At 50.0% G+C, this 115,327-nt stretch overlaps 5 protein-coding genes across 10 annotated transcripts; 3 read left to right on the top strand and 2 right to left on the bottom strand.

Annotated features, from left to right (window-relative positions):
* Positions 1–27,037: 27,037 nt before the first annotated feature.
* On the top strand, positions 27,038–43,179 carry MYO1H (myosin IH; the record flags this gene model as incomplete). Its single annotated transcript, XM_080628804.1, has 31 exons — positions 27,038–27,190; positions 27,437–27,552; positions 27,989–28,187; positions 28,435–28,515; positions 28,959–29,138; positions 29,936–30,034; positions 30,291–30,404; positions 30,704–30,775; positions 31,181–31,300; positions 31,617–31,684; positions 32,016–32,121; positions 32,405–32,485; positions 32,875–32,966; positions 34,557–34,651; positions 34,878–34,924; positions 35,164–35,244; positions 35,704–35,809; positions 36,070–36,187; positions 36,478–36,591; positions 36,963–37,039; positions 37,347–37,415; positions 37,886–37,970; positions 38,361–38,520; positions 38,768–38,851; positions 39,288–39,381; positions 39,806–39,861; positions 40,330–40,465; positions 40,865–40,932; positions 41,435–41,532; positions 42,525–42,624; positions 43,156–43,179. The coding sequence occupies exons 1-31, from the start codon at positions 27,065–27,067 to the stop codon at positions 43,177–43,179; spliced, it is 3,066 nt and encodes a 1,021-aa protein (XP_080484930.1). The 5' UTR covers positions 27,038–27,064.
* An 871-nt stretch (positions 43,180–44,050) lies between these two features.
* KCTD10 (potassium channel tetramerization domain containing 10) lies at positions 44,051–55,557 on the bottom strand. 2 transcript variants are annotated; one of them, XM_080628837.1, is made up of 7 exons: positions 55,497–55,557; positions 53,923–54,136; positions 49,690–49,859; positions 49,161–49,250; positions 48,863–48,915; positions 47,950–48,145; positions 44,051–47,390 (listed from the first exon to the last, which is right to left on the bottom strand). In XM_080628837.1, the coding sequence occupies exons 1-7, from the start codon at positions 55,497–55,499 to the stop codon at positions 47,172–47,174; spliced, it is 945 nt and encodes a 314-aa protein (XP_080484963.1). In that variant the 5' UTR covers positions 55,500–55,557; the 3' UTR covers positions 44,051–47,171. The 2 variants fall into 2 exon arrangements, with proteins under 2 accessions (XP_080484963.1, XP_080484964.1); XM_080628838.1 differs by having other exon boundaries at positions 49,161–49,247.
* A 51-nt stretch (positions 55,558–55,608) lies between these two features.
* Positions 55,609–76,853, top strand: UBE3B (ubiquitin protein ligase E3B). 5 transcript variants are annotated; one of them, XM_080628630.1, is made up of 28 exons: positions 55,609–55,746; positions 56,294–56,397; positions 56,907–57,114; positions 57,201–57,321; positions 58,611–58,670; positions 58,907–59,011; positions 59,113–59,209; positions 59,713–59,798; positions 60,479–60,561; positions 60,680–60,785; positions 61,282–61,402; positions 62,029–62,206; positions 62,583–62,752; positions 63,257–63,424; positions 64,203–64,374; positions 64,944–65,062; positions 65,715–65,829; positions 66,236–66,335; positions 66,853–66,972; positions 67,283–67,459; positions 67,552–67,662; positions 68,089–68,226; positions 68,625–68,690; positions 70,688–70,746; positions 72,364–72,546; positions 73,168–73,279; positions 73,450–73,542; positions 74,010–76,853. In XM_080628630.1, the coding sequence occupies exons 3-28, from the start codon at positions 56,948–56,950 to the stop codon at positions 74,199–74,201; spliced, it is 3,219 nt and encodes a 1,072-aa protein (XP_080484756.1). In that variant the 5' UTR covers positions 55,609–55,746; positions 56,294–56,397; positions 56,907–56,947; the 3' UTR covers positions 74,202–76,853. The 5 variants fall into 5 exon arrangements, 4 of the variants coding, with proteins under 4 accessions (XP_080484756.1, XP_080484754.1, XP_080484755.1 ...); XM_080628628.1 differs by having other exon boundaries at positions 56,945–57,114; positions 74,010–76,852; XM_080628629.1 differs by lacking the exon at positions 55,609–55,746 and adding an exon at positions 55,761–55,899.
* A 4,455-nt stretch (positions 76,854–81,308) lies between these two features.
* MMAB (metabolism of cobalamin associated B) lies at positions 81,309–85,296 on the bottom strand. Its single transcript, XM_080628631.1, has 9 exons — positions 85,177–85,296; positions 85,047–85,108; positions 84,871–84,964; positions 84,304–84,361; positions 83,416–83,488; positions 83,064–83,161; positions 82,671–82,735; positions 81,822–81,881; positions 81,309–81,444 (listed from the first exon to the last, which is right to left on the bottom strand). Exons 1-9 carry the CDS (start codon positions 85,260–85,262, stop codon positions 81,357–81,359), a joined length of 684 nt encoding a protein of 227 aa, XP_080484757.1. The 5' UTR covers positions 85,263–85,296; the 3' UTR covers positions 81,309–81,356.
* A 144-nt stretch (positions 85,297–85,440) lies between these two features.
* Positions 85,441–97,881, top strand: MVK (mevalonate kinase). The gene is made up of 10 exons (XM_080628632.1): positions 85,441–85,604; positions 85,677–85,824; positions 86,806–86,953; positions 88,087–88,242; positions 90,662–90,765; positions 91,668–91,713; positions 92,503–92,593; positions 93,032–93,148; positions 95,998–96,151; positions 96,473–97,881. The coding sequence occupies exons 1-10, from the start codon at positions 85,527–85,529 to the stop codon at positions 96,622–96,624; spliced, it is 1,194 nt and encodes a 397-aa protein (XP_080484758.1). The 5' UTR covers positions 85,441–85,526; the 3' UTR covers positions 96,625–97,881.
* The last annotated feature ends 17,446 nt before the right edge of the window (positions 97,882–115,327 follow it).

Raw genomic sequence — 115,327 nt, 5'->3', positions numbered from 1 at the left:
TAAACACCCCAAACGCATTTGGGATGCTCAAGCAGCGGTGCTGTGCCGAGGTCCAGGCCACCCCGGGGAGAGAGAGGGGAGCCCGGGAACCGAACCTGGCATCTCCGGACCTGCCCCGGGGCGTCCCCGAGCCCTCCGCGGCCCCGGCGCATCCCCGCACCCCGGCCTGCCCGCGCCTTGCACCAACCTGCGGGCCGGGGCCCGGGGCCCAGCCGGAGCTCCGCGCTGAGGCCCGGCGCTCCGGGGCTGACGTCCCCCTGAGGGGCGCGGGGAGCTGCGAGGGGCCGGCGGCGGCTCGGAGCCGCGGCGAGTCCCGGCGGGGCCGGGCTCCAGCCCGGTTTAAATTTCCCTCTCAGGAGCTGTCCAGCCTGGAGCATGCGCGGCCGGGGCCGCCCGCGGGGTCAGGCCCGGGGCAGGGCCGGGGGAAGCGCCGCGTTCCCCCGGTCCCGCCCCGCCAGCGCCCGGGGGACCGGGCTGTGGGGAGGGCGAGCGGGGAGCGCGGGGGGCTTAAAGGGAAAATAACCCCCAAAATAGGGAAAAACGCTCGAAACAACCCAACTTCGAGCAACTTTCCAGCGAGGGGGAGGGGACCCGCCCGGCGTTCAAACGGTTGGAGCGCGGGGGGAGAGGACGCGTGAGGGGGAGCGGGGCCGCCCCGGGGCCCGGAGCCGGGGCTGCGCTCAGAGGGACCCCGCGCCCGCCGCCGGTGCCCGCTGCCCCGCGGGGAGGGCTGAGGAGGCAGCGCCCGGGCCCGCCTCTCCCCGCCCGGCGCCGCCGGTCGCGTTCCCCGCCGCTGAGCCCGCCGCTGCCCGGGGCCGGTTCCTCCGCGGGAAGGTGCCCGGGAGCGGGCGGCAGCCGCGTCCTTCAGGCGGGCCCGGCGGCGGGCAGCGCCCGGGGGCTGGGACGTGAGGAGAGGGGCAGAACGTGGCGGCCCGGCGGGGAGCCGAGGGGTGAGGAGGGGACGGGTCCCGGTCCCAGAGAGCGGGCACGGCTCGGCCCGCAGCCGGGGAGGGGAGAGGGGCCTGCCCCGTTGTGGGGCGGGCAGAGGCAGGGGGAGCCCAGGTGGGACTCAGGGTGGTGGGGCTGGGGGTGCAAGGTGGAGGGGAGGGTGCCTGGTGGACGTGGGCACCTCTATTGAGGTAAGTTAATACATGAAGTTAGTGCTTAATGGAAGAGTTCGCTCTGACCTTCAAACGTCTGCTTCCTCTTTCACCAGAGGCTTCTTAAGCATGGTGCGCCCGTCAGATAGCAAAGTCTGACAGCAAAGGAGTGCGTTACGGGCAGCGTTACCCCCGAGTGCCAGAAGGACAGGAGTGAAATGGCTCAAGGGAGGTCAGACCGGTGGCAGCGAGGGTCAGCCACAGACTCTGTTGCCCTGGGCTCTCCTGGGTTTTAAGACCAGATTTTTCTCACTGTAAGCCCATCATCAGAACAGGCACCAACCTTGTCTGTCATCAACGGTGGCCTCTATAGAGAAGCAGTTTGAAATCGGTGATGGAACCAGCTTATCTGGACTCTGCATAGCAAGGCATAAATACAGAAATCACAGAATCCCAGCCTGGTTTGGGTTGGAAAGGACCTTAAAGCTCACCCAGCTCCAACCCCTGCCACAGGCAGGGACCCCTTCCACTGGAGCAGCTTGCTCCAAGCCCCTGTGTCCAACCTGGCCTTGAACACTGCCAGGGATGGGGCAGCCACAGCTTCTCTGGGCACCCTGTGCCAGCGCCTCAGCACCCTCACAGGGAAGAGCTTCTGCCTAAGGGCTCAGCTCAGTCTCCCCTCTGGCAGGTTAAAGCCATTCCCCTTGGCCTGTCCCTACAGGCCCTTGTCCAAAGCCCCTCTCCAGGTTTGCTGTAGCCCTTTTAGGTATTGGAAGGTTCCTCTAAGATCTCCCTGAAGTGTTCTCAAATAAAATCTAAATACTTTCAATAAACTTTCAGAATGAAATCCCGGAAGACTCACGAGGAATCTGTGTCCTTGGGCTTGACAGTTTACCACGCGATATAGAGGGATTGAAACATGAAGACTGGGGAGATCTTTTCTTCCACTCTTAATGAGAATCTGTTCACTTTGATGAGCATCAAATCTCTCTCTGTTAACTGCTGTCAATAGAAATAGTGATCAATACTTCTCAGCATCAAGGCCTATACCAAGCACATCTAAGCAGAGTTTGCACAGTTGTAAGTGTTCCCTTAGTTACAGCAATAGGTTTTGCTGGGTTTTGTAACTTACTCCAGGTTCATTTTACACGCGTTACATACTTACCTTGAAACTTAAAAAATGCCACTTTTTAAAGTGCATTCCTGGAGCTTAATGTTTGCAGGGGGGGCAAAGATAAAGCAGGCCAAGGCTTTGAGACCTGCATGGAATCTCCCCGAGCCATTGTGTTGGACTTTCTGCTTGGCTGGTTTCCTTGTAGCAGCACATTCAGGGCACAGATTCCCTTCTCTCAGTCAGGTGATTTGCATACCTCCTGCCTCGAGGGGCCAGATTGTAACAGGTAAAGAGTCCAAGGGTGGTTGATACCCATCCTGCTCGCTGGGGGAGCTTGGACTGCAATGTGAAGGGATAAAGAGCTTAGCCTCTGCGGACACTTAGGAGAGTACATAGCAAGTTGCAGCAAGGGAAGTTCTAGTTCATTATTAGGAGGAAAGTTTTCCCAATGAGGGTAGTCCACTGCTGCAGCGGGGCACAGAGGGGTGGTGGGTCTCTGCCCTTGGAGACACTTAGAATTTGGCTGCCCTCCACCTGCTTTGGGCAGAGGTTTGGAGCAGGGACCTCTTAAAGTCCCTTCCAACCTAAATCACTCCATGACTCCCTAACAGGGACGTGCAGTATTCCTTGGGAAACATGCACATGGGTATTTGCAGGCTGGGTTTGGTGATTTGAGCAGAGCAAGTGGTGGAGTCTGACAGTTACCAGCAAAACACTGTTGAAATTCCCAAGCAGTTTTGAGCAGTTTCCTCACTAAGCATTGCCCTTAGAAGTCACTGTGCATGGTTTTGCTGCTACTTCCATATATTTTGGGGGAATTCTTTGACTGTTCTGAGTTATGCGCGAAGCTGGAATCCAGGTAAACTGCAAACTAATATTTGACATACAGAGATTGACTGTAGCCAATTCTTCTTGGTTTAGGTGTTTTCTCACCAGTTAACATTACACTGGAGACATTATGCTGTCCAAGAGAATAGCAGGAACAGGAATATCAGTATGGATTGTTTCTTACACGCATTAGCTAAGTTTCTTTACGTGAATTAAAATGTAATTTTATATTTATGATTTATTTATTATATATATTTATTATTATTTAATATTTTAAATATGAATTTATAGTCTTGTCTAAGTGAAGGACTAGGGCAAGTTCACCTGACACAGCTGAGGTTATTTTTGTGTTTGTATTTTTTCTTTATTAACAGAGAAATGTGTATTAGGTATTTGTATTCATCCTGTTTCTATCTGATTTATATTGGTGGCATGTAAAATCACATGTAGCTTTTAAGAGAACATAATGTTCAGCAATTAAATTCTCCCTTTCTTTGGAGTGACTAATTGGTAGCAAATAAATAATGCAATAAAACAACAGAGGCAGAAGAGGGATTTGCTTTATGAAGGCATTGGCTTTCTTGCGTGCGAATTTCTCCTAACTGATCTCCAGTTTCTATAGGCTATCATTTAAACTGCAGTAGCTTCCTTTGGGTGATGAACTGATTTCATTTTGCTGCCAGCTGAGCTCATCATAAAACAAGTTTGGTTTCTTTTCCAAATTCTCAAGTGTGCTTTAGGAGACAAGGAAAAAAAAGCAAGGGAGACTTGAACCCTCAAAAGCAGAAATCTATGAGAACTCTATGAAGACCTCAGTGTTCCATCTATTTGGGGTGTAAAATCAGGTTCTTCCCCCACCTGAGACCAGTTTGGGCTGGGACTTGTGTTTCTATGCAGAACCCAGCATGGCTGGAAAGCAGCTTTGTGTTTACTCATCATCTGTTCTGTTAAAGGACATGAGTGTGTCCTGACCGTGGATCTTACTCCTCACTTTGTAGTTTTCATCCTTCTTCTGCTGAGTATCTAAAATGTGTGGAGGAAATGATGATGTGAATTAAGATCAGTGCCTTCTCTTTAGTGAAATGGGAGTTCTAAATGCAGGTAGCACTTCTTAAAAAGGAATCATTTCCTTGCACTCTTCATTCCTGCTTTGTTTTATGTGACAGAGTGGATTCTTTAACTCTTCCTTATTTACTCAGTGCCTTTACAATTCATCCCTTGATACAACAGTGAAATATTCTATGTACATTTTAAACTGCAACTTCCTCATGCAATTTCTCAGTCCCTGAATGAGATGGGAAGTTACCCCTCATCCCCCTGCAGTGCCCAGATTGTCTGTTTCTGTTTGTATTCTTCCCCTCGGAACCAAAAGGCAGCTATTTTAATTACCCAAAGGTTCTTTCCCTGAGACATTTTGTGTTTGTATCTGAATGAAGCTCCTATGCGAGTGGATTCTGTACACCCCATTTTAACGGAGGGAACTTCACAGCTCCCTCCTCTCATCACAATGCAAAAGCTTTGACCGTTTCTTTTTCATTTTAGAATACTGTATCGTAACAAATTATACTTAAAAATCATTTGGTGTGAAATTGCAGATTAGTCCCATGGGGATGGGGGTTTAGTGCTCCACTGGCCACTTGGGAGCATACAGATGGTGAATCTGAGGTTTACAAAAGGCACAATCACTGATTACATGCATGGATGTAACGGACAAAAAGGCTTTCCTCATGCTAAGGTACGGAAGAGACACTGGAGGTCCTAGTGCCTGGCTTGAGTAGGAAAAGCTGCACTTTAAAATGCCTTTACTGCTGAAAAGTTTCATATTATGTATCCCAAACAAACGGAACCCTGGTTTTCACTTCCTTTAGGATCCCATTTTTACTTTCTAAAGCAATTACTGCTTTTCTTAGCCTTTTGTTTTTCAGTTATTGTTTTGGTTTATTGCATCTTTAGGCAACAAACAAATGGTGATTCCTTTAGAAAGGGTTTGGCAGTTTCTAAGTATCTGTTCTTGTTACTAGAACTAAGACCTGCCCTTCTTGTTTCAGGAGGGAGGAAGTCGTCTTGCTCGGTGTGAAGTGCTGGTAGTCTGGTATGGAAGCAATTAGTCTTCATCCTCATGGAAATGGTATTGCTGCGCTGGATGGCCGTGAAGTTAAAACTGCCACTGACCTACTCACTGATTTTAATGTAAATCTGTTCATACTCAGGAACTGCGGTGTTACAGAGTAATTCTGAAGTTCTGAAAACGAGTTGGAGGTGTTTGCTCTGTTCACCTCAACTGTTCCCATTATACTCATAGGTGTCTCAGAATTTCTCTAAAATACTAAACAGGGCTATGCATTTGATATGGAATTTCCTCTGAGGCTGAAACCATCTCACTGCTGTACATTTGCAGAGTGCCTGGAAAAATGGGCCTGGGGCTTCTGGTACAGAGATAATACAGACGTTGGTAGATGTGCTCTAAGATCTGGCAGAACCACAAAATCCAAAGGATGCTCAAAGCCTGACAGTCTGTTTATAATCAAGCCACTTAAACCTAAGCCTTGCCCAGTTTTATCTTTGTGAGTGGACTACAAGAATATTTTGCCTTAATACATGTCTGCTTGGGGGAAAAACATACGTTATAGATAGTGTAATTGTGCAGTGCAGTGGTTATTATACAAAATATCACAAAGTAAGTGTGTGACAAGAGAATCCTGGTTGGCTGGCATGTTTTCCACCGCTTCAGATGTCCAACATAATTGCTGTTATCACAGGCTGTAGCAGATTTTAACCCTCAAAATTTCATTAAGGAGCAGTTTTAGTGTATTTTCATTTAGCCTCCAGCAAAACAGCTACTTCCAGAAGTACCATGCCTAATACAGGAGTGTAGAAAAAGGAAAAGTGGGACTGAAGCTGAAATTGCTTCCTTGAACCATTCAGTTGTCTGTAGATACAGACATGTGTGTATGGGCCATGTGTGACAATTAGTATCAGGATGTGCAAAAGGTAATTATTCCCTTCTTAAAATCTGTAGGTGTAAAAGGTTGGGATAAAAACTTATTGTCACCCTGAATTTTTCACGCAAGGTTTAGACCGAAGTTAGAACAAATCCTTGACCTGTGTAAGCATAGTAGTAATGCTTTTATTTGCCATTTTGGGGATAAAATGTGTACTTTTGAAATTCTCTTTTTTACAGATATAGAAGGAAATCCATCTGCTGGTGGCTGATGGAGATGATTTCCAATTGAGTTTGTCAACAGAAAGCAACTACTTCAGCAGAGCGTGCTGCAGACACAATTGTCAGGTTTGATCTCTTTATTGCTCTTTTGTAGACTGGGGTTTATTTACAGCTGAAGGATGCTGCAGAGAATCGTGTGTAGGTCTCATTGTAGTAATGAGCTTTCCCTAAAGTAATGTTCCTGATTGTTTCCAGCAGATCTCCATGGGTTGTGCTGTGTGGATGACGTCAGTGAATGCTTTTGCCCATCCCTGTGCTCACAGGAAGCTTTTCCTTTTTATAGATTTAAACATAGGAAAGGAAAAAGGAAAACTTTACAGGCACCTACTGTCAGCTTTGGGTAAATACACAGCTTCTTATTGTAGAAGCAATGTCGACTACGTAAGTACTTTGGGAAATTCGTCTCTGGGGGGCTATTTGTTGCCTCAGTTGGAGGCACAGCTGGATATTCAGCCCTTAAAAGACTAAACCATTTGGTTCACACAGTGATGGACATGTGGAGCATAACTGATGGGTCCACCTTGCTTCCCAGCAAGGCTGCTGTAGCTTCCAACCTTGGCAGAGTGGAATGAAGTTTGCCCAGTGTGTTACACCCTGAGCTGCACAGACACAGACACCATCTGAAGATCACAATCTGGCCACATGTAAACTGCTATTTCTTACATAGAAACACAGTGACAAGACAACAGCTAGAGAAAGGCCATAGTCTAGTTTGGGATTTTAAATGGTGCAGAACTCAGATCTCCTTGATCACATCAGGCTTATCAGCCAGGACTAGAAACACTTGAGTATTCTTCAAGGTTTCTGGAGAAAAACATTGATAACAAATACATCATTTTTCTTGCTTTCTATTTCGGCAACATCTTCAGCACATACCCTGGCACTTTTTATCTTCAATGAAAGATCACACCCACAGGATGTCAGGGCAATGCTGTAAATGTGTAAAGCCTCAAGACACTATGATAAAGGACTTTCACAAGCTGTGACAGGATGATTGATTTCCATTTTCCTCCTAGCTTCTGTAAAGCTTAGGTGAATATGTAACGTGGTTTATGCGTGTGTTGTAGCTCCTAAAAGCAAATCTGCTTGCCTGCCAGTCGTTCAAGAATGCTGAGTGTTTGCTGGAATTCCTGGTATTTGCATAGCTATAATTTTACAGGTGGAAGCATCCTGCAGAAACCAACACTGGGATAATTCCTTTCTCTCATCAGTGAAACTGTCCATATGAGTGAAGACGAGCATGTATATACTTTTCTAAGGATCTAAGACTGAAAAGTGAAGATCTCTTCTCTAAATAAGACCATCATCAAGTTAAGATAATGAAGAAGTCGTCAGCTCTATGTACAGCTGCTCTAGCAGGTATCCTGCTACCTCAGCATCTCTGCTCTAAAGAATATCCCAGTTTAGACGAGGAGTGTTTCCTGTTTCCATGACACACCAATTGAACCCTTTCTGCACCTTCCCTGAGCAGAATTCTTCATTTCAGTAATTGGAAGACACCACGGTACAGACACGCTGTTTCATCAGATTTTAGCCTACGAGACTTAAAACTAACATTTTCAAAAGCATTTCATGGTTTGAAAGAATGGTCAATTAACCTTCAGTTTCCTGTGGGGAACCCTGCAAAGAACTGTCAACAGTTCAGTTTAGAGAGATTTGTCCAGTGACCTACAAGGCCACGAAGTTCACGAATGCATGTAACAGTGTCATCATAGATTTGTTTCCTGGGTTACTGTCACAAGAGAATAAACCACTTGTTTGGCAGTTTCGGCTACAGTACGTAGGTGACTGACTGAATGGGGAGTGCTCCAGTGCAGCCTGCTCAAAACCAGAGCCACTCAACAGGAAAAAGGAAAATCCCTGCTATCTTCCCGATGAATTATGTGTATGTGTCTCTTCCTTCCATAACGTTCTGTTCCTTTTTCCTAAGATGAGGCCAGGGGGAATTTCTTGACTGCCTGCTGAGTTTCTTTGTATCTTGAACTCTCTTCAAGTGGCAGGGTAAGATAAACATCTGGTTATTCTGTTGGTGACAGTCTTCACCTCTAAGTGATAGCAACATCCCATTTTTATTCCAAATGGAGGGCATTCTGGGGAGCAATAGGAATTGATTCAGGGGATGCACCTGCTGAAGAAAGTCAGGCATCCCCATTGTGATCCCTTTCAGAACCTGCATGCCATGAGCTGGATATACTTCAAACTAGAGGAAATGCAGGCATTTTTATATTAGTTTTCTTAAAACTAAGGATTGTGATTGAAAGCTATGCAAAGTTCTTCTGTGCATGCAGAGATAGTCATGGCTCAGGCTCCAAAGATCTTCGTGCCTAGGCTGATCCCCATCTGAGCATAGCCATTGAGTCATAAATGGGTCAAGTCAAGCAGGTTGTCTCCTAGAGCCAGGGGTGACTGCCTCTCAGTGCTTTCAACCAGGAGAAGACAGTGGAGGAAGGGGAAAAACACTGGTCCTTTGTATTGCCAGTAACCCAACGTTGTACTTTAGCAATGACACATTTGTGTTGTTCTAATGTGGCCATAGTCTCCTCGTGAGGTTCTTAGCGTACAAGGAGGGAAGGATGAAGAAAACTCACAGGTCAGATTATAACTGTGCTCATTCTTTCAGAGTCACACTGGGGAGAAGCTCAAATGCTCAACTTTGTTCTGCCTTTGCTCAGGAGTCACGGAGAACAGACTTGGAATGCTAAGCATGACTGTAGGTGTAAGGGGGAAGGGGGCAGAGGACAAGTGCTGTTGGCAGCACGTTGCAGGAGCATCGTTAGACATTGAGAAAGATATCATTAGATTAAAAAGGTATCTTCAGAGGGAAACAAAAGGCGAGCCCGGGCCCAACGTGAGCTGCAGTCACTGCTGCTAACAATGGATGCACAGGCATTTCCTGGGAGAGGTTCCCAACCTCAGGCAGAGTCCAAGGGGTGCTCACACACACTGACTGTCATTCCAGCAAATAAATGGTCAACAGAGCTCCACATCTCCCTCTCAGCTCAAGATGAATTACTCATCTAAAATGACAGCTACTGTCTAGTGCCTGAGCGTTGTCAGGCGCTGTGTCACCCATTCATGTTCTTCAAGGACAAATGGTTTCGCTTCTCTCAGGCACGTTTCTCAATTTGCCTTGAAAATGCTTAGCAAAGGATGACAGATCTTCTCCTGGTTTTATTGCTGAGGCTGAATAGGAACTGATCTGTTCATCATATGTAATGTCTATCAAGACAGAGAGGGTTCTTAATGCATTCAAATTACTTTTCCTGGGTTGATTTTCCAGCCACTCTGTGACTTTTTGTAATGCTTGTGTGAAATGAAAGCTCAGCCATTTTTGGAGCATTACCCAAGGAAAATATTGATCCTGCTAAACTCCTGAAAACTGGCACTGGGATCTGAAGTTGGGCACTTATTTCTCTAGTTTTTCTTTTGTCAAATAGGTTTAACCTCTATGCATTCTGTATCTTACTGGTTTAGAATGGGCAGTTTAATGGTCAGATGATTCGCAATATATGGGTACGTAACAGCAAAACGAATCTGTTGGGGTTATTCATGTGCTTTTGGATTTGATTTACTTCCTACTTCCTTATTTAATAACTAGGTTCCTTAAGACTCCTTAAGCTTGAATGACCCATGTTTTGTTGGCAGGTCTATTCCAATGACCCCTGCCAAGACCCCTGCCCCAGTGCGTCTATCAGACAAAAATGAATCTATTCCAGGAGCTATCAGTTCCCATTATCTCTAATTGAGGCTGACAGTTGGAGACAGGCCTCATTATTTTTAATTGGGCCCTATAGTTCTAGAGTTAAATTAAACACAATTTAATGCAGATAGCTCATATACATTGGCATGACAGAGTCAAAGTTTCCTGAAACAACAGGTTTTGGTTCCAGGCTTTGCTTTTAAAGTGGTTTTACTGCTTTGGGCTGTGCACTGTTTAAAAGATGCCTGTTGCTGATGACATGTACTTTCATTAGAGTGTGACCTGATCATGCACCTGTGGAGCCTTGCCACTACATACACTTCTATACTGAAAATCAGCATGTAGGCATAAGGTGGTGATGAAGAGCTCGGACTGCCTGGCATAGATTCATATGCAATTGTTAAGATAGCTTTAAACAGATTTGCAGTCACTAGTCATGCAAATGGAAGGAAGTCCTGAAAGTTTCCCCAAAATTCCTGAGTGGAAGCTTTATTCAGAACTTAAAATGAAGATACCTCTGCTTACCTCCACAGGGCTTTGGACCAGAGCAGCTGGCCATTCTTCTGTCATGAAGCAAGCACTCTTGTCACCCTCAGGTGGTGCTTTTCTGTGGAGACACCGCTGAATAAAGAAGGAATTGAAGCATCCTGTTACACAGGTGCATGTTGCTCTATTATGAATGATCATGCACTGAATTGTCACAGGGAAGGACAGACCAATCCATGCCAGTGAAGGAGCCCATCTCACCACCCTTACTTACAGACTTCAGCCATACAAAAGCTTGTAAAACCATTCCTTGTGCTCATAGTGAGGCAGCAGTAGGCTGCAAGACTAGGTCAGTTTTTATTGAATCTTTTGCTTTGCCAGAGGTTCTGAAGGAGGAAACACATCAATGCTACTCCTCATTGGATTAAAGGTCATGGAACCAAGTTTCCCGCTTACAGAAGGCTCTGATTAATTACTGGACTTTCAGCTGCAAGTTTCCCTTTACAGGTAAGGTTAACAGATAACTTCTTCCACAGGGCATTTCCTTTAATACATCCGCATGTGCTGCAGCTCCCTCGGCAGCTTTGCTGAAGGTCAAATAAATAAACTCCAGCACTTCTCTAATGAGCTGTGACACACACAATCAAACTGGGCAGGTTTTCACCAATATGTGTATAGGAATCCAAGACAAGTCTCCCTCTGGAATGGCAGGAACTCTGAGAGCTCCAACAGCGTGCATTCAGTCATTATATATTATTGTGTGTTTGATTAACAGATACTTATAATGGAAATTGTGTCATCAAGCCTATAGGCTAGGCTTGCCCTGGAGAAAAAGAACAAGGATTACCCGGTGTTTAGGTGGTCACTGTTCCTTCCCGACTGCTTTCCTTGGCCTGGGTATGGGATCCTTTCCAGATCAAAAGTCAGTTATGCCTTACTTCTCCTAGCAAGTTTCTTCTGAAGTATGTTACACCTGCAGCACTGAGTCTCACCACAGAGGATGAGAGGGATGGAGCTTAGCAGGGAGAGAAACCAGTGCAAGAGGGAGGAAAAGAAGAGTCAGAGCAGAAGCTTGCAGGACACGAGTCAGTGACAGTGTTCAGGCTGTAGGGCAAGATTTCCTTTCCCCGTTCTATAGAGAAAATGGGGCTGGGGAGGAATGATACCGTTTCTCTCCCAAATATTTTTAATGGAAGTAAAAAGAGTTACCAGAAACAGTGGGTTTTGTCAATCCAACCGGTCACTTGAAGGTATATCTTACAGCAGCTCTGGAATTCCAATTTTCCTGCCCACATTCCATGTGCACATGCTACTTTAGACATAGCTCAATGCATGAGCTGCTCGGCTCCTCTACTCATTAGGTATTTTTGTTAGCTTTAGCTTGGCCAGCAGAAAACCCCTCTTTTCCTAGCACTGCAGGAGGTCCCTGCTGTGACAGGCTAAAATACCAAAAGATACAAGGGGTCTGTCATATGCTGTTGTCCTTTTGATTGAACTTGGAGAGAAAAGGCTTTTGTATAGCTTGTGGCCAGTTAGCCAGCACACTCCTAATATTATAGGCGCAGATTTAGTGACCTGCATGAGAAGTGAGATTGAAATAGATTTATTACAGCTTTCCATGCCCCTAGAAACCATGGATCTGCACTTGGGATTTTTAAGGGCTCTCTTGTACATTAGCATTTGAGCACTGCAGAGCAATTCATGTTTGAATACTCATAGCAACTGTGCAAAGGGGGGAAGCCTTCTTAGTTGTGTTTTACACATGTGGAACTGAAGCTTTAAGGGTGTATTTACGTGATACAGTACAATGCAATGGAAAGGTTGAGATGAGGTAAACTTAAGTGGCTTGGATCCTGGAAAGCAGGCTGGTTTCTAGGCATTTTAGACACATGCTTGCTTTGTAAGGCATTATCCTGTGTGCAATAAGCATTTTTTGGGTAAATTCACACCAGAGGCTTGTGGCTAAGCAGAGAGCTGCATGCAGGGGTCACAAATCCTGACCGACCCTATCAGTCCTATTTCTGTGCAGACATAGGCTCCCATGGTGGGTAAATTACACATTCATTTATTAAATCCTAATAAATGGATTTGTCATTCCCAGTTATTATCCGAACATCACTGAAAATCAAATCTTCTGGTCTGTTTAAGCCACCTGATTTGGCTTCTGTCATCACTCACAAAGCTGTGTCCTGTGTGCTGAGCCCCTCTGCTCACGCACAGCCACTGCTCCTGGGCTGACATGCGTGGAGCCGGCAGAGAGCTTCGAGGACTGACAGACACCTTCTCTGGAGCATAATGACCCCTTTCAGCTACAGGGCTGAAATGCTTTACATGTCACCCTTCTGTTGTTAGCAGAGGAACAAAGCTGACAAAAATATCACTTCCATATTTATTGTACTAATTAACTCTGGATGTCCCAGCACCCCAGGCAAGTCCCAGCACTGCTTGCTGGGTACGTTTCTGAATGCTTTCCGACTCAGGGTGAAACTTTACATCCTTGTTCTAAGAAATTCCTCCTAATTCCCAGTGCAAATAGAAGGATATGTTCAGTTCAAAAGAAGTAAGTGAGAAGAGCAAGGGTTTATTCTGCTGCATGGCATGATGACAAAGTTATAGACAACATTTTGTCAGACATGATGTTTTCTCTTCTTTATTTCCTAGAATGCCAAATCCATGAGAAGATGATGAGACCCAGGCCCTGGGAAGGTGGTTTTTCCTGTTCCAAATACCATTCAGAGTGATGCTAGTGAAACTTCAAATGTAAAACAGGTCCCATGGCACAGGTGGGAACCCGAGGCAGTGAGTGAATCATTCAGTAGGATGTGTTACATCTGCATGATTTCAGGTTTGTCTTGTGAAGATGAGCTGTTTGATGGGCTACATTCATGATTACATGGCTTGCACAATTTGCTGTGTAAGATTCATGGATTGTCATGGCCATCCTGGATTGATAGTAAAGAGTTGGAAGAAAAAAAGGCTTGTATTTGTAACAGTCTCTTCTCAGCAGGTTTTAAAGCTTAAAGCATGCTGGCTATCAGAGAGACTGCCCTGGCTCTGTCAAGTAGTCATGTACTGGTGGCACATCCCCTGCTCAGTGTGCTGATATGCAACATGAAAATGATGTATTCCAATCTTACAATGACAGAGTCTTTGCAGCTTGAAACATTTGCTCGTGGGTGCCTGCACTACCACGTAAGCACAGTGTGGTTTGGAGAGACTCACAGGGAGCAGGTTGCGGTTTTGCTGTATTTCACCAGGATCAAATTATCTCCTGTTCCCTCTGGGCTTTTTTTGTCTGCTTTGTTTGTTTCCTCTCAACTGGCTCGAGAAAGAATGTGGGTTATAAACAAAAGATGTGGAGGATTTAATTTAGCTAGTCAAAAAATACTCTTTTCAAATGTTAAACCTGGGGCTGAAAGAGGCTCTGAGCTGCTGGGTTGAAAGGAGAGGAGTTTTTTCTCAGTGCTGTTCAGCCATCACCAGCCCCAGCAGTGATGGGAGAGACTCAGGTCCTAAGCTGATGGATCTGCCCCATGCTACCTTCTGACACAGCACCACTATTGTACCTTGCCTGCTAGCCTGCTTTCTTCTTTAAATAATATATACAGGACAGGCCTGTATAATTCACCGGCCAGCTTGCAGTGATGTGGAGAACAGATTAAAAAGGAAAATGAAAGTATCTGGGGATTTTAGCAGAGCAGTCCTATTTATCACTCGGGATGTTTGGAATGAATGAGTACATGGGTGAATAATTGATAACTATTTTAACACCAGCAAGAATTCAATTAAATATGAACAAGAGGAGGCTGGGCACATGGTAAAGTATTTCTCTTTCCCTTTTGACTGCGAACAATCCTTTCGGATCTGGTCACTGAAGACAGCTGGCAATGAAATGGGTGTGTGAGAGAGGAGGAAACCAGATATTATGTTACTTAAAAGTCATTCATCATGTCACAGGAAGGCAGGAATCTGAACTCCTGAAATAAATAACCGCTAAAGGTGATCTCTCTGCACAGAGGTACTGCGGCATGAAGCTGCTTCCAGCCACTAAACTGTTCCCTCTGTAATTAGGCCAGGTACCCAAGTGCTGTGCTTGCAGTATGTCCAGGGAAGAACAGGACACACTACAATGATTTCCTGGGCGAGAGACCTCCATGAACTGTCTGTATGCAATGCAGTATTCCCATTTCCGTTTTACCCGCATGGGCACTGGAGTAAAGCAGGATTCTGGGTTCAGTTTTCAAGCCTGAGTTGCAAAGGCTATTTGAAGAGCCCCATCAGTATCTGTCCATCAGAGAACCTTGACTCCAAGCGCAACATTAATCGTCATTTTGCATTTGGCAGCAAAGAATATGATTTCCTTCTGTCTTTTAATTCCATGCTTGTTTTTAACTACCCTGCATTCCCCACTGAGAATGGATGGCATGGAGAGATCTGTTGGATACTTTATCTGGTGGCGACTTCAAGCTTGTAACTGCCTGAAAGAGTAACAGTGCTTTTGTTGGTGGTCAAGGTAACAGCACCATAGCCCATCAAACAGCCCAGGCCAGGTTATTAAAAACATACTGCCCTGTCTGTGTAAAAAACCAGAGATTTTGAGATGAGGATGGGTACAAAAGCTCCTGTCAGCACAATAAGCGATTGTGAGGGATCAGTGTAACAGTTCCGAGGGTTCGACTGGGGCTGAGCCCACTTTGGTTTTCCATCTCCTGTAACACTCAGTGACACAGTCAGCTCTACTCTGATAGCTTGTCATACATCAACTAATGAGTTTCCTCGGCGTTTCTGCCCTGAAGTCGGCAATACACGTTCATATACTCTTCATCTATGTATCATTCATATTCTCTTCATCTATTTACTATTCAGGTGCCTGAGATCTAAAGTGAGTGGCTTTACAGAGTTTATCAGCATTCCCTATGAGGCAAGTGTGCACAGGAGCTACAGAAGTCAGTCTGTGGGACTGTTAGCCTGAGCCTTTGCTGCTGCTCAGTTTTGTCATGTGAGCGCTCTCCGCTCTTTGTTGTGCATAGCTTTGCATTCTGCTTTGCTGTGCTTCATGTATAAATATGCACATCCTTTAGATGCACCACACAATACATAATGGGGAATGAACTGGTAGATAAATCTTGCTAGATAAATCTTGACAAAGTTTCATAAATGTTTTCTCTGTCTTTATTTAAGCAGCTCTGGAGATCACTTGGAGCTCGAGGTCTGCTTTTCGTCAGGCAATGTGTGTGGGACTGAGCGTGAGGACGGTGCAGCGCGGCTGCCAGCAGAGGTAGGAGTGCCTCTCCTCAGATCTGGTTACAACACGTCAGGACCCTGGAGAAAAAAAGGGAGAATACAATATGTGAATGTGAGAGTTGAGCATTCATTGCAACGCTCTTTAGATTCTGTTTTCTTTAGGGTAAGGCTGTATCCTTGTCAGAGGGGACAGCACGTTGCACGGTGAGGTGGAGGGCTCACAGACGTTGCAGCAATGCAGGAGAGTTGGTAAAATTCAGTCTGAATTGGAACCACATTAAAGATTCATGTGTAGTCTTAGCATCTGTTCCTCCTTTGTAGGATATCTGCACTTTAAATTTTTAAGCATGTCTTAGCCTCAGCCTGGGAAGAGAGATACTATAACCTAGAGAATATACATTATTAACCTTGAAGCATCCAGCTCGTGTCGGCTCCTACAGCCTCTGACGTTCCAGTTTGTGCACTAGCAGATGAGCACCCACCACCCAGTCTGAGACGCAGCCTGGATGGGGCTCAGTCCAGGGCCAGTTTTAATGCAGCAGATGGATGCACTCACCTATTTCAGTAGTTTGTAATTAACATATAATGCTTATACCAGCTCATCAAAGATCGCTGGGGCTTGCAAGGGAAGATAGAGTTTCTAGTTCTTATCTTGGAAAAGTGGCCACTAAGTGTATGCAGGTGCCACAGGACCAAGTCCCCAACTCCCACGGTGAATTATTAATGGTGCTTTATTCGGGTGAGGACATAGCCTCCTCGCCTGCTGCACAGTGTTACCAAGGACCTTAAACAAGTTCAAAGCACCTTTTGAATGGTTTAGCTGGAATAATTGTTAAGAGCTGACTCTAACAGCATTCAAGATGGATACCCAGGTAACTTTCATTCTTAGTGGCTGTGGTGATAGATGCATTAGCAGCTAGCAGAAGATGTAACTCCATAGGGTATTTCTATTAACTGCATTAGTAGATATTTAAGTAGTGCATTTCCATAGGCTATATGATGCTATAATGACTTTGAAATAGCATTTTTCTAAAGCACACAACTGGTAGAATTCAGTCACAAATATCAAGAACTTCGTGGTGCAGAAGCGTGTGTTGTGTTTAGCTTGGATGAGGGGCCTTCAGCAGGAAGAGTGACTTTTATCCTCGATACCTGTGCACCATAAATGTTCACGTGCCATCTCTGCTGGCTAATTTAATTTCGTGGACTTCAACAAAGGTACTTCTTGGAAGCTGTGACTGGGGTGACATCTCTCTTGCATGCTAATGCAGTCCTGACAGAGGAGATGACAGATGGAACTCCAGGATCAAAGCAGCTTTTCTCCAGCAAGATATTTAAACTCCAAGGTTTCTAACAGCTTTTGCCATTAGGGTACTGGTTTCTTGGTCTCTGCTGATGACTTTCTCTTCCCATAGCAAAACTTGCAGGGAAAACTCTGAGAGACCTCTGTAGCAGTACTGCATAACTAACAGAATCTGGTCTCTTAAATAGTCCAGTTTAGTCTTTCTTAGTGCTTAGGAAGTTCTGGAGCTGGCCTGTGTGGACAATGGTCACAGCATTGGCGTGGCACTCTGCCTCCAGCGGTCTCCATCAAATCTCGTCACGGAACCTGGTGCCAGTTTCTGTAGGACTGACATCCAGGTGATCTTGACATCTGAAAGGTCTTTTCCAGCCTAGTTGATTCTGTGATTCTTGGCCCAGAGCTGACTCATAAGCAAATGAATGATGTGGTGAAGATCTTGTGATCTACTTGGTTATAGATAACTTGGTTAATCCTTCAGTTACTTCTGAAGCATCAGTGGGTTGAGCCCACTGAAGAAAAGAGCTTCCTTTGCACCTCCTTTTCTCCTCTTCCCCGCTGAAAATCGGTGCCTGTGTTTGGGGGGACAATAGAGCTCACATACGATGCATTTCGTGAAGGTCAGTCGTGGTGTCCTCAGAGAACCGTGGTTGAAAAGCAGCACAGAGAGCTGCTCCATCAAGTGATTGGACTGGAGGGAGCTCGGCACAGGAGGAGAGGGAGGCCTGTGCAGGCTTGGGGGGGGGTTGAAGCAAGGAGTGACACTGAGACACTGTGGAGAGGAGCTGGAGCGAAGGTGGTCAGCTGTGAGAGACAGCACGGAGCAGAGGGAGCAGCAGTGGACAGAGACCACAGCTCTGCAGCTGGCACCGTGAAGACCAAATGACAGAGCTTGATGCTGAAGCCAAAGAGAAGTAAGGGAATTATCCTCCAATAGAAGGTGACAGAGGCAGAAAGTAACATTTGAGCTGCATGTACTGAGCCAGAGAGAGAAATACAGTGACCAAAGGCAAGAGAGGATTCAAGTTTTAATTAGCCAGAATTAATTCCTTCCAAATCTTATGTCTGGCTGTAGCACGGAGTGAAAGGAGGTAAGAGTGGGTTTGCTTCAATGTGTCATAGTAGCAGAGAGGGGGATAGAGGGATCCCTTTTGGTGAGTTGAAGTGCTGGCTGCTGAACACGCAGGTGATGTGGGTGTCTGGCTGTGCAGTGATGCTCTTACATCAATTTAAGTTTTGCTTATTGCAACACTGAAGGGTTTATTGCTCTGCATTGTGCTTGTCCTTGTTGCTACTCTATAGGGCATGGTCTAGCTGAAAACAGAGACAATGGAGCCCCTCACTCACAGATCCAAGCCTCAGCATTGATATAAAAGAATCCATGGGATGTGGTAGGTACTGTGCCAGTGAAGCTTAAAACTGATACAGGAATGAGGGATTTCCTTTAAATAATAATTGAAGAATGCCTGAAAATACCTTTTTTTTCCTGAGGAGGAATTATTTTATCCAATTAAAACAATAATTAATTCTTCTCTTCCCCTTTTAATGTGTTTGTTTGACAGATCCAGACTCTCTAACAGCTGTCAGTAGCTGGGGGCTTTTGCAACTTTGCTGTGGAAGTTTTCCTCCCCACTGTTACATGAGGAAACAGATATTTGACATAAATCACGGTTATCAGACAAAAATAAAACACAAACTTCTTTGCTCTTGTCACATAACCCCACGCTGCTGCTTTGCCCCTCCTGATGTTAAACCTGCTCCTTCTTTATTTATCCTCCCAAGAGAAAACAGCTGGGACCTGCATTTCTCCTTCCTAAAACCCCAAAGCAGCGTTGCCTGCTCGTTTTGTTAAGGATGAAGTCTAACAAGTGATTAATGTTTTGTTGCTCCTATAAAACATACTTCTGCACTTACCCATTTTACCTATTTTAACAGGTTTTCCCTGTTTCAGGTGATTAAGTTTCCCTGCTTCAGCTGTGCTGTAGCCTTTTAGCAGTAAGGGCAAAGAGCTGCGTCACCTCCGCCTCCAGCCGGTTCTGCCTGGTGATGGATCATACACTGAGGGTGTAGTTTTGTGTTTCAGGGATTTATTTTTCTCTCTCCTGCTTGGCTTGCCTCAGGCTGCCTTTTTGTAACAATATGGAAGGAGTGGGGGTAAGTTCAGAGCTCTTTGTACAGTTTTCTGCTAATGTGTGCTTAAAAATGAGGCTTTCTGGCTAAATGAGGAGGGATAACTTGTTAAACTCATGTCTCACCTGCTCTGTGTGGGCACCAGTGGCTTCCTTCCCTCTCAAAGGAAGAGGGGTAGAACAGTTTCCAGGGTGTTTTGGGGAGGATGGTGTAACCAAGGAGGGAGGAAGGAAGGAGCTGAATTTCACATGCTTGGAGAAGAGAGGGGGTTTTGTCTTATCAGTGGAGAAGGGGCTTGCAACATGCACACTCGAGAGCTTGGTACTTGTATGTGTGGCTTGTGGAGCCTTGATCTTTACTTAGAAACAAACCCTAGGTTAACTGTGTTTGTGATGGCTGGGTCCTGCTGCACATAGAGTGCTGGAGGTCCCCACCACACCTTTTGTACTTGCTATGGAGCCAAAAGAACTTGGATGCTCTAAGAGGGATCACTGTGCTGCTCCTTTTCCCTCTTCTCTGTCCCCACTGCTGTATCTAGTCAACACAGAGTGCTCGCCTCTTCTCTCGCTTGGTTTTGGAGCTGCAGGCAGCGATAAGTTCCTCATAGGTACCATGACCAGACCCTTCCTACCTGAAGGATTTAAGTGTCCTGTTGCTAATGCCTTCATGTTTGTCTTTGTTAGCAAAGTGCTTTGTGTGCAAGGGGGTCCAGGAAAACTAAACCAAGGAAGGTCTGATAAGGATGGGGTTTGGATCAGTTTGGAGGACGTTTGCTGTTTATTCCCAGGAACGTTCCTGCGCTACCGTGGCTGCCAGCTCTGCTAAAACACTACACTGCCAGTAAATTTACACCAGGTAACGTAATGAGCCTGTGCTTGCAGCTTCCTCTGGTGCAGCCTGCGAGCTCCTGCGTGCAAAACTGCAGCCTTGGCATCAGCTGCTGCTTCAAGCCTGACAAACCAGGCCCAGAGCAAGTGCGTGTTCTAAATCAGCGTGAACATTTGGGTGACCTTTGCTGTAATTTATGTGAATTAGATCTTGTGCTGCAGCCTCGCAAGTTACTGGTTTGAAGTTGTTACCTAAGCAGATTCTGATGTTTTTGGAGGGGGTGGGGGGGTTCTTGTGCAAGGATAAAGACTGGCTTTTCTATGGGAATATGAGTTGTAACCTTGTTCTGGACAGCAGTTTGTTGTCCTGCACATCACTCATCTTCTTCCAGTTTTGATGCTGACTTGTCACCTTCCTCGAGAGGAGTGATTGCACAGGCCAGCTTCACCTTGCTTTCTGGTACCCAAAGGATTTTATCATTGGGGTTTGCAGTGCAGTGCTTCCATGGGAGATGTGATACCAACACTTACTTCATCTGGGGCCTTCTTGCTGTGCCCAGAAGTGTGTGTTTGGGTCCAGTTTTCCTCTAGTTCTCTCTTCTGACTGTCTCAAAGACTTGAATTCACCATCATGGCATTTACGCTTGTATTTCTGTAAACCAGTGCTGCACTGGGGGGGTCATGAAATTTTCCTATATTGGAATTATAGCATAAGAATGAAGATTTGTGATTGTGAAAATAGCAATATGTGAACATACTGTTGTTTAATGCTGCTCTCTCTGTAACATCTGGACTGACAGATACTCAAGGACTGTCCTTCTTGTTCTGGACGTTGCATGCATCTGCTCTCCCTTACTTCCAGAAGCTTTAACTCTGAATGTTAACTTTCCAGCTGGCAATCCTGTGCTCTGTTAGCTGGGGGATACACTATGGAGCTTATCAGCAATTTATGCTTTTGAATAAGGCATTCTGTTCTGCAGTTAATACAGATCCAGGATTCATGAAGGAGTTGCCTCTGCTCCAGCAGCAGTGGTAAACCTAAGCATGCCAGAAGAAAACTCTGGTGTTTATATCTAAAGAGCAATGACGGAGAAAACAAGAGTCAAGTGTCTATGTTCCAGCCTGGCAGGGTTTGTAGCTGGGGCTTAGGGTGTCTTAAATCTCCCGTGTGAGGTTTGATTGTTGTTGCTTTCCTCCACTCGGGTAGAGTAGCTGGGCTGTGGGGCCCTAAGCAGCGTTTTGGGCAGCAGCTCTGCTCGGTGCACAAGGAGTGATGAAGCAAATGGAGCTTTCCTAGCAATTGGGTCAAGTAAAAGGTGATAAAGAAGTGTTTAACACTTTGGGTCAGGTACCTGAATGCATCGATGCCTGCTGCCAGTGCTGTAACCTGGGGGCACTGGTGTGAACTGGGAATTCTGGGGTGAGAAGGGCTATTTTCCCCTAACCTGCTCCAGAAGGGCAAGCATACAGGCGCTAACCTCGACTCTGAGCTGCTCATATTAACCTGACAGGCAATTGTTTCATTAGAGCTGACGTGCTGAATAGGACTCTCTTTAATGATATTCTTTACCTGTCTCATTGTGTTAAAGTGGGGCCAGGAGAAGGGGGGGGGGGGGGCAGAGGAGCGAGCGGCGGCAGGTGGAACCGCGCATCAGCACCGGTTCCATGCCCCGACCCGCGCGGCGCAGCCCGGGTAGACCCCGCGTAACAAGAAAGAGTTGCTAAGAACAAATCTCTATTGTTCCCCGTCATCTTTAAATGAGTGTCAGGGTAGGCAGGGGGGCTTTGACCGTTAACCGCACAATTTAGCCTGCCCGTTGTGTCCGGCAGCCCCCCCCCGCCTCGGAGTTTCTCAGATGAGAAAAGGCGGCCTCAGCCCCTTATAAATGGGCCAACTCTTCTCCTTTGTGTGCAGACTGCCCAGTGTGAAATCTGCAGTGACGTTAAATGTTTTCTAATGAATAATTACTGAAAGGAAATGGAGGAATATATGTGTAATGGATTGTAGCGCATTAAAATGTTTTCTTTTGGGCACAAAAATGTTGTCCTTCACCAGCGCCGCGATTGTTTCAGGAAGCCTTTTGTGGGGGTTTGATTCTCAATGGATTATCTGTGAGCGCTCGCATTTCAAATAGAAATCAAAAGGGTCCTTTGGCAAACTAATGTTTTTCAAAATGGCAGCCATGAAGCCCATTTCGTATTTAAAGTTTGGGCTTTAAAGAAATGTTTGAACTCGGGAGATTTTCTCACTTTTTTTCTTTCTTTTGATTTATGAAAGTGAAGTGGTTCACCTCGACCTCTCCTCTATTGAGAAAGACAGACAGTCACCCTTTAACAAGTCTATAGCAGACTATGCCCTGGAGACAGACAAGAGGCCTTAAGAACTGTTGGCATTTCCCTAGGCTGTTGATTAACCTTAAAACCCTCTTATTCTGTATTCTTTTGAAAAGAAATTAGGTTACAATGTGTAAATTTTTCCACAGTATAATTGTATTTATGAATTCTCTTGCCTTGGACAGTTGTGCAAGATGGTCCAAGTTCCTCGTTACCGATCCAAGATGTCCCTTTTCCATGGTGCTGCTGCATTTCCAAGCATGGTCAATGTACAGCGGTTTAGTTTCATCATAAATGTGAAGGAGGTTCCTGGAGCTACAGGGGCCAGTCTCACTGGGGTATCTTAAAATCATCTCGGCTTCTTCTTGGCTTTGCTGCAATGGGATGACCATAACTTGGTCACCTGGGGGAGATCTGGTCTGGTTTAATCCATTTTATGTGCAGTTATTGTTCATCTGAAAATTACCCTGAACACATTAACTCTTACGAGCCAAGGTTTCCACAGTACAGTATTTCCCTATTGCTCTGAGCTCACTTGTTCTTTGGTTCCTATTGCCAACCAGTACCTCTTTGGTGTGGATTCCTTTTGGGGATGGAGGGATGGGGTCCTGCCTTCCCTGGGAACGGACACTGTGCAGGCAGCTGCCTGTAGCCCCTTCCAGCATCACTCTGGCATGCTGTAATCTTGACCTTGAGGTCGGTGCAGAGTTGAAGGGATGTGATTGCTGGGACCTGTCCGTGCTCTCCTGCTGGCCTGGCTGAGCCGGCTCTTGCAGAACATCTTCCTTTATCACTCTTTATGGTCAAGCACTGTCACTGCCCTTTTGGCCAGCTTCTTTTGAGAGCCTTGAGTGGAGGAAGGTGGAGCAGAGCTCAAGGGCTTCCCTTCCTGCAGTCCTTGCGGTGCTGCCATCCTGTTTTGAGGACTCTTAATGAGCAAATTCCTGTTGCGCACGGGGGAGCAGGACTGGGTCAGGAGCTGCCTCTTGCACTAAAGGAGTATTTCCAAAACAGAGCTCTGACGGTTCCAAAGGAATCTGTGTTAGCAGCATTGCTCCAAGCCTGAGACTCTCCCATCTATTATAAACTGGATGGCTCCAGAGATGTCTGCTCACTGTGCTCCCTTCCTGTGGCAGGAGTCTTGCTTGCTTATGTTTCAGGGATGTAACAACAGAAGAACAGGCAAAAAAGGTCATAAAAGTTTGGTATCACACTGGGTTTCCTGGGGTACCAGCTGGAGACAGATGAACAAGTTGTCTGGACTGTGCTCTAGGATCGCTGTGTCCAGTGCTACATGAAGCTCTGAGCTTTGGAGGAGTTGGGAATGGGAAGCTTTTGTACAAGAGATGGCAACATGCTCTTGTTGGTAAAAGTTATCTTTCTGTTAACCAAAACATGATTCTTTTGGGAAACAGATGGTTCTAAATGGATGCCCCATCCCTGGCAGTGTTCAAGGCCAGGTTGGACACAGGGGCTTGGAGCAAGCTGCTCTAGTGGAAGGGGTCCCTGCCCGTGGCAGGGGGTTGGAACTGGATGGGCTTTAAGGTCCCTTCCGACCCCAACCACGCTGTGATGCTATGATTCTAAATAACATGTTAGACAGGTGTTTCTTGCCACTTCTGTCTGGAGATGTATATTACTGAGAGGTTTTTATTGTAAGTTTTGAATATTCTTCTTTATAATGAGTATTTATTAGCTGAGGATAAGTCAGAAATGCCTTTGCCTGACTCAGCTCCCCAGATCATACTGTTTGCCTGTCTTCTTCAATGACTGGGTTGTTGTCTTTGACAGCTGGGCAGAGGGGAGAGAACTGGCAGCATGTAGCAGTCGTTGGCAGTCAGAGTCCAACCCGACAAGTCCCTTTCGGGGGTGCAAACTGTCCGTTTCACATGAAAAAGAGGGATAATCCGTGGAAATTCCAAGCTGCAGATGTAAAATGAGTTTTGCAGTGACCTCTAGTGGGGAGCGAAGCCGGGAGCTGCGGGCGGGGGGTGAGGAGCCTCTCCAGGGTGATGTATTTTGTACCTGGATTTGCTCAAGTTACCCATTGGAAAGGCTGGAGCCCGTCACTTCATCTTCAAGGCTCAGTCTTTGGTCTTCTGGTGAAGACATAAACCTCACCGCAGCTCGAGTGCTGACAGCATGTTAGATAATTCATTGAGCGAGGAGGATGTTGGCATCTCTGCCCAAGGAGGGAGCAGCAGGCAGCCCGACACATGATCCGAGGTGTCAGCGGGCCAGAGCTTCAGCCCCGTTGGCTGGGAGAGGCACGGGTCGGAGAAGGCGATGACAGGAGGTGACATGCTGTGGCTGGGCAAAGCAGGAGGCACGGGTGAGCTGGAAACCCTTCTGCTTTTGTAGGGTGGTGGTAAGGAAATGCAGCATCTCTGCAGGTGGGGGTGCTTGGGGTGTGGGGTGGAAGAGTTTCTGCTGTTATGCTGGGAATTGGTGGCCTTTTGTGTGGCCCCACTCAACCTGGAGTCGGGTGCTTGCAGGGCAGTTTGCTGCAGATCTGGGTGCTTGAAAGATACATGGGTGTGAGTGTGTGCACCCAAGGGTCTCACCCTTTGTGTTTGCATGCATGGCATGGCTTGGATTTTTCTGGTGCCTCCAGACTAGCAGTGGCATCACACTGATGCTCCTCTTTCCCTGTACATTAATCTCTTTTCTTCAACGGTATTAAACCAAAGAAACAGTAATTAACTTCAGAGCCTGCTGGAAAATGAAGCTCTGAGCCTCTGGTGAAGATAAGTAATAATCTAGCAGAATTGCTTCTAAATTGTTTTTTTAACTGTTTCTTGGTCTTGTTTGGTACAAATGTTACCAAAGAACCTGGCCTGTTGGTCCTGACCCTCTTCCAGAGCTGCACATCTCATGATTCGTGTTGTGATCTGCCATAGTTCCCTGTAGTTTCAGTGCTGACAGACAAATCCCTGTGGGAAAAGAAGCTCATTGTAGTGAGGGAGAGAGTTCCTCCTACTGCTTGCATCTCAATAGGCAGGAAAGGAGTCTCCTGACTCCTCAGTGGTGAGGGAAGGAAAATAATCCTTTAACAAGAGCAGCACCTTGCTGGGGTAACGTGCGCTGGTGAGTCCAGGGGTATCTCTTACTGATGGTGGTACCAGGTGAGCACAAAACTAGTAAAGCTCCAGCAGCAGGGAGGGGACAAGGTGGGAAATGCAGTGTAAGAACATCTCCTGACCTCAGCAGCAGCAAAATACTGCCAAAATCTGAGCACAGAGCACTGGGATTTTTGTTTAATGGGAACAGTGTCACTGCCCAATTAACATACGAGTGAGAGAACTGGGTTAAGGAAACCTGATCAGGTAGATGGCCACTGTGCTTTCAGGCTTATGCTTTCACTCTTCCTGGCTTGGAGAGAAGGTGAAAGTCTCTTGTCCAGCTTGTCCTGGGTGCTTTCTCAGAAGGACACATCCACCTCCAGTTGTTTCTAGCCTTTCTGTCTGGTAAAACAACAAACTCTAAGCTCGGGCAACCATTGGGCTGTGACCGGCTGTGCTATGGTTTGAGTTCTGTACTGCCTTAGGTCACACTCAATTAGAAGTTCTTGGTTTTCATTGTGAATATTAAGGACAAGCTGTACTAAAAATGAGACTAACGGTAAAATTCCTGTTTAAGAGCTGACCTTCTGAACTTCCCCCATAAAGAATATTGTGTGTTGGGGCCTTTGCTCTTCATTTTAGTGAAACCCTGCTTCTAAACCCACCAAGCCTTAGTGTCCACAGAGCTGTCAGCTTCCACCAGTGCTAGGCAGGCGCATCCCAAAAGCCTACTTCTGAAGCTGGGGTTGGTGTTAAGGTAGGAATCTCCCTCTGAACTGTGTAATCCTGGTGTCTTTAAAAAACAAATAAACCCTGACAAAAACTCACTTAAGAAACACTTATTACTTTTTGTAATAAGTATATTATTATTATATTAGTATATTATTATTAATGCCCTAGTATTACAATATACTTATTACAATAATTATAATTATATACTTATAATTATAATTATTGTAATAATTATATTACATATATTATATACATTCTATATTCTATATATTATATAATATGTTATATATAAATTTATGTATTATATAAATATTATAATTATATTATTATATAGTTACTACAATAATACTTATAATACAATTATTACAATAATACTTACTGTAATAAGTATATTATTATTATATTAGTATATTATTCTTATTAATATCCTAATATTACAATATACTTATTACAATAAGTATATTCTTATATACGTATTGTATAAAGAAGCTTCATGCTAGCAAGTAGACAAACAGACTATATCAGCTTGATTTAATTCAATAAAAGCATGCTATTTATCCTTGCAGCCTGGGAAACAAGAGCTTCATGCTCAGCACTGAGTATCTGCAGTATAAAGTCAACTTCCATGATAAAGACTCTCAAGTGGAGTGTGCAAGAAAGAATTGTGTTTTGTCACTGTCATCCTTTCTGCAGCCTTCAGGCTTTGGGGAAAGGCTGGGAAAGCTTGAACTGTATCCAAATCGCTGTTTTCATTACTTTGAGGGGCTTCCTGACATGCTCAGGTCTCTCGCTGGTGTGTGGAGACATCTGCTGCCCAGCCCTGAAAGTTAACTTCCATCTGCTTGTGGAAGGCACTGGGAATAATGAAGCAGTCTTGTGCGGAGTAGTACTGCAGGATTAATCCTTTTCCTCCAAAAGGACCTAATTCTGATCACCCCTGCTTTGTTGTAGAAAGAAGAGGTGGAAGAGAACACTGATGCCGACATGGAAGGGGCTCTGATAGCCCGGGACAGAGTTGGGGTGCAGGACTTTGTGCTTCTGGACTCGCACACCAGTGAGGCAGCTTTCCTGAACAACCTTCGCAAGCGCTACCAGGAGAACCTCATCTATGTAAGTGCTGTCGTGTGGGTTCACATAGCCTCTGGCAGCTGAAATGGCTCTAGGTATGGCCTTGCTAGTCTGAGAAGTGCTGAGTACTTCACAGTCAAACTAAGGAGGCTTTGGAGCAGTGTCCATTTTCTCAGCAGCCCTGAGGTTATACATTGGTTTACAGCATTTATTTGACTCCTCTTTTGGGAGCCATCACTCTAGTGATGGGACACGTTTCCCACCCATGTGTATTTTTTCTCCCTGCAGACATACATTGGTACTCTCCTAGTGTCTGTCAACCCTTATCAAGAGCTGGATATCTACACAGTGACACAGATGCAGCTTTATCGAGGGGTGAACTTTTTTGAACTGCCACCACATCTGTAAGTAGATCCCTTAGGATTTCAGTCTGTATGAATGAATTGGGTTTTCTCTGTGACACTTGTGGATACACATCTTTGTTGCTTGTACACGCTGACTTACGGGCAGACTAGACCTCCTCATTACATGTGGTCTGCCTCTATCAGAGGAAGTTGTGATCTTCCCTTTACTAGAATCCACCAGGTATACATGCAGCATGTATAAGTCCTACAGCAACAGAAGGAAAAGAGCATGCCCTATCTGTCTCTCAAATACAGACTGGGTTTTACTATGAGACCTTGAGTCAGGCTCACATCTTAAGCTCTGCTTTCTCATCATGTCCAATACTGATAATGTTAGACGAGGGGTAAGTACTGCTGAAGAACCTTCGACACTGCCTCCTGCTGCCATTTCTAATGGCTGCTTCTCCCCTGAATGCTGCTTGTGATCCTTGTTCAGGTATGCCATAGCTGACAATGCCTACCGGGTGATGTGCAGTGAGTACAACAACCATTTCATCCTCATCTCTGGGGAGAGTGGAGCTGGGAAGACAGAAGCATCCAAGAAGATCTTGCAGTATTATGCAGTTACCTGCCCAACTACGGAGCAGCTGCAGATCGTCCGTGACCGTCTGCTACTTTCCAACCCTGTTCTTGAGGTAAAACTGAATAAAGGTATGAAATGCAGAAGAATTGGTGTTGTTATAAAGAATAACAGTAATTTGTTTAGCTGAATTCCACGTTAAAGCCAGGAGAATACATTAGTTTGTATTTCTTTAATCCCTCTAAAGTCAGTAATAGGACTCAGCTGATGCAGCAGAGCTTTGTTACTGGAACTTTGCCCTGTCATGGGGGTCAGGCTCTCAGTGAGATGAGAAGTGACTTGATGTATCTGTTCATCCCCAGGCTTTTGGAAACGCAAAAACTCTGCGTAATGACAACTCAAGTAGATTTGGGAAATACATGGATATCCAATTTGATTTTAAGGTGAGAACAAACTTAATGGAGCAGTTATTAAAACAAGCTGGATCAGTGAATTTCTTGGATGCTCACCAGGCAGCACAGGATTTATTATGAGTTAAGCTGCAGATTTCTGACCCTGTTCTTACAGGCCTTGCATTTTTCAAGTAAGGTGACTACCTATACATCCTGAAAGCTTCCTACATTACTGGCAATGCTGCCAGTGCTCTGTGGAAAGCTAATGCAGGTTGTTGTAAAGCACAAGCTGCACTGGAAGGACAGCAAACTCTTGAGAAACAGCTTGTACTGCTCTTGTATGCTAACTCTTAAACAAAGGATGGTGGGTAAGAAACATGCTGTTCCTGGTGCTGTTCTTTGTTCCTGGGTGTAAAGAAACAGCCGTCACAATGATGTTATAATTGGTATAATTTATATCTGCTGGTGCTGATGTGGCTGCTTTGTCCTGCCAGGGAGCTCCAGTGGGAGGACACATCCTCAGTTACTTAATTGAGAAATCCAGAGTTGTCCACCAAAACCATGGAGAAAGGAATTTCCATATCTTCTACCAGTTACTAGAGGGTGGAGACAAGGATCTTCTTTGCTGGCTTGGGCTGGAGCGCAACCCCCAGAAGTACGCGTATCTCATCCAGGTCAGTGAGAGCTTGGCCCCCTCTATGCATCTTACATCTAGAACTGTAAGGGTTGCAAATGCAGCTTTCCCCACATACTGAGTGTGCTGCTGAGCTGCTACCATTAGCAAGAACCCTGGTGAATTCCGTGTGTTCTGTGTGTATAGAATGGCTTACTGCTGCCATCTGTACTGCTGCTGTGAGAATGTGCTTTGAAAGCGGTATCACAAAACTGTTTAGTGACCCTAGCTCCCCCTAGTCTGGTCAAGATGCTTTTGGATTCATGGAGAAGAGTTGTCTGAGCTGCTAGCAGTATTGTCTGCAACTTACATATTGTGTAAAGGCATCTCTTCTAAGGCTCCTATGTCGGAACTGGTATAAAATGAGCTTTTCAGGATTTATGGACTTCATATTGTAGAGATCCATTAGTATGGTTATGCAGAATACAGCTCACTTTGTAGTAGTGCTCTTAGTTTCCTTTCCTCCTTAACAGTGAAGAATACTTGGGCAGAAGATATTATTACCATAAAAATGGAAGATGTTTGTGAGCTCAAGCTCTTCATAAGACTGTATGGTAATCACCATCCAAGCTCAATGCTTCAAGTTAAAGGAAGTTTTAAGTATAAGCCGAAAGATCTGATCCGATGAGCCCCTTTCAGGATTAGCAGGAGTGAACTGAACTTCCTAGCTAATTGCAGACTGCATCTGTACAGGCAGAGGAAACTGGGAATGGAAGCAGTATGCCCAGTAGTATGCTGCAGATAATAAAATTGCTTTGCCAATGCATTGTACTACTTCATCTTTCTTTTACTCTATAGGGTCGATGTGCCAAAGTGTTTTCTATTAATGACAAGAATGACTGGAAAATAGTCCGCAAAGCTTTTTCTATCATTGATTTCACTGAGAAAGATATAGAGGTATGTGTGCTAAAGGGGACTGAGCCTGCCAAAGGGAATTTAAGTGAGGAATGCACTGCTGTCTTTCCTTAAGAGTGATGGAAACAGCTTTGCCTGGGAGAGGTGTTAAGGATAGAATAGGACATTGTTTTGGAGGGATTGAGGGAGTGGGTGTGTGAAGAGCCAGTATTCTTTATGAGCATGTGTAAGAAAGATATAAGTACTGTCCCATAGAGCTGTGGGATTATTTTTCTAACGGTGTATCTCTCATTATTAGCATCTCTTTGGAATTGTTGCCAGTGTCCTGCACCTTGGGAACATTCAGTTTGAAGAAGACAGCAATGGCCATGCCATCATTCGCGATGGCACGCAGATCAAATGGATTTCAAAGGTCAGTATTACAAGTGCTGCGAAGAAAGTCTTAACCTTGCTGTGTTTTTCTCTTAAGGAGAAAAATATCTGTTCCCAAAAGCAGCAGAATTGATGTATAAATACCCAGCTCTTGTTATAAGCTGTCTGGAATTGTAGGGTCCCTTTTCTCTGTAGCACATCTCCCTGAAACTTATTGTTGCTCACAGATGAGTCTAACTGGGAATGGCCTGGGGGTTATGCCCTACTGGTCACACAATACTGCTTATTTAAAGCCTCCTGCTGGCCATGCTCTGAGTGCAGGTATTTCTCTTTCTGCAGCTGCTGGGTGTGCACTTGTCCATTCTGCAGGAAGCTCTCACCAATCGGAAGATTGAAGCCAGATCTGAAGAGGTAGTGAGTGGTCCTGAGTGACCCCAGGCAGCTGGGAGCCCAGCTAGTGGTGGTGATGGATGAGAAGCTCTGTTCTTAGCAGTGTTACAGCAAAACCAGACCACTCTGGCTGTCTTTCTTCCTCCATATCACCTTCCTCTTCCAGCCCAAGACGCTAAATTAAATTGTATTCCCATTATTAGAGTTCTGCTGCTGAACAAGGTAGTCACTGTGAAAAAGCTGGGCACGGGGACTTGCAGGCAGTTTTATTTGAGCCAAGCAGTTTCCTTTTGTTTAGTCCCTAGAGCGCTTTTAGGGAAACTGGGCTGCCTAAGCAGAGAAAAGCACTGGTAAAAACTGTTCTTTAAGCTTTCTCTGGTCATCTGGGGTATTTCTTATCTCTGGCATATCTTTATTTATCTTCAGGTCCTAAGCCCATTGAACGTGGATCTGGCATTCTATGCTCGGGATGCAGTGGCAAAGGCGATTTATGGACGAACGTTCACGTGGCTGGTCAACAAAATCAACGGCTCCCTGGCCAACAAGGTTGGTTTCTGGTCCAGTGTCCTCCTGGACACCAAGTACCCCTCACACACTGAGCAGAGCTTCTCCAGTGAGGCCCTACAGCCCTCATCACCAAATATAATTGATGTCGGGACACCCCACAGCACTGAGCTGGATCACTGCTTAGTTGGGCGTGGAAGGTGGTGTGTTAAATAGTTTTAGCAGGTCATTACCTGCTTTAAAGTGGCTACTTCATTGGCACACAACACCTAAGATTTAGGTGAAAGAAACAGCATGAAACATCAGGGAAGAAGCATCAGCTGAAGCAGCAATTACAGAGCAATGGTGTCTTTAACAGGATTCAACTCAGAAAACAGTTATTGGCCTGCTGGATATCTATGGTTTTGAAGTGCTGGACACAAACAGGTAATAGCTGTTTCTGAGGCTTCAGGTAACCCGTTCTGCTGGTGGGGGGGATGTCCTGGAATCCTACATGGCTTCTTGAGTCTACTCTTACCCCAGCAAGGCAAGATAGGGGTGGCTGCAAAATCTGGGAGCACTGGGTTAGCTGACCCCCTGGTGAAAGCTTTAGCTTGAACTGCTTGCTTTGACCCTGAGCCATTAGTACAACAGCATGGGAGGATTATGTGGGTTTGATCTGTATGCAAGTGGGTTGTTTGGCTTGAAAACAGTAAGTGATAGGAGAAGTAGAATTGTCCATGAAATAAAAACTAATGCTCACTTGGCCCTTCTGAAGCTTTGAGCAGTTCTGCATTAATTACTGCAATGAGAAGCTCCAGCAGTTGTTGATTGAGATGACCTTGAAAGCAGAGCAGGAGGAGTATGAACTGGAAGGAATAGAGGTAACTTCTTATTTTTCCCCTGTTCTTTTTTCCTTTGAAGTGCCATTACGCTGAATGCCTTTGATCATCAAAGAAAGAAGGCATCCTGCTTCTTTTAGTTTACATTAGTTCACGTGGGAAGTATAAGATAGTATTTATGAGAGAGTAGGTCTCATTCTGTAACCCTTTCACAGTGTAATTAAACTTCCCTTTAGTGGGATTGGAACCTGGCTCCAGATAACTTCAGAAATTGCCAAAGAAAAGGTCTTCCTGTAAATTTGTTCTTCCATTTTTTCTTTGTCAGTGGGAACCAATTCCATATTTTAACAACAAGATCATCTGTGACTTGGTTGAGCAGAAGCATAAAGGAATAATCTCCATTCTGGTAAGAACAGAGTTTGTGCTGTTTAAATTAAAACATGTGCCTGTGCCCTACTGTAATGGTCCATGATCATGTTTTTTCTCTAGTTATGTGATGGGTCTGCATTAGTCAGGATGTAAACAGATAGATCTTGCAAACAAAGACCCAGAAGATTAAGGTAGAGGATCTGCTTGCTAGAGCTAAGGGGTTTAAAGGTGTATGCTGCTTCCACAGCAACTCTGTCTGATGCTTAAGGGCATTTCCTTAACTATGAAGTTGCTTGTATAAAATAGAACCATGTCAAACCATTGTAACCAAGCTTTTTGGTTTTGCATAACAAGGTTGTACTAAACATTAGTGAGGAGGGAGTAGTCTGTTCAGAGCACAGTTTGACTCGGTGCCTGCTGTTCTAGGATGAAGAATGCTTACGACCTGGTGAAGCGACTGATTTGAGCTTCTTGGAAAAGCTGGAAGAGAAAGTAGGAGATCATGCCCACTTCGTGACGTATGCATTTACACTCTGTATCCTGCCACACACAAAACTCTTCAAAATTCCTTACCCATAACAGAGTATTGGGGAGGGAACAATTTTTGCTTTGTCCCAAAGAAAATCAAGCAGCCTCTCCACTGTCTAATGCTGTGCTATGCTGGTAGAGTATGACCTAAGGTGCTGGGGAGTTTGGGGTTCCTGGCTCTCTTACCAGTGCAATGCTGATCTTTGAATTTGGTCTAAATATCACCCAGCTCCAACCCCTGCCACGGGCAGGGACACCTTCCACTGGAGCAGCTTGCTCCAAGCCCCTGTGTCCAACCTGGCCTTGAACACTGCCAGGGATGGGGCAGCCACAGCTTCTCTGGGCACCCTGTGCCAGCGCCTCAGCACCCTCACAGGGAAGAGCTTCTGCCTAAGAGCTCAGCTCAGTCTCCCCTCTGGCAGGTTCAAGCCATTCCCCTTGGCCTGTCCCTACAGGCCCTTGTCCAAAGCCCCTCTCCAGGTTTCCTGTAGCCCCTTTAGGCACCAAAGCTGCTCTAAGGTCTCCCCTTCAGGAGCCTTCTCTTCTCCAGGCTGGACAAGCCCAGCTCTCTCAGCCTGGCTCCATAGGAGAGGTGCTCCAGCCCTTGGAGCATCTCCATGGCCTCCTCTAGACTTGCTCCAGCAGATCCATGTCCTTCTTACGTTGGGGTCCCAGTGGGTGGCTTTTTGGTTAATACTCAGTCTCCAGTATTTTCAGGTTCAGTTTTGGTGGCTGATGAGCACTTTGGCATGGGGCTGTTCTGGCAATTCCCAACAGAAGCCTACTTTTTTGACAAGCCATCAATTCAGAGCCACACTGCTGAATTGTCACTGGCTTTACATCTCAGAAGTTTATCACAGCCAAGTGGTGAATTTGTAGCCAACTTCCTTGTCACCACAATGTGCCTTAATACTGTTCTGCCTGATTAAAAGCTTGAAACAGAGCTAGAGCTTCTTAAACAGGCTCTGTACTTGGCAGGGGAAGGGGACTTTGTACTCATGCTGTTGTGACACACAGCTCTGCTGTTAGTGGCTGCTTACAAAGCTGAAACTTAAACTGTTAAGTTGCTCTTTTTCCTTTGTTCCCCTTTTTTCCCCCAGGGGTCCTTGCTTTCCAAACCTTTCCTGCTATTCTTAGAAATTGTGATTCCTGCTCTGATTTGGGTTCTTGCTCTAGGGCAAAATATCCCAAACAGTCCTCCCCCACCAGTTTCACTCGAAGGAAGCTGATGATCTTTTCCTCATGTAGGTGATGGAAAAATGTTAAATGCATGTTAAGAGAAGAAATCTTAATACTTCTGGAAGGGGTGATTGTTGCCAAAAGGCAATGGGATAGGTCACAGGTACCCTGAGGAGTTCATGGTAGCTGACCCCCATTCTCTGCTGGTAGCTGGTCAGAATGGACAGGTAGATGATGACTTGATTCTCAGCTGTAGCTGTATAGTCAGAGCCACATCAATAGGAACGAACATTAGATTTCCAGCTGTCCTACAGCTGCTTGCCATGCAGGTGGCTTTCTACAAGCTGAGGAAGTCTGTTTGCTCCTTTTTCCTCTTGGTTTTCTGTGTGTTTTCCCCACAGTCGCAAGCTTGCAGACCAGAAAACACGAAAATCCATTGACTGGGTGGATTTCCGCCTCCTTCACTACGCAGGAGAAGTCACTTACTGTGCTGTTGGTGAGTGTGAGCATAGAGCTTGCCTGAAAGTTACCTGTGCTTTTAAGCCAATGTGGTAGGTGATAACTTGATGGGAAGATGAATTACAAAATACCTGCCCTCTGAGGGTACTGTTACTTGGAAGTCTTAAATGTGAATGCAGTGAGAATTTTGTGGATATAAATACCCAGATTTTGTGCTAAAGTGTGTGGCCTCCAAAAGAATCAAACTACTTTTTCTTCTTCAGGATTTCTGGAGAAGAATAATGATCTATTGTACAGGAACCTGAAAGAGGTAAGGACAGAAAAGGGATGCTGTTAACTTAAATCATCATGCTTGAAGCAGAAATGTTTTGCAGATGTATTTAATCTCTGTAGCAAACAAGAATATGTCTTTCTCCTTAGCACTGTTCTTTAGGCACTTACATGTGTGTCCTTACAGCTGTGCTGCTCCAGTGTAGCAGCCTCACAGCAGGAATAGCACAGCTGCTAAACAAGGCAGCTTTTCATTTTCTCCTATTTCTCCTGTTGCAGGTGCTGTGCAACTCTAAAAATGGCATCCTCAGAGACTGCTTCTTGCTGTCAGAACTAGACAACAGGAGGAGACCAGAGACTGTGAGTTTCATCTTAGTCTTACTTTTAAATAGAAACTCAACTTCTCAAGTCCTGCTTTAACTGCTGATCCTGTCCTTAGTCCTGAATTCAGTGGATCATTAATTTTGCTGGTGTTATAATCATGGTGGTTGATAGTGCTGAGACAGCAGCTAGCAAAGTGACATACCTTAATGCTGTTATTAATGCATCCTTCCAAAATTAGCCCTGTGCCTCGCAGCCAGCAGTGGCTGTGTTCTGAAGTGCTGCCTTGCATGTCCAGCTGCATGGCAGAGGTTCAGATCTTCCAGCTAAGCCCTCTGTCCAGGTGACTTACACCTGACTACGCTTCAGAAGCTCTGTGGTCCTAATGCACGTGCCAGCCTTTTGCTTATTTTTAAGATGAGAGTAGGGAACGAGCTGATTGCAGTTACCGCAGCCATGAGCTCCAAAGCTAAGGAAGTTCTTCCATTGTCATCTTAGGTTGCAACCCAGTTCAAAAACAGCCTGACGAGTCTTATAGAAATCCTGATGTCCAAGGAGCCTTCCTATGTCCGATGCATTAAACCAAATGACAACAAGGAGCCTGGTAAGGCATTAGACTGGAGACACAGTTGAGATGAGGGAAGGAAGTGAGGGAGACTTTAGCTTATAGCTAGGTACAGAGTGTGTATACATATACATATACATATATATATGTATGTGTATATATATATATGTATGTGTATATATATACATATACACACTCTGTGGTGTGTGCGTACTCCTTCCTTATTTATGTCAATACATGGACAAGTGAGGGGGCTTCCACACTCCGTATTTCCCACCGAATGCATGTTCTTGCTGCAGGGAAGTTTGATGATTTCCTGATCCGTCACCAGGTGAAATACCTGGGCCTGATGGAGCACTTGCGGGTGAGACGCGCCGGCTTCGCGTACCGGCGCAAGTACGAGCTCTTCCTGCAGAGGTGAGTGGAACTGCTCTGCCCTCTGGCCAGCTAAACCTGCCCTCCCGCAAGGGCTTCAGAGCAAGGCTTGGTTAAATGTCAAGTCCCAGCCGCAGGAGATGTGGAGGTGTCAGCAGACACTGTTCTGCTTCAGAAATAACCTTAGTATGTGTCTTCTGTCTGTATCCAGTTTGCCCTGCTTTGGCATCTTCTGCTTTGAATAAAGCAGTAGGAATTTGGGGGAGAAAAGGTTCAGGAAGGAGATCCACAAGCATCAAGTCACTTGTGTTGATCTCTTGCTGATCTTACAGGTATAAATCCCTCTGTCCAGCTACGTGGCCACACTGGCATGGGCCAGCAGTTGAGGGTGTGGAGAGGCTCATCAAGCATCTTGGTTACAAGCCTGAGGAATACAAATTAGGAAGGTAAATCCGTTCTCTGGCTGTGACCTCTGCTGCTCAGCTGTGTGGTGCTTCCTAGATTTAATCCTCTTTAACATCATCTTTAACATCATCTTCAACCTATGGCTTGAGAATACAAGTTGTGTAGAGGCAGAACCTTCCAGGGCACCTGGGGCTTTGTGCAGTAACTGCGGTTTTGCTTCCTGCCCTCTTCCTGCCACCCTTTGCCAAGCCCTTGGCACCCTTTTGGGATGTGCCAGCCAGACAAATGAAGTGGTTACAGAAGGAGATGTAACTCATTAGCACTGTGGTGGGTTGGAGGACTCAGAGCCTGGTTAGGGCAGCTGAAACTGTGGCTCCCTGTGGATAAGCTGTTCCTGATCTCTCTTTTTCAGAACCAAAATCTTCATTCGTTTCCCAAAGACTCTGTTTGCTACTGAAGATGCATTTCAAATCAGAAAGCACCTGTTAAGTACGTTTCCCACTCCCTTTATCTGTGTATAACTTAAGAAGCTTGCAATACTGAAATGCCACGGAGCTGCCTCAGGGCACATTTACCTGCACAGCCTGGTTTTGGTCCTGTTGGTGCTTTGGCACCTCTGTTCCTCGGGGGCTGTGCAGACCCTCCTCTGCCTTGGCAGCAATCACTGTCTGATTGCTGGGAGCACAGCTTCTGAATCCTAGAATGGTTTGGGTTGGAAGTGACCTTAAAGATCATCCAGTTCCATCCCCTACCATGAGCAACATCTCTGCTGTATTTTCTCTCCTCTTTTTGCCAGTTTCAAGGCTACAGGCCAAATACAAAGGCTGCCTTGGGAAAAGGGAGTACCTGAAGAAGAGAGAAGCAGGTATGGGCTCTGGAACTGAGGATTCTTTTCTGGGGCTATGCTTGTAGCTTTGGGAGGTCAGGAACCCACATTGCTGCAGATACCACTTGCAGCTTCCCCTCAGGGCTGTGGGTGTTGGGGTGAGAGGCAGGGGATGCCCACGTGAAGAGTCATTCACAGAGGTCCCTTTAGTGCTGTTTAGCTCAGAGTAGCTCAAAGGGCAGCTTTCTGAGATGGGCTATTTGCTGTGCATGGGGGACAGTGGGAGGCTGGATGATGAGAGGGGCTGGCACCATCTCAGTGCAGGGTTCTATGGTGCAGGGGGTACTGGGTCAGCCAGTTATAGTGGAGAAGATGTTGTTCTTATTGTAAAGATCAGCTCATGGGAAGAGCTGCAAAAGAGCCAGCCGTAACTTCTGCTGTGTTAACTTAAAGGGTTTTATAGCACCAGAGCTCTGATGCTAATACAAGGACCTGATGCATTCTTGCAGCTATCAAGCTGGAGGCGTGTTGGCGAGGAGTGCTGGCACGGAAAGAGGCCAAAAGGAGGACGTGGGGAGTTCAGATAATCAGGAAGTAACTATCACTGCCTGGTGTTTGTGGAGAGGGTTGTGGGTGGTGGGTCACAGTGTGCTGATGGTCTCTGGACAATGAGTCTGGAATACCTGCAATGCAGTGACTCAGAACCATCTCCTTCACCCCCATTTCCAAGCTACCACTGCAGTGAGGAGGACGGTTGCCAGATGGGGTTGGTCAGAAATGCCTGTCACCTCTTCAGCAATCCTGACTTCCACAAATTCATTTGGAATGCTATAAAGCTGAAGGTTTCCATTGCTGTAACACAGGTGGCAGTGTACCTGAGGCAGCATCAATGATCTGTGCCTGGTTTGTGCCTTCTGTGACTTGTCTTTACTTCCCTTGCTTTCTGAAAGTAACCTGTAAGCTCTGGTTCTGAATTCCCTGTAGGTTCATAAATGGCTTCATCAATCGGAAGAAGCCCCTTTGCCCAGAGAACATTGAATTTGTGAGGCTTGTGCAGTACAAGTACTTGATGAAGCTCAGAGACCACATCCCAAAAAATGTCTTGGATAAGAGCTGGCTCCAGCCTCCATCCATCCTGGAAGAGGTGAGGATTGCTGCAGGCTTTGGGAGAGGTGAAGGTGGCTTTTAGTAACTCCAGAAGTGACTCAGCTGCTTGGTGGGCATCAGCCCTGCTCTGGTACCAATGCTCCTTATAGGTGGCTCTCTGGGCTGGGGGAGCTCAAATGGAGTCGTAACTTGATGTTAAAACCAGCTTGCACTGAGTGTCTGTCAGGACTGCAGCAGGAGCTGCTGGCACAACCTCACTGCTGTTTCCTTCTCCCTTAATATAGACATCTGAGATGCTACAGAAAATCTGCATTAGGAACCTAGTGAGGAAATACTGCCGAGGTGTTACTGCTGAGAGGAAAGTGCAGGTAAGTAATACGTGGAATGCAAATGTGTGAGTTAAAAGAGGCTGTGCAGGTGGGACATCTGCTCCCTGAACTGTCTGAAAGGCAGGCTGCACCCGGCTGCTCCTCTCACTGAGCAAGTACTCCTGAGCCTGGTGTTGGTTTCAGTGGCCCTGGCAATGCACAGTGTGGTTCTACAGACCCATGGGTCTTCTCTTATGGCATTAAAGCTGCACTTCATGTAAGAGAAAAGATCCATAAATAAGAAAACTCTGTAGGGCTCTTTAGTCCCTGCTAGCCCTTTATGTGCTGTCAAATGGGAATGACCTAAAGGTGTGGGAAGAAAGGCAGCTCAAGTCGGGTAGATACTGCATGAGGGAGAATGGTGTCTGTGGTACAATTGCTGATGCTCCTGATGGAGAAACTCCATGAGGATAAAGGCTGTTCCTTCTCCAAACAGTTAGAGCAAAAGGTGGTGGCAAGCGCCGTTTTCCGAGGGAAGAAGGAGGGCTACGTGCAGAGCATCAACCAGCCGTTCGCAGACACCCGCCTGAGTGAGTGCACCCCAAAGCCCTGAAGAGCCCAGCATCACCGGCTCCCTTTGGGCCTGGCCATTTGGGTTCCCTTCCCCTGTGGCTGTCCTGGGTTCAGCGGTGTGGGTGCAATGCTGGGTCCTTGGAAGCTCCTAGAGAGCTGAGTAAAAGGGATAGATGTTCTGGGTGGTTCTTGGCACGAGCCCTCCTGTGCCAGGGCCTGAACTGAAACCAGGCCATAACCCCCTATGTGGATTCCTTGTCAGGCAGGAAGAATCACAGACATGGGTTTGGGAGTAGCTGGAACCCCCAGTTCAGAAGGGGGAGCGTACCAAGGGGACAAGGACAATGGGATGAAGACCATGAGTGCAGCTCTCTGGAGTTGTGCTGATGGGAATGGTGGCTGTCACCTGCACTCAGTTTATCTTTCTGGTTTGCTCCTCAGAAGAGAATGACATAAACCCCAAAGTACTGCAGCTCCTCCACGGTGAGAAGATCAAGGTAAGGGAAGGGGAGCTGGAGCGCAGCAGCCCTTGAACCAGCTTCCCTGGAGCTGGCTGGTCACACAGACTGGGCGCTCTATAGTGCCTGAGGCTGCCTCGCAGCTGTGCAATAGCAGTGCAGAGAGTATATTCTTGCTCTTAAACTGGAGGCAGGTCTCAAAATGCACCTGGACACAAATTACTTAAGATTCCTTGCCATAAATGCTTAAGAAGCATCACAAACCCTGTAGGGGCTGCAGCAGTGCACGTGTGTGCTGCACTTCCCATGGTCGCGCCATAGAGGGCACAGGGAAACCATCTTTCTCAAAGCATCATTCTGCCATCTGAATGTCCAAGTGGAAAGAAAGCAGCCTGCTGTCAGCAGAGGCTCTGCTGCTCCAGGGTGCAGAGCTGCTCCTTGCTGACCTGCCTCCAGCACAGCACCCTGTGCTACTGAGTGATGCTGATACCAACTTGTTGTTTCCAGTATGTGACCCCCGTGATAAAATATGACAGGAACGGGTTCAAAGCACGGGACCGCCTCCTTGTTCTGACCCAGTCCTCAGCCTTTGTGGTGGAAATGGCCAAGATCAAGCAGAAGATAGACTATGCCACTCTGAAAGGTAAGGGTGGAGGTCAGTGGGGGTCTGCCCCTGCTGCATGTGGGGCTTCTGAAACTCCATCTGTGTGTCTGGGGTCTGAGTGTCAGCATTGCAGCTCCTTGGAGTATAAGTTAGGAGTAAGAGGACACAGTTTGAAACACTTAAAGGCAGGAGGAGATTGCTTTCTGCTGGCATTGAGGGGAAGAAACCAAAAACCCAACCCACACATCACCCCCTTTTCTAGGTATTTTTTCATCCTGCCACTGTCTGAACTGCAGTCCAGGCTGGAATATGTGCATTCTGCCTCCTGCATTCCCAAAACGAAGGCTGCAGTTGATATCCCTGCAGGAACAGCACCCTAACACTGGCCTGGAACTGTCTTTGGCAGTTTTTCCTCTAATTCCTGCTTTTCCTTTGAAGGGATTTCCACCAGTAACCTGAGCGATGGGATCGTGGTCATTCATGTTCCTGAGGACAACAAACAGAAGGTAGAAAACAGTCAAGTCTTGTAGCTGATGTTTTTAATAGCTTAATATCTAATATCTTAATGCCCCATCCCTGGCAGTGTTCAAGGCCAGGTTGGACACAGGGGCTTGGAGCAAGCTGCTCCAGTGGAAGGGGTCCCTGCCCGTGGCAGGGGTTGGAGCTGGAGGAGCTTTAAGGTTGCTTCCAACACAAACCACCCTGTAATCAGCTGGACATTTACATTCTTGCTGTCTCACCATGAAAGCTTTCCCTTACCTGCTTTTTAGAGCCCAAGTTGCTCTAAAACCTGAATAGTCCCTGTAACAGGATATTTAACAAACCAGACTTGTCCACGGCTGTTGTAATTGCTGGGTAGGTATCAGTGGTTGTAATTGCTGTGTTGGTATCGGTCTCTTCTGCACAGCAGCCACTACTCCAGCATTAAAAGGAGTTTCTCTGCACAACTGCTGTGTGGCTCATGTGCTGGGCAATACCTGATGACTTTGTGCCTCTTTCTTGTTCCAGGGAGATGTGATCCTTCAGTGTGAGCACGTCTTCGAGACGGTCACTAAGCTCTGCATGCTGGCCAATAAGCAAAACCTCGTTAAGGTTGCGCAGGGAAGGTAAGGAAGGCAGTGCAAAGGGTAGGGTCATGCAGGGTGGGTTTTAGGGAAGAACCTGCTTCAAAAACTCTTAGGGCTGGACTATTTAAGTCAAAACTGTTCACAGCAGGCAGTGCCCTGAGCTGATTACTGTGAGCTGAAACAAGAGGAATGGCTTTAACCTGCCAGAGGGGAGACTGAGCTGAGCTCTTAGGCAGAAGCTCTTCCCTGTGAGGGTGCTGAGGCGCTGGCACAGGGTGCCCAGAGAAGCTGTGGCTGCCCCATGCTGATGTAGCTTCCTTCCATGCTGGTTGGGGTTGCACGTTGCTGGTGCTGCTGTGCTCTAGGAGCTGCCCATGACCCAGCTGCCTAAAACAACAACTTGATCATCGGTGCCTGTGCTTTAAAACCACTTTCTTCCAGGCTTCTGCCGATGTGACCTGAGTGTGAGGTTGGGGTTTAGTGGTTTTACAGCAGATCCCATTAGCATGGACTGAGAAAAGCCTGGGCTGAGCCTGGGTCACTTCGGGATAAATGCTCCTCTCCCTGAAAGCTTCAGAAGGCCCTGAACTGTGATGTTGGAGCACAGGACCCTTCTCAGTCCCACCACCAATCTAATGGCAGGTGGATGCAGTCTGTCTCTCAAATCTCTGCGTGAATTGAAAATGGCACATGAAACCGGGCTTCTGCTCCAGCTTTCCTTTCTGCCCTTTGCATTTCAGTTGTAATTAGATTCTGTGTGTTCAGTGGCTTTCTCCAGGCCAGATCTGCTTATTTTCTAGTGCTTAATTGCTCCAGGAGAATTCAAACGCCTGGCCCAGGCAGGATGCTCCATTCATCCAACCCTGCTGGCTCGGGTGCTATAATGCAATTGGTTAGGAAGTTTACCTGAGCTGGGGGGCTCAGATCTTCTAATCTAAGGAGCTTTGCCAAGGGAACAGAAATAAAGAGGGCTCAGAGGAAAGCCTATTGCAGGGAAAGCGTCTAATGAGTCATTCTGCCTGTATTTGCAGCCTTCAGTTCCGCATTGGCTCTGGGAAGGAAGGGACGATGGTCTTCAGTGTGGGGCAGGAGTCTCAGGTCTTCAGAGCCAAAACTGGACAACTGACAGTGGTAAGGCCACAGCCAAGCCCTGGGAATGTGACTTGGGTTTTCTCCTCTGACGCTCAACCCCTGGAGAAAGCACAGCTCAGTTCCAGCAAGGGCCCTTTGTGTGAGTTCAGGGGTACTGGATTCATCTTGCAGAGCGGAGGTGCACGATGTAACTACTCAGTCCCTACCTATGTAAGTCAACACATAATAGACGGTCATGGCTGCATTGGGAACTGCACCTTGCATCTTGCTGCTTGCTTTCTCCAGCTAGCATGGGCAGAGGAACAGGGGAAGGTGTGATTCTTTGTGCTTCACTGCTGGGCTTAGTGTGCATGGTGCTGCTAGCTGGCAGCTCCATGGAGGAATTACACATGGACACGTAATCCCCTTGGGGTGTACCCATTAGATGTCCTTGCAGCCTGGAGACGAAGGGGGTAACTTTACAGGCCAACTGCTAAACGGAAACCACGCAGCCTCTTTTCCCACAGCCAGGACACCTCAAAGGCATCCCACTTGCACCTGATCTGCTGACTCCTTCCTTTTCTCATCCAGGTGTCAACCCAGGCAAAGTCTTGATGAGCAACAGTCCCTGTTCCTGGTTGCTGTCTTGGCCAGGGGCAGAAAGGAGCCTGCAGGATGAGACCAGCACTCACACCTGCCCTGGGATCTGTGATGCCACAGGGCTGCTGTGATTTGAGTTTGCTTGCATCTTTTAGGCTCTTTTTTATAGCTTAAAACTATTCAATATAGCTAAATAAATGACATTAACTTGCTGTAACATTCCAGTGAGCAAAGGCGCTCATTACAGGGAGACATTTGAACTAAAAGCTGCAGTGCCACGTGTAGAATGTCCATCTCTAGGCACTGAGTAAGAGGTGGGAGCTTTGCCCAGTCAGGAGGGGTTAATACAGACGCAGGAAGGCTTCTCTGGCTGTGCTTGAGTCACAGCTCATCAGAAGTGCATCAATGAAGTTAACTCTGGTCTGAAACCACCTTTTCTCTGGGGCAGGCTGGTAAAGCCTTTAGCACTGCTGTTCCCTTGAGGTGGCCAAGGGGAGGCGGTGGAAGTGGGAATTCTCTGCACCTCCCACTTGGAAGCTGTTCCACTGCTGTGCTCATAGCACTTACCCTGCTGCCTTGTGTTGGGGCAAACTGGTGTAGGTCCTGCTCCGGCTCTGCCTGGGCTGGAACTGCAGTTTGAGAGCCTGGACTTGCTGCCTTCACATCCTGAGCTCTGCAGAGTCCCAAGAGCCAGATCACTGCTGGGAGGTCAAACTAGAGCAGGGTGAGGATGATGTCTGCTGTTTCTTCTTAATGGTCCCTCCCAGCTCCATGGAGCCCAAGGACAGCTTCAGACAAGCAATAAAGTGACCCACGTGTAAATATGAAATATCTTCTAATTTATTGTGTTACATTAAAAAAAAGTACATATTGCAAACATCAACCATAAACTGAGCTGCAGCTGAAGCTTTTCCTGTGCATAAGTATAAACTAGGAGGGAATGATTGTACAGAACAGAGGAATTTGCTGCTGTTGTCTGAGATGGAACAACTCCATTAAGACTGAAAGGATCTACCTGCCCTTTGCTCTAAGGTAAGGCTGGTGCTACAGCTACATGGATACAGGTGGGAGTAAACACCCTGATGGGAGATTTAACCCAGGGTTAAAGCTGCTGCTGGACAAAATCACTGCCACAGGGAAGATTTGAGGCACTCTACGCTGCTGTGCTGTCACTGTTGGTGTCTGGTGTGGGGGGCTGGAGAACCAAAGCAGCCAGGGCTGTGCTCCCTGTTACTTGTGGCAGTACCAGATAATCCAGGGCTGCTCATGGCCAGGACCTCAGCCCTGCACCCACCTTCACCTGGAGGCTGTGGAGGCAAAACCATTTACAGTAAAAGGGCTCAAGAGCTGAGAGCAGTTGTACAATGGCATTAACAAAGTCTCTCTCCACAGCCTGAGGACAAGCGGCCAGCAGGTAAAGGACGTTCGAAGGTGACAGCAGGACATCTTTGCTACTCAACTGCAGCACGTGGAGTGTTGAGGCAGAGTCTGCCCGTAAGTGCAGTAACAAACCTGAAACTACTCCAGCTGTCCTGTAGTCACTGAACCCCAGCTCTGTAACTGCTGTACAAGGAGCAAACAGGATCAGCCCCTGGGTTCTGCAATACGAGGAACTCCTGAAGCCAGTTAAGAACCTATTTACAGAGGTGTTACTCACAGAGCTGTGACCTGTCGGATGCTTAGTGCTGGTGTGGACACACGTCACCTCCCAGAGCTCAACCTGCTCCCGTGCTGCAGGACGTGACTGGGCTTTGTCTGAGCAGGCAGTGTGGGGGTGCTGTGTTGGAAGCAGGCAGCTCAGCACAGCTGAGGATGGGGGTGCCTGGCCTGTCCCACAGGAGAGCCAGCTCTGTGGGGTGAGCAAAGGGAGCAGGGTTTGCTGCAGGACTACAGTGAGGGATGGGCAGGAGCAGAGGGCATGGCTGGGACACAGCAGTCAGACTGAGCAGCTTCAGACAGTGCAGGGTCTGGCCCCTTCCAGGGCAGTGGGTCTGTTACAGAGCCTCAAACCCACGAACAGCCCAGCAACAGCCAGTGAGGGTCAAAGTACAGAGAGCTGGAAAAGCAGAGCAATTGAGGGGACTTCCCTTCCACACCTCGCAGCTTATCACATCAGGAAGGTAAGAAGGGAGAGGCACTGGGTCCTTCACAACAACACTGCACTATGGACTTCTGCAACCCCAAAGTGTGCTGCAAACACGTGTAAGTATAGCCTGCAAACAAAGCTTGTAAGTGTCAGGACAGAGCTGAAGCTGTGGAACTACACATTAACTGTTGAGCTCTTGGGAAGCAATATCTGAAGAAAGAGGAGAGGAAACAGGTACAACAACCCCATCTGCATGGAGCTTAGAGAAGTCTTTGGTTACCAGACCGATGACCTCAGCCTAACTTTGAAATCATTTTAGCTTAACTTGATTCAAAACTGTACCACTTAGCAAACATTTAATACTTCATTTTAGCCTCTACAGCCAAGCTAGACTGAGTTTGGGGTGTAACTGCTCTTTGAAACATGTTGCAGTAACGTAGCTGGTGATACTGGCAACACCTTTGGTTTTTAACGTGTTAAGATGTCATTAACAGCCCTGAGCCAGGAGTTGGAATCCTTGCAACAGGAAGATAACAAACCCATGTAACCCCCTCACTGAGGAACAGGGACATGGAGCTCCTGCTCCATATGAGATCTGTCTGGCCATTAACCCCAGCGTGAGATATTCCAGATGAAGGGTCAAACCCCTCTAGAATAGGCCAAAGTCTGCTGGTGGCTGCCAAGTTACCAGCCTGAGGTTTAAGACTTCCTACATTGGGTTTCCCTCCCTCTCATTAAGCATTAGAGCTGTGGCTCTGCGCATCAGCCTCCAGCATCCAGTCCTATTGAGTAAGACACCGTCCTCCACTGTAATTGTTACTTGAGTCCACGATAGGCAGCAAGAGATGAGGAGGTAGATAAAATATTCATTCATAATAGAAAAGTACTCGTAGAAAAAGCGGGACCACAGAGGGCTCCTGCACCCACTTCAGCTCTGCCCTTCCACAGCTGCCAGTTCTGAAGAGACTTGGAACGTGCTCAGCATAAAGTCAGACAAGGACTCGCAGCCTCTGGGCCACTCCTCGTCCCCATAGTACTTGTGTTGTCCTTACTCAAAGTGAGACAATGCTTCTGTATTGGTTACAGCACTGAGCTACAGCTCCTGACTATGCTGGGCTGGCACAGGGGCTCTGAACCTGGCTCCTGCCTTAGCTGCAGCAAGGGAAGCTCAGCTCACTGACCTGTGAGCTGATGGAAACAAACCCCCGCTGAGAGCCAGGGTCAGGCAGAAGTTCTGAGCACTAACTGGTGTCAACACCGCCCTAAGGAAAAGCAATCCCATGCAGTTTGCTCCCAAGCCTCCTTTTGGAGGAATTTTAACATCTTCCACCCTTGAACCATTCAGATAAAGAAGAGATAAAGAGCTCAGAGCTGTAGCAGCTCCACTGAACCCTTGGAGGAGCAGCTTGCCCAGCACTACAGGAATCAAGCCAGCACATGTCCCGTGTCCTCCTGGGAGTCACCCCGAGGCACTCCTGAGCCACCAACCCTATTGCCTACAGGGAGAAGGGAGCTCTGCAGCAGCTCAGGTGTGTTCAGGTCACCCCATTTCTCTGCCTGGGAGGAGAGAGGGTCAGGGAGTGCCAAAGGGGAGGTGTGTGGCTGACTTTGCGTTTTAAAGTGCAGGATAGTTACTAAAGCCAAAGGAAGCCAGCCCCCTTCTTCTCTATAGCAAAGACAAGAGTGCTAAAAGTTCAGGGCATTTCTCCAGCTGCTCAACAGGTCCTTACCGTATCTATCAGCTGCCCAGTAACCTCCTTGCTCCTTGTCCTACAACTACTGCATTTAAATACCCCGACATAACCTAGTTTGTTACAAAACGTAATGTACAGCCTGTATTGAACCCGAGGGGAAGCGCTGCTCCTGTGCTGCAGGAGCTGGAGCAGCGGAGGGGCAGCGCTCCCGGGCAGCGCCGCAGCAGTCACTGGTGCAGATGGGCCCTGTCATCCGGGCGCTTGATGTGGATCCTCCGCACGCGCTCGATGCGCTCCCGCTCCTCGTCCTCCTCCAGGTGATGGGAGCGACCTGCGGCCCCCCCGGTGGCCTCCAGCAGCGCGTTGTCGGGTCCCCTCCCGTCCTGCGACTCGTAGAGCAGAATGTTCAGAGTCTCCTCATAGATGCGGGCTTCCGGGAACTCCACCTGCCCACCCCACAAAGAGAACATCACTCGCACCCGCTGCAGTGGCTGCAGGTACCAGGTTACCTCAGTTCTAATCCCTGATACCTTTCTGGTCCTAAAGTCTCTTCACTGCACCCTGGCCACGGGAATCTTTTCCAGTACAATCGTTTCTGTTCTGTTATTGGCTTCTGAGCCAGCAAACGGGGCTGTTTTCAGAGCAGGCCTGCCCGCAGGGCAGACTCAAATTGCCCCTGGGGAAGGTAAGGCAGCAGAGGGAAGTCACGTCACTGCTCACCAGGATCTGTCTTTATGCAGGGATGTCAACCAAACCTAAATGCACAAGCCTGTCTACAGATAAAGAACTGGACTGAACCTGCACTATGGGATGCCACAATCACCCTGTGTAAGTGCCACAGGGAAAAGCAGTGTCCACCCTAATGCACCCCCTGGACCAGCACCACTTCAAATAGCACCAATTATTCTACAGAGATGCTCAGTAAAGAAAGGAGTGTTCAGAGCAGATGCCAGGATGCTGCCGCCAGCAGCCCCTTGCTGGAAGCATCCAGGGCTTTGCTCTTACCTTTGTCTGTTTCTTCTCAGTAGCATAGACGATGGAAGTGCAGCAGACTTCGGCGATCTTCCGCCCCTGCCCGTAGAAAGACCAGCAGCAGATCTCATCTCCAATCACATCCTTTATGAAGAGCACTCTCCCATTAAACCGCAAGGACAGCTTGTCAAACAGCTCTATGTTCTTCAGCATGTTGTCATCGGAGTTGCTGCAAGGGATGAAGGCAGACGCTGTCAAGGTAATGAAGGCAGCACACAGAACACAATGGGGTTCAGGCAGTGAGCAGTTACAGGCTGTAAGCCCAGTTCCCTTTAACTTACTGTGTCTCTGCCAAGGCAGTGCTTACAGCTGGTATCCAGCCCTGCAGTGGGTAACTTATTTATCCACTTAAGTACAAGCAAGGAAAACCTGCTGCTGAAGAAGCAGTAATACATCAGCAGTACTGAGAATAACATTGCCCAGGACCATTTAATTGGTGTAAAGAATTGTATCACCCAAACAAAACCAATCCTAAGCTCAAGCTCAGCACCAGCTGGATGGAAACAGCGTTTTATCATGGAACATATACAGAATAAGGAAAGGAGACAAAGTCCCAGCCTTGATTTTACCACTCACTGAGAACACTGCAGCAAGAAAGCTTCCTGCATTCAAAGAATGTGCTGCAGCCCACGGGGAATGCAGGCCAGCAGCTGGCCAGGAGCCTCTGCCAGCTGCACTGAAGTATGAGAGGAACTCCTCTGGCACAGAAATAACCTTCCATTGATGACAGCAAGCTCCCTTCTGACTGAAGGTTGAAATTAATAGGGAAAAACCTGAGTGCATGCCAGCAGCAATCTGTCATTGGTTCCGAGTGAAGAGAAAGCAAATGCTTATCATGGGTTTTAGTCTATTAAAACTTCAAACAAGTCCAGCAGAAGCCACTTACCTGGTGTAGGAATATTTGTTGTTGCTTCTGTTATACAGCAGCTTCACTGCTGGCTGTAAAACACAAACCATAGATCACTTACAGGCAGTATAGGAAGAGCTGGAATGCTAGCCCAGACCCAGACCCCACAGCAGAGAAGCTGCAATAGGATGTGACACCATCAGGCCAAGTCCAGTTGTTGTTACTGTTGTTGGTGCACAACTGCCATGCACAGGTTGGCAGTGGGGCTGCAAGTCCTCTGTGACTACATCACTGTTCGTTCTCACCCTCCCAAGCGAGGACGCAGCCTGGCTCTTACCTTGTTGGAAGTGGCTATAAGTTTTTGCTCTTCTTTGGAGGACGTGATGACTGGTACCTTGCAGAATGGTTCGTATGCATCTTTGTTCTGCTGAAACAAGAAGCAAACAGCAGCTGAACAGACCTTAAGGCATGTTCCTATGAACTGGGAAGGTCCTGTGTGTTCTGTGCTGAAGATGTCAGTGGGCTTGTGCTGATGGTGGATCATTTTGCCACGTAAGACCCTGATGGCAGTGAAGAACAGTGCAAAGGAACCAGGCTGCTGCTCCCTGAGTGCTCTCAGAGGAGGGAACTGAGCAGCTCTTTATCCCTGTAAGTGAGCAGCATTAAACGTTGAGAGTGACTCAGGACATCTTTCTGGATGTGACCAGACTCCAGCAGATCAACAATATGAACTATTTCCACTCCATCCCAGCCTCAGAAAGGCACCAAAGAGGAGACCAGCAGAGGATTTCACTCTGCCCAGATGCTGCCTCCTCTTCTGGATCCTCCACTGCAGCCAGAGTAACCCCCTTAGCTCTGTGACCTACCTGCAGGGCTGCTTGGCACTCGTCCACCAGCCCCTGGACCAGGTAGTACTTTGCTTCAGCCAAGAGCTCCTCGATCTCCCTGCGGCTCTCCGGCAGCGGCACAGCCCCGTCCCGCAGGTAGTTCAGGACGGTTCCAAAGTGTTTGCCACAGCGGTCGATGAGGATCCAGCCTGGGGACAGAGGAAGGGCGCAGTAAGGAGAAGTGGAGGCAAACATGGCAAAAGGCCTTGACACCTGCACCAAGCAGGTTCCTGCCAAGAGGGAGAAACTCCAGCTCCTTGCTTGAGCTGATGAGCAGAGCAGCAGAGAGCACAGGGAATATACCTTCCCCTCCTGCATTTCCAGTGCAGAGTATGTGGGAGTAAGGTGGGAAGTTCATTTGTTTCTCATAGCTCCCCAGTTATTGACAATAATTAACTGAAACAGAGGAACAAATACTTCTCATTTGCAAACCAACCAACTCTGTTCTCCCTCTATCCCAAAGCCCTGACGCATTGTTTTCTTGCCTTCTATCTTAGGGCCCTATGACACACATGGGGCTATTCCTTACTAAAGTAAAGCCAGCTAGACTTGACCATCTAAAGGTTCTTGCACCTGAAAACAGCACAAGAACCCCCTATGATGCAGTGGATGTGCAAGAAGGTTGGCAAGAGAAAGGCAGCACAGATTGGGCAGCGTCATGGCAAACACTGCATACCCCCAAAGTGCATTGACTTGGGTAGAACACAGTGGTTATCAGCACAACATTGACTGCTGCAAGACAAGATGCAGCAGCATGTGTAAGTGGAATCTAAAGCACAGCTATGTGCTGACGGTGTGAAGGAGACAGAGCTGCAACCAGTCCTTCCCAGTTAACCGCTGACACAGGATCAGAGCTTCACCTCTTGTCCCCTGTCTGCTGCCCGACCAGGCTGGACCCTGAGCAATGGGAGGCGATGCTGCGGCTCCAGTTTCCATAAATGAACAGATGGCCGCTCTTCCAGGCTGCAGCTCAGGAATGCAGCGAGGAAACGCTTGTGGGGAAAGACTCATATTTTGGACAAATAAGGAAAGTAGGTTAAAGCAGCCCCTGCGCGTTCTGCATGAATGGAATCGCTGGTAAAGGCTGAACATTTGGTGCAATTTGAAAGGGAATGCGGCTCTTTGCTGTGGAAAACTGAGGCACTCTCCAGCAGTTTACTACAGGCTTTCCATCTCCATCATTGTGCTGCTACATAAAACAGTGTGCTCGCAATTGCAGACTAGAAAGCCGGAGGCCGGAGAACTAGAGAGAGAAATCAAAGAACAAGAGACTGATCCAGGCTATACCTGGCCAACCAGAGCAGGAACATCCCATTTGCCAGTGCAGACGTATGGAAAGTGAGATCTCCCATTTTAAGGAGAAGAGGGAGCACCAGACATGCTAATAACCAAGGACATCCCCATTCCACAACTGCAGCGGTGACAGAGTTGACTTGAGTACATCAATGTGCAGGAGGGCAAAGGGCAGGGCAGGAGCACCATTCTGATCCCTAAACTTCTCTGTTATCTCCACTGTGATTCCCTTTGTAGGCTGTAAAAATCTGTTGGAGCTTTCTGTTTATAGATGGTGAAACCAAAGAGGAATTGCTCATTTTCATCTGGAGATGGGAAAACACTTCAAGCATCACTGCAAGATACAAGGGATGGCTCAAACCCTCCTGTTTTAACCAAACAGCCAAAGCACAAGGACTCACAGGGAAATGACCCCGTGCCACTCAGTCATGGCTGTGCAGAGTCCAAGAAGTGGGTTTCAGTTACAGCCCTTTGAAGCTATTCTAATGGCAGCATTACAGAAGTGTCCTGTGATCCATTTACCAAGGGAGGAATCCATGAACCGTACGTGATTACAGTAGGAAATTCATCTCTTGTTTTACATCGAGTCTCAGGGACAGCATCCAAACACTCAAATGGAACCAGACTGCATTTTCTGACTAAGCTTTGACAGATGAAACAGCAGCCTGACACTGAAGCCTGACACTGGAGCCTGCCTGATACTCAAGTCTTACTGGTAGCTGGACAAAAATATGCACCTCGATCAGTTGATTAATAGCTAAGAGAGGGAAATAGCCACACTGCAGGAAAGAAACCTGGAAAGAGATGGATGCTCGTGGAAAACTTACCCCCTTCTCTCTGCTCTTTACCATAAAAGGGTCAAACATGACAATGTGCCACAGCTCACGGACCATTTCTAAGCTGCAAACACTCGTCCATCACCAGAGAGAACTCAGTTTTCTCTGTCTCCCAGCCAGCAGCATGTTGCAGTTGTTAAGCTTTGAGATGGTGCTGGGCTCAGGAGAATGCATCTGAACAAAGAGGAGGAGTCCTTGTGACCCATTGCAGAGGCTGGTTCAAAACTTGCCTCCTTCCAGCTTCTCCAGCTCTTTTCCTCAGAACCACTGTGTTTGGGCCAGACTCTGGGTGTGACCAATGAGGGGTGTTTTGAAGGAGTTCAGATAAAAAGGGTTTCCTTTAACAGCTCCAATACCATTGTCCCAGTTTCCAGTGTCACACCAGGCACGGGGAGATAAAGCAAGATCTGCTGCAATGGGAGTGTCTCAGTTACAACAGACAGGAAGTATCCAATTCCTATTAAAACACAAACTGGCAGAATGGAGCAATCCCACACGGACACTGTGGGATTCAGAGCAAAATCAACTTGGGATTTGCTGTCTTGAGTATGAGATTTTAGTACATTAAACTCCAGTTACCCTCACATCAGCAATGATTCTGTCAGCTGCTCTCCAGCAGCATTACAGCCTTGGGAATGGGATGGGATGTACCAGCCCTCCTGGGGTACCTGCCCAGGATGCCTGGAGGAAGGGCCGGGACCATGCCAGGGTGGGCTTCCACAATTCACTTGGAATTTCCGATCCCCTTCCAAACTGAAGAACCTGGCAAGTCTCAAATTAGTGCCTGAGGTTTAGCAGCAAGGGGACAGGTCCTCAATGAACCAGTCATTGTTACAGACCGGGTATCCAAGCCCATCAGCACATAGAGAACACTGTGCTTCCAGTTAAACTGTGACACTCCCACAACATGAGGATGCTGACCTGAACCTCTGCTCCCAGTTGCAGTTATCACCCACATGTTTCAGCTATAGCATTAATTTAAATGTTTTCAAGAATCTCAGATCATCAGAAGATAAAATCAATGTATCTGGTAAGGAAGGGGTCGGGCACTGCTCCTTGAGAAGGCTGTTGTCTGACATCCTGCACATTCCTTCTTTCCAGACACATTTAACATGGAGAGATCCAGTCGCCAGCTCTCTCCTTTGATTGTCACTAGTACAATAGCAAGTTTCTGGCTCTGTTGCAGTGAAGCAAACAATCAGTACTCTCATAAGAAAACTATGTCATTTCCAAAAAATCAGCTTTTAGCTTCTAAACCAGTGTCCCAGTGTTCAGAGCACATTTTATACTTAGGTTTGAGGTAAGGAAACAAGATAAGAGAACTGCCTCCTGGCCTTCAACATAAATACCCAAGCCCTGACTCACTCATAGTTTCTTAATCACTATCCCACCATCTTCCATATGCTTGAGAGCTTCAGTGTTAGTGTTTCAAAAGCACAGCCCATACTATCTGGGCCTGACAGGAGCCTTGGGACTTGGTACTGTCCTTCTGCTGTTCAGATAACTATTCAACTCATAGAATCCCACACTGGTTTGGGTTGAGGGGATCTTAAAGCTCCTCCAGCTCCAACTCCTGCCATGAGCAGCGACACCTTCCACTGGAGCAGCTTGCTCCAAGCCCCTGTGTCCAACCTGGCCTTGAACACTGCCAGGGATGGGGCAGCCACAGCTTCTCTGGGCACCCTGTGCCAGCGCCTCAGCACCCTCACAGGGGAGAGCTTCTGCCTAAGAGCTCAGCTCAGTCTCCCCTCTGGCAGGTTAAAGCCATTCCCCTTGGCCTGTCCCTATAGGCCTTTGTCCAAAGCCCCTTTCCAGGTTTCTTGTAGCCCCTTTAGGCACTGGAAGACTGTTGTAAGGTTTCCCTTTGGTCTCCGTAAGACTCCTCCCAAGTCACACGAGCCTTTTGTTCCACATCTTTTCTCAGCTGTATAAGCTGAGCTTTAGCACTTACAAAACATAGAAATACCTGGGCCTACAACTACATATTCTCCTCTATTCTGTAATACTTTTTTCCAACCTCTTCCAAGCTATTTCCACTGCAGAGGAAGGAAACCAGCACGAGGACACAAGGGCAGCCCCTTACCTTCGCTGTCGGTGAGGACTTCCATCCGGCCACTGAACATGGCCTTGAGCATGGTGTCCTGCTTGGTCAGGGTCTGCATGGTGGTGTAGTAGAGGGCACCACCAATGTTCAGCTTCACATACTTGGAGCTGGGGCTGGTGCCTTTGAAGGAGGTGGTGCGAGTGGCCGCTGCTGGCACTGCTGAGCTCACCACACTTTCTCCCGACATCTCTTCCTGCAAGGAAGGAGTGACCGGTTACATGGGCAGCTCCGACACCCAACACCCCACTCACAGCACTGGTGGTTATTTACACAGAAGCAGTCACAGATGTGCTGGGCACCATCAGCCTCAGCTCCTCTCTGTGAAGTCCTGAAGTGGTTTAGACTTGGTCTTTGTTCTGACAGTGACATAGACCAGCCAAAGACCACAAATGACCCTGGCTAGTGAGGAACCCTGTGAACACTGAGCAGCATTTCACACCGCGACAGTCAGTGCTTTCCCATAAAGACTGTGTTCGTTTCTTTCACTACAGCTTAAGCTCTTACTTTACCAATAATCTGGTACGTAATGGGGCAATTCCCAACACCCAGAGCTTGAGTGAACGATTCCTGTGTGCTAAAATACAGACTATCCACAGCTTTCCTGAGGCTCTATTCCCTTAAAGCACACACGGGCTTCCCACTCCCTTCCCCCCTTAGGACACCAAAACCCAATGTCCCACATCCCCACTACCTCTGCCCACAGTCCCCAGCCCGTGGACTCCAGTCACTCCCGGTTAGTCAGCTGATGAGCTCACGGGCTGTAACAGGAACACTCTGGCTTAGCCCCACAAATGCTCTGAGAGCCGCTAACCATAAATCCTTAATCAAGCCATTAACTGTTAATGGTTCTGCCTCACACGGTGTCAGGGTGATGGGGTGATTGACACCTCAGGGCAGCCCCAGGTCCTGCCACTTCCGGACACACTGCCTGCCTGCACTGAACGATTTTGGCTCTGCTGTCACTAAAAGCAGAACTATCCCATAGCAAACCTGACGGAGCCGCAGCTCCGTGTGCACGTCGTGTTTCACACGGCGAGGAAGTGGCATGGGCAGAGGTGGCCGCAGGGGACCATTCCCTCTGCCTGTCTGGAGCCGTCTGCAGTGCAAAGGCACCACCTCAGCCCCATGCTCCGGCTCTAGCTCCCTCCAGACACAGGGACGGGTCCCCAGCACCCTGACAGGAGCCGTGCCCAAATGGGACCCAGCGCACCAGGCCACAGCCCAGCACCCTGGGGCACAGAGCCCTCCCCAAGCCCCAGGCGCCATCCTGGGGTGACAATGACAACCACACCACGGCCCCCCCCACCGCTGGGGGCCGGATCCCCCGCAGGAGCCCTGCACCCGCTCTCCAAGCGCTCCAACCTCAGGGGCTGCCCCCCCCCCCCATAACCTCCCCCTTCGCCAGCACCGCGCCCCTGGGGACTGAGACCCCCAATCCCGCATCCCGCCACCCACCGGGGGGCCGGGTCCCCAGGTCCTGCCTCACCCCAACCCGGCCCCCCCCGCTCCGATCGCAGCCTGCCCGGTGCCCCCCGGGCCCGGCCCCACCTCACCATGAACGGCGCAGCGCAGCCCCACGGACCGAGCGAGCGGGAGCGCCGGGGCGGGGGAACTTCCGCCCCTCACGCCACTTCCGCCCCCGCCCGGGTGCGCCGCCGAACCCTTCCGATGTCTCCCTCAGGCTCTCCCGGGCGGTGCCGCTCTGCGCTCCCTCTTCACCGGCTTGGCCCGGCGCGGCCCGGCCCGGCTCGCCCGGTATCAGCGAGACTCAGAGCCGCGGGTTTCTCTGCGTGGAGCTGGCGGGTGAGCGAGCGAGCGGAACGAACGCGGCGGTGCGGGTTGCCGGGGGGACCCGCAGCGCGGATACAGGGGGAGGCTGCCGGGCAACGGGGCGCTGGGCCTCGGCCTGCGGCAACGGAGCTGCCCGGGGCCCTCCGGCTCCTGTGGCGGGGCGAGGTGAGGCCTGCGGGGCTGCGAGAGGGGTCTTGAGGCTGAGGGGGGTCTCTGCTGGCTGCTTTGCGGTGGCTTGGGCCGGTTCCGTGCGTTGGAGCCCGGCTGTGGGTGGCTCATGGGTCCTGTGCCTGCTGTGGGAAGCCCTCGCTGTGGGTGGCTGCTGATCGGGTCTCACCGGTTCCAGGGCCCTGCCGTGCTGTAGGTTTCTGTTATACATTAAATGATCTTCCTCACCTTAAGCGTGAGGAGCTGCCCGTGCCAGGGGCCACAGTGAGCGGTGCTGCCCCTCTCCTGAAGCTTTTCTGACTTAACGTTCTCTTGGTGTATTTTGTGATGAGTCGGGTCAAAAGGACTTGGATCTGCAAAGGTAAAGCCTAAACCCCCGAATCACCCACAGGTAATGCACCTCTCTGGGCAGGAGCTGCCTGAGGCCAGCGGGTGAACACCGTGTTCGGGTGTAAATGATTGCCATACGCCTCTTCTGAAGGGGTAAGCCCTCAGGTGAGTTTGTTGTTGAGGATTTATAAAGCTCTTGTTGACTCTGTGTGTTTTGTCTTGTTGGGTGGCAATAAAGGAACTTCCAAGCATCTCTTGTGCCCTTTCCCTCGTATCCTTGCTTATAGAACTATAGAATATAGTTCTTGCCTATAGAACTGTTATTGTATGTTATCTCTAAAGAGGAAAATGAAAGCAGCTAAGACCAGAAAGGGGATTTGCAGTGCAAGGAGTGGAGCACAATGACAACACACTGATCATTTATTCGATTTCTCTTAAAATCTACTTCTCTGCATTGTGTTGTGGGCTTTGCTGTAGTGATTCTGATCTCGTTGTCTGTGTGTTACTGCAGTCCCATTGCCAAGTAACTGTGGCTTTCCAGGCTGTGTTTGGCACACAGAACAGGTTGGGGTTCTCCCCTTCCCCTACTTCAGTGTGGGCTGTAGATAGTTCAGGAGGAACATAAAAGATTCCCCCTGCCTGTGTGTTTTGTGCACTCTGCTCCTTGTTTCCAGGTGTTTGCCGCAGTGACCCTTTGCTCCCTTGGTCTCAGGTGATGAACATGTTCAGTGCGAGCCAGTTCTCCAAAGCGCAGTTCCTCGACAAAGCGCGCCAGGCCCGGGAGGAGCGGCGGGAGCTGAAGGAGCGGGAGCGTGCTGCAGTGCTGGTGCAGGCTTTGGTCAGGAGGTTCCTCTGCCGATGCCGCCTGCAAAGGGAGATAAGGTATGTGGAATCCTCCCTTCGCTCCTGCCTGGAGGATGTGTGCTTGATTTTCACCTCCTGATCCTCGTTATTCTCCTCTTTGGTAGGAGAGAAGTGGAGGATTTCTTTGGGACAAATGAATCTGGCTCAAGTAAAAGGAGTGCTCTTTCTGTCTTCAGAATTGCTAGGAAACTGCTGTTTGTATTTAATCACAAAGAGGACAAAGAGGTAAGGTGGCTACTCTGATGTGCTTTTCTTCTTTTGAGAACACATTTTATCATGTTAACTATGGTTAATTAGTTTTCTAGTGATCATGTAGGTTCCTGTGTTGTGTTTTGGCTTCAGAAATGTGATCTCTGTTTCCTGGTCCTTCTGGGCGAGATCTGCCTGTAGGAATGAAACACAAGAACCCTTGAATTTTTCAGGAGCAGTTCCCTGTTCAGGATGTAGTTTAACGGATGCTGTTCCTGGTGACTGTGCCAACCTCAGTAACTGAGCAGCTTCCTGACTGTCAGCTGCATCAGCTCCCCAGGCAGGTGCATTGTGGCCAGTCACAGATTGCTCTCCTGGCACAGTGCAATGTGTTGGCTGTTTGTATTGCAGCTGCTTTTCTGACCATGCCCTCAGTTGTGGTTTCAGAGTGAAGCCTTTTGCCATAGTGTCTATGAAATAATGATGAGGGCAATTATAAGGCAAACAACTGGAAAAGGAAAGGCTGTAGTTAAATTGCAGTAGCAATGGGTGACTTCTCTAATCTCTGATCTCTTAAATTCCTCTTCTGTTGATGGGGCAAGTGCTGCAGATGCACTTTTCTGTACGTACAGCATCAAAAAGAGATGTGTGTTATACAACTCTTTTAATGCCTGGCATCCATCTGCAGTTCTGCATACAGTAATTGAGTGGGTTGCTGAAAAGTTCCTGTTCTGCTTCCTTTTCTTCTCCTCCTTCCACCATCAAGTCAGTCCTTGCTGGGCTGAGGACTAGACCGTGCTCATTTCCACTCTTATTTCTGGACTCTGCTCTTGGTTCAGATCACCACAGCGGCCAACTTTGTAGCTCAGGATGGCTTTATAACCTGCAAGCATGGGGCAAATGCAACTGGACTGAAATAATCGTTAAGGAGTTGTGGATGTGATCCCCGAGTTCTTTTCAGAGCTGTGATGGTCAGGAGTTTGGAACACACTGCTGCACTCATTAGCATTAAGTTGTTGTAGCTGAACCCCAACAGGAAGATGCTTTTCCTGGCTTCAGCCCATGCTGCTGAGGAGAGCAGTTTAACAGGGATGACTGAGACGTTCGTCCTGTTGATGAGCACCATGTTCAAGGAGGGAACTCCTCTGCATAGCTGTAAGCATGATGAGCAGATGTGCTCTTGGGGAAGGAGTAGGGAATGTGTTTGCAATATTTGTTGTTTTGCTACAGATGTATCTTACTCCCTCTGCTGAGCAATTCCATGTGCTTTTCCAGAGTAGCCCATCCTGTAGTTAGAACTAATGCCACTTGTCTTTTATCCCCAGAGATTTGAAAAGCTGTGCCGTTGTATTCTTAACAGTATGGATGCTGAGAATGAGCCCAAGGTCAGCAGGATGGGGTTTGGTGGGGGGTGGGAGGGTTGTTTGGGTTTTCTTAATTCTATGTGTGGGGATTTAGTGATTTTCAGTGAATTCTGGAGAGAGAAATAACTTGGTCCTGCTGCTGGGTTCAGCAGGACACTGAGGAGGTTGTTTTTTCACAAAGCTTCCAAAGTAATGTCTTCTGCCAATCTGTAGCACAAATATTAATGTTGCTCCCATTTGTGTCCTGCCTTCCTCAGGTGTGGTATGTGTCCCTGGCGCTCTCCAAGGATCTTACACTCCTATGGATCAAACAGATCAAAGACATTTTGTGGTTTTGCTGTGAATTTCTCAAGCAGCTTAAGGTAAGGAATATTTTCTCTGTGTTTTGCTCCCTGCATTTCACAGTTCTGTAGCTTGGCCCAAAGCTCATTTGATTTGTTAACACTGGTGTTTGCTACCGCAGCCTGACATCCTACAAGACTCCAGACTGGTCAATTTGCACCTCACAATGCTTGTCACCTTCACAGACACTTCCACGTGGAAAATCCTTCGGGGAAAAGGTTGGTGCATCCAATTCAATAATTTTAAGTCACTGATTTGGGACTTGCTATTAAAATCTGCCAAATGCTGTTTCTGCACCTTGTCATCTCCCTGTGCTTGCTGCAAAGATTCATTGTGCTTCTTGCACAAAGCACAGAATGGACACCAAGGATTCCCTGGGGATTAGACAGGCTGTTTCCCTTAGAACAGCAACAGTTGTTACAACATTTTTATAATGCTTCAAAATCCCACACATGAGAAGTGTCCAAAGGATGCTGGAATGTGCTTTTAGCACTGGGGGTTTGTAGGAAACGCACATAGAAAAGGTAGACGAGCATTGTAAGGAAATGAGACTCTTGCACCTTAAGACTTGATGTGAAATGCTGCTAAAATGGTGGGTTTGCATATAAAGGACTTTGTGCAAGAAAGACTTACGGACTGATAAACTGGTTTAGAGTGTGTAAGGACGTGAAGAGTGAGGCTGTGATGCCAGTTGAGTAACATCAGTGCTTTAACCCATAAGGTGAAACCCTGAGACCTGCCATGAACCACATCTGTGCAAACATCATGGGACATCTGAATCAGAAGGGATTTTACTCCGTGCTGCAGGTCAGTCTTAGGCTGATACAGTTCTGGCTTCTCTTCATGCAAAACAAGCCCCAGTCCTGTGCTGTGGTCCTTGTTCTGAGGAAGCTTTTACAATCTCTGTGGTGGTGTGCTCTGGTTGTGGAGCACTGGTAATTTGTGTGTGGTCAATTTTATTCAAAGCAGTAAAGCAGAGTCTTTCCACTTGAAACAAATGCACAGTCTCCTTTTTGCCACTGCTGCAGAATCTGACTCCTACTTAATCATCTCTAATGAGACAGACAGGAAGGAGTCTTGAATATTTTCCCAAACTTTGCTGCTGCCACGTTGCATGGATTTGGGTTATTTACTGTTCTGCAGGGGAAGGGAGCTGATGGCATTTTTCTTCGTCTTTTAAATGAGAATTATGTTACCAAGCAGCTGTGAGCCCTGCCTGCTCATTTGTACAGGCCTAGAGACCCTCTGAGTACAGGTCCTGGAGAAATAAGTACTGTAGAATGTGTGATTCCATTGCACTGTCTCTGTTCTGCTGTTGCTAACCTGAACTCTTTTAGGTCTGCCAAATGGCTTGTAGTAACAGGTTTTAGGTTGTTTTGGTGGTGTTCTTTTTCTCTGGTCTAAAATGTCTTTCAGAAGTAATCATAATCTTTTTTGCTGAGGGGGTTTGTGCGGTTTTTAATCACTTTTATTATTTTAATTTCCAGATTTTGCTGACTAATGGCTTGGCAAGATCCAGACCTTCCCTGTCCAAAGGCTCTTTAACTGCCGTCTTCTCTCTTGCACTGCGGTAAGGCAGCCAGAGCAGCCTGGGATGATGTGCAGCCAAAGCTGTCTTTCTTGTGCTTTTGAAACACTCCTCATTGCTTGGTCAGGTTACTTGCACTGAAGTATTTGTCTCTCTGTAGCCCTGTGGTCGCTGCACAGTTTTCAGACAATCTGCTGAGGTCATTTCTGATCCATGTCATGTCTGTGCCTGCTATAATGACTCATCTTGCTACTCTAACACCTGAGGTAAGCGGGTGATGTAATAGCACCCAAACTCCACTGAGTATCACATAAGGTCACTTGTCGTTCCGTTTTATCAGCTCTTGGAACAGAGCACTGGCGTTTCTGTTTGCCAGTTTCGGCTCTCTGCTGTGGAAGCGCTTGATCCCTAAATGCTCCAGATAACTTCTGGGGTGTTAGAAACCCAGAGTTATTGATGACAGTGGGTGATGGGCTGAACTGCCCTAAAACAGAGAAATGAATAAAATAAGGCATGTTTTGTGCCACATGGGTATTCTGTAGACAGTTGCAAATGTCTGTCTACAGCTAGAACATAGCCTGTTCACCTGCAGAGTGTTTTATTTCCTAGACCAGCTTCATGTCAAACACTCCCTTCCATGCTACAGGCTCAACTTGCTGCTTTCTTTGGAAAGAAGGGACAGTCCAACTTGATGATTGCAGATGAGGTATGGTTCTGTGTGATGCTTCTCAGCCTCACTGGCACTTAAATTCTGTCTTCCAGCGTCTGGTGGTGATAGAATCCCATGAGCTTTTCCGCAAGTTCATCCTCTTTTTAAGTCGGGAAGCACAATGCCGAGATGTCTGCGTGTGCTTAGAGGGGAGTCACACTCTGTGTTTGTTAGGTAAGCACCTTAACACTTCTTTGTTTTACTGTGCTTGGAAGATGGTCTTGATTCAAATCTTTCTCCATGGGTCAGAGCTGCCTCCAAATCATCTGGGGGTTTTATCCTTATCTAAATAGTTTCTAAATAGTAAGAGATGTTTTGGGGATATTGTAAATGTGGTTTAAGGCCCTTGGAAATGGAAGAAGGGGCAGAGACTTGCTCTTGTATACATGCCATCATGCCTAAACTGTGTATTGTCTCTGCTAGCTTTTCACCTGGACCATGAGAAAGTCTTGTAGCGTATCAGACTTGAATCTCACTTCCCTAATAGACATGCTACTGAAGTATTGAAGTTCACATTGCTGTAAAAGTAACTAGAGGAACAGATGTAACTCTGGAATAACCATGGATTGTAGCTTTATAGTACTTTGTAGAAGGTGTTGGTGGGATGCAGGTGGCCATGACAACATGCCACCTTAGTGGCTGACATGTGCTGGAAATAGGTTGCCTCCTGTAGCCATTCTTCACAAAAATCCTCTCCTGGACTTGGAAAAGGGTTTGGGTTCATTTTGGCTGTTCTGTCTGTAACCACTGTCCTGCATCTGTTCCTCTTTTAAATCTCGCTGTGCTGGTCATTCCCCCAGGGAATCTTGTGTTCCTGGGCTCCTTGAATGATAAAGTTCTTGAGGAGGAGACAGCTCACTTTGTGGGTGTGCTCATTCACATGCTCTCCTACTGCCAGAAGTACGTGTCACAAAAGAAATCCAACCTCACCCACTGGCATCCTGTTCTGGGCTGGTTTTCACAGACTGTGGATTATGGGTGAGTGAGGAGGACCTTCTGGTGATCCATGATTAAGCTTCTCTTTCTATTTTAGTTCTTCTTTTTATGCTGAAATGTGGTTTCTGTTTTGAGATGAACAGTGTGACCCTATTCGGAATAACTTCTCAGATGTTTCAGGTTATAACTATGAAATCTGCACAATATCAACTGCTGCATTCATACACAGAGTATTAGATTAGAAAAATCAGTTAGTATACACCCAATATAGGACCTGTGTATCAGTTCTTCCTGTGAGGACCAGCTGTAGGAAGGGTGCGTGCTCCATTTTGACTGTGAGCTGAATGTATCACAGTATCACTGGCTGGTGTTTTATTCCAGCCTGCCTTCTAACATGGCTCTCTGACTTGTCTTTCAGATTGAATGAGTCCATGCCTCTGCTGACAAAGCAACTGCAGCACCTCTGGGGAGTCCATATGATCCGCATCCTCTTCTGTGATGTGCTCAGCAAGAAATTGCTGGAGAATCAGGAAATATCTCAGCTGCCATCACAGCCCATTTCCCCTCAGAACAGCCTTCCTATGAAGAGTGAGTTCTACAGGGTTACCTTTGTGTGTGTGTACGTGTGTCTTTCTCTCTCCCAGGCTTGCAGGGCTTTGACTTCTCCACTTAGGCTAAAAGCTTTGAGTAGTTACTTGCAGCAGCTGCTGCTGCGTAGGTGGGGATCTGATCTTTCCTATTTGTAATTCCTGCTCGGAATGCCTCTGTAGCCTGGGATGAGTCTCTTTGGTGCTATAAAAAATATTTACTTATTTTAGCAGGCTTTTTATTCTTTCTCAAGTAGCTGAGGTGCTTTCTGCATAACTTAATACTTCCCAGGGCAAGGTGAGAGGCCAGCTTCCCAGATGAAAAGCGAGGTGAAGCTGCCTCATGCTGTTAGCAGCAGTACAGTGATCTGTCAGAAAAGACCACCAAAACCTACTGTCTGTGGAGTGACCCAGTCTGCCAAAATCCGTCCTATTGCAGGGCTGCCAAGTGGCTGAGTGTAATTGGGTTTGAATCACATTCCTCATGTGCTTCTCTCTCCCCCAGATCTGTTCAAAAGAGCTTTCCAGAAGTCAGCATCTGTCCGCAACATCCTCAAGCCTGTTGGAGGCAAGCGAGTGGACTCAGCTGAGGTGCAGAAGGTGTGCAGCATCTGTGTGCTGTACCAGACCACACTCACAACGCTGACACAGATCCGCCTGCAGATCCTCACAGGTCAGGGCCCATCAGTGCTTTTTAAATCACTTTAAGTGAAGAGAAAAAAAAAAGGTTTTTCTTATTAAATTGTATTGACTTATTGGTAGTTTTATTCCTGACAACAGTTCATTGACTGCTGGGTGGAAGGCTTGTTCTATCCTGGATCATACGTCTGATCAATAACATTCATCACTTCTTTATCAAGCGTTAACTCTCCAGAATACAAACTGAAGCAAGTTTTCCTGTAATGACACCTTGGTTACTCCATAGCAAACTTAAGACTGAGTCAGTGTTTTCGAGAAGCCTGGCAATATAAATCCTTATGGTGGAAACACTGAATTGCTTTCATACATCTTGAGAACAAATTACCTGTCTTAGGAATGGATGGAGGAGGAGATAAGCACTGCTTTGGTCTAGTGGCTAGAGCAGAGGGATGAGCACAGAGCCTTGGTTGCTTTGTGGCTGTAGTGGTGACCACAGGTACGTCATTCTTTGTGTTCTCATCTCTAAGATGGCTCTAATGGTAATTGGATCACAGGAATTAATTCTTTTCTAAAGCTGCAAAATCACAGGAAAGGGTTGCAAATGTGCAAACTAATTGCTTGTTAAAAGCTTTTTTTTCTGCTTCCCTGGGGATTGAGCATCTCCTGTTAATGCAGACAGGCTTGGGAGCCAAATGTGATGCTTATGTTGCCAGAAGTGTTGCTTTTGCAAAAGGATCTTCAAGCTCCAAGTCACGTTGGTCTCTCTGGGCCTGCATGAACAGCTTTACTGAATGTGCTTTATGTTTTTCTAGGCCTCACCTACCTGGATGATCTGTTGCCCAAATTATGGGCCTTTATCTGTGAGCTGGGCCCTCAGGGTGGGTTAAAACTCTTCTTGGAGTGCTTGAATAATGATACAGAGGAATCCAAGAGGCTGCTGGCCATGTTGATGCTCTTCTGTGACTGCTCCCGCCACCTCATCACGTAGGTATCAAGCTGAGGGTGCTCTCTAGGTTTGTAACATGAAGCTGTTGTGTTCCTAAAGTTTCAAGTGGAATAGTTAAGATCTTGCTGCCTTCCCCTAGAGATAACTAGGCACTTTGATGAGTCCAGATAAGCCTTGAGGGAGAATGTTACAGTACTGCTGCAAGAAAGCTCCCCAGCTTAGGAGCTTCTCTTTACAACTCCTTTGCTGTCTTACTCATAGATTTACCCAACACAAAGAATTGGAGAAGGGGTGGAAAGTTGCCCTTGCTGCTCAGTAGAGATTAGCTTGAATGATGCAAATGTTTTCCTGGGGATGAGTGCATAGGTCCTTTTAACTAAGATGTAGTCGGTTTGCTTTTGTCTCAGACCTCTCATGCTGTCTTCTATTAGGATCAGTTATCGATCAAAATCAGTAAATAAGGGTTAGTTGTTTATGACTTTAGATCTTCACAGGTATCAGTTGTCAGAGAAATAAGAGCTGCTGCTGAAGGATAATGGGCCTTTATGAAAATTTCAAAAGGGAATTCAATTTACACTTGGGCATTTGCATTTGGTTTCTCTGGTAGGATTCTGGATGACATAGAGGTCTATGAAGAGCAGATTTCGTTCAAACTGGAAGAGCTTGTTACCATCTCATCTTTTCTGAATTCTTTTGTATTTAAGATGATCTGGGATGGAATTGTAGGTAAGTTCTTGTAGTAACTTCAGGTGATGTTATTGTTAGAACAAGTGATGATAAGTTTGGAATTTGAAGCTTCTGCTAATTATTACTTTGCACAAAAGCCATACTGCATTATGTGACATGAGAACGTGTCCCAGTCTTTTGATGTCCAGATGCCACTGTCCTGCTTGGCACCAAACGCAGTGCACTTTCTCCTTTCCAGTAAGAATTTGTGTACCACACATGATGGGTATGTTGTTTAGTGCCTGAGGCTAGGTTTAGCATGACTGGGCCATGTGTTGGGCAAGAGTAATACAGTGCTTTGCCAAAGCAGAGTGAGCTTGCTCAGATCTCTGTAGATATCTAGTGTTGACCTATTTGCTGGTATAATCTGGGTACAGCTCAAATCTAGTAATTAGATGAGAGAGTCCATTACTGTTGTGATGGCTCAGTTGGAGCTGGCTGAGGTGGCTTTGATGTGGCTTTGATGTGGCTAAGATCAAAGAAGGGACTGTCTTCTGGGAGGCACAAAATCTCCTCCTAACCTCTGAAGGCAGTGGAGGTTCAGAGAAATACGCTGGTGCTGGGAGTGTGGGGCAGATGATGAACATGTTACTCTTGGACACTCCTCTTACCTGGGGTGCCTGGCCATTGCTGCTTTGTTCCTTTTGTTCAGAGAATGCCAGAGGGGAGACCTTGGAGCTGTTTCACTCTGTCCATGGCTGGCTCATGGTCCTGTATGAAAGGGACTGCCGCAGGCGATTTGCTCCCGAGGATCACTGGTTACGCAAGTAAGTGTCCAGCTCAAGGCGTGGATGCTGTGCAGCTGTGGCCTTGTCCCACTGCACCAGCTCCCCTGTGGTGGCTGGTTTGGGATCCCTTCCTTTAAATTGGGTGCCTTTTGTTCTGCCCGTGAGATCAGGATCAGAACTGCTCCCTATGTTTACATGTAAGGACACCCCTGCTATTTGGCTTCTCTTCTGTGGTATGAGGATTAGCTGCTGCTCGTGGAGGGTGGTGCTTTGAAAACTGACTCAGCACTTACCAGCTTGAGTGTCTCTTCTTAGATGTGTACGCCTGAGCACTTAAGTTATGTTTGAAGTCATTACAGGTTTCCTCTCTCTCCCACCCCCAGCTGTTTATACCACACATGGGCATTTCTCAAGGATCTCTGAATCTGTGCCTTTCTTTGTAAAGGGACCTCAAACCCAGTGTGCTCTTCCAGGAGCTGGACAAGGACAAGAAACGAGCTCAGCTGCTCCTGCAGTACATCCCACATGTCATCCCCCACAAGAATGTGAGTGGGGCAGGGACAGAGGATGGAGGCTGAAAAGCCGGTGGCCTGGGGTGGAAGGGATGTGTGTCTTGAGCATTTTGTGGCATGGAGCTTGTGATTTAAATGCCAGTGGAACAAAATCTTCTCCTTCCCCTCCCCAGGATACTTCCCCTAATCTGTCTTGATTTCTCATTGAGAGAGAGCTGATTTTTGTGAGCAGCTGCATAGACTCCTCCAGCAGCGCATGGTGTGGCTTTGGAGAAAAAAGCAAAGTGCCTTTGATGAGAGATTTTTATGTGGTGATAGGAAAGGTGCTTCTGTTCTCAGTACTGTCAGTACCCTGTCCCTCCCAAAGCAGGGCTTTGAGGATTTCTTGGCCCCACTGGGGAACAAGGAGACAGATCCCACTGTTCCTAGAGAGTAGATGGCATAATAGGGCCTTGCTGGGAACAGGATAACCAGGACCTAATTCAGGAGCTGCTGCACTGCGGGGTAAGGAGCCTTGTGGATGAAGACTTACATTTGTTTTCTTCTTAAGAGGGTTTTGCTTTTCCGTAACATGGTGACAAAGGAGAAGGAGAAGCTTGGCCTGGTTGAAACCAGCTCCGCGTCCCCTCACGTCACACACATCACTATCCGCCGCTCACGTATGCTGGAGGTGAGTAACCAGTAACTCGGTCTGGCAGGAATATGGGGTGTGAATATGTTGTTACCTCCTCTGTGGGTATTGAGGGACCCATGCCAGTCTGCTTTTGGATGAAGTGACGTTACAGGGTGATGAACCTTAGTTCAGATCAGCTACAAATCTGGCATTCTGACGAGGAAGAATGCTGGTCTGTTTGAACACAACATACAATGGCAGATGCAGATTGCTGTGGTTTAGGTGTCTCCTGTCTCTGCTGCGTGCTGGGAGGGTGTTTCACGTGTCTCCCTGTGTGACTGTCCTCTGGCTCCTCTGGTCCATGTAGGATGGATACGAACAGCTACGGCAGCTTTCCCAGAATGCCATGAAGGGAGTGATCAGGGTGAAGTTTGTGAATGACCTGGGAGTCGATGAGGCTGGGATTGACCAAGATGGGGTCTTCAAAGAGTTTCTGGAAGAGATCATAAAAAAAGTGTTTGACCCTGCACTCAACCTGTTCAAGGTACGATGCAGGGCTGCAGATGCTGACCACAGTGACCCATTGCAAGCAGGAACAGGCTGGCTCACTGTGCTGTTACCTCTGTTTGTGTGCAGACAACCAGTGGTGATGAGAGGCTGTATCCATCCCCAACATCCTACATCCATGAGAACTACCTACAGCTCTTTGAGTTTGTGGGGAAGATGCTTGGGAAGGCTGTGTATGAGGTGAGCTGAAGGTGCCAGATCAGGATATTGTCACTGTTGGTACAGCACTGTTTAGATGCAGTTCTGTGATGGTGCCCTTTGCCTTTGAGGGCATCTGTTATATGTTTGGGGAGGTGCTACTGAAGAGGTGAGTTTGAAAAGGGTAAAGGCACTAATGATGGAACAGTCTGGAACTTATTCAGGCATGGGTTAAAAATCCATTACCCTCTCCATGTAAGGTAGTTCTTTTAAAGGAAACATGGAGTTCCCCTATTGCCTCCTCTAATGAATGGATTTTATGAGGATGTGGTTTTCTTGGCTGATTTCAGCGTCTTGCATCTTTGCGCTTGTCCCACAATACATGGAATGCCCTCAGGCCTCCAGAGATGCTGCATAAAACAGGCACACAGTGGTGAGACCTTACTTGTGCATTCTTATTGCCTGTAGGGAATAGTTGTGGATGTACCATTTGCTTCCTTCTTCCTGAGTCAGCTCCTTGGGCACCACCACAGTGTCTTCTACAGCTCTGTGGATGAACTTCCCTCCCTGGACTCGGAGTTCTATAAGAATCTCACTTCAATTAAGGTTTGAGCATTACTTGTCCTGTTGTTCAACTCCCTTATCCCTCGCTGCTGCTAGAAATACTACATTTGCAAATGCCTTTGGGGTACTGATCATCTTTAAACACCCTGGAAGGAGCTGGCGATTCTGAAGCAGGTTGGCAGGTGGCTGTCCTGTGTTTTTCCTGGGGCAAACAGGGATGAGAAAGGAGTCTGCAGGTGTAAACCTGGAACTGGCAGTCAGGGAATCCCAAGTTTCAGCCTCAGCTCTCATGCAGTCTCCCCATAACCTCAGGCAACTCATGTATTTGCTATGCTTTGGTGCCTTGTGCCTGCTGGAGATCACCAGAAGAGTAATACAAAGATGCGGAGTTCCTGCTGCTAAACACTGACCTTCATCCCCTTTCTCTGTTGTTCCTCCAGCGTTACGATGGTGACATCAGTGACCTGGGCTTAACGCTGTCCTATGATGAAGATGTGATGGGTCAGGTAGGTTTTTATTCAATGACTTCTTGGGCCAGCATTCCAAACACAAAGGAGACGAGCTACTACAGCTCTGCTGAGCTTTCTGGGAGTTGGTCTTGAGCATCTAAAAGTCAGGCAGCCTGTCCAAGCTCATACTGCCCAGTGCTTCTTACTCTGCTGCTTGTGTTTCTGGGTATGGTGGATGCTCTGTATGGCCCATCTGAACAAGAATCCTGAGGGGACTAACTAATAAACGACCTTGTGTTTGATTGTGCTCAGGACTGAGCTCTGTGCTCCTTTTACACAAGAAAAGCCTGTGCTGAAAGGCTGGCTCAGCTTCAGAGGTTCTCTGAACTCAGGCACAGAGTTCTGTGACTTGGTTCAATATTTAGCCATGGGCAGAGAAGAGCTATTTCCACAAAAGAGGCTGCCCTCTGGCCCTGAATTTTTCTACTGCCACAGATTTTTCCTTTCTAGTTGAAAAACACTGGTTTGTGCTCTCCCTCCGTAACTGCTCTTCCCTGCTTTCAAAGAGAATAATCTCTGTGAGGAGGGAGAAATCCCTTGTCTTCAAAACACAGCCCTTTCTGTCAGAGAAACTTGAATGTGTCAGGAGGTCTCTTGGCCTTGAGAAGAAAAGAAAAGGCCGTTTGTGAGTCCCTTTATGAAGCCTTGAAGGTATCTGGTTGCTTGAGCCCTGGTTCTGTGATGCTGTGTGTAAATAGCTGGAAAATATGGATAGGCAAAATAAAAATGCTTTTGCTGTCTGTGTGTGTTGCTGTAGGTTCAGTGGGAGACCCCAGCTAGTGCTAAGCTTGGGCACTATTAGCATTGTAAATCCAATGGCAGAGAGCTCAGAGACCCCCAAGTCATGGAGTGTTTATCTGGGGCAGCTTGTCCTTGAGAGCTTTGCATGCTGCAGTTGCTTATTCCTAAGCTGGTTAGTTTGGACTTAGCTTCCATCCAATAGTAATAGCAGTGTAAATGCACCTGCAAAGCTGTGAGGTTGAGTGGGAAGACAGGGAAGTTCTGATACAGCTCTGCTTTGCACAACTGAGAGGTTGCATCCACAGCACAAAGTGGGCTCAACGCCTTGCTGCTGCCTCAGGATTGCTGAGGTTTGAGCTTTGAGGTTTCCTCCACCTGAAAAAGAAAGGTAAGGAACAGCATAAGAGAGCCCAGCCGTTGAACACTGAGTGCTGCTGCATGCAAAGCTTCAAAACAAACCAGGGCACTCCTGTTTCCCTTGTGCTTTGGCCATGCTGAGCCAAGTGGGGTAACCCTGTGGTTCCTCAATGAATTTACCTCTGTTGGGCCCCCTTCTGACGTTGAAGTCACCGGTAACTGAAGCACCAAGGCCACTGTAACACATGAGTTAATGGCTTTCCACCACTTGGTGTTGGTGCAAAGATGATCCCTGACTCTGCTGCTGTAGCAAACACCGGAACGGTCCCTGCTCCTGTCCCTGAGCTGTGCTGTTGGCTGAGCACCAGCCCTGGCAGGGCAGGCACAAGATGCTTCCCAGCTGTCTCGCTTTCTGAGTGCTCTGTTTCATGCCTTGAGTGCCCAGCTTGAGGGACAGTGGACTCCAGGGAGCTCTGTCACTCAGTGGCCCCAGATGAGACCTGTGGAGCAGACAGCTTTGGATGAACTGGTAGACTGAGCTATGCAAAGGCTCTGAGCTTGTTCGGCCTCTGGATTCTGGGATTGTGTCAGTCCCCCAGGGCTCTTTGAATTGATTTGTGTGCGGTTCAGCAGTGATGGATCAGTCTGGAGAGGAGGTTTCTTGAAGAAGGGCTGGCTGCACTGGTGGGAGAGTTGCAGTTCCCCACTGTTCAATTACTCTGTTAATAGTTCAGTGCAACTGGTTCAAGGCAGAAGCAGAATTATTACTTACATTTTAAATCCTACTGTTTCATTGTGAAAATGAATGTTTTATGGGGAAGGAACAGCTTAGCAGGGCATTGCTTTCCATTGTGGTTCCAGGCAGTAATTAGCAATACAATCATTTCTTCCCTCAGCTTGTTTGCCATGAACTTGTTCCTGGAGGGAAGACCATTCCCGTTACCAATGAAAATAAGTAAGTACAGCAATTAGATTTTTAAGGTCACCACTGCAAAATACTTGATTCTCGTTCCTTGGGCTTGCATTTGGAATGAATTGAGATGGATTGGACTAGAAGGAGCACATAAATATCTTAATAGAATTTCCTGGTTACAGTTCATCGGCAGAAATTGCATTAAATTTGATTTGCAAAATAAAAATTGACAATTTACTTCTTGAAACAGCACTTCTGAGGTCAAAGGCACAGAGCCTGTGAGATTCTGCAGGATTTAATGATGGTGATAGATACAGACAGATGGATTCAAAGCAATTCAGGCACACAGTCATGAACATAGAGGGCACAGATGCTCAAAGACACCTTGGAGCAGACAGATCCTCTCAGAATGATAACATGTGGCAGTTGTATAAAGCACCCTTCTTCAGAAGAGGCAGTGGTGAATTCAAATGCAGTCGACAGTCGTACTTTGGGCACAGGAAATCAGAGGAGACACGGAGCCCTGTAGCTATTTTCACAGATAAGCGGCTTTTAGATAGTTATCGTAAATGTCAACTCCGGAGCCTGGAAACCAAACCCACCTTTTTGTTCCCTTCATTTTCTTCTTCTCTATACCCTTCAGTGATCATAAAAGCAGGATAAAATATCTATTAAGCAGATGTGTGTTTGAACTGGTAATCTGGGGGTTGTTCACTTTAATGGCAAGTGAAAGCTGGAGCCTACCTGAGGATTTGTCTTTTAGTCGTGCTCTGCAATTTGATGGTCCCAGTCTTCTCCCTTCTTGAGCTCTGACCAGGGAGTTTGCATTTGAAAGGCTCTTTGCCTTGTCAGAAGTCAGCTCAGGGAGAAAGTTGAAAGTCTTCTGTGTTGCTCTACTCCCTTACAGCAGAAACTTTGAAGCCTTTGTGCAGATGTGCACACAAATTGGTAGTTGGGAGGGAGCAGAAGTGGTGTAAGTGGAAGCAGTCTAGAAATAGATCTCTCTCTTAACGGTGGAGGGAGGTTACCTCGCTGAAGACCCTGTCAATGTGATTTTGGTGGTGTCTGCCTGGGAGCCGATAAAGAAGAATCAGCAAACTCAGTTGTTTTGATTGTTTGTGAGAAGAGGAAACCTGATGGTGCCTCCCTCTAATAAACAGCATGCCTCTTCCATCCTCCTGGGATGAAGGTGGCCATCTCCCAAGTGGTTTTTAGTGTGTTGTTTTCTCCAGCCATAAGTTTCAGTGCAGGTGGCATCGGGGCCCAGACAGCTGGTTTTCAAACCTAGAGGAATGCCTGTTATTGGGGATCTGATCCTTTAAAGAGGAGTTGGACACGTGCTCCCCCCCATGACCTTCTCTGTGGCCAAGGTTAATCAAGTGATTATTAGAGCCAGTTAGTCCCTGGGCTGGGAAGGAGCTCTAAGAAATGTGCAGGCAGTGCCAGAGGCAGGGGGAGACAGCAAAGTCTGGGCAGAACAACAGCTCTTTCTGCTGAAATGAAGAGTAGGGCCTTGGAGAAGAAACTGTAATGCATCTCCAGGCAGTGCCAGTCCCTTTTGGGCTGGAGAGGCAGGTCAGCAGCCTTGTTCCTGCACTGTCGAGGTGGGTATCCCTTACTGCTCCAGCTCTTCACTGCCACCTTCCCTGTCACACACAGGATCAGCTACATCCACCTCATGGCTCACTTCCGGATGCACACGCAGATCAAGAGCCAGACAGCAGCGCTCATCAGTGGCTTCAGGTCCATCATTAAGCCTGAGTGGATTCGTATGTTCTCTGCACCTGAGTTGCAGCGGCTCATCTCTGGTGACAACGCTGAGATTGACCTTGAGGACTTAAAGTAAGTGAGCAACTGGGTCTGCTGGTGTGTCTCCATAAACCAAACCAGTTATTAGAGCTCTTTGGAGGTTTGCAAGGGACTGACTTGTTCACAACTTTTTGCTCCTTCCAATGGAAATTTGGAGAGTGGGTAGAAACAAATAGAGCTGAAGAACATGTTCCTTAAAGCTAATTTGGACAAAGTACTAATGAACAAGGGTGGTACTAATCTATGAGGGTGGTGAGACACTGGCACAGGCTGCCCAGGGAAGATGTCACTGCCCCATCCCTGGCAGTGCTGAAGGACAGGTTGGAGCAACCTGCTCTAGTGGAAGATGTCCCTACCTGTGGCAAGGAGTAGGAACTGGGTAAGCTTTAAGGTCCTTTCCAACCCAAACCATTCCATGATTCTATTGAATGGGAAGGGTCCTTTCTTACACTGCTCCCTGAGAGCAGAATTCCTCTCTCCCTTCCTTGTTCTCTGATGAAGTGCCCAGTGTTGGTGAGGGCTCACTCCTGGCAGTGTCTGCTGCAGCAGTGAACCCTGATCATGGCAGGTATTAATTCCAGTCCTTATCACCTGGCAGCTGTGACCCTCCTGCTGCAGGGGGACACAAGCCTGTCACAAGCTTTCTCTCCCTAGAAAACACACGGTGTACTATGGGGGCTTCCATGGGAGTCACCGGGTCATCATCTGGCTGTGGGACATCCTGGGCAATGACTTCAGCCCTGAGGAGAGAGCCATGTTTCTCAAGGTAAACACAGTCCTTTCAGCCCAACCTGTGATTTGGAGTGGTTGGGCCTGGGCAGTTCTCCAATGAACTGAGTGCTTTCTACACTGAGAAGCAGTGTCAAAATGCCATGTGTCTGTTACAAGCAGGCTGCTCTCACTGCTGCTGTATTTCATTGCCCATCTCTCTTTCAGTTTGTTACCAGCTGCTCCAGGCCTCCACTGCTGGGCTTTGCCTACCTCAAGCCTCCTTTTTCCATCCGCTGTGTGGAAGTCTCTGATGATCAGGTAGGACCCTGCTTGCTCGTGTCTTACACATTCCCTGCCAGGCTTCTGCAGGCCTCCTGCACTGCCCAGCTTCCTCTTCTCTGTCTGAACAGGAAACTTTAAGACATGAAGATACATGTTCTATAGGGCAAAGTGAGAACAGTCTTATTCTAGCACGATGCATATAGCTGCACCTACCTCTTCTCAGATACAAGCAGCACTTGGGCTCTTTTTTGCCTGTCTCTAAAGCTGTGTTTTCTCCTTGGGGCCATCCTGTGCCTCTTACCACAGGGACTCTGCATGTCTAAGGGCAGTTGCAGTTACAAGAGAAGCTCCCTTCTAGGTGTTGCGAGGCACAGGGCTTTGAGGTTTGCCTCTCCCTGTTCCTAGCAGACAGGTTTTGTGTTAGCACCTCTGTGTGTAGGCACCCTGCTTGGAAGGAGCAGAGCAGAGCAGCACGAGGGTGATGCCTTTCTGCCCTGTTCCAGGACACGGGTGACACTCTGGGCAGTGTGCTGCGGGGCTTCTTCACCATCCGCAAGAAAGAGCCGGGCGGGCGCCTCCCAACCTCCTCCACATGCTTCAACCTCCTCAAGCTTCCCAACTACAGCAAGAAGAGCATCCTGCGGGAGAAGCTGCGCTACGCCATCAGCATGAACACTGGCTTTGAGCTGTCCTAGTTGCCATGGCCCTGGACTCTCTGATGGGGGCTCTCAGAGCTGCTGACTGCTGCTGGAGGTGGAGACCTTCATGCACAGAGGGTGGATCAGCTCCACAGGAGCTGGCTGCTCACTCGAGGGCTGGAGAGATGCAGCTGATAATAGAGGTTTACAGGGAAGAGCTGCTGGGCTAGACAGGGCTGGCTCTTTGTTGGGCACTGCTCCAGGAGGAGGGAGGTGATGGGCCTGACCCAATACACTTCACTTGACACCCACGTAAATCGTCTTTAAAAGCAAACCCCGGGGGAGCATAAAAGGAACAGTCCAAGTGCCAGTCAGATTAGTGACCGTGATACCCCCCGGCAGCCCGTGGGCCTCGGCAGCTGCTGCTGTGGGAGTGTTTCTTTTCCCTTTCCCAGGAGATGGTCCAGTTTCTTACTGGGTGAAGTCAGCCTGTGGGAGGCTGCGGAAAGGCAGAAACATGACGGAGCCCACAAGGAGAGGAGGCTGCGGTGTTGGATGTGCCACTGTTTTACTCAGGACAGGTACTGCCCCGGGGCTTCTTCATGCCCTTGCTCTGTGCAAGGCCCTTGTGTGTGCCTCAGAGAATGAACCACTTGCCCAGCCTTGAGAAGCAGCAGGTTAAACACAAGCAGATGAACCCCACCATTCTCAGGAAGGTTTCAGGGGGCTGTAGGTTAAGAGCTGAAGCCGCAGGCGTGGGGTCAGCGTGCTGAGCCACTGTGCCTCTGCCAAGCTCATGCCAGAGCCTGTGCTTTGGACCCAAGGGGTTGTCTGAGCGTGCTCAAGGAGCAGAAAAGGTTTAACTTGATTTAGTTTCCAGAGGACAGGAGCTGGCACACAGCTTGGGCAGCCCTCACTCCCCAGCATGGTGCTCCAGTGGGGCAGGTCCCCCGGTGCTCCATGGAAGGGGAATGTGTGGAGCTGCCCAGAGCCCTCGGGAAACCTCCACTGGCAAAATTCCTCGTGCTTGGATGGAAGTTTCACTTTGTTTGCAGGCCCTTTTGTTAGGGGGATGTGCTGTTCCAAACAGGACTTGGCCTCTGAGTAACAGCCACATTTGCTTTGTTGCCAAACTATCTCTTTTGGTCGCTTTGTCTCTTTCTGGCCTTATTTTAACACTTGGTGTTTGCCTGGAGCCTGCAGCTCTTCCAGGTGGTTCTGAAGGGCAGAGGGGTGTAGGTGTGTGTGTTGGGAAGGTGCAAACCCTTCCTGCCATTTCTAATCCAGTCCAGAGCCTGATTTGTCAGGTGTCTGCAGCTTCCCAGCCTTGGCCCCTCGTGCTGCAGGAGCTGGGTGAGAGGAGGGATTCCCATCTCCTGGGCTGCTCTGTCCTTGCTGGTTTCTGGCACAAAGTAAAGCCATGTACATTCTGCTGTTCAGGATAGGATTAAAAACCAGTCATCTTCTCCTCTTCCCCTGTTGCTGCTCACTAAGGAAACAAGCTCCCACAGAGGCTGCTAGTATTCCCCTTGGATTTCACATCCCCTCCTTACCTTCCTACGGTAAGGCACTGGTGACCCTCACCCTGTGCTCTGGCCGCTTTGTGCTGTGTGGACAGACGGGCTCAGAGCCTCACCACAGCCTCTCCTGCATGAGGCTGACATACCCTACCTCATTGCCTTGGTCCTTCCCACAGGGATTCACACCCCAGGCCCACTCCGTGCAGCACGGGGATCTGCAGGGGGATGCTCCCTGGGCTCTTTGGAAGAGCCTCTGATCCATGGCTTCATTTCACATCTCAAACAGACCAGAAAATACTTGGCACTGTTTAACCAAGAGTATAGAGATGGCCTTTGCTTCATCTTCCTCTTCTGGCTTGCTTCAGCTGCTTTTTGGAGTGGTAACCCTGATTTTAGAACCAATGCCTGGATTTGCATTTGGAAAGCAAAGCCAGGATCCTTTTCTATGTCAACTTCACTACTGAACAGGAGTGACTGGAAGTGTTGGTGAGGGCAGGAATGTCTGTGTTCAGAGGGCTCGAGATCCTGGACTCCGAGTCCAAAGGAATTAATAGTAAATTTGTTTTATTAACTTTTACTGTTTTAACATAGACATTTCAGCGTGAAGCAGTTGCTGACAGTGTGGTTGCGAGGGTTTGGCACTGACTTGTACCAATCTTAGCTTCAAACGCCACACCAGATCCCTTCTTTGTCTCCTAGGGAAGTGCAGTGTGTCTCAATAGAGCACAGTGGCCATTCCCTGAAGTGAGCTGTTGAACACTGAAATAGAATCTTTGCTCCCTTTTTTCCCTTCATTCCTCAGGAGTACGATGCCTAGAGAAGATCTTAATGCATTCTTAGCTAGGAGCCCCTAAACCTGGAATTACTGCACTATGAGGCACTGCATCCAGTTTGTAGCTAGTGTGTAAAACAGGATTGCCTGGTAGGTGCCCTGCTGCCTGTGTGAGCAGCAGCAGCACCGTTTCTCTTGTGTGGCTGCTTTCTACAACTGGCTTTGGTATGTGTGTACCAAAGCAGAAGGCTGTGAGTGGGGACCAGCCCTGCCTGCACCGGTGTCCTTGCACAAGGGGCTCCCTGTAGGGCAGGGATGGATTTGCCACAGGAGATTAATGACTGTTTTTTCTACAGAAGACTTGTTTCTGTGGGACCTTGGTTATGTTCCATATGCAGGGAAGAGAAGAATAAACCTGGGATGGGCAAGGTGACTGGATGTCTTCTCTTCCTTGTGCTGAGTGTTCTGCTCCAGCTCAGAGCATGGGGGGAGCAGAGCTTTTAGATGCTGGGACTGGGTTTGGACAGCCGGTGAGCCAACTCTGAACCTTCACACCCAGGAATCCTCCACTCACGTGTGGGGAGGGAGAAAAGAGGTTTAAGGAATGCAGGTTTGTGGGGCAAGGCTGCGCTTTGGATTTTAGAAGCTGCTCTAAGGACCAGCCATGGAGCTGCTAATGGGGCTTTGATGAGGACTGTAGGGACAGGACAAGGGCAATGGCTTTAACCTGCCAGAGGGGAGACTGAGCTGAGCTCTTAGGCAGAAGCTCTTTCCTGTGAGGGTGCTGAGGCGCTGGCACAGGGTGCCCAGAGAAGCTGTGGCTGCCCCATCCCTGGCAGTGTTCAAGGCCAGGTTGGACACAGGGCTTGGAGCAAGCTGCTCCGGTGGAAGGGGTCCCTGCCCGTGGCAGCGGTTGGAGCTGGATGAGCTTTAGGCTCCCTTCAATTCAAACCCTTCCATGGTTCTATGATAATAGTAGCTTTACATTAATGACACAGGCAGTGTTTATCCTCTTGTCTGGCTCTGGAAGCATCCTTGTAGGAGTGAGGAGCTGTGCCTGCTGCTGCTGCAGCTTCCCCCCTGCTCAGGTCTGGCGCATGGCAGCAGCATGGTCCTTCGCTGCCCACCCTCACCATGCCCATGGTGCTGTGCTCGCTGTGGTGCTGTGCTCATTGTGGTTCCATGCCCATGGTGCTCGGGGCCAGCCCTGTGGGGAGCGGGAGCGCGGCGGGAGCTGGGAATGGGGCTCGCAGTCAGTGTGCAAGCACCATTGTTTTGACACTGAGGCATATGGCAGCGTCAGGGAGAGCAAAGGGAAGGCGCAGCAGCTGCTGCCGAGGCAGAGCTGGCAGCAGGCAGCCAGGCCTGCACCGCGCCTGCGCTGCCAAGGGGAAGCGTGGCCATGGCCGGGCGCTTGGAGCATGCATGCGCTGGTGCTGAGCCGGGAGGGATGGACTGACCTTGGTGCTGGTGCTGTGGTGCCCCAGCCATGGGCTCCCACCACTGCTGCAGTGCAGGCGGAGCGTGCTTGGGAGCAGACAGCTCTTCTCCCTGCTCCTCTTGTGTTCCTATAGACTGTCCCCATCCCCTGGCTCTCACCACCCGCTGGTCTTCCCTCTGATACCACTGTTGGGCCTGTTCTGCATGCCAGGGCTGGTTGAGGGTGAGACAGAGCAGGGTGTGCTGGGCTTTGGTCACCACATCCCAGAGCAGAACAAGATGAGGGATTCCTGCTGCTTATTTTGTGTTGGTGACCTCAGTGGGTGATGGCATGGTCAGAGCTACATGGCACTGCCTTGGCACTGCCTCTCCTGGGTTAGTGCTCCTTAACTGCCTGTTCAGAGGTGATGTTGTGGCTGTTTCTTAGGTCAAGTTCTTTGATGCTTCCCCTGGGGTGGTTTGAGCCTCTCCATGCACATCCTATGGAGCTGCTGGAGCAGGGATGGGGCAGGCTGCATCAGAGGCAGAACTGAGGGACTGAGACAGCCCTTTCCTTGACACAAACAGCTCAGTCTGCTTCTGCCTGATGGCAGGGATGGTGGCTCTTACCCTGGGATGCCATAATTGCCTGCCCACCCTTCTCTAACCATGTTCTTACCCTCTTGTAGCATGAGCTCTTTGGATGGGGAGTGTTTTCCTTTGACCACTTCCAAGCAAAATGAGTATTCCGGGGGCCTACAACTGCAGATGGCAGATGTTGTCCCTTCCGGTCCTCCAGCTTGAGAGGAGGACAGCAGGACTGCTGCTGGCTCCATCACCACAGCTGGGTACCCCAAAACTTGTCCTTCAGGCCTGGGGATGGAGAGGGGCCACAGGCACTACGAGTCTTCCCTTTGGTGCATGAGCAGAGGAAATGCTGCCTTGGATAAATTTCCATGTGACTTGGCAAAATGTATGTTTGTGTCATTTGTGCAAGAGCAGCAGCCGGCTCTGCTGCTTACACATCGTGGCAGTAATAGAGGTGCTTGAGTTATAGTGAAACTTATTTCATTTTACAGCTCCCACCGCGTTAACAGATGTACAGGCGTCTGATCCAATCATGCAGCAAGAGATTTTGGGGCTAGTTCTTCCAGTTTTGACAGTGTGGAAGCTAGGAGCAGCCATACATTTTACAAACGAGAGTAAACGACCCTTAGCAACATATGTCTGCATTGGCAGCTCCAACGTAACCATAAATAAGGAACCCTGCTAGGCAGGAATGTATCTGGGCTCTGCCTACAGTCAGTGTTGGACAAAGCATCTGCCTTCCTCCCATTATATTAATGAGGTGCAGGCACTGGAATCCCTATGCTGTATGGCTGGATTTGCTGGGTGGGGACAAAGGACTTGGAAAAGCAAATGCTAATGCAGAGCAATGGAGGTTTATTTGATTTAAAGGCTCTATTTCATTTTAGTGATGCTTTATTCCTGCTTGCTGTCTCGCCAGTTCTCTTGCACATTACTGTAGGTGGCTCCAGGGTCATTGGCAGATGGAATCAAGATGTTTTCTCCGTGCTGCCCATAGCATTAGATCCTGTGGTCTCATGCAGTTAGAATCATAGACAGGTTTTGGTTGAAAGGGACCTTAAAGCTCATCCAGCTCCAACCCCTGCCACGGGCAGGGACCCCTTCCACTGGAGCAGCTTGCTCCAAGCCCCTGTGTCCAACCTGGCCTTGAACACTGCCAGGGATGGGGCAGCCACAGCTTCTCTGGGCACCCTGTGCCAGCGCCTCAGCACCCTCACAGGGAACAGCTTCTGCCTAAGAGTTCATCTAAAACCCTCATATGTAATCTAAAAAGCACCAGGGTCACCCCAACACCAGCGCTACAGCATCTTTGGGTAGAAATGGAAAGCTTCATGTTAAAGTGCTGTAGCTGAATTAATTTCTCCTTGCAATCAGAACAATACCAGCTTTGGTCCCAATGCAGTAGGGAGATTTCTTCTCCCCAGCTGGAAAAAGAAATGCTGTAACTCCATCCCGGAGCTGGTTTATAAAGCATTCATGAAGAATTTATATTGCAAAGGATTTTATTCAATTAAACTTGAAAAGCCTCTGGATTCCTGAGGTTCAATTGTGATCACCAAGACAGAGCTATCATAAAACTGGATGGCCTGTCTGGAGCAGGCATTGAGGAACTGTCTGATGTGACACTGCAGCTGATGGTTCAGTCCAAATCAAAAGCATTTGTCATTAGGATGTGGTGGAGGCTAAGGCTTGGGACATGACTCTGAAAAATGTGCATTAATGATAGCCATGAAGTATCTGTTTAAAAGAAGAGGGCGAGTGAGGAGGCAGTGATGTCCATTAGCCCTGGGCATTCTTCACTCTGACCCCATGCTGATTAAAAAGTTAACACAAAAGCCAGAGACCCTTTGGGGAAGCAAAGTTTAAGGTTGCTTCTACTTAAGTAATTGAACAGAGGAACTGCATGATTGATGTGGAAGCTCCCACCACTGAAAGTGGCACCCTGAGTGCAGGACAAGAGCTCTCGAGGTGTGGAATCCACCAACAGAGGTGGCACCAAGCCCCTGCTGCTCCTCACAACTCCTTCATCTGCAAACCTCAGCAGTCCCCAGGGACAGAAGCTCAAATGGAACAAGGACTCTACTCCTCCAGCTGGTACCTGCAGCCAGAGCAGAGGATGTGACCAAACTCAGAGGGGTCTGTGTGCTCCAAGGGGTAGCTCCACAAGAGTTAACCCCAGGTACTTCCACAGAGCTTGACTGCACATCACCCTTCCTCCTTTAATCCCTCCATCCTGCCTGGGCTCCGCTCCTGGCAGAGGATGCACTGGATTGTCAGCATGGGGATTCTTCATGTGCATGCAGAGAGGCTGCCAGAGCCAGGGAATTCTTAGTGCATTCCTGGAAATCCACACAGCTCAGCTTTAGCCAGGGCTGATGGACTGAAAGCAGCTTAAAGAAGAAAAGCACACTGGGCTCACTACTGAAGTATGAGTTAAGGGCCTCTGGTACAAGTAAATTCACATTTATTACTTCAAAGCTTGTGGGCAGAGTCCCTGAATCCACTCAGCTCTGTGCTGCACGAGCATGGGGACTTGCAAAGAGAAGCTGATTGTTTTCTCCTCTTCATTCCTCAGCATCCTGTCAAAGCCCTCCCACAGCACCTGCACTGGTGCCCAACTGCCAGGGCAAGGGGGACTTCTCTGGAATCAGCTCGAGTTCTGTCAAGTTTCCTGCCTCAACTCCAATGCAGGGCAAAGACCAGAGTGTTGTACAAGGGGTATTTGGACAAGGCCCAGTGAATAGAGCATGTTCTGCACCATATTTAAGAACAATTCCTAATTATTTAAGCTGGAAGTTTTTGGCAGCTCACGTTTCCAATCCAGGCTTGTTCTCCTTCCCCTCCTTGAAGGCGGAAAGCAGTCTGCTGGATTTAGCTTCCAATAATCAAGGAAATAAACGCTGCAGCTCCCAGTTACAGCTCAGGCTTTATATATATTTTCTCTTCCTTCCCTTCCTTCATTGCAGCGTAACGTGCCAGAACGAAGAGGTAGTCGCTCAGTCTGGAAAGCAAGGGGAAAAGCAGTGAACCCACTTCTCACATCAGGCGTGTTTGTCTCCAGCAACACCCAACGACACTCAAAGCACATCTGGTTACAGCAAAGCACATCTGCTTACAGCGTAAGGACTGCAGGTAAAGGGACCACAGAGAAGTGATTTCCAGAACAGCCTTCAGAAAGCTGAGTGCTCCCTCAGCACCACTGCAGCAGCTCAAACAGACAGGCCTTGCAAGAACACTTTTAACACTTAACTTCAACAATCTTACTCTGTAAGTAAGGCTTCTTGAGAGGTAAAACCCTGCAGTTTTAGCCCAAGACTAAGGGCACAAGCCCAGGCACCGTTCAGGAGTACGGAGTAAAGGTTTGGGGGTTTTTATTACCTGTTTAAGTATTTGGCCACGTTTGGATCTGCTTCCCCTGCTTGTACCAAAGGAACCACGCTAGCAAAGGAGAAGAAAAATGTTGAATGCATTTAACGTTTGAGCTCTGCCTGCAAAAAGGACCCAATTTGCTGGAGCACCCTCCCAGCCCAGGCTCACCTGGAGTCCCCATTCTAACTCCCCACAGGCTCTTTGCTTCCCCGAGAGGAATCTCTGGGCTAAATGATGCAACTGCTTTTTGTAACTGCTCCACTCCTCCAAAGGATGCTCATCAGTGGGCATGGCTGAACAACAGGGAGCAGTTTGCAGGGTCATCATCCTTTTCTGCATGTGAACAGGGGCCCTTTTGTCAAGGCAACAGCCCTGTTCCTGCCTCCTGATTGGTGCACAGCCTTTTCTGGCTTGCTTTTGACACTGACTGTGATGCTGAGTTTTCATCTATGGACCTTACCAGGGGAGTTTTCATCTCCAACAGAGAAGTGGGACAAGGAAGGTGTGAGCAGTAACATCTCAAGCCACTAAAAGCTTCCCTGGATCCCACACCTGGCGGTCCCCCAAACTACACTTAGCAAATCAGACATGAGCTTCACAAACAGACGCATCTCAGCATAAACCTGTCTGGTCTTTCTGAAGTCTTTAGCTCAGATGACCCAGTTCAGGGGAGGGAAGAGACTTGCTTTTTGCTGCCTGCACTCCTGGAGTTTGGCTAATCCAAACACACAGAGCTTGCCTCAAGCTCCAGCCGAGTGCAGTATAGCTGAGGGCTCTGACTGCACCGCTTTGCTTTCATGGCAGCATTCTGATCAGCTTTTAGCAGTTTTATGCTGTTACGCTACAGCCAACACTCACCACCTTTCAGCTCTGCGGCAGACAGCTCGGGAGAAGTGGAGAGCAGCACTGCTTTTACCTCCTGACTGAAACAACAATGCAACAGCACATCAGTGTCTGCAGCAACAGGTACAGCCATCCACCCTACTGTGGAACTGCAGCAAAGCTCATCACACCTCACACGCTCAACTGGACCCTGTGTTATGGCCAGGCAACTGGGAGAGATACCTGCCTGCAGGATGTGGACATTTAACTCAACCAGGACCTTGTCTCTGCTTTTCTTTTGGTATTTGTCCATGCAAATAACAGCCTCCCAACTTCTTTTCTCACAGCAAGTGATAAAACAGATTTGCCCTAAGAACACGAACCATCTCCAGTTGGTAAGAGGCATAAGCAGTGCCTACTGGTACCTACTGGCAAGATGAAAGTTCTGAGTGGAGGAAGCTGCTCTGAGTAGCTGTCAATCCACTGCTCCAGCTCCAGAACTGGCTTCTCACTGAAAGATGTTCGTTCTACAGAGGGAAAAGAAGAATCAGCTAAGAGAAATGCAGAAGTGATTCAGACTACAGAGAGAGCTCTGCTTTCATGTTTCTTGGATCAGTAAGACCCAAGAAAGCATCCCAAAATCCTGCTCTAGATCAGGACTTCAGTCACCCAGACACTGCAGAACAGCTCCATCTCCCAGATACCAGACCAGCCTCCCCAGCACCAGCCCAGGACAACTGTCATTCAAGAACTGTTATCCCAGGACAACTGTGGGACTTACTTAAGTGAGCCTCCCTGGCTGAGGAGAGCGGTGTGGCGATGTTGGAGCCCACATCCTGCAGCATGCACTGGACCTGGATAATCAGGACAAAACCGAGAAGTGCTCTCATTAACCAGCCTTTGATGCTGTGGTACAACTGCAGCAAGCTCTGTGCAGGCTGGGCTGATTAAAGGAGATCCTACCCTTGCTGTTCATCATCCTGCAGCACACTGGCAAGGAGGCTCAGGTAAGTGCTCTCTAATTGCTTTTTGAGGAGCCAGATTAGCACATGGAATTGTTTTCACTGGCATATGAAACCACGCTGGCTGACTGCAGAAAGCAGACTGGGGAGTGTGCACATTAATCCCTTTGCTGGTAGGACACTGAGCCATAACCTCTGGAAGAAAGGCAGTGACAGAGCTGCAGGCAACGCTGGCTCCATGTCATGTCTGCTTCCAAGAGGGACATCTCTCCATGGATCAGGATACTTGTGAGGCAGCCTGGTGAGGCTTTCTAACATCTCTGATCAGCTCCTTCTGCATTCTTGTGCACAGCAGAACTGATCAGCACAACTCATGTGGTTACTTTGCCCTGATTCCAAATCTGAGTGATCTGACACCAAGACTCATGTCCTTAACCATGCCCAGTAAACAGGTCTGGATAAACCTAGAGATACTTTTGCCCCAAACTGATCACTTGATCTCCCAGTTTCCTTCTCGGTTAAATAAATTTATTTCTTAGCAAGCAATGAAGGGGCAGAGCTTTAAGAATTCATTTATTTCAGTACTGGATTAGTTAAATCCCTGTTGGTCAGTGGATGCACTGTGCTAACATTAAAGAGTTTAAGACTGTGTTTCAATAGCACTGATGCAGTGACTGCGCTGGGTGAGGGTTATCATTAATACTCACTTTGTGAAGCTGCTCAACAAACGTGTGGCCCTTTTCACTGCTAAATTCCCCAGCAAGCCTAGGTTAAAAAACAGAGTTAGCTGGAAGTGGAAAATTAACCACGATTGTGGGTAGATCTAAGGCAGAAGCTCTTCCCTGTGAGGGTGCTGAGGCGCTGGCACAGGGTGCCCAGAGAAGCTGTGGCTGCCCCATCCCTGGCAGTGCTCAAGGCCAGGTTGGACACAGGGGCTTGGAGCAAGCTGCTCCAGTGGAAGGGGTCCCTGCCCGTGGCAGGGGTTGGAGCTGGATGGGCTTTAAGCTCCCTTCAACCCAAACCAGGCTGGGATTCCTTATGAAAACACAGGATCTGGACACTCCTGGCTCTTCATCAGTGCAACCCTCCAGAGAGCTTTGGCTCACAGCCTATCCCTTCCCCTGCTGCAGGGCTGGGAGAGCAGCTCTGAACGGAGGGGGACGCCCCAAAGACCCCGCCGAAGGGGGACGATGCTGCTGGGCCCTTCTGCATGCGGAGGGCCTGGCTCTGGAGTGCCCTGGAGCCCCGGCAGCGGCTCCTGGGGCAGCGGTTACCCGATGGCCGAGCTCAGCTCGTCCGTGGCTCCCAGAGCTTCGAAGATCCGGTCGCCCTTCGGCCGCCGCTCCCCGGTGAAGGTGCTGGAGAAGCCTTTGGGAAAGGCCCGGGGGAGGCGCTCAGAGGCCGGGCGCAGCCCCGCTGCGTGTCCCCTGCCGCCGCCCCCGGGCGCTACCTGCGTCTCCCGTCTTCGTGTAGATCTTCGGGGCCCGCTCGCTGCGGGGGCCGCGGTCGGGGCTGCGGAGGGAGAGGCCGTGAGCGACGGCCCAGGCCCGGCCCCACCGCCCCGCGGCCCCCGCGCTCACCTGCCCGCCCCGCTCCGCTGCCGCCGCCCCAGAGCCGCCGCTCCGCACCGCAGGGCCCGTCCCGCTGCCGCCGCCCGCTGTAACATCCCTCCGGGCCGCCGTAGCCGCCGTCCCTCCCTTCTCCCACGCGTGCTGTCACCCCAGCGCCGCACCACTGCGCGCTGCGCCTTTCCGATTGGCCAGCGCGAAGCCCCACCCCCGAAGCAACCGCGGCTATTGGCTGGGAAGCAAGGAGGGCGGGGCAGAGCTGGGTTCCTATTGGCCAGCGCCGCTGTCAGTCAGCGTGGCCGGAGCGGAGCAGCCGAGGCGGCGGTGCGGGGCGCCGGAGGTGCCGGGTCCCGCAGCGGGAGATGTGGGAGCGGAGCCTGGTGGTGTCGGCGCCGGGGAAGGTGATCCTGCACGGGGAGCACGCCGTGGTGCACGGCAAGGTAAGGACCCTGCGGCCGCCGGGCCTCCGGGGCTGCCCTCGCCTTCCCTGACCCGCTTCTCCCCGCCCGCAGGTGGCCTTGGCCGTGGCGCTGGACCTGAGGACCTTCCTCCGCCTGCGGCCGTGCGGGGAGCGCGGGCTGTGCGTCCGCCTGCCCGGGGTCGGCGTCGTGAGGAGCTGGGACGCCCCCAGCCTCCAGGCCCTGAGGAGGAGCTTTGCAGGCAAGCGCTTCCCCGGCGGTCGTGTGAGGCTCTGGGGCCTGCCCGATGCCTTCTGCCTGGGACCCCCATCGCTGCGGGTACCCTGTGCTGGGTTATTTGGCCCCCCCTGCACAGCGTTGCTGGGTCTCGTCGCCTCTCAGTGTGTGTTTAACGTGTCCCTGCACGCTTCCGGCTCAGGCACCCGCACTCTGAGCCTCTCGTGACCTGCTTCACGGCCTGGTTCCTGTGAGCGGCCCTCGCTGCGGCTGGGTCCTCCTGTGTCAGTTCCCAGGGGCTCAGGCAGACAAGGTTCACGTCCGGGTGTAGTTAGGGGTGCGCAGCCAAAGCAGAGTCTCTCTGAAGCGGGTCTGAGTTGAGGGCGCCTGGGGAGGGCAGGGTATGGGGCTGTTCTCCTGCCTCTGTGCCCCATGGCAGCTCTCACTGGGATTTCTGCAGCCTCTTGTGCTAGGTGAGAGCCCCTGCCTGCTGGCTGTGCCATTTGGCTCCCAGGGACTTGGCATTAACCCCCGGGATCCTGCATTCGCTTAGCAAAAGGCAGAACAAGCTCTAATAAGTGAGAGCACTGGTGGCAACCGCTCAGCACTGACCAAAAGCTGTCTCACACTGATGCCTGCTCCTGGCTGTTTGGAGTCCAGCCTCATGTGAAGCACCTCAGAATATCCACGTTCTTTAAGAAAGAGTTTGTGGTTTGCCAGGTTCTTTGTAATGGTGGATGGAGGCACTGGGAAGTGCAGGGAAGGAGGTGGTTGCTGTAATGCAGTGCAGGTGTGGGGTGTTGGAACAGGCTTCTCCGAGTGGCTGGTGGAGATTGTGCCTTTCGCTTTATCCTAAATCCTCAGGAAGAAAGTTTGTGGGGGAAACCTGGAATCGGCTCAGTGTGTTTCAGCCTGTTACAGCGGGAGAGGTGCTGTGAATACTGCTTTCACGTTTAACCATTCCTGGCTTTCTGAGTGTTTCAGTTCTCCCCTCTTGCTTCCGTAGCTGACTTTGATGAATCCAAGTCCCCCAGTGCAGAGCAGCTGGATACACTGAAAGAGTTTGCTGGAATTGCTGCCGGAGCCTCGGCTCCCGAGAGCCTTGCCACTCTTGCCTTCCTTTACATGTACCTGGCTATTTCAGCTAAGCATGGGTAAGGCTGCCTCCCTGCCCCGAATCAGCATCCTGAGTGTTCACCATTAATTGCTTCTCCAAGGGCATGGGAAGAAACCAGCCCTTTGAGACAGAATCTCACTTCATTTGAGCTCTGAGCACCTCAGGTGATGCTCTTCAGAGCTGAGCTCTATGGAGGGTGAGGAGCTCTCATTTAGGCATCAGGCTTTGAGGTACTTAAGTTGGAGTGGTTCATCCCCCACCCTTTCTGCACAGTCAAGAGAAGCAGACACTGATGTCCCTACCTCCAGTGGGCACCTCAGTTCATCCTGGCTTAGGATGCTGGACACGAGCTGTGAGTTTCATGTCTGAGCTAAGGCTGATCCCTCCCGTGGGCTGAATCTCCCTAAAAACATGAGAACTTGGGGTCCTTGCAGCTCAGGGCTGGTCCAGTTTCTAAACTTGACTGACACTGTTGCTATCAGAATGTTACTGGACAGCTGAAACCGAATCAGAACCTGATCTCAGTGTTCACAGCAAACAAATCCAAGGTTAAAGACTCTGATGTGCAGCTGCATTGTGCTTTGCTTCGCAGCCTCTGAGTTGTGTGGTGAGAGCACTGCGGCTGTCATCAGCCTGCTCTGAAACTGTCGGTTCCTAGTTCATGTCACTCACCAGCCATGGAAAGCTCCTGGGTTTGATGTTAGGCTCTGTAACACAACCCAGATGGGTTCAGTGGAGAAAAGGCGAGCTTGGGCACGCAGTGCTTGTTGCTCCAGTGGGATGTAACTGTGCAGTTATGGACTTGGAGTAATTGCCCTGTATTTAGAAATACGTTTAAAATCATGTTTACAGCAATCTTTGAAGGGTCTCTTTATGGTGCTACTCAAGTATTTAGTTACCAAGTGCCCTGCTAGCAGCTTGACAAGCTGTGCTAATCACAGACCCAATTCAGGGAGGCTTTGTTCTAGCACAATGGCTTTGCAAGGCCCCTCAGCTGTGCTAACTGAGCACTCCTGAAGCCCCTGTGTGTGCTGATGCTTATGCTGATGTTGCCACTTTTCAACCAGCTTTCCCTGTGATCAGTCCTAATTGCTGTATTTTGCCTTGTAAATGTCGTCTCAAGATGGATTTCAGGGTCCTTGTGCTGCATCCTCTGTGCTTGTGTTCCAGAGATGTTCCCAGTGTGGACATACTGGTGTGGTCGGAGCTGCCCACAGGAGCTGGGCTGGGTTCCAGTGCTGCCTACGCCGTCTGCTTGGCAGCGGCCCTGCTGACTGTGTGTGGAGCCATCTCCTGCCCTCTGAAGGAGGGAGAGCCCACGGCCAGGTAACGCATCCCATCACCCTGCCTGCTCTGGGTGCACGGCCCGGGCCAGCTCTGCTCTCTGTGCCCCTCTGTGTCCTTTTCCCCAGACAAATTCTGGCTCTGGCATCTCTCTTGGTCTCTCTGGCCAAGTTCTGGGCTGTGGTTGTGGCTGCAGCAGTGGCACCCTGAGCCCAGCTCCTTTCCCTTCCTCTCTTGTTGCTGCTCTGTGTTCCTGGCAGCAGGGACATGCCCTGTCCAAGGGCTCTGACCTGGGAATCACGAGTTTATAACTCACATCTGATAACAGCAGCTGGATGCAGAGGCTGTGTAAAACTTGCACCGTTTCCCTCCTCTAGTGCAAGGTACATGGGCTTAAAAACCCCAGCTTTATTTTGCCAAGCAAATAAAACTCACACTTTAAATGGTGAATTTGTTTAACCTCTATTTTCTCTCTGTCTCTGAGCATCTTCCAGGCTTTGCTTGGAGCCCTCAAGGAGTCAAAGATCCTTTCTGGTTTCCCTGCGTTTTCACATGAGTGTTTCTCTGCACGTGGTACCCGTCCCCCTCATGTCCTGCCCGAGCTTCCCCCTTATCAGTGCCTGGTGAAAGGAGCTTTCTTTCCTCCTGCCCTTGGGTTGCTTTCCCTTGGAGTTGAGCCTTGCTGGACTGGTCTGCTGCGTGTCTCTGTTTAAAGATGCGTACCACAGCTGGAGCTCAGCACCTCTATTGTGCGCTCCCCCTGCCAGGTGCACCCTTTATGGTTGGCTTCAGTGGACTTTGTGTGGGGCTGAAAGTGTGACAGCAAAGAGGGGGTGACTCTGTTCTGCTTCAAACCCGGGTTTGCTCCTGACCCAGAAACCCCTTCTTGGAGCAGAGCAGTTTGTGCTCAGGCGGCTCTCTCCCAGCCACAGGCATGAGGGGTGAAAGGCCGGTCCCGAGGTGAGCAGCACGGATGCCTTCATTCCCTGCTCCCACTCCTGAGCTGCAGCTTGAATGCAGCGTGGTTTTTTCCCTCCTGCTGGCGTGCAGAGGGGTAAGTGAGAGATGAGAGTGTCAGACTTCAGAGGGTTTTTGCTTAACGTGGCAAGAAAAGAACAGCGTGATATAATGACTCCTGTGCGGAGAAGAATCGCAGCCTCTCAGAGAGGATTAAAAACAAGTGGTTTACAGCAAGCTGCGCTTCTATTTTGAGTAGCGGCGGCGTGAGCTGCTTTGCTGAATGCTCTGCAGATTAAATATTGGCAAGAGAAATGAGAGGTGCGTGGAGATGGATAAAGACGTTCAGCTGAGGCCCAGGGAAGCGGGGAGTCAGAGGAAACAGCTTCCAGGTAGCAGGTGGCTCTCAGAACTTCAGTGCTGCTCTCATTATCTCATGGAAGACTGATGCGTTTCCAAAAGCCATGGTTGTGCCTCTGCTCCATCATCTGATACCTGTTCCGTGCCCTGTATTCCAAAAACCTGTTGAATGCACGCTCTTGCTACAGCAAACACCAGCTCTGGTCTGTGCAGAGCATCGCTGGTGCTGGGATATCTGATAGCACCGTGCATCAGGGCGTTTGAATGGGGACCTGGAGCGTGTGATCAGTGTGTGGACCGCAGAGCAGGCAGCGGGTGCAAGCTGGAGGTGCTGAGCTTCCCTTGGGGCCCCAGGGTTTGAGACTGTGGAGTGAGTGGGTTTGAAATAGACTGGTGAGTTGTGAAGGGGGTTCTGTGCGTGCATGCCCTGAGGGCGCAGAGCAGTGGGGTAGTGAAGGATGCTGGGGGAGGAATCACTGCACTGGATTGCAGGGAATTTGCAGCCAGTAACTGGCAGCTCTGCCTTTGCTTTTTGTGGTGCTACAGCCCATTAATTAGGATGTGCAGGCAGGGGCTTGGGTCCTTGCTGAGCCTGACCCAGCACCAAACTCTTTGTGCCACCATTTGAACTCCCAAAGCACTTAACCAAATGATGGGACTGCTTTTAAGAGGACAGAAGGAGCTGCTTTTGTGTTGTTAGCATAACACCTTCTGCGTCTGCATTTGGTTCCCTTCTGTGCTCTAAGCGCTGGCACCCAGTGCAGCTGAAGTGTTAGGAGTTAATCCCTGAAAATCAAAGTCTTTGCTGGAGATGCTGTAGTTAAAACTGCTTTATTTTTTGACCCACTCTGTGAGGCAGCTGGCAATTAGAGGCATGTGTGAAATGCAACTTTTGCTACTCTCTTCTCACATCACACCTTCTGTGGCTATAAATACACCGTCCCGCCTGGCGCTGAGCAGGATCTCAGGCCAGGATGTGTGGAAACGCGCAGCGTTAGGGAGGTGCGGATGGGTCTGGGCTTGCATTGAGTTAAATCTGATCCTCACTTGAGCCAGGGCTAGGATCTTCTCCCTGAAGTTTCTCCCCATCACTCAGCACAAGCTGGTTTTGGCTGTGTATTGGAGTCATTTTCTTGCCTTTCAGGTGGACAGAAGAAGAGCTGGCTTTGATTAACCACTGGGCCTTCCAAGGGGAGCGGGTGATCCATGGCAACCCCTCGGGGGTGGATAATGCTGTTGGTACCTGGGGTACGTGTGTGTTTGCTGCTCCCCAGCACTGGATATGGGTGCTGAGGGATGATGGAGCACCAGATGTGTTTCCATTCTCTGCTGCAGGGTGTGCATCAGCAGACAATCAGGCTTGGTTGGGGTTGCTGCAGGGACACTGAATGCAGCAGTTGCTTTATGTGCTGAGGTACAGCAAAGGCACCAGAAACCCCCAAGTTCAGGTCCCTCTTTTGACCTGAGCAGAGGGAATCCTTCCCTCAGTGAGCTGGGACTGGCTACAGTAACACCAGGGGTCTGCATCCCCCAGGCAAGTGCCATGGGCAGAGACCCTCCTTCAAATAACTGATACTTAAACATCCTGGTGTGAACAAAGAGCCCTAATCCTGTCCCAGGGCTAATGCAGTCAGACAGCTGCCCCTTAGTTTCAATTAGCAGAGACTTCCAAGGGGCTTGGAAGTGTCCTTGGAGACTTTTAATAATCTTTCTAATGAGACCTAATTGCAGAGCCTCTGGAAAAGTAGGAGCAAAGTGAGACATTCCTTCTGGACAGTGAAATTCCATGCTGAAGGATGGCTGCTGACGTGAGTGCGCACGTTCAGTCCGCTTTGAAACCTCCATCCTTGGCTCTGCCCGTGGAATCTCTGCTTGGGGTTTATTTAGTAAAGATTTAAGGCTGGCCAAACTCTGCCTTTTGAAAAGTCTTTAATGTGATTGCAGAGCAAAGGGGAAGCCATTGGGTTAAGTATGGCTGGGCAGACCCCCTCATTAAGTCGCCAGGGTTAGGCAGATCCATGCTGCCTGAGAACATGGTTCATTTAGCTGGTGTTCCTTGCAATTACTGTCATGTGCTCTGGGTGAGGTTCTAAAGATGAAAGCCCTTCTGCCACTGTTATCTCTCAGACAATGCATGTCTTTTACTTTAGGTGGAGCCCTGAGATACCAATCAGGAAAAATCACACCATTAAAGAGGTAATATTAGAGCTTAAAAATAGCACTTCCATAGGCTGGGTGGAATATGTCAAAGAGGCTTTGGGTGGGTGTTGGAGGGTAGGAGATTGATGGGCGATCATGAACAGAGTGGTGCTAGGGCTTTGGAGCCAGATTTTGCCCTGGGTGGGGGTAACTTGAGTGTTGGCTTGGTTTGGGGTGGATGGGAACAATGAGGTGTTTGGTCATTATCTGACATGAGATGAGCACAGTGCAAAGGATCAATATTAATTTCATGGCATTATGGGCAGCAGGAATGGATCTGCTCCTGGCAGCAAATGACATTGTGGGCAAGGGGAACTTCTTGCTTACCTGGTGGTAGGATGGTGGGGAAGGCAAAGCAAGCTGCAGAGACAAATCCAGGTCCTGCCTGTTCCCTCTGCCTCCTGCCAAGGAGGTATAATCTGCCTCCATTAAAATCTTTCACAGTGCATGAAATTGCTCTATTAGCAGTTAATGGCCAGTGCTGGCTAGTCTCTGAGATAGTATTTCAAAGGGAAAATTTTGCTTGGAAAACATGGATTTCGGTAAATACATTACACTCCTATTTATAGCACTGGTACAGTCGTGCCTTGTATCTGAGAGGAGCAAGCCTGAGCCCAGCCAGCACTTAAGCACCTGCTTAACTTCCTTTAGAGGGACTCCTTCTCTTGGGTGTCCTGCTCAAACAGGCCTTTTGAGGCAGAGCAGACTGAGCTGGAGGTGTCTGGGCCTTGGGAGCTGATAGGGGCTGCGAAGGGAAGAGGCAAGGAGATGGCTTTGTTGTTCCAGGGTGCCGATGCTGAAGATCTTGCTGACCAATACAAAAGTCCCTCGAAGCACCAAGGTCCTGGTGGCTGGTGTCAAGGAGAAGATCCTGAAGGTGCCGTTGTGTGGGGATGGAGCTGTTTGCTCTGCGGGGTGGGGAGAGAACCCACATGAGCTCAGATCTCCTTGTGTGGCACTGCAGGGCTCACGGGGGGACCCTTCTTGTGGTCACTGCATTCCTGTCTGATGCTAGCTAAGGCCAAGATGCGCTGGGAATGAGGGTTCAGCTCCCCTCCACCTTTCTCCAGCATTAACAGGGCTTGCCTGTTGCAACCATGAAAAGAATAGTTCCTTTGGCCTGTTTCCTCCTCTTTCCCCATTTTCTGCAGTTTGGGAACAACCCACCTTTGCCCTGCTCTGCAGTGGGTCCTGTGAACGAGTAGCCCCAAATGGGATGAGGAATTGTCCAGCTCAGAGAGACTGGGTCTGGTTTCATCACCGTGGTACGAGATTAGTGAGCAGTCTCCTCGCATCTTGTCTTCCCCCTTCTCAGTTCCCTGCTATAATGAACCCGGTGCTGGACTCCATCGATGCAATTTCTCAGGAGTGCCAAAGTGTTCTGGAAGCGATGCCTGCAAATCCATCACCAGAGTATTACCCTGTGCTGGAGGTGAGGGGCTTGTTTGCCAGTGTTTGTAGACACGGTTACTGTTGAACATCAAAATGGCATTTAAAGAGCATTAGGGCGAAGGAAAAATTTGATAGCAGGAAATGTTCCATTCCGAGTGAAACCGTGCTCTGTGCACGCTGCTTTGAATGCCCTTCCTGGAGCCGAGGGATGGAAAATGCTGCCCATGTGTCTCCTGAGCTGTGCACAGGCGGGGAGGGAGCGGGTCTGGTGCTTTGTGGAGCTGTAGCTCTGGAGGTTTTATTTCCTTTTGCTGAGATATGGAGAGATACTGCTAAGATAGGGAGTGATTCGGGTGGGGATGCTGCCTCCCTGCACCATGGATCAGCCACTCTCCTCCTGGCAGTCACTGCCTGTGAAGCAGCTGCTTTGTCACTGCCAGGGCTGGGGTGAGGAGCAGAGCCCAGCAGCCGCTGGTTTGCAATGGACTGGTTATGAGCCAGCTCCCTTTGCTCTGCACTCATCCTGGCTCCAGAGAATAACAGAGTTGTGCCCAGAGCTGACCTGACATTGATGCATGAGGTGCATACCAAGATCTGTGTTTGTCTTGGCTTTGTTCGGAGCAGGAGAGGCTGCTGCAGCGGGGGGAGACGTGGTTCTGAGTGGAAGAAGTGGGTTTTGCAGTGCTGAGAGCACTGATTCCTACAGCCACAGGGTGAGGACGTGTGGCAGTGGCCCAGCTGAGGCAAACCTGGCCTGGCCATGGGTGCCAAGTGACTTGAATGGTCAAGAGCCATTTGGTACCAGCGGTGCAGTTCCTTGTTGGCATCTGGATCCCTCCCCTTGGCTCTCCTGTGAGGACCTCTGCTTGTCCTTGCTGGTCAGTTGTCCCCTCCACAGCCTTGGGCATGGTCCAGAGGCACAGGGGTGGGCTCTGGAGCGGGACAGAGCCACTGCCCCAGCTCTACCTGCACAGCAGCATAGGGCTGCTCTGTTAGCACACGGTGGGTACAGCCTTCTCCCTGCTTCAGGCTGCGTTGCACCTCGCTGCATGTGGGTGAGCTGCTGCTTGGACTGCAGCAAGCACGGGAGGGTCTCCCATGGGATCCAGATCAAAGTCCTGCTCCCTTTGCACCAAGGGGGGGTGCTGGGTTTCTGTACCCCTCACTATGGGCTGACCCTAATGAGGGCTAAAGGAGTCTGCAGCAAAACTTCAGACAACTCTTCTCCACTTTAATTCCATATTGCTCAGGTTGTTGGAAGCACTGGGGGACAGGGAAGGGCTAATTTGAGGTGTGCTCTGAGATGCTCACATGAAAGATGCCAAAGCAACCATGTATATGATGCCCTGGAAACAGCCCTGCAGTGAGCAGGTTTCTCTCTTGAATCTGTTGTTTTGTCTTGTGCTTGAAGAGCCCGCAGAGGCACAGTTGATTATATGCAGCATCTATCTATCTATATTGGGCTGTTTCTGCAACGTGCACTTGCGGACAGTGTTGTATCTGAGCCATCGAACTAGTCTACTGTGTCATAAGCTGTCGTCTGATTCCTGGCAGGTTTTGGATCAGGAGATGACAGGTGTCTGGGATCATCACGGGCAGAGCTGTGCCCTCACTCAGGCATATAAAGAGGGCTCTGGATGGACGTCTGTCCAGCCCGGCACAGAGCTGGATGGATGCGCTCTGCGTGCCGCTGGCTCATGCAGCTCCCTGCGTTAGAGCAGTGCAGAAATGCTTGGGGGGGGAGAGGGATTGTTTCTGTGTTGTCCCCTCCTGTGTGGTGTGGTGCTGGCAGGAGACCCGTGTGGAGCGGAGGAAGGTGGTGTGACAGATGCCTGTCACTCTATAGCGTGGCTCCCACTGCTCCCTATGTGCAGCTAACTGCAGACAAGGAAGTGCTTGGTGGCATCATTCAGAGGAGGGGGCACAGGGTCCCTGTGAAGAAGCCTCTGGGACTGGTGCTGGCTGCCTGCTTGTGACACCCTATGGAACAGCGATGGAACAGCCACCAGTGCCAGGGAAATGATGGAGTCAGTGTCAGACCACTGTTGCTGAGATTGAGCATCCTCCAGTGCTGGTGCTGATGAGCTGGAAGGCACTTGCAGTGCTTGGGGGCCTGGTGTCAGGTTTGCTCTGAGTGTGGGCCAAGCTCTTCCCTCTGTTCCTTAATTCCTCTGGTCCTGGGAGCAGAGAAGCTGGGTAGCTCTGCTTGGAGGGTGGCCTTGCTTGCAGGGTGGTTTGTGCTGCTCTTCCCCCGAAGCAAGGACCCTCTCGACCCTACTTGAGCTGGGTGCCACATTCCCAGCATGGTGCTGGTGGAGGCCCCTTGGCTCTCAGCCCATGAGGACAGGGAAGGTGCCCAATGCAAACACAGGGACATAACTCCCGTGTCGCCTCTCCAGCAGTGCCGTTTCTGACTTGGCAGTGTCAGGAGGATGCAGCTCTGCCGGATGGACTGCAGAGCAGGGCAGGGTGACAGCCAGGAATGAGGGATGCTGGCTTGGTGCCCTTCCCACGGCCAGCGAGGGGCTTGCACTGTCTCCTGCTCAACACTCGTGTGACAGGGGAGAGGTGAAGCCATCCGGGGGCTCTGATTTAGCACCTGAGATAAGTCCCTGCCGACAGCTTGCAGTGAGCAGGGTTTCTCAGGAGGTCCAAGAGCTGTTGTAGCACTGCCACCGTGATGGGCAGCAGCGGCAGCCCAAGTTGTGATGGGGACAGGGACAAATGAGCAGCCCAAGGCTCAGACTCTGGCTTTGACCTTCCTGCCCAGAGCTGCTGGACCCTGAGAGATGCTGGTGGCCAACTCCTTGCAGAAATGAGATGGCCATGTAGAGGGATGGGAGGGAGCCTCTGTCGTGATGCTCATCTCACGTGTGTGGTTGCTTTTAGGAACTCTTTGACATAAACCAACACCACTTAACCGTGATGGGGGCCGGCCATCCCTCCCTGGACCGGCTGTGCCGGGTGACAGCATCCCATGGGCTGCACAGCAAGCTGACCGGGGCTGGTGGCGGTGGCTGTGGCATCACCCTGCTGAGACCAGGTCAGTAAATCCCTTCCCCTGCTCATCCCCTGCATCCTGCCCCACTTCCACACAGCCCTGCCAGCGGGGTCAGGTTCGGAAGCAGAGGGGTAGATGCTCATGGTGGGACGTGAAGCCATGTCACAAGTGTGGGATGGTGCCTGGTGGTGTGGTTTGTGCTGTTTCATACAGGGACCATTCAGTGCCTTCATTTACGTGTGTCAGATCTTCACGGCACGAGCCCTGTGCCAAGGGCACGTGTTTAACCATGTGATGGCCCGTTTGGGTCTCCCCGCTGGGGCCTCACTCACTAACTGCCTGCTCTTGCCCTCCTCTTGGCAGACACCTCCCCGCTGGCCGTGGAAGCAGCCAAGCAAGACTTATGTGCCTGTGGATTTGAATGCTGGGAGACCAGTATCGGGGCCCCCGGGGTGACCCTGCACTCCTGCTCCTCTTTAAGCACCCAAGTGCTGCACGCGCTCACCGAGAGTTAAGCTACTGCCTCTGGCAAGACTTGAGCTCCTGGCACCCTGTCCTGGGAGCTCCGTGTGCCCCGGTGCCTGGAACCTTCTCTGCTGTGGGGCTGAGAGCCTCTAGGTGCAGGTGTGGGGCCTGATGCTGCTGGGAGTGGGGGCTGCCATGAGGACCTGGGAGCAGCAGGGTGTGAGTTTGACCCAGGCTCTCAAAGTCCTGTTTTGAATCGCCTTGCTCCACTGCTGTGCTAATCCCAAGGGGCAGGAGGAGAGGGGCTTGGCTGGAATCCAGCACAGGTAATAACACTTTGCTTGGTTCTGCTGCTTCAGATGCATGTAGTGTCTCTTCCCTTCTCCCCTGGCGTCGGGCAGCGGAGGCTGGCAAGGTGGATGTGCAGGGAACGTTGACATTTTGGGGTGAAAAGCATCTTGGCAGCTCAGGGCTTGACACTCGCGTCTTCGTTTCCCCTGGACTGCAGCCTCCAGTGGAGAGGAAACCTTTAAATCCAGCTCTTCCCTGCTACTAATCAGGAGCTGGATAATTAAAAGGGAAGATGTGGCTCATTTCTAATGATGTTCTCACTGGTTTCACTCTTTCCCATGGTTTCTGCCTGAGGCCAGGCTCGTGTTCATGTGCTCTGGTTCAAACAGCAACTGGTGCCTGCAAGGAGGGAGGGGGAAGGAAACCATTTCTGCTTGCAATTGCTGTTCTGGGGTCTCTTGTGCTTCATTCCTAACCGAGCGTGCCCTTGCCCCTGTCACTGGGATGTGCATAGGGGCAGGGCAAACACGAGTTTGGTTTAGTTTGAAGTAATCAAGTAGGAAAACTGACCCCAACCTCCTCAGAAGCTGACCTGAACTTGCAGTTGGCCAAGTAGAAAACCTCAGTGCATTTAAAGCGGGGAGGCAAATGTAACCGTGGTTTTACTGCTGGAATTCGAATGAGCTGTGCCACAGCACAAAGGGGAATTGGCAGGTGAGTGTGAAGCTGGAGTATCCTGAAGTAAATACACGGACTCTCAGTGGCTGGGGTCTCCTCTGTACCTGCCACAGGGATTCTGTCGCTGTTCTGCTTGGCTCGGTTGGGGTTTAAGTGCAGCTCTGCTCAGGGATTGCTCCATTCAAAGCTGAGTAATAAAGTGGCAGAGGTGCGGGCTTGTCTTCCAGTGCAGGAGTAGAGACTCAAGTGCGAGATGTGCTAGCGCTGTAATCCCGGCGTCGTGGTGACCGGCTTGACTTCACTCATCACGTGTAAACTGTCTCTGGTTTTAATAAATGGATGGGGGTTTTATGTGCAAAGTGTTCTTTGATAATTATGCTGGGTACAAAAGGAGAAAAGCACCTTACACTGCTTCAGTAAAAACAGGTTTCAGATGCTGGGTCTCTACACGTCTAATTACAATTCCCATTTGCATCCAGGAACAGCTTTACACTAATCACAAGTCAGAAAGCCTGATAAATAATTTACCATTTTCTAATACAGCGTAATCGATGTGCGGATCTGGGAGCGCGTTGACGCTGCCACGTTTGAATGTGTCTGCAGCTCCTGATGGGGAGCACAAAGAAATGCCAAATTCAGTGCCAAGGAACTTCGCTTCGGAGCTGCGTGTCTGGGGCTCAGCCTCATTAGCAGCTTTCAGGGGGAGATGGGCTCGCAGGCAGCGCGTGGGAGCTGGGGGGACAAGGGAAATAAGAGTAAGGATTGGGATTTGCTGGTTTAAATGGTGATTAAAGCGGGTGCTTTCAGCTGACCGCTTCAGGTCGGTGGGGGGCCTCCTGTTACCACTGCCAATGTCCGCACTGGACAGTGGAGTGTGTTTTGTGCTATCCCTGCTTCAGGTGTCATCTCCTGGCTGTACCTGAAGGCCTCAGCTTGACCCAGACCATCCTGCAGCCGGGGATGCCTTTACCTGCACGTTTTCAGCTCTCTCTTGCCAGTCTCTGCTTCGCTTGTGGGTGTGATGGAGGCACAGGAATGAGGTGATGGCTGAGCCTGACGGCTGAGACGTGAGTGATGTGGATCATGGTGGGGTGCAGCGTTTCTGCCTGCCCCGACACTGGGGATGTGCCAGGGCTGGGATCTGCCTTCCCTATGCCACAGGGACCAGAAGTGCCCAAGTCAGCAGCTGGAGCCAGTCCCAGTTAGAAGTAAGCATGGATTTCACATCCCTGTGCAAGCATGGGAGCATCCTCTCCCTCCTTTCTGCGGTCCTCCCTCCCGGCTCCATCAGAGCATTCCCAGAGGCCTCGCTGCAATCCGGGGATAACCAAAGGGACATTTGGCACGTGCCCAACCCCAGCCTTTTTGGTTGCACCAAACTGCATCCAGTTCCTGTGCTTCCTTGGGCCCCACATCCTACTTTGCAGGGAATGTGTGGGATCCAAAGGACCCGATCCCTGTGCTGTGGGCATCCGGGTGGCTGCCCTCCAAGTCCTCTCATGCCCCATGGGTGCAGTTTGCTGCTTTGGGAGCAAAACTGAAGCCCAAATTAAGCCTCTTGAGCACATTCTCTCCACGGACCCATCCCCTCCTGTCCCCCCAGCCCCACCACAAGCCCCAGTGCTTTCCCGTCTGCTCTCCCCGGGCTTGTTTTACGGATGGGCCGTGGCGCAGTGATTGCTGCTGAAGGATTAGCCTGGTAATTTGGCTAATTTTTCTTGAGCTTCATTTTTCACGTTATGAGCTCTGCAGGAAGACTGACGATCCCGGCTTTGCCTCTTATAGCCAGCACGGGAATGGGGAGAAGCCGCTTCCATCCAAAGGGATGCAGGGCAGCATCATTGCGGCCGTGCCAGGGTGCCTCTCGCCACCCCAGAGGGCTCCAGTCCCCTCACCCTGTGGGTCTCCCCGTGACCTGAGACTTCCCCACTGGCTGCCTGTCCCCTGCCAGGCACAGATGGTATTATTCTGTGTTTAATCCATGTCAGCAGTGGCTTCTTTCTGCTCCAGTGAATGGATGCTGAAGAGGCAGTGACATTATTGGAGATAACGGAGTGAACAGAAAGAGGGTCAGGGAGAGAATGGAAATGTCAGCGCACAGCCACTGAGGAGGTGAGGGGCTGCTCGGGACCCTCGGGGCTCCACAGTGCTCCCAAGGTACCTCCTGGGGGTGGGAATGGGGCTGGGGACCCTCCTGCACAGTGACGGGCTCAGCATGGGAGCTCTTAGGGCATGATGGGGTTCCCCTCGGTCTGGGGGTACCCAGCTTGGTGCCATTTCAAGGGCAACCTGCAGCTGTGCCATCACCCCCTATGGACGGGCTCCCCGTGCCCTCTGCACCCCAACGCCAGGGATTTGGGGCTCCCTCCTGGCTGGAGCGCATGCGGGGTACCCCAGTTACACCCCATTGAGACGGGCGCCCGCGGGGGAGCCCGTCTGTGCCCCCCCGTTCCCTCGCTTCGCTCTCCCCTCGCGGCGCACGGAAGGTTTTGAAAGTTAAGTATTAGCGTCTGCTTTGTTGTTGCCTAACTACGACAGACAAATTGAGAACCGGTTGTCAAAATGTCAGTGCACAACAAATCAACATTCAAAATGAGTCTCGGTGCTCTGCGGTGTATAATTAAAACCCAGCCCTTTGCAGAGATTTCAGCGCGCGTTGGCTCTGCTTTCTATTTGTCTGGGTGATTAATAAAGGCAGCTAATTTTCAGACTTTAAAAAACAGCTAGAAAATAGCTCCTAATTACATATTAGGTTCCAAGCGGCCCCCGCTGAGCGAGGCTGGTATTGGTGGGCCAGAGAATTTGGCAGGGGCTTAATTACATTCTGAGCATCATCTAATTTTAGTTAAATGTAATGTAATCAGCAGCAGATGTCTGAAATAAAATATGAATTATGAATATGATGAAATTTCATTCTTGACTAAAAAAAGGCATTTGCTGTTTAGTTCATTAAAGGCACGCAGGTTTATTAGGGAGCAGGTAGAGGCTGCGGCTGCCTCGCGCTCAAATGAGAGTTCGGAGAGAGGAGGAAATTGCATTAAAGGTGCTAAAAGATTCCACTTTGGGAATTCACGTGTGCGAAAGGAACGGAGCCCCTGAGCTGGCGCCGGCACATCCCATGTCCTGGGGAGCTCCTTGGGCTCTGCTGTCCTGCCCTGGGGATCCTGGGTGCCTCCGGGCTCATGGTGCTGTGGAGCTCAGCCGTTGTCCCTGGTGCTTGGAGGCTCTGGTCTCCAGTGTCCCATCCTCACGGGGACATCAGCCGCCTTCCAGCTCGGCCGGGAGCACGGGGCATCCATTTGTCCAGTGATCCCTGCGGGATGCCATCGCCTGGGCATCCATCCCTCCCCGCAGCATCCGCGGCAGTTCCAGCTCTGAAGTTTAAATTGCTTTTCTCTATTCCTCAGTGGCCCCGACTGACAGATAAGCATCTTCTGGAGAGGAAGAGAGATGCGTGTTCATTATTCCCTTGTATTACAGATCCTGTCATTTTAACTCCTTGTGGATGCTGCGAGAAAGGCTGTGCCCGGGCACCAGCTTAGAGCCCTTCCTGCTTCCCACGTGTGGTCCCTGCAGGAAGCCTGATTCCTCCTGGAACCTCCCTTCTAGGCAGAGGGCAGCCCCGCTCACCAGCGTGCCAGCAGCACCAGTGTCCCCTCTGCTGGGTCACCGTGGCTCCGGTGTGCCTGCGCCGGGTGCTGCCGGTGCTTGCCGGCTGCCACGCTCGCTTGCGTGGGTTTGCAGTCCTCCCTCTTCTATTCATCAAGGGCCTGACAGCTAAAATTCATTTGAAGATGAAGAAAGTGCCGGCTAATCCTTTCTGGGAGACAGTGATAGACTAGCGGCTCGGGAAGAATTGCACAGCAGTAATGAAATTAGGCTAAAGCTGCTGGCAGATAGCAGATAATTGTCCTTGTCTGTCACGAGGAATAACATCCCCCCAGTCCAGCACAGCGATTGTTAAACTTGCAGGGATTTATTTTATTTATTTGATGGGCTTGCGTTTGTCTTTCCAAAGGTCTTTCCTGGGGAAAACACCGGAATGAATGGAAGCCGCGTGCTCGCCTCCTGCCTTCCCAGGGTGTTCCAGCTCCTTAGCCTGGGTGAAGCAGGCGCAGCCCATGTCACCGTGGTGCCCTGGCAAGGGACACTGCTGGGGGAGATGAGCCAGGGGCTTGGTGCCAGCTCTATGGTCATGAGGTTGGTGCTGCTGCTGCCGGTCCATCCCCAGCTCCCACTCGCTTTGCCAGCAGGACCCAGAGTTTTCCAGGGTGGATCCATCCCTGAGCACCAGGGACTTACCTGCGTGGTGCTGGGATGGGTGCCGGGGTGCCCATGCAAACCCCAGCACCAGCTCGGGGCTGACCACAGCCATTTCCTGAGTAATGGATGTGGGCTGGCAGGTGAGTGAGTGCGGTGGCCGGCGCCGGCGATGTTTCATCCGCGCGGGCTGGCACGGGTGATTTACTGCGGCCGGCACTGACATATTTCACCTCCCGTCTCCCAGATGGAGATTACTGGTGTCTGAGAGTGCCTGAACACACGCTCCGTTCTGCTCAAACACCCGCAGCCAGCCGAGCGCGGATCGTCCCGGCGGCGCGGGGATGGGGATGGGGATAAGGAAAGGCTGGGCCATAGCTCACGCACCCGTCAGAGATGCTCGCAGCAATGGGGGAACCCACCCGGCGCAGAGGCTGGAAATATTCCATGCACCTTCCCTGACATTTAATCCGGCTGCACGAGGAGCTCCGTGGCATTTCCAAGAGGGAAAGGTCACGGGGTGGAAAAGGTTGGTGGGGTCGGTGCTCCCACCTCGCCCTGCAGCCCCTCCTGACCCCCCCCCGGGCAGCATCGGCATCGACTGCGGATGGCTGGGAAGACCGGGAAGCACCGTGTGCTGTCCTGGGGGTGCCAATGAGAATGGGAGGGATGGGGCTTGGAGCAAGCTGCTCCAGTGGAAGGTGTCCCTGCCCGTGGCAGGGGTTGGAGCTGGGTGAGCTTTAAAGGTCCCTTCCAACCCAAACCAGGCTGGGATTCTGGGATTCTATCTCCATAGCTCCTCAGGCAGGAAGAGGGGTGCCGTGACCCGGAATACCCACAGAAGGGATGCCAGGCCCGGGAGCTGCTGCTGCTCCTGACAGCGCTGGCACATCCCTTAATGGATGCTGATGTGTCACCAGCCCATTTGTCTTCATTTGGTGCCATCCAGCAGCACGTGGGGCCGCAGCCAGAGCTGGGCATGCAGCCCTGGCATGGCTCAGCCCATCACTGACCAGACACCTGGGTGATGGTGCTGGCACGGACACTGCAACCAAACCCAGCCGATGATCCCAGCCAATTCCCACATGTGCATCCCAGGGAGCATCCTCAGTCACTTTGCAGCATGGGGCTGCCAGGCTGAGACCCTGGCAGGGCTGGGGACACCCATGAGCAAACCCCTCATCTGCTGCACAGCCTGCACCAATCTGTGCCATGGTGCTCCCGAGCTGGTGTCCTGGTGTCCAGTACCAGCACCGGTGGCGTTGTGGTGGGAGCAGGGAACACTGAGCCTTTTGGTCTTGGGTCATGGGATTGAATAGGAATTGGGCATGGATTCTAGGACATGGGGTGGCCCATCAGCTCCCTGTGGCCACCCAGAGCCTCCCATCATCCTCCTGTGGCTGTGCCCAAGGGGACCAGTGACGTTGCTGCCGTGTCCCGCTGGATTCCAGGATGGAGCTTCTCCAGTGGAGCTGCTGGTGGGTAATTTCTGATTAAGGATTACTGTACCATCGGCTTCAGTTTGATTGCAGATGTTTTTAATTATATCGTATAAGATCGTATTATGTAATTGCATTTATCTGATTGAAGCCTTAATTGTAGGATTTCATAATGGTATGACTGGGTAAATACACCATTGCGTCTGTTGTCCCCCACTGAAAATTAGGTGCTTCATGTCTTTATTGCATTATCCTGGAGAGGAGTTTAAATTGGGAAGAAAGAAATTAGGAGAGAGAGAAGGAAGGAAGGAACGGCCGAGCTGGTCCTCCCAGTCCCAGCGAGCATCATCCGCTTCCCGGCATCGGGATGCGTGGTGGCACTGGGATCTGCTCGCTGGAGCTGCTGGTGGGTGCCGGAGCATCACCTCCAGTGGGATCCCTGCCCGGGGTGGGCAGAGCAAGGGGCTGATGCTGCCCTTCTTCAGCCTGTGGAGACACGGATTTCTGCAGTGGTTTATTTGGCAGGATCCATGTTCCAGTAATCCTTTGGTTACCAGTGGATGCTACAAGGCGTGAAGGACCACTGGGATTAAAGAGCATGAGGCTGAGAGGTGCTGGGCCATCACCTTGCAAGGTGGAACCTGCAATTACACCTTATGGCAGGATGGAGCCAAACCTTCCTGGCGCATCCCCGTTGGCAGGAGCATCCCCGGAGCTGGCCCGGGCTCTGTTGGCCATTAATAAGCAAGTGAGGGAAGGCAAGAATTAATATATCTATGAGAAACGACTGGAAAAGCCTCCACCTTCATTGGAGATCTCCTGATTCCCAGGGGAAGTGCTAACAAAGTGCTCACTGGGACAAGAGAGGGTCCAGGGCTCTGAGCCCCAGTGTGCTCACTGCAGCCATTGGGGTGTCCCATGTCTTTGCCCTCCCCACAGCAATTCCAGGGAGGTTCAGGGCTTTGTCGGATCCCTTTTTTCCAGCCATAATCTGCAACATGTGGTTCACACGGAGCCCCCTGCCTAATGGGTTTAGGATTAGGGGAATATGCACAAATCCAGCGTCTCGCTGTCACGCCGCTCGGCGCAGTGAGGTGATTTCATTAGGATTTAGGTTAGAGGAAAGCCTGTCTCTGTCTCCCCTCCCCTTTTCCCCCCTTAATATTATTTTTATTCAATTACATCAGCAATTCATGAAACTTCAAAGAGTTTTCATCAGCGCAGCCCCGATGCTGCCGGATCCTGCGCTTGGAATGGGGGAGAGAAAGGAAACAGAAGCTGCTGCTTGCCTGGAATTACTGAGAGGGGCTTTTTAATTAAAAACAAAGGTTGGGGACGAGGTCTATCCATAATTTAGTGCCGCTGGATGTAATATCTGCTGCTGGGCTCCTGTTAATAAATGTATGTATTATTAACAGTGCAATCTATATTTTCCAAGCCAGAGGAAGGCCCGGCTGTCCCTGCAGGTATGGCTGTCAATATCTGTGCCATGGGGCTGGCCAAGGGGGCATTCAGTGGCCATAGGGCAGGGGGCAAGGATGGGGATGCTCCTGGTGATCCCTCTGGTGCCACATCGGCCACAGGAGCTGTCGCAGCCCTGATGAGTTAATAACTGCCTAGCACCAGCGTGGGTTATTTAGCACGACTCCATCCTCATTTTGATGATTTCCTCTTAATTAGCCTTTATTAATGAGATATGACCCTGCTCAGCATGCTGTTTCCTCACTGGGACGATGCCTTTTCCACCATGGCATGGAACCGGGGCGTCTCCATGGCCAGGGACAGATGGGTGGTGGCATGGGACAGTGATGGCACACAGTGGTCCAGCTCAGGCGGATGATGGCACACAGTGGTCCAGCTCAGGCGAATGATGGCACACAGTGGTCCAGCTCAGGGAGATGATGGCACACAGTGGTCCAGCTCAGGCGAATGATGGCACACAGTGGTCCAGCTCAGGCGGATGATGGCACACAGTGGTCCAGCTCGGGGGGATGATGGCACACAGTGGTCCAGCTCAGGCGGATGATGGCACACAGTGGTCCAGCTCGGGGGGATGATGGCACACAGTGGTCCAGCTCAGGCGGATGATGGCACACAGTGGTCCAGCTCAGGCGGATGATGGCACACAGTGGTCCAGCTCGGGGGGATGATGCCACACAGTGGTCCAGCTCAGGGGGATGATGCCACACAGTGGTCCAGCTCAGGGAGATGATGGCACACAGTGGTCCAGCTCAGGCGAATGATGGCACACAGTGGTCCAGCTCAGGCGGATGATGGCACACAGTGGTCCAGCTCGGGGGGATGATGGCACACAGTGGTCCAGCTCAGGCGGATGATGGCACACAGTGGTCCAGCTCGGGGGGATGATGGCACACAGTGGTCCAGCTCAGGCGGATGATGGCACACAGTGGTCCAGCTCAGGCGGATGATGGCACACAGTGGTCCAGCTCAGGCGAATGATGGCACACAGTGGTCCAGCTCAGGGAGATGATGGCACACAGTGGTCCAGCTCAGGCGGATGATGGCACACAGTGGTCCAGCTCAGGCGGATGATGGCACACAGTGGTCCAGCTCAGGCGGATGATGACACACAGTGGTCCCTCTTGCTGCCTGGATGCTGCTCTCATGGGGGTGGTCCCCATCCCTGTGCTGTGCCGGTGGGGTGGTCCCCACCCCCCCATCCCCTGTGCCAGCCGATGCGTGCTAATAAAACCAAATTAACTTGTACAAGCATTCATTTTGCAGCCTCCATCCATCCCGGGCTCATTACAGTGGCGATCCCGGGAGCCGGGGCTTTGGGCACATTGTAATGAGGCGCATGCGGTAGTAAAAGTCCTTCTAATAGGATTTATTTACTGTAATTGTGATTCGAGGCACAGTGCCATCGCCCTGCGAGCCCGCGGGGCCAAGGGAGGGGGCAGCAGCGCTGCTGAGGCTGGAAAGCTGCCACAGCCAAGGAGGGGGGAGATCCAGTGGGGTCCCATGGAGCCACCTCCTGTTCCTTGCTCTGTCAGAGGTTTCCCAGAGGACAGATAAAGGCCCCGTGATGCCAAACTGAGCAAGAGCCCAAATGGGTTGGTTTTTCACCCAAAAACTGGTGCAAGGAGGGGTGGGGATGGAAGGAGAGCAGCACTAATGAGGTGCTGATCAACTTCCCTGCAAGACTCAATGCTGGGGGTGGTTGAGTCCCATTAAACCTCCCCGGCACCCCATGTTCCCACCACCACGGCTTCACCCTGTTGGTGGGCAGCTCACCTGTGGTTTCAATAAGGGAGAGGTGAAAGGGGCAAATACAATTGAAATGAGCTGATTAAAAGCTCAGATTGACAATTCCAGGCGGCACAATGTGGCAGCCATGCTGCCAGCATTGATGGGCTGGGGAGGGGAGCGCCCATCACCATCCTCATTGGGAATCACCCTGGCATTCACCATCCTGGATGTTGTCCCATGCTGGTGCCAGCAGCAGAAGAAGAGAAGGCTCCTGAAGGGGAGACCTGAGAGCAGCTCCAGTGCCTAAAGGGGCTGCAGGAAACCTGGAGAGGGGCTTTGGACAAAGGCCTGTAGGGACAGGCCAAGGGGAATGGCTTTAACCTGCCAGAAGGGAGACTGAGATGAGCTCTTAGGCAGAAGCTCTTCCCTGTGAGGGTGCTGAGGCGCTGGCACAGGGTGCCCAGAGAAGCTGTGGCTGCCCCATCCCTGGCAGTGTTCAAGGCCAGGTTGGACACAGGGGCTTGGAGCAAGCTGCTCCAGTGGAAGGGGTCCCTGCCTGTGGCAGGGGTTGGAGCTGGAGGAGCTTTAAGGTCCCTTCCAACCCAAATCAGGCTGGGATTCCGGGATTCCATGATTCCATGGCTCTACGCACAGGTGGTGCTGGGGTCACTGCTCTTGCATGTGGTTTATCTGCCTGGCACACATGGCATCAGGATGCATTGGGAAGCAAAGCCCAGACAGTGCCAGGGCTGATGCCACTGCTGGGGCTCACAGTGGCAGCTCCGCTCCCACACCAGCCCTTGTGCTCCCAGAGGTCCCAGACCTGCTCCGGAGGAGGGATCGGAGCCGGGAGAGCTTTCCTCTCGCTTGCACTCCATTATTGTTGCTAAGGAAACCTGTTCCCGGGATCCGGGCTGGAGCACGTCTGCCTCGGTGGGGCCGCGCATCCGTCTCACCCGAAGTGCCCTGAAAGCAGACAAGGGGGGGGATGGAGGAGGGAGCCTGCAGGGGGGCCACCGGCTTTGAACCATGGGGGCCCAGACCTGGCCGTGAGGGTGCCCTGAGCAGCAGAGTTGTCAGGGATCATTATACAAGAGAAATAACCCCCAAATCCCTCAGCTGCTCCGCTGAGGAGCTGGGAGCCGCGTCCTCCAGCACATGGCACAGGGCTGGCACCGCATCCTCCCATGCTCCCCTGATGCTTCCCACCGCAGCAAGGCGAGTTCCCATCGTTAGGAATGGGCAACTCACGCAATGATTTGTAGCTTCCTTTTGATGCAGCAAGGATTTATTCCTTTCTAGGGCCATCAAGGGGTTATCGATGGTGTTGGACTCACTCGCTGCCCTCTGGGTTGTAACTGGTCCCCAGTGCCCTGCATGTCCCATCCCTGGCAGTGTTCAAGGCCAGGTTGGACACAGGGGCTTGGAGCAAGCTGCTCCAGTGGAAGGGGTCCCTGCCCGTGGCAGGGGTTGGAGCTGGAGGAGCTTTAAGGTCCCTTCAACACAAACCAGGCTGGGATTCCATGATTCAGGCATCTCCCATCAGGGCCATGGCAGTGCCAACAGGCAGCAGCACCGTGTCCTCCAAAGCTCAGCACCACCAAGGGGTCTTTTGTCTCGCCCTTGCCAAGCCGCTATCTCCTCTTCTCCTCTCTCTTTCCCCCCTGCATTCCTCATTAAAGAAGACTACAGATTTCCCAGCCTGTCTCCTGGTTCTATATTGAAAAGGCTAAATGCTATGCTGACACCTTAATTACACCCCATTGTCACAATGTAGCATGGAAGTGGTGTGAGTGATATGAGAAGAAAGGGCTGCAGCGCGCATGGCAGATCCTTTGATTCCCGGTGGCAGGTTGGGAACGACGCAAACGGGGGCTTGCGCCAGCATCACCCCCGTGTGCAGCATCCGCATCCCAACCATCCCGCTCTCCGGCATCACGCCTGCCCGAGGGTGGATTGGGGATACAGGATTGTGACACTGGTACGGGGATGCTTCCAAGGCTGAGTGATGTGACCGAGGCCAGGCAGTGTGGTGGCCCCATCCCTTCCAGCCACCCTGTCTATCACCATCCCATCCCCATCCCCATCCCCGTGCTGCTTTGCCGAGGGCACAGGAGGTTTGAAGTGGTGACTTCTGTGGCTTCTTATGGGGTTGGCTTTGCCTTCTCAGCAGCCGGGTGTGTTGTCCTTGGGGGGGTTTAGGGTCCCTGAGGCTGGCCTGGGTCACATCACTTGGGGTTGGGGTGCAGATGGGATCTGGTCATGCCCCGGAGGAGCAGCCTTGCACGCTGGGGTGCCCTGGTCATACCCCATGGGCTCATACACACCCCATGGGTGGGTGCAGGTGACACTTCTGTCCCCCTTCCCCACTGGGGCATAGGGGTCCCATGCTCTGCAGGGACAGCAGTGCCAGCCCTGGCTTCCCAGATCCCTGCCTTGCCACACAGCAGTGCCACAGGACCAGGACAACCGGCTGCCATGGTGCCAGCACCCAGCCCATGGCAGCCCCGGTGGCACACGTCCGGTCCCTTGTCCTGTCCCACATCTTCCAGGGCTGGGAGAGAAGCCAGGGAACAGCCCGGGAATGTTTTCCATTAAGTAAATGTTACCTTTTAAAATGACATGATGTGGGAACGAGACATCAAACAGCCAGACGGATTGCCCGACTGAGAGGCACTTTTCCATATGCATTCAGCAAATGCATTTGTTTTTGAAGATGAGATCCCGGGGGATTGCAGGCGGGAGCAGGAACTTGTTCAAACAATTGTAAATGCCTTTGTACAATAAACAGCGGAGCCGGTGCGGAGCCGAGAGCTCCGGCAGGGCAGAGCCAATGGGATACATGGGGCAGTGGCACGATGGAGCCTGGGCACTGCAGGGCTGGTGCTTCCCTGGCATGTGCCATGTCCCTGCCCCATGTCCCAGCTCGCTACTCTTGCTCTATGCGTCCCTATCCCACATCCCGGCTCTCTGTCCTTATCCTCTGTTCTATCCCATCCTAACCCTAACCCCAGCTGCATTCCCTGCCCCATGTCCCTGCCCTACGTCCCAGCTCTGTGCCCTGGTCCCATGTTTCTGCCCCGTGTCCCAGCCCTGCAGATGCTGTGTCTCAAGCTGGTTTCTGCAGAGCAAAGGGGAGGAAAGGGTCCCAGCTCAATGCTCCGTGCTGGACAATGCCGAGCTGTTCCTTGCTGTTTCATGCCGTGCCGTTCCGTGAGCACCCAGGTCTTTCAGGGCAACGGGTGCACACTGGGGGGAGCTTCAGGTGGGGACAAGCCCAGAGCCAGCGCTCTGAAGGAGCCAGGAGCCAATTGAGATGCAAATGTCTTTATTAATCAAGGACAAGAGGAGGAATGAGCAGAAAACACCCAATACAAGGGCAGAGCGTTTTGTTACACCAGATGCTTTTCAAAGTTGCTAATGAGGCATCAGCAGCTCTTTTCATCGCCAGATTATTTGCTGTCTGGATTCTCCAGCGATCCCGTCTCCTCCCGGCGCTGGGGATGGGGCTCCCTCCGCTTCCCAGCATCTCCCAGCCTATCCCTGTGCCTGGTCCCAGCCTGTCCCAGTGGCAGGAGGAAAAGCAGAGCAGGGACTTAACAGCACCAGTTGCAATGAGAATAAAGCACCCAGTCGGCAGCACTGCTCTGAGGACGTGATCCTGCTCGCTGTGTCCTGCCTTGGGGTCACTGTCCCCACGCTGTGTCCCCAGCTGCCCTCCCCGGGCATGCTCACACAGAGCCGGGTGTCCCCATCCCCATCGCTCTTCCAGGATCACTTCTGCTTCTCCCTTTGGACACAGAAGCCCTCCAGGAATGGTTTATCCTTGTGACCCCACACTGCCTGCAGCGGGATGGGGACCTCGGGGGGGGAGTCACGGGGCTGAGCCACCTCCACTCCCGCTGCAGCCACTCCGTTCCCGGGAATCTTCCTGCTTCCCAGCAGCCCCAACCCACTCCCATGGTGTTCATTCCTGCACAGGGCTTTGTCTGCTGCCCTTAATCTGATTTCGTGTAGTTCAGCTGCAAAGGGGAGCCCTGTGCAAGGAAGGCTCCAGGGGGGTCTCAGAGGCCCCACTGCAGCACCCACAGAGGGGAAACATCAATGGATGCTGCAGGGAGGACCCCTGAGACCATTTTCTCTGCAATGGAGCAGCCAGAGAGGGATGGGAAACTGGGAAGTGGGGTTCAGAACATCCATCCCTGTGGTCCCCGCAGCCACCCATGTCCCGCTGTAGGACCAAAATCAGAGTGACCCCAGTGGGTGACCATGCGCTTGGCCCTGCTCCCAGCCCTGGTGGGGCCATGTGTGAGGGCAATAAAGATGTTGGCAAATGGCACAGGGACTGGAATAATCCCTTGATTTCCTGAGCTGGGGCTGCCACTGGCTCTTTGGGAGTGGGAGAGGAGATACCTAAGGCAGTGGGATGCTCAGGGACACCAAGGGCAATGGGATGCCCAGGGATACCCATGGTAGTGGGATGCTCAGGGATGCTCAGAGCAGTGGGATGCCCAGGGATACTCATGGTAGTGGGATGCTCAGGGATGCTCAGAGCAGTGGGGTGCTTAGGGATAGCCAAGGTAGTTGGGATGCTCTGGGACACTGAGGGCAACTGATGCCAGAGCACTGCCCTGGCAATTGCAGAACAGGCGGGATGGCACCATGCTGAGCCTGTCCCATTCCTAAGTGCCTGAGCAAACCCAGGAGCTGGGATTTCATAGCTAAAAGTGGTCCCTCTCCATGCCCATGAGCTGCTGCTTCCCCTTCCCAGCTCTGCTGCAGGGCAGAGCCACAGCTAAAACCCACAAATACACCACAAAAGTAGTCAAAATAAAATAGACTCTTTGCGATGAAGCCAACCTGAACAAACAAACTCTGCCGTGATTCAATTAATGGAGCAGTTAAGCACATAATATTGTTAAGCAAAGCAAAACAGCCTTTTGATGTGTTAATCATCCTCATGCCTGGCAAAACGCACTGAAAGCAAAGAAATCTGGGCCCCCACTTTGGGGATGACACAAGGGGGAAGCAGGGTCCCAGGATCCAGGTATTGCCCCATGGGATAAGGGATGGGGCTGGGTGGGAAGGGGGTGGCAGGGACCTGGGTGCTGCCTTTCCATGTGAAACACATCCCTGATTTTATTTCAGTTCCATTTAAGTGAGGCAATTTCTGAGTAGCCCAGGGTCTGCTGCAGCCGATTCACTTGGATCTCATACCCAGCGTGCTCCCAGTGGGAAAGAGCCAATATCAGAGATCTCGGGAAAACCTGCCCCTGGCTTCAGCCAGGGAAATAAACCAGAATGGGAATCATGCAGAGCAGTGAGAGCTGCGGGATGCTGGAGCATTGAGGGGATGTCGCAGCCCCTGTGGGTCTCATGGGCAATCAATGGAGCTGGCAGCCCCCTGGGGCATTCCCACCTATTCCTTCTCAATCCCATTGGGAATCTCAGCCCTGAGAGTGAAGGAGTGGTGAGACAGAGGGGCTGCATGGAGGACAGGGGCCGTCCCATCTCCCTAGGGGAGGGTGCTATGGGCTCAGCCCCAAAGCAGCCACCAGAGAAGCCGCTGCTTCGGAAGCTGATGGCACAGGGGTGTTGCTGTGTACTTGGGGCCTGTGGCAAAGGAGAGGGACAGGGACAGGGATGGGGACAATGCACCAAGCATGGGGTGAATGAGGAGAGGGGAGGCAGCTTCCGAGCCACAAACAAGATGCAACATTTCCACCATAGTCAGCACTACGAGGGGGGAACGATTCCAATGCAAAATCATTATCCCAGATCGTATCCACAGGAATTGATTGCTTTGCTCCAGCACTTACCCTGCTGCGGGGCAGAGCTGCAGAGGTGAAAGGTCCCCATTCCCATGGGATCCCAGCTGCCATGGGAAGGGTCCAACTATCAAGGCCAAGTGAGGAGCTTCCCCAGCTTCGTGTATTTGCCCTCGCCCCCATCAGTGCCTTGCTCGGGTGCCTTGTGCTGCTCCCGCTCATGGCTCCTTGGATCCCTCTCCATAAATAGCAGCACAAAGGGCTCTGCGCGGCTCCAGTGCAGCCCCCGGGCTCTGTTTGTGACGAGCTGTTATTAAATTGATTTCCCCCCCCTTTACATGCTCAATGAACATTAAAATTAAAGTTCTGCTCAGTCCCTCCCTGGGGCGAGGAGAGGCCGTGGTTCAGTGGAGGTGTGCCCACATTCCGGCGTGCTGGAAGCTGATCTCGGCATCACCGCGGTGCATGGGATGGAGATCGGTGAGGATGGAGATCGGTGAGGATGGAGAAGAGGGAACCAGGACCAGCAAGCACCAAGAAGCATCATGAGCTCGATGGGGGGTGATGGATGCCAAGTCCCAGTTTAGGATCAAACACCCCCCATGTGCCTGGTGACCTGACCCAGCGCCAGGCTGTGTCCCCTCATTACGAGGTGTTCCCAAGGGTCAGCATCACAGAGCAGCCAGAGAGGACCAGGAACCTAAGCAAGGAAGATGTGTCGCATTGGGACACATCTGAGCACGGCTCAGGGCACATCTGGGCACTGTTCAGGGCACATCTGGTGCTGGGGCACATCTGGGTGCTGCTCAGGGCAGGTTTTGATGCATCACAAGGGAGGAGAGGGGTGGCTGCAGGGAGGTGGCAGCTCCTTGTCCCACTGGGGGCAGGGCCTTGGGCTTGGGGGGGTCAGGGAGAGGCTGCCCCTTCCTCCTCCTCATCCCCATCACTTCTCCTCCCGCCTCAGCCCCAAATCAGTGCCTAATTTAGAGAGCTGACGGGGAGACGGCTTTCCACCGACACCGTCACTACTGGAAATTTACTTCAAGGTTCATTGTTGGCAATGTCAAAAGTGATGAAAACCAATAAAAAGAACCAGCACAGCATGAATGTGCTGGTGACAGCGCGCGGGGGGGCCCGCCCCAGCCCCCTCACCGCAGCCTCAGCCTCCACAGATAAAAGGTAATTGAAATGTTAGTTCCATTAATATTTCAGCGTGCCCCACATCTGACAGCCGCGCGCCTCACGCTCTCCCAGCCCTGTCTCTTTAGCTCCATGGCTGCTGGGGGAGGATGCCCACAGCCCCAGCACAGGGCTGCGTGACACAGGCCGTGTCCCCGAGTGGCACCAGTGTGGGGACACCAGCACATGGTGCTCATGGTGCAAGCAGGCTTGGTGTTGGTGCTGTAAGAGCTTGGGATCACCCTGGAATCGGTCCTTGTGTTGGGTTTGAGGTGGGAAGTTACCCACCTTGTGCACTGGTGTATCACACCTCAGCACATCACACACCGTGCACCAGCACATCACACACCGTGCACCAGCACATCACACACCATGCACCAGTACATCATACACCGTGCACCAGTACATCACACACCGTGCACCAGTACATCATACACCATGCACCAGTACATCACACATGCTGCACCAGCACATCACACACAGTGCACCAGTACATCACACACCATGCACCAGCACATCACACACCATGCACCAGTACATCACACACAGTGCACCAGTATCACACACCATGGACCAGTATCACACACCATGGACCAGTATCACACACCGTGCACCAGTATCACACACCATGCACCAGTATCACACACAGTGCACCAGTATCACACACCATGCACCAGTATCACACACAGTGCACCAGTATCACACACAGTGCACCAGTATCACACACCATGGACCAGCACATCACGCATGCTGCACCATCACATCACACACAGTGCACTGGCACATCACACACAGCGCAGCCCCCCCTGCACCCGGCAGAGCGTTTCATCTCCCCGCGCCCGCCTCACCGCATCCTCATCTATATCAAAGCATCAGGCAAATTAAATTGTTTGCAAAGCACTGTCTGCGCGTCTGTTTTATTCCTGCTCGGGGAACACGGCGCTGCCGCGCCTGGGCCATTTTGTTGAGTTTTCCCTGTAATTCCTGTTCAAAGCCCTGCGCTCCCGCCTGCCTCCTGCCATCGGGAGCAGTGCTGCCGTGCTGCTGCCTCTGCCAGCATCGGAGCCAGAGTCTGAGCTCCAGGATCCCCGTATCCACCCCAGCTCACCCCTGATGGGGAAGGCCGGGCTTGAGGAGCCTGCCAGGGAATAAGGGTGGCATTAAAAGGTTTCCCTTTGGATTGAAGGCTGGGGATGGGGAAGTGTGCGAGCAAGGCGTCTGCTCTGGGAGACAGTGCAGAAGATTGCAAGGGAGAGGGAGGACGGAGCCAACAGCCCTGTTTGGGCACCCATGGGTGACACCAACTCATGTCACCCTGTCTGAGCCAGAAGATCCCAAAAGGACCCCCTGGGATGCTGGTGATTGTGCCTTCCCCGGACCCAGCCCAGCATCTCCCACTGCCAACAAACAAAATGAGCTCTGGCCACCAAATGGTTTCCTATAAATCCTCTGATCCCAAAAAATGCCCTTTTTCTTCTCCATTGCCTGGCGATGGCTGGAAATCGCTGTGTCCCAGCACCTGGGCATGGAGCTGCTGGCCCCAGCAGGGATGTTTGTCACCGTCCCATGGAGCTGGAGCAGCAGCGGCAGGGAAAGGGCAGACAAGAAGTCACCTTCTATTGGATTCAAACTCTTCCTCACTGTTCCCCTCTGGTTTTTCCCCTTTTCTCACTTCTCTGGCAAAGAATAGGATTTAGGTTGATCTGGCAATGAAGGCAGTCTGCCTGCAGTGAATCCATCCTGCATGGCAGCATCCTGAGCATCCCTTTTGGGGATGGATCCCTTTTTGGGGAGGACCATGGATCTCACCACAGGCACCTCCCCACTGCGGGCTGAGGGGATTATTTGTGTTAGCAAAAAAGCAGATTAAAAGCCAAGCGAGCAGTTCATTGTAACACGCTGTGTGCAGCAGGATCTGCTGCAGTTGT

The sequence above is a fragment of the Psittacula echo genome, assembly GCF_963264785.1.
Source record: "Psittacula echo genome assembly, chromosome: 13".
Classification (NCBI taxonomy): domain Eukaryota; kingdom Metazoa; phylum Chordata; class Aves; order Psittaciformes; family Psittacidae; genus Psittacula; species Psittacula echo.
This window is presented reverse-complemented; position numbering and strand designations above follow the sequence as displayed.

Excerpts from the sequence above, each read along its gene's own strand:
- KCTD10 (XM_080628837.1), bottom strand. Across the intron at positions 49,860-53,922 it reads AGTCCTCACCGACAGCGAAG|GCTGGATCCTCATCGACCGC; the intron begins GTAAGGGGCTGC and ends CTCTGTCCCCAG. Across the intron at positions 48,146-48,862 it reads AACAAATATTCCTACACCAG|CAACTCCGATGACAACATGC; the intron begins GTAAGTGGCTTC and ends CATCCCTTGCAG.
- UBE3B (XM_080628630.1), top strand. The coding sequence starts at position 56,948 with ATGAACATGTTCAGTGCGAGCCAGTTCTCCAAAGCGCAGTTCCTCGAC. Across the intron at positions 62,753-63,256 it reads GAACAGCCTTCCTATGAAGA|ATCTGTTCAAAAGAGCTTTC; the intron begins GTGAGTTCTACA and ends TCTCTCCCCCAG. Across the intron at positions 68,691-70,687 it reads ATGAAGATGTGATGGGTCAG|CTTGTTTGCCATGAACTTGT; the intron begins GTAGGTTTTTAT and ends TTCTTCCCTCAG.
- MMAB (XM_080628631.1), bottom strand. The coding sequence starts at position 85,262 with ATGTTACAGCGGGCGGCGGCAGCGGGACGGGCCCTGCGGTGCGGAGCG. Across the intron at positions 84,965-85,046 it reads CACGAAGACGGGAGACGCAG|GCTTCTCCAGCACCTTCACC; the intron begins GTAGCGCCCGGG and ends CCTTTCCCAAAG. Across the intron at positions 83,162-83,415 it reads AGCCAGGGAGGCTCACTTAA|AACGAACATCTTTCAGTGAG; the intron begins GTAAGTCCCACA and ends TTCCCTCTGTAG.
- MVK (XM_080628632.1), top strand. The coding sequence starts at position 85,527 with ATGTGGGAGCGGAGCCTGGTGGTGTCGGCGCCGGGGAAGGTGATCCTG. Across the intron at positions 85,605-85,676 it reads ACGCCGTGGTGCACGGCAAG|GTGGCCTTGGCCGTGGCGCT; the intron begins GTAAGGACCCTG and ends CCCCGCCCGCAG. Across the intron at positions 85,825-86,805 it reads CCTGAGGAGGAGCTTTGCAG|CTGACTTTGATGAATCCAAG; the intron begins GCAAGCGCTTCC and ends TTGCTTCCGTAG.